Source organism: Bos grunniens, chromosome 7 (genome assembly GCF_055505025.1).
Source record: "Bos grunniens cultivar Pamir isolate PY7600 chromosome 7, Bosgru_T2T1.0, whole genome shotgun sequence".
Taxonomy (NCBI): Eukaryota; Metazoa; Chordata; class Mammalia; order Artiodactyla; family Bovidae; genus Bos; species Bos grunniens.
Window position 1 is genome coordinate 3,175,340 of NC_141171.1, and position 142,010 is coordinate 3,317,349.

General features: G+C 50.1%; 3 protein-coding genes across 4 annotated transcripts; 2 read left to right on the plus strand and 1 right to left on the minus strand.

Moving 5' to 3' along the window:
• Window positions 1-2,524: 2,524 nt before the first annotated feature.
• WNT3A (Wnt family member 3A) lies at window positions 2,525-75,201 on the minus strand. 2 transcript variants are annotated; one of them, XM_086408020.1, is made up of 5 exons: window positions 74,895-75,201; window positions 51,334-51,575; window positions 11,474-11,739; window positions 4,155-4,583; window positions 2,525-3,236 (listed from the first exon to the last, which is right to left on the minus strand). In XM_086408020.1, the coding sequence occupies exons 1-5, from the start codon at window positions 74,963-74,965 to the stop codon at window positions 3,144-3,146; spliced, it is 1,101 nt and encodes a 366-aa protein (XP_086264146.1). In that variant the 5' UTR covers window positions 74,966-75,201; the 3' UTR covers window positions 2,525-3,143. The 2 variants fall into 2 exon arrangements, with proteins under 2 accessions (XP_086264146.1, XP_086264147.1); XM_086408021.1 differs by having other exon boundaries at window positions 4,079-4,583; window positions 74,895-75,200.
• A 16,471-nt stretch (window positions 75,202-91,672) lies between these two features.
• Window positions 91,673-92,403, plus strand: LOC147368021 (small COPII coat GTPase SAR1A). The gene has a single exon (XM_086408055.1). The coding sequence runs from the start codon at window positions 91,758-91,760 to the stop codon at window positions 92,352-92,354; it is 597 nt and encodes a 198-aa protein (XP_086264181.1). The 5' UTR covers window positions 91,673-91,757; the 3' UTR covers window positions 92,355-92,403.
• A 13,172-nt stretch (window positions 92,404-105,575) lies between these two features.
• Window positions 105,576-135,411, plus strand: WNT9A (Wnt family member 9A). The gene is made up of 4 exons (XM_086413580.1): window positions 105,576-105,775; window positions 128,887-129,143; window positions 129,898-130,160; window positions 132,353-135,411. Exons 1-4 carry the CDS (start codon window positions 105,681-105,683, stop codon window positions 132,833-132,835), a joined length of 1,098 nt encoding a protein of 365 aa, XP_086269706.1. The 5' UTR covers window positions 105,576-105,680; the 3' UTR covers window positions 132,836-135,411.
• The last annotated feature ends 6,599 nt before the right edge of the window (window positions 135,412-142,010 follow it).

The window sequence follows — 142,010 nt, forward strand, 5'->3', positions numbered from 1 at the left end:
CCTGCGGTCCATCTGACTCCAGCTGACCCCTTGAGGCCCCAGTAGGGAGTTCCTGGTGGTCAGCTACAGCTCTGGGGCAGTGGTGACCTGCCCTGAAATGGGCCTGGTGAAGGAGGCAGGGAGCCCCGAGCCAACAAGGGCGACTGGCTTGGGTGGGACTTTGGTGTGCCAGCCTGGGAAGGTGATAATGATTTGGAGTGTGAAAGCAGAGGATTTGGGAGTTCAGAGCCCTGTGTCTCTCTGCAGTCCCTTTTAAAAATATACATTATATCTACTTATATTTATTTTTGACTGTTCTGGGTCTTTGTTGCTGCACAAGGGCTTTCTCGAGTCACAGCAAGCGGGGGCTATTCGAGTTGCAGTGCCCAGGCTTCTCACTGCAATGGCTTCCCTTGTTGCAGAGCACAGGCTCTAGGGTGCGCCGGCTGCGGTAGCTGTGGTGCCCAGGCTTAGCTGCCCTGTGGCTTGTGGACTCTTCCTGGACCAGGGATTCAACCTGCCCCTGGTATTGGGAGGCAGATTCTTAACCATGGGATGACTGTGGGGAAGTCCCTGCCTCTAGTCCTTTAGCCTTGCTGGACCTCTTCTGGCTCTGACTTTAGTGGCTTAGAGCCTGCAGCAAAGACCAGTGTGGCCATTAGCGTGATGGGGGTGGTATTCTGCAGGTCCTGTCTGGAGTGATGAGGCCATGACCTCCTATCACCATGTTTCCTCTTTCTTCCCTTCCTCCCTTGAAAGGCTCCTACTCCCTCCACCAGGCAGCTCCCCAAACCCTCTCTCCCAGTGCAGGGCTCTGTGTGGAGGGGATACTCTTGCCCATGCTGGGTCTGCACAGCCCTGGCCAGGACCCTGGCCAGCCAGCTCTGGCTCTCTGTTGGCAGAGGGTCACCCTTCATTCCTTTGCTCTCAAGGATACCATGTGGCCCTGATGTCTAGCCATGGAGCCAGCTGAACTGGGCTTCCCTCCCTCTGCTCTCAGCAGGCACAAGCCTCCTGATTATGAGGCTCCCGTCTGCCCCCAGCCCCCTCCTTTCTAGCATATGGCTCCTGCAGGGCGGCTGTGCTGAGCCTGACCTCTGAGAGGGTGGGGACTAGGCCTCCTCCCCTCAGCTCCAGCATCAGCTCTCCCCATGTCCCACCTGTCCCAGCATGCCCCTCCACCCCTGCTTCTCCTTTCTCCCTCCTTGTGGGTCTGCTCGGATATCAGGGCAGGGCTCAGAGGCAGTGGTAGTAGTAGGGAAGAGAGCCTGGAGGGACACAGAGAGAAGCAAGGACCCTGCTCTTGGCTTGAAGAGGTGAAGGTGTGGTTTGAGAAAGCCATCCCTTCATCCCCTGGCTCCTGTAGCCTCAGTTTTCAGAAGGCTACCCAGCTCTGCATACCCTGAATACCCTGGATTGAGGGTGGATGTAGGCAATAGCCATGGAGGCACAGCGTGACACTTCTGCCAACAGTATGCTTTGCTTGTCCTCAAATCTCTCCCTGTTTGCCTTGGAAAGATCCCCATCCCAAAATTCTGAGCATGATTCCAGGATCTGGCCAACCATACATGTAGAGACTGCTGACCCCTCCCAGTTCTTGGACACCTGAGCTATGCCCTGTGGTGGAGAGGAGGCCGGGGTCCAGGGTCAGCTCAGGCCTGAAGATGAGCAGAGGCAGGAACGAGCCCCTGAGAGTTCTTGGCTTCATACATTAGCTCTCTGCCAGCGATTGATGTCCCTCATGACCTCCCAACTGGATTCCAGCTGCAAGAGCTGTGACTTCTAATGTGGCCTTTGCAGGGGGCAGAAGGAGGTGAGGCCCAGTTAGAAGTTCCTGCCTAATTTCCAGGCTTCTGGCTGGTGAGCCTCCAATTGAGGGGACATGTCTTGCCTCCAAGTCAGACCAGGCTCCTAGAGTGCCCCATGGCAGGCTGAGAAGGGGACCCCACACAGAGTTCATGTCCCCAAGCCCAGGAAGCATGGCCACGTAGCTAGTGCTCAGATGTCAACTGAGTGAGCATGTTGTGGTTGTTTGGGGAAGTGGCTTTCAGCTGACTTGGTGGATGTCCTGCTGCACTCCTGACTTGTGTGGGGTCTGCCCACCTGGGGCTGCCATGGTGCCCTGCTTGCTGTACCACACATCCCCTGCAACAGGCAGGCCTCCTTCCCTGCACTTTTCACAGATCTGTCTCCCCCTCGACTTTGAGACCACTGGCTGTTTCCTTCCTTCTTTGGAGTGGCCATCCTTCTTCGTTCCTCTGGAATTCTGGCTCTGGAGGCCACCACAGAGCCCCCAGGAGTCTCTGAGCTAAACATGCCCACCACCACCTCCCATCGTGGCCCCTCCCAGAGGGTCATGACCAATCCAGGTCCCATGCCTTGCTGACCCACCACCAAAAATCCAGCACAATCCACAGGCTTGTTTGGTTGTTTCTTCTTCTTCTTGTTTGTTTGTTTGTTTTTACTTTCCCCACTGTTTGAAACTTACAAGCTATGACTAAAAGTTTCTTTCATAGAAAGAAAAGGAAAACCACAACAACGCATCTGTTTGTCTAGCTCCTGTGTATGGTGGATATAGCAGCATTGGAAATAAAATTAAAACCCACAAATGCAAAATTCAAGGAGAGGAAGGTCGTATTCCTAGTGGGGTGTGAAGGTCCCTCCATTGTCTTTCCCCCTGCTTGGAGAGGAGGCCCTCATGGACAGGGGCCAGGCAACATTTCACAGTACCAGAGGCTGAGGAGGAAAAGTCTTGGCATGGCAGTACATGGTGGGCAGTTCCTATGGGCATTAGTTGAGGGGTCCATCGGCCTTGCTCATTCCCAGACAGGATGAATGAGTCAGATGTGATGAGGGCCAAGCCAAGTAGCCCACCGGAGACTTCACAATGGCCAGTGGCAGGTAGGTCTGGTGTACCATAGACGTAGCAGCAGGACCTGGGGGTCAGTCCTGGCCATAAGGGGCTGGGGTAGAGACCACTCCTCTGGGGTCTTTGGGTCCTCTCTCTGTAGCATCAGTGTTGTAGCATCCTCCGACTCCAAATCTCCCGAACAACACCAGGTAAGCCTCCAAGGTAGGTTATAGAGCTGAGCAGGACCTGGGCAGCAGTGCAGCCCAGTGACTCTGGGCAGCCTGAGAGTCTAGGTCCCCTTCTTGCCTTTCCTTTACAGAGGACTGTGAATGAGGGTGCTGGAGAGAGGTGCTGAGGCCATGAGGGCGGCAACAGCAAGTCTGGAACAGGAGGCTTTGCTCCTCTCCTGTGGATGAGATGGGGTACGTGTGGGAACGTGAAGACAGGGAGGTGAGAGAACCAGGCTTGGACTCTGTCAGTGGCAAAGTAGAGGGCACAGCTGACCAGGCTGCATGGTGCCTTGCTGGGGCATGGGTGGCAGTAGGGCACTGGGAAGAGGGCCTAGGTGTCTGATGCCCAGCACAGAGCAGCTGGGACAGAGTTAGGCCGCACGTCCCAGGCCTTCCCTCGGCCTACTGCCACGAGGCCCTATCTCCTGGACCCAAATCCCAGCCATTCCGCAGGGCCTGGTTGAGAGCGTTGGCAGGTATCATTGAGGGAGGAATCCTTGGAGGATATACCTCGGACCTCAGTGGGAGGGGTAGGAGGACAAGATGTTCCCCACAGGCTCTCCACAGCTCATTCTGCCAGGAGATTCTCCTTTACATAGATGAAGTCCGGAGGATGGAACCACGTGGTCTTCGGGGGACAGTAATGGCAGGCTAAATCCCTGGAGCCCCAACCCCAGAGAAGACCTGGGTTTCACTCCAGGACGGGGAAGAACTTTATACCACTCAGGAACCTCAACCCTGTCCTACCATAAAGGACCCCGCCCCGCTCCAGGAGCTCTATCTCAGAGCCCCGCCCCCTCCCCGCACACGGGGGAGCGATACCTCAGAGCTCCGCCCCCGCCCCGCCCACCGGGGAGCGCTACCTCAGAGCCCCACCCCCGCCCCGCCCCGCCCACGGAGGAGCTCTACCTCAGAGCCCCGCCCCCGCCCCGCCCCGCCCACGGAGGAGCTCTACCTCAGAGCCCCGCCTCCGCCCCGCCCACTGAGGGGCCCCGCCCCCGCCGGGTGGAGCTCTAACCCGCGGGCGCCGATGGCGACGCCCTCTACTTGCAGGTGTGCACGTCGTAGACGCGCGCGCACTCCTGGCAGCTCACATAGCAGCACCAGTGGAAGACGCAGTGGCACTTCTCCCTCCGCTGCTCGGTGCGCGCGTTGTGGCCGCGGCCGCAGCACAGCAGGTCGCAGCCGTCTATGCCGTGCGAGCTCACGTTGCAGGTGCGGTCTCGCGTGCCGAATGATCCTGTTTCGGGGTTGGGCTCACAGAAGTTGGGCGAGGCCTCGTAGTAGACCAGGTCGCGCTCTGTGGGCACCTTAAAGTAAGTGTAGCGTGGCCGCAGGGTCTCCACCCAGCCGCGCGACTCGCGGTGCTTCTCCACCACCATCTCTGAGGCGCTGTCATACTTATCCTTGAGGAAGTCACCAATGGCGCGGAAGTCAGGCTGCGACCACCAGCAGGTCTTCACTTCACAGCTGCCCGAGAGCCCATGGCACTTGCACTTGAGGTGCATGTGACTGGCGATGGCCTACAGAAGCAGGCAAGCGGTGGAGTCAGGGCAGGCCCTCAACCTCCCCACCTCCCCGGAGCATGATGGCTGTGCTCCTTGCCTTAGACTTCCTTCCACTCATCTGTCAAACAATCCCTCAACCTGCTCCATAAAGCTCTGGGACTCCCAGGCGGAGCACCCTCTCCCAATGCTATCCTTGATGTGGTTCCCCTGGCAGACCCAAGATCCTGGACGGAAGGGTCTGGGAAGCCCCCTCCTGGGCTGAGTCTACTTCTAGGCCATCTATGTTCAGTGAAGGGGCTGTAACGTGACATGTAAGTGCAGGGGTGGGAAAGGGAAATGGTTCCTTCTAACTGGGGAAATCCAAGACTTTGGTCTAGAGGAGATGCGCATGGGCTGGGTTGCAAGTCTGAGGGCTGGCCTGATCTGAATAATGGGAGCACAATACCTTCAGGGCGCAGGAAACTGGGTTTATTGCATCTTAGGGGAGTGCTGAGAATTACATTATGTTTCTCCTGTGGGCACCCCAGCAGGAGGTTCTCTTCCCTTCTTTCTTTGGGGGAAGGAGTGGGGCTGGGGGTGAAAGGTCCTGTGATGTAATCAGAAATAGCCACCTGTGAGGTCGTGAGATGCGGCTGGTGGCCCAGGCTGAGAAGTGCTGTTAAGGGCACACTACATGCTGGGTCACACTAAATCCCCAGATTTCATAAGAGGATGTAAAATATCTCGTTCAAAATTTTAATATTGATTGCATTACTGTCATGGTAACATGTTGGTTATATTGGGCTCAATAAAATTTATTATTTAAAACAAATTTCACCTGTTTCCTTTTAAAATGTGGCAACTAGAAATTGATACATACTGTGTGGTTTTCATTACACTTCTATATTAAACAGTGCTGGTCTAAGACTTCAGGTGGGCTCCGTGTCCAGATGCTTCCTCCACCCTGTTCCCCTCTCCTTGCTGTTTCTTCAACCCTTCCTTCTGATCCTGGCACTTTTTTAGGGGCATCTGTAAATTACACTCCCTCACCAAAGTCCAGTTCTGTCTAATCACCATTTTCTTCTCTTTCGTGACCAAGCTTTTGCAAAGAGGAGCTGCCACTTCCCATCTCTGCCTCCTAAGTCTTTTGTTTTAGTTTTACTTTTGATCAAAGTTATATATGCATATACTTTAAAGAGTCCAAGAGTTCCTAAGACCTGTTAAGAAAAACAGGAGTTCTGCTTCCACACTCTCATTAACAGAACTTTCCTGACCTGCTAGGGGCAGCACCTTGCACCTCTGCACCTGTAATAAGATGCTTGTCTTGACCCAGGTTTGATCCCTAGGTCGGGAAGATTCCCTGGAGAAGGGAATGGCTACCCACTCTGGTATCCTTGCCTGGAGAATCCCATGGACAGAGGAACCTGGTGGGCTACAGTCCATGGGATTGCAAACAGTTGGATACAACTGAGCAACTAACACTTTCACTTGTTACTTCTTGATTTTTCAGTGTTTGGCCTTGTCTTATGGACCTATGGACCTATGTCTTATGGACTCACCATGGAGGTCCCATGGGGGGACCTTATACCCCAACTCTGATGCACAGTTTTTCCAAACTCCCTCCCTACTCCAAAAACTATGGCATAGTTCCAGTTAGATCAAAACTTGGTGCTGACAGTGTTGAAAATGAAAGATGCTCAGTCGTGTCTGATTCTTTGTGACCCCATGGACTATATAGTCCATGGAACTCTCCAGGCCAGAATACTGGAGTGGGTAGCCTTTCCCTTCTCTAGGGGATCTTCCCAACCCAGGGATCAAACACAGGTCTCCAGCATTGCAAGTGGATTCTTCACCAACTGGGCCACCAGGGAACCTCATGAATACTGGAGTGGGTAGCCTATCCCTTCTCCAGCGTATCTTCCCCACCCAGGAATCAAACTGGGGTTGCCTGCATTGCAGGCAGATTCTTTACCAGCTGAGCTACCAGGGAAGCTGACAGTGTTGGGGCTTTGTTAAATGTCATACTTGGTTGAGCCACATGATGTGATTGCTTTTCTTTTTCTACAAAATGTTTTGTTGTTGCTGTTTTTAATGTACTTACAGATTCAGTCTCATACACACTCTGCTGCTGCTGCTAAGTCACTTCAGTCGTGTCTGACTCTGTGCGACTCCATAGACGGCAGCCCACCAGGCTCCCCCATCCCTGGGATTCTCCAAGCAAGAACACTGGAGTGGGTTGCCATTTCCTTCTCCAATGCAGGAAAGTGAAAAGTGAAAGTGAAGTCACTCAGTCGTGTCCGACTCTTAGCAACCCCGTGGACTGCAGCCTACCAGGCTTCTCCACCCATGGGATTTTCCAGGCAAGAGTATTGGAGTGGGTTGTCATTGCCTTCTCCATACACTCTCTAGTCATGTAAATATTCTCTTCAAGACTTTCAAACACACCAGATGTTCCATGGATTTCATTTTCTTGGAGACATCTTTTTCAACACCCTTCTGGTAAATTTTGTGAAATGTGCATGTCTGCAAACAAATCTTTTCTACTTGAAAAGTTGAAAAGACGATTTAGCTTGGTATAAAAGTCTTGGCTTAAAATATTTCCCCCTTTCAGGATTCTGAAAGTATTGCTCTATTTTATTCTAGCTTTCACTGTCGTTCTTAGAAACACTGATGATATTTTGATTCCTGATCCTTTGCGTGAAATCAAATCTTCTGGGAAGTTTGGAAGGCTTCTCTGTGTCATAGGCTGTGAATTTCACAATAAGTTTTCTTTTTAAATTTTTATTTTTGGCTGTGCTGGGTCTTCGTTGCTGTGAATGGGGACTACTCTTCATTGATGTGTGTGGACTTTTTCATTGTGGTGGCTTCTCTTGTTGTGGCTCAGGGGCTCTAAAGCACAGGCTCAGTAGTTGTGGCGCATGGGCCTAGTTGTGCTGCACGTGGAATCCTCCCAGACCAGGGGTTGAACCCATGTCCCTTGCCCTGGCAGGCAGACTCAACCACTGCACCACCAAGAAAGCCCTCACAATGAGTTTGGACATGGGTCTTCCCCTTTCTTACGCTAATCACTTACGTGGCCTGTTTGGTCTGAACTTCTGGTCATCAGCTCTGGGAAACTTCTTGTATTAATTCTTTACCAAATTTCCTCATCTTCATGTTCATCATTGTCTTTCTTGGACAGATCTTCTATATTTTCTAGTCTTTCCTATTTTCCAGGTCTTTGTCTTTCTTCTTCTTCCTCTACTTTGTGGGAAGGCTGTCTCAACTGTCTTCCAACCTTTCTGCTGAGATTTTTTGCTGTTCTATTTTAATTTCTAAGAGCCTCCTTTCCCCCCTGGATATTCTTTTAAGTTAACAGTTTATTCTAGTTTTATAGATTCAGTATATTAACTCTCAGGGCATAGTGATGGGTTTTTGAAGTTTTCATCTCTCTTTATAATGTCTCTTTCCCATAAGTTTGGTTTTTGTTTATTTATTTTGGTCTTTATCTTTGTGGTTGCAGGAAGCCATCATGTTCAGTGATCCCTAACTACCTGCTGTATTTAAAAGTGGGGCACCAAAAACTTATTGGAACCTCCTGTACACAGGAGAGATTCATGTACTCAGACCCTCACTGTAGAGTGATCTGGCCACGTTGCTTTTAGGAGAAACCCCACATCAATATCTTCAAGTCTCTCCTCTTGGATTGGTCTGATTTTCAGGGGAGAATCTTCCATTCTCTCGCCTAGAGCATACAAGATTCGCTGTGGTACTAGGAGATTAAGAAGAGAAATGTGTATATAGACAGACTCCTTTCACTTGGGCAGCCTCCCCCTCAGCAGTCCAGACATCATCTGCTTTACCCTCATTAGGGAATAAGCCTCCAGGCTTCTGCCATGATGATGGAGGGGTGTTGTCTGGATGCAAGAGGTTGGACAGAAGAGCTTGTAGGTTTAAAGTGCTTTTAAAATAGATTTCAACCAATCTTTCTGTTTCCAAGCCCTACATCTATTTCTACTTCTCAAGATATCGGATACTAGAAATTCCTGGGGTGATTGCGTTAAGATTAAAGCCAATCTAGTTTAAGAGTTTCTATTGGCTTAAGATTCAGCTTTCTTGTCTGTACTGAGAGATTGCTTTGTGCTTTCAAAGTTTTATTGCCTTTGTCCCCTTTTCTGTTTTGCATGTTCTCTATAGTTTAGTTATATATCTTAAAATTAATTCATTGTCATTTTAGTGATGTTCTAGGAGACTGCAGACAAAAATCCTTCGTATTTAGTTTGTCATTTTTTTTAACTGGAAGCTCCCATTCAGTTTTCAGGTCTACAGTTTCTTTGTGATTCTTTCCCAAATCTATTATATTACATTTTAGCTTTGTGAACAGAAGTAAGCATATTTTTTTTTCTCATAATCTGTGTCTAATAATTTCAGTATTAGACTCTTGTTTCTGTTGCTGTTGCTGTTCTTGTTCTGCTTTGTTTTGTTTGGCTGGTTATCACTCATTCTGTCGCCAGCTCGTTTAATAGGTTATATTTGATCATGTGTTGAACATTGTGTTTGAAAAATTGTTTGTAGAAAAAACTATCAGCTATCATAAGGTTATCATTCTCTGGAAAAGATTTATCTTCTTTTTCCAGGTGCCTGGGGATACCAGCAATTTGGGATCACCTTAATCCAGTTTTGAGATTTTGCTAGCCTGCACATGTGCACAAGGGCTTGTCTACTTCAGGTTTTCTTTTACTCCTCAGGATCCCGCCTAAACGGAGGAATTATTTCCCAGACATAGAACCTCTGATGGTCCCTTTTAGCTCGGTGAGGCTGCTGAAAGTGCAGCTCAGCATATATACTTTTTTCTCAGACCAGCAAATGACCCCTGGATAAATGCAGCCCCAGGCACCAGGCTTGGAGGCTATAGTCACCCTCTGAACTTTGCACTGCTAATTCCTCACTATATGGTTAGCTATTTGACACTTAACAATTATTTTTTTGGAAGTGTAGTATACAGTATTCTTGCCTGGAGAATCCCAGGGACGGGGGAGCCTGGTGGGCTGCCGTCTGTGGGGTTGCATAGAGTTGAACATGACTGAAGCGACTTAGCAGCAGCAGCAGTATACATGCAAAAGTTTATATGTCATAAGCATGAAATATGACCAAATTTCACAAATTACCAGCCTCAGAACACCAGCTCCTTGGAAACTCCCATCATGCTCTCTTCCAGTTGTTATCTTTTTTCCTGCCAGGGCGTGTATTCCAACAGCATTTCCTTGATGACTAGTGATATTGATCACCTTTTCACATATTCACACATATTGGTCATTTCTAGATTTTCTTTTGTGAAGTGGCTTTCCATATTTTAGCCAACTTTCTATTGAGTTATCAGTCTTTTTCTTATTACTTTGTAGAGTTCTTTTTATACTATAACTTTAATATACAGGTTGAGTATATATATTGTGAATGTCTCCTCCTGTATGGATCGCCTTTTCAGTTTCGTGGTGGTGCGGTTTTATACATTTTAATACTACTCTGCATTATCACATTTTTCTTTCATTATGAGTGCTTTTTTGGCCTGTTTAGGAAATCTTTGCCTACTCCGAGGTCACAAAGATATTTCCTTCTATTTTCTTCTAAACATTCTCTGTCTACTCTTTCCTATTTGGAAATGGGAAATTGATTTTTTAAAATACGGTGTGAAGTGAAATGGCAACCCACTCCAGTGTTCTTGCCTGGAGAATCCCAGGGACAGGGGAGCCTGGTGGGCTGCCGTCTCTGGGTTTGCACAGAGTCGGACACGACTGAAGCGACTTAGCAGCAGCAGGGGTCAAGATTAATTCTTTACCATATTGTTATCCAGCTGACTGAGCATCCTTTATTGAAAAGACCATGTCCCCCTTTGCACTGCACTGTCTTCTTGCCTGTGATAAGTCAGGTAACTGCATCACGTGAGTATTCTATACTTGTAAATGGTGCTTTTTAGTCTCATCCTACATTTGTACTCATCTTTAGTCAGAAGATTAACATGAGTCACCAAGTTCCCTGTTGTTGGAAATTAAAATGTTCTCTCTTCAGCCCTCTGCAATGCCCCAGTTTCACTGGCCAAGGTCAGAGCCAACTCTACTGGACATTTTCCAGCCCCTCACACATCACTTCCTATCAGCAGTTCCCCCCTGACCCTCTAATCAAGTGCTTTTCAAAAAGGCTCACAAATCCTTTTACAACTTGGTCTCTGGCAGCCTCTCCATTCCCCACATCTTTCTTTCCCTGTTCTCCATATTCCACCTGAACTAACTCCTGTGCATTCTTTCACGATGGGTTACCCAGAGACTCTCCTGGCTTCCCCTCATCTCACTTCAGTTCAGTTCGGTCACTCAATCGCTCAATCGGGTCCGACTCTTTGCGACCCCGTGGACTGCAGCACACCAGGCTTCCCTGTCTGCCAATGATTCTGCTTGTCTCCACTCACCACCTCTGTCACTAGAAGTCTTTTTTGAGACTCCAGTCTGGGTCTGACCTCTCCACTATGCCCAGATCACCTTGCGCGCGTGTGTGTCTGTGCATTTCTTCATTGGAGAACTTACCACACTGTGGTGTAGCAGCCTGGCTGTCTCCCTCCGGGAACGTGCAGGAGCAGGACTTTCTCCCGTCCCTCCTTCCTTGTGACCCCAACATCACAGGCAGACCTGCCATCCTGTGAGAATGCCCTAGACCTCGTGGAGCAACGGGACAGCCCTGTGTTTCAGACACTCTTGGGCAGGAGGTGAGCAGATCCCCAGTCTGGCCATCAGATACATCCCTCCCATGGCCCACCACCCTGCCTCCAGCGGGCCACACCCCTCAGGGGGCCACGGCACACATCCTACTCAGAAAGTTCTGTTTCCCAGAGCCCCGCAGGGGTGTGGTCTCAGGGATTTCTGCTTCACCCCCAGGACTGAAGGGGGCCACAAACGTACCTGGCGCCCAGCCTCATTGTTGTGGCGGTTCATCGCGGAGCGAGCGTCTGGGCGGTTCTCCCGCGCATCTGCGAACTCCCGAGACACCATCCCGCCGAACTCGATGTCCTCGCTGCAGCCGCCCCACTTCCAGCCCTCACCGGGCGAGCCCTGATGGCGGCTGCTGCAGCCGCAGATGGCAGCGGAGCCCTCGGCGCAAGAGCGCGTCACCGCGAAGGCTACGCCGGCAGAGGCGATGGCGTGCACGAAGGCGGACTCCCGAGTAGCTGCGAAAAGAGATGACTTGCTTGGCAGCACCCGGCATGGCTGGGTGGGGCTGGCCGTGGGGGGCGCGGCTGCCTCTTCCCAGGCTGGGCCCTGGGCACCCACATGGGCGTCGGGTTCTAGACTCGCAGGGCGGTACCGCGGTACAGTGAAGGGGAGGCAGGGCTGCGGTGGGACAGGAGCGCGCGTCCCTGAGTAAGGACCCAAGGAGGCGAGAGAGCTTCCCCAAAGAAAGTATACGGAGAGCTAAGGAGCCAAGGCAAGATGCTGGGCATCACTTGTCATGGAGAACCGCAGGGACGGTTGAAACCAGAAAGTCAGATCATAACCAGTGCTGGTGAGGATGTAGAGAAATCAGAACGCTGTAGACTGCTGGCTGGGAAGGAGAGTGGTGCTTCCCGCTTGGAAATCGATTTGGCCGCTTCTTGAAAACATGTACCTACCCTATGACCTGGTCATTCGCCTCTAAAGTATTAACCCTGGAGAAAACCTGTGTTCATGTAAAGACCATGAAGCAAATGTCACTGCAACTTTATTTGTAATAGTCCTAAACTGAGTTCTAAAATGTCTATCAACAGGTGAACGGATGAAAAATAGTGTCATAAGGTAAATAAGTCGTGGGTTACAGATGGCAACTAGAATTTATACTGTATATTTGGAAATTGTTAAGAACATAGATCTTAAAGTTCTCATCATAAGAAAAAGTCTTGTAACTGTGTGGGGTAATGGATGTTAATTAAACTTTTTGTGGTGATCATGTCCCAGTGTGCACAAACACTGAATCATTATGTTGTAGTAGTAGGAGTGTTAGTCACTCAGTCGTGTCTGACTCTTTGCAACCCCGTGGACTGTAGCCTGCCAGGCTCCTCTGTCTATGGGATTTTCCAGACAAGAATACTGGGGTGGGTAGCCCTTCCCTTCTCCAGGGGATCTTCCCAACTCAGGGATTGAATCAGGGTCTCCTGCATTACAGGCAGATTCTTTACCATCTGAGCCACCAGGGAAGCCCATCACTATTTTGGACACCTAAACTAATTATAATGTTATATGTCAATTATATTTCAATTAAAACCTGTGGCATATTTATGAAGTGGAATTCTACTTAGCATACCAGGAAAGACAGAGTGGATGAATCTCAAATTATGTGGATTGATTAAAAGGGAGACAAAAGGCAGATACTCCTTCTAGTGTTCTCCTAACCCATGGTGGAGCCCTTGTGCCCAGATGTCCTTGTTGGAAGCTTCCAGCAGCCCTGCCAGGGTGCGGCTCCTGGCTCACACGCTGCCCACTTGTGCCTCTTTCACTGCCTGCACACCCTTCCCTTCTTCACTTCAGACACCAGGTACTGAGAGGCCCAGCGGAAGGGCCACCTCTTCTGGAGCCGTCTGAAGGTCAGTGCCTCCAAGTGCACTCTGCCCTATGCTGGCCCCTCGTGCTTGGGTCTGGAGCTGAATGCCCCTCAGGAACTGGCAGACTGCCTCTGACCTGATATTGGAGCTCCTGGGCCCCTGAATGCTGCCTTCTCCTTCTACACATGGAGGAACTGAGTCAGGGGATGTGGCATTTGTTTTTAGAAGGCCAATGGGGGGTGGCTGAAGCTTAGGAAGAAAAAGCCGGTGGGGCTGAACTGGATCAGACAGGCATGTGAGGGAGTCAGCAGAGGCCTGCCTTGGAGAGGCCAGCTGCAGGGGGTTTCTGGGTGTGGGAGGCCTCGCCTCACCCTGGCAGACAGAACCCTAGAGGAACTGGTCTCAAAGGACAGGCAGGAAGTCGGCAGAGGAAAAAAAGGAGGCAGGGGTATTTTGCATGGGTGCTCACAAAGTCAGGGCCCCAGGTCGGGAGGGGCTGGGCTGGCAGGACCAGAGGGAAATACAGGGCATGTGAGGGACAGCCTGGACTTTGCAGAGGCTGGATCCTCAGCCAGGCTTCCCCAGACAGTATGAATGAATGCATCAACGCATCATGCCTCCTGAGTGTGTGCAAACATTTCCTCAAGGCACCAAGCCATGATCTGCTCCAGGTACAGGACCAGGTCCTGCGGGTACCCTGGGTCCTGTATGAACTGATAGAACTCACTCACTCCTCAAATCACCATTCCACATGTGTGTGGAGCACCTGCTGTTTGCCAAACCCTGCTGGAGAAACATCAGGGAGCAAGATAACCTTATGGAGCTTACCTGCTGATTAGCAAGAATTTTAAAATCCCAGGTAAAAAAATTGCTATGGACTGAGGTGTGAGCTGGAGAGATGTAGGAACAGGACCAACCAGGGCCTTCTGTGTCTGGCAAGGGGTATGTGCCCCATTTTCTCCCTGAGCTCTTCCTGGGCAGAGGCCCCACCGCAGGCCTGGGCCATGCAAGGGCTCGAAATGGCTACAGGAGAGTCATCCCAGGGGGCCGCTACCTCCTCACTCCACATCAACGCTCAGGAGGCTTTTTCCCTGGGAGGGGGATGGAGAGGGGGCTCCACCCTGGGGAGCAAGCAGAGGTTTGGGGTTTCATCCCACACTTCCTCCAACTGCATGGTCTTACCTGCTCCCAGGTTTGCAGCCAAGGATATGTGTCCCAAAACTCAGCAGAGTCAGGGAAGTGGTAAGATAGGATTCCGGCCAGCAGTGTGCACACACTCAGACTCAGCCACACAGCTTTGTACACATCCACACACACCTGAGAAAAGCACGTTTACTCCTACACTAGGAACACACAGAGTGGGATGTGTCTGAGAAAGTGCCCTAGGCACCAGCCTCTTGATAGCTGCAAGGCTCCACCCTGCTTTTGGTGACTTCTTTCTATGGATTTGCCAACACTTCTGGATGGTCCTCTGCAGACCACAGCCAACCTATATACTTCCCATGTTTTCCCCAGAGCAGGCCTGGACACCTGCTTGTTTCTGGAAACTCCCAGGTGGCAAGCACCCAGTCACAAACCCAGGAAGGACTCCCCATTTCTCCCCCATCAACCTCCCACTGACAGCTTGGTTGGGATCTACCCAAGTCTGAAGGCTGCTCTGGCCTCCTGAAATGGCCGTGGCCCATCTTGCCTCTCCTTGTTCTCAACCATGAGTCCAGACCTCAGAATCTCCCAGTTGCACCAGAAGAGGATCCTAGTTGGGACAGGCGCCTCCAGCTTCCAGCTTCCCCCAACCCCATCCACACATACAGACACTCACCTCATACCCATATACGCATGCACACACAGACACACACATACATGCACACACTCACCAAGTATGCACATCCCCCTATACATACTGTAGGAGGAATGCTTTGTCCAGAGCCCATCTGGCCCTGCCAAGCCCCTTCTCCAGTCCTTGCCACTGTGTCCTTGCTTGACTCACACACAGGCTGACTCTGCCCCACCTGCTACCCTCTCAGCCCTGATCACCACTCCCTGGCTTCCAGCCACACTCAGCCCTCGTCCTTCCCTTGGGTTCTTTCCAGCTGCTTCTCTGCTGCTGTGAGTCTGCTGTGTCCCCATCCCTGCTCCCTGGGGATCCAAAGATGCAGTCTGGGCTCAGTCCACGCCTGGCCCTGGAGCGCTAGGGCTCCCCAAGGGCTTCAGGAGGACCATCTCACAACTCATTCTGCCTGAAAGCTCCCTGAGGTGGGGGCTGTGTCGTGTTCACTTTTTGTTTCTAATCTGTAGCCCCAGGCCCATCCCACAGATGGTTATTGGTGAGTGAGGGACTGGTCAAAAGAGAGGGCAGAGGCCCTGGGCTGGGGCAAGGAGTCCAGGAGGGTCTGAGCACACCTGGACAGGCCCACCCCAGGGGACCTGCCTCTCTGCCCTTCCCTACTCAGCTTGTCCTGGAACAAATTCAGGACAGCTTGCCTCCCTGTCCTCTTTCCCAGACATCAGCCAGACATCTGCCTCTGAAGACACGAAGCCCCTGTCCTGTTATCCTTTTATAATAAACCTGATTAGTTTCAGGGCAGCCTGGAGCCACTTCTTGCTGACTCAAGGCACACACAACATGGACACAGACCCCCTTCCTTCTTGTTCTTCCACTCAGCAGAGCCCACACCCTTATTTTGTCTTCTCAAGGACTCAGGTTGTCCCTCACCTCCAACTCTTTGGAGGCTGGGCTAACATGATTCTCACCCCTCCAGGGTCCTGGTCTGGTGTCTCCCCTCCTGCCCATGCAATGACTCTGGGTTAGGGGCTGTGAGCTGGAGGTCTGGGGGTTCCTAACCACCCTTCCCAGGGCAGGGTAGAGCCAGTATGTCCTGGGCATTCCTGGAACCCACTGCACACAGCCTGATGCCTCCTCTACCGTGTGCTCTCTGGTGGCCCTTCTCAAGGCTCAGAGTCTCCGAGTCCTAAATATGCCCCCCCAGGTCCCTCTGAGCCTGTCCCCAGAGGGCCCAGGGCAAGCCCCTGTAGGAGGATTCTGCCTCCTGTCTCTGCCTCTGCTCTGCACGCTCTACTAGCCCCTGTTCACCTCCCCTCTCCAGCTACTGAGATAAGGGGAGAGAAAGCGGGCCTGGGGCTTTGCCCTGCCCTGCACAGGGCAGGGAGATCTCTGCTTAGCAAGCTCAGGCAAACAGTCCAAGGCTTCCAGACAACTTGAGGGGAAGCATGTGCGGGGATTGGGAGGGGTGTTCCCGCTTGAACTTAGAGGGAAAAACTCATTCCTGCCCTGCTCTGTCTGTGTGAGCCTGCACACTTCTCTCTTCTCTGGGTACTTCAGTTTCCTTTTCTGTCAAACGAGGAGAGGGGCTCCTCACAAATAAAGATCTGAGGACCGAAGACACCGTGGACCTGGCCTTCAAATTGCTCATGAGGAAAAGAAGCCTAATACAGACCATAAGCCAAAAAAAAAAAAAAAGTAAGATGGTTCTTTCTGACCATCTTTCTGATGGTTCTTTCTGAAAATCCTTTTAAAATTGAAGACACAGGTCTTTAAGCAGTTACCAGAGAAGCTGATCAGTCACAAAGGGAAAACCTGAAACTTTGCATTGGGGAACTATGACAGGTCCCTCCTCACCAGAGAAATCGGGGTTGCCGTCACCAGCAACGGGACAGAAAACAGATGGGTGGATGCCATGTGCCTCCTAAGACAGTGTCCCAAGGAAATTCCACCCTCTTTGAGGCATTTTAAAGATCTAATTATCAGGAAACATCAGACACCCGCAAAGGCCTAACCAAATTCCTCCTGGTTTCAAGAGTATGAAAAGCAAGGGCTGGGCTGAGGAGCCCATGGACCTGGGATGGGATCCTGGACAGATAAGGGACATTAGTGGAGACATGGATGAAATCTGGGTAAAGCCTAGAGTTTAGTTAGTAGTGACGGATCTTGGTTTTGATGGATCTAGCTGGATTTGTGTCATGTCAGCAATGGGGAGGCCTGGGAGGAGATCTGGATTCCTGCAATGTTTCTGTAAGTCTACACAATTATTTCCAAAGGAAAAGTTAAAACACATTCTGATGCTATGTATAAGACCCCCAGAATGCCCAGGTGCCATCCCACAGCTGTGGGGCTTTTAACCCAGGAAACCATAGGTAAGCTTTAGGGTGTTCATCGTTTGTTGTTTTAGTCGCTCAGTCATGTCCGACTCTTTGTGACCCCATGGACTGTAGCCCTCCAGGCTCCTCTGTCCATGGGATTCACCAAGCAAGAACACTGGAGTGGGTTGCCATTTCCTTCTTCAGGGGATCTTCCCAACCCAGGGATCAAACCTGAGTCTTCTACTTTGGCAGGCAGGTTCTTTACCACTGAGCCACCAGGGAAGCCCACGTGTTCGTTTACTCTATCCCTAAAACGAGGTTTATTGTAGACTTACAGAAGTCTTTCAACCTAAAGTTCTTGTCAATATGTAACAGTAACATACCAACAAAGTCCAGAACATAACCTTCCCCAAATCATGAGCTGAATTCCAGGGCATGTCTGAAAACTCGTGTGTTTTTCTGGATAGATTGTTTTTTATCAAATTTCCACAAAGGTTTGAACCAAGAAACTCATGACCTTCTAGAGTAGTCTCAGCTTAGAGAGGAAGGGGCACAGGGCTCGCCTGAGGTCATAGGCTGGGAAAGCACAGCAGCAACTCCAGTTACAGCAAAATTTTAGCCACAAACAGCAGACACACACAGATAAGGAGAGAGAACCATTCTGCCTGTGGGTGGAGAAATTGGTTCTTGGAGATGAGATTGGAAATATCCCCATCACCAGCAAAATGCTTTCTTTTGAATGGGCTATGGCAGGTCAAGAGAGAAGGAAGGGACACAGCCTATAAGAGAGGGGTGCATTGCTAGAATCATGCCTACACAAGCTGTTAGGGCTCCTCAGGCCTGCTCTGTGCCAGCTCAGGACTCTCATTCCCACACTGCAATCTCTGATCGGGAAAAGGAAGAAGAAAGAGAATCTCCTAAAAGAGTCTTTTTGTAAGACAAGTAACTTCCATCAAGAAAACCATCTTTCCCAGAAGCTTGATATTTTTTCATTTTTGTTCAGTAGCCCAGTTGTGTCCGACTCTTTGCAACCCCATGTACTGCAGCACGTCAGGCCCCCCGTCCCTCACCATCTCCTGAAGTTTGTCCAAGTTCATGGCCATTGCATCGGTGATGCCTCCAGCCATCTCATTCTCTGACACCCTCTTCTCCTTCTGCCCTCAATGTTTCCCAGCATCAGGGACTTTTCCAATGGGTCGGCTATTTGCATCAGATGACCAAAATACTGGAGCTTCAGCACCTAACGAGTATTCAGGCTTGATTTCCCTTAAGATTGACTGGTTTGGTCTCCTTGCTGTTCAAGGGACTCTCAGGAGTCTTCTCTAGCACCACAGTTTGAAGGCATCAATTCTTTGGTGCTCTGCCTTCTTTATGGTCCAGCTCTCACAACTGTATGTGACCATTGGAAAGACCATAGCCCTGACTATACGGACCTTTGTCAGCAGAGTAATGTCTCTGCTTTCCAATGCACTGTTTAGGTTTGTTACAGCTTTCCTGCCAAGAAGTGATCATCTTCTGATTTCACGGCTGCAGTCACCATCCTCAGAGATTTTAGAGCCCAAGAATAGGAAATATGTCACTACTTCCACCTTTTCCCCTTCTATTTGCTGTTAAGTAATATGGCTGGATGCCATGATCTTAGTTTTTTAATATTTAGCTTTAAGCTGGCCTTTTCTCTCTCTTCCTTCACCTCATCAAGAGGCTTTTTGTTCCTAATTGCTAATAATTGTTTCGTTAGCAATTATCTATTCAGTTTATTCAAAGGATCGATGAGCTACCCTTTTTTCATTTATCCACAATCCATCCATCTACAATCAGCCCATCCATCCATCTATTCATCTACCATCCCTCTACCATCTATACATCCATCCATCCATCACTCATCCATTCATTCATTCACCACCCATCATCCATCTATCAAAACAGTCATCCACCCACCCAGGACCCGAGAGTCTATAATGAGCCATACGCTAGGCTCACAACTAGAAATACAAGGTAAGTAAGATGCAAGGTGCCCATTCTCAAGAACCAAAGTAAGAAATCTGTGAGAAAGTGGATTGCTGCTCTGATGAAATTTCTAACAACTTAGACTTCTGAAAGTTGAAGGAGCTACCTGTTCTGGTGGTAATTAAGCACAAACTGAATGACCTACTGTTAGGTGGAGGGAATCATGCACTGGGGAGGAGAAGGGTGAACCAGAGGAATCTTTGCATTCCTTTAGTGGGAGGCCCTGCTATTGCAAGTCAGGTTCTTTGCTTTGGGCTGTGCTGGGTCACCTGCCTCTGGGAGATTACAGTTTATGATGAAGAGAATAGGGGGAAAGGACACACAATAAGCTTGGCAATGTAAGCTCTGGGGCAGGTTTGGGATGGAGGGGTGGCTGAATGAATGGACGGTGGATGGATGAGTGAATGGGTGGATGGTGGAGACTGGGTGGATGAATGAATGGATGAATGGATGAGTGGGTGGTGGACAGCGAGTGGATGATGCCTGAATAATGGGTTGATGGATGGATGGATGGATGGATGGATGAATGGTGGATGGATGGATGGGTGGAGGTAAAATCTGCGGCAGGTTACTATGTTGTAAGAGCTTGCAGTCCTGGCGGGGGTGATGGGGGAGGGACATGCAGCGCGAGTTGTCTGGCATGGCTGCACCATCACCGAGACCAGTGCAGCCTTGGGTACCAGGGTCGAGTGTCACGTGTGAGATGGGCTTTGGCGGTTACTTTACTTCTCTGGGTCTCAGAACTTTAAAACTCTAGTTCTAAACTCTAGAGGGATTCTAATAAATCCTGTTTCCAGATTTGGATTTCATAGGCTTGGAAAGTACTAAAAATTTAGTACTAAAATTTAGTACTAAAAGGTACTAAAAATTACATAGGACTGTGAAATTTTGTCACTTTTTTTGAGAGAATAAGATACATAAGAAATGACAAGCATAATTTCAGAAAAGGACCTTTTTTTTTTTTACATCAAAAAAGGATTTATTTCCAAAGTCCTATATGCTGAAGAAAGTTCAAAAAATATTCCAAGGTCCTTGTCTTTAACATTTCCCCAGTGGTTAGCAACTACTTATTAAGTGTTGACTGTGGTCTGAGTGGACAAGAAGACCTCTGTCCCAGAGATGATTTTCCATCTGGGAGATTACCCAGAAGGCCCTTTTATCAGGGATTGATAGGAAAGCACCACCCAGAGGCCTCCCTGCCCTAGGCCTGCACATCCTTTTATAACTGGTCCAGACCAAAGGAGGTGGCTCGTCTCTGCTGAGCCACCCTAAAGGGTCCCGCAGGCCCTCTCAGCCCGAGAGGGGTGTAGAGCCCCAGGGCAGTCAGCCCAGGTCCCAGGCTGCCCAGCCATGGGCACTGAGCCCAGCAGAGGCTCCTGCATCCCCCAGCAATGGGCTCCATGACCACCAGGCTGTCTCCATAGCTGTGGCTTTCAGGAGGTGGAGGACCCACCTGCCCTGCTAGGCTGGCCCCATACTTTGCAGCCACAGGGCATGGGGAGAGACCCACCAGTCCTCTCCTGGGAGGGGAAGGCTGTGGGAGGCTGGTCCTGGATGAGAAAGAGGGGATGGCCTAGGGCTCCTGGGATGGTCCCATTGGCCTGAAGGGGCCATGGATCCCTTTTTTGAGGAATGAGTGTAACCTCTCAGGAAGGGAAGTTCCTAGAAGGGGACTGTGGTTCAAATTTGACCACTGACCAATGAAATCAAGCTCCTGGGGCATTCTGTCTGTGGGGTCCACACAATGGACCCTTTGAGAAGCTCTGAGGGTAACTAGATGCCCCAGCAGTGGTCACCGCAGACCTACCAATGGACCCAGGGCTGCAGTTCTGGGAGAAGGCATGTATATCTGTGAAGAATCCTTCGGTGATTCTGATACATTCCTGTGCTGAACTCAAGCTCCATTATGGTCTCAGATTCCTAAGCCCCTCCTCAGGAAGGTGGCCAGACCCAAGAGGCATCTGGAAAGGAGGTCCTAGGACAGGGTTCTGAAGGGAGAGGGTTTACCATGGCAAGGGTGTCCCTGACACACTCCCTGCCCTTGGAGGGACATGGAAAGGGCTAATACGGAGGGCATCACCTACTCCCCCTTACTCCAGGCTCCTGCAGTGGGCTACGCATCTCTGGCCTGGCTTCTGTGTGAAGTGAGGCCCTGGGTCCCTGGGGCTTGGCTGCTATCATCTGGTAGCTGGGTGGGGACTCAGCCTGGGGCAGGGTGGGATGTGACTCCTTGTTTAGAGCTGTAGGACCTGCCTGTCAAAGCCTCCTGGCTGAGTTCTGGCCTGAGAGACAGCCCTCTCTCACCTGGGTGTGCCTCCCCTGTGGTCCCTTGAGACCTGGGGCTCTACTTCTTCCATGGGCAATGTTGACTTCTGGGTCAGACCTCCTGTCTGATGCTGGAGTGGATCAGCAGAGGAGATGCAGGTAGGAGGCAGGCTTCCTTGCCTCCATGCAGACCCCCTCCCCCTGCCAGGACCATGGCTGTAACCACATACACCTGCTCAGGGTGGGGAGCCCTGGACCCTCGCCCCACCACTCTCCTACGCTGCAGGGAAGCTCCTCTCTCACCAGCTCTGTGAGGCAAATTCCCCCATCCCACAGGCTTGCCCTTACTCAGCTAGGGGTCCTTTGGGTCTCCCCGGGGTTGCAGGCAAGGAGTTCTTTGTGGCACGTACTGGTGCCCACAGTTGGAGAGGCCTGCAGAGACGCCAGCTTGGGGCAAATGGCTCCTGTGGACACTGAGCCTCCACGGGAGCTTCTGTGGGAGCATTTCTCTGCTCCCACCTGCCTCCCGAGCATCCCTGGCAAGACATAGAAAGAACTCAGCGCCCTCACTCTGCCACATTCCCAGCACACACTCAGAGGCAGCGGCCATGGCTCCCTCTCGGCCTCCCTGGCCAGACTCAGGCCTCTGCGTACCTGACAGGTGAGAGGCTGTAGGAGGGGAGGGATGCAGAGGGGCAGGTCCAGGGATAACCAACCCCCCGCAAAGACAAGCAAGTCCTACAATGCCTGTGCAGGTGCAGAGAGGCCAGCAAATGCTCCGTGTCAGTCTCCCTGGCCCACCAAGGCCTCAAGAGCACGTTCAGAGCATTCAGAGGTTGTTACCTCTTCCCCCTAGCAATGCTCCAACATGAGGAAAGGAGAGACGAAAGACTGGCAAGAGCCCCTAGCCTGCAGTCTGCCCCCTTCCCACACAGCCCACCTTCCTTGGTCTCAGAGCTGGCGGGGTGGCTAGGAGGGGGTGTCGCAATGGGCAATGGCATTTGGTAATCCTGTTGGCCCGTCCTGCACAAAGGATGGAGCCACCTGAGAGCGGAATGCGGCTTGCGCCCCACTGTAGCAGCGGCCCCTGACACTGCCCGGCCGCCAGCACGGCCGGCGTCCTGATTACCTGCTGGGGCTAATGAATCTGGCTTTGTGAGCCACTGTCACGCCGCGTTAGGCCCACAATGGCCCTCGATATTTTATATGAATTTCCCCCTCGTCGGCGATTAGGCCATAGCAAGCCAGTCATAGCAACCGGGAGGTATGCGCGGCCCAGGGGCCTGGGGCACGAGGGGAGCTCACTATTCACACGCTTTAACACAGCACTCCTGAGGGCGTGTGAATCGCCAGCAGCATTTTCACTTTTCTCTTGTGCTTAATCTTGTCGTCTTCGTGGGGATATTGTTTTCTGAGCCGGGCCCGGCAGGGTGTCACCAGGGTCTCTCCTGGCCCCTTTACACACACCCCCAACTGGGGAGAGTTAATGATATACAGGGGCGGCCGCAGAGACGGTCGGAGCCCCCCAACCACCGTGAACCGAAACACTTTCCGATGGGGGTCAGGGGTTGCAACCTGGATTCAGGGATGCTGGTTCTCTGGAGGGCCCCCCTTCTCTCTGGCCCCTCCTGAGCCCCGTGGTTGGTGCCGGCCCGGCCGTCCTGCCCTGGCCCCGTGCCTGCACTCCAACCCTCCGAGGATCGGGCCAGGACACACAGGGAGGTGGACAGACCACCCCCTGGAGCCTGGCCAAGGGAAGGGGCTCTGCCTGGGAGAGGACAGGCTGTGCCATCCCCCTCCGGCTCTCTCCAGCCCAGCCCCGCAAGGAAAAGGGGGTAGAAGGGAGGCAGATGTGGCTGCCTATCCCAGGGCTGCCCAAGGGCATGGGCGGAGGGCTGTAAGGGGATAAGCAGGGCCTGGGGAGCCAGAGCAGACCTCAGGCACCCAGAACACACTTACTGAGACTTCGACTGACACCACAGACTATACCTCAAGTAACCAACCGGGATTCTGACATAATGTGCTTTGAAGGGGTCAGCCAGGGCCCCCAGCTCAGCTGTCCCGTGGGTGGGGTCCAGTGGGTGAGGACTCAGGCGAGGACTGGCCCACCTCTACCAGTAGCAAGGCCCTCTTTGCCAATGAGGATGCCCCACCAGAGTGCAGATGTTCAGGCACTGTGTCCTCCAGGTCCTGAGATCCCGAAGGGACCCTTCGAGGCACACAGTCTGGAATCAGAGGCAGGGTTGAGCGGCTCCTCCAGTCTCTGCACTAGGGAAGCCTCGGAGGCCCTGGCTTGGGGGGGTGCCTGGGAAAGCCACTGGCAAGGACACTGTCCCAAGGGCACTAAACTAGTGGATGGACCCAGGCTGAGGCCCAGCCTCTTAGAGGTCATTGATGATGAAACTGGGGCCCAGGCCCCACCTGTTCACGCTGCGCGCTGGGACACCAGCGGGAGATGCTTCCACCATGGATGAATCACCTTCTTACGGCCCCCTCCACTCCTCTAAGGTGCAAATGCCCCACCTAGCTGCGACACAGGCCCCTCAAAGTATGCGCCACCCTCAAACCCACTGGCCTGGACCTTGGACCGGCTATCCCACTTCCTGAGGGGCGTGGTCCCGGCGGGGCTTCCTCCAGAGTGTCTGCGAAAGCGCTGACGTCTGGGACCTGCCTTCCCTGCCTTTTGGCCTCCGCTCCCTTCACCTCATTGGAGGTCAAGAGTGGGTGTCGGCCAGCTCTCAGGGAAAGCTGGTGCTCCAGGTGTCCAGGAGGGACAGATAAGCTGCATCATGTGCCAGCCTCCACGCACTCAAAATTCTTCAAATGCTTTCTGCCCAGTGCAGGTTAAATTGTCCTGCTACTGTGCAAATGAGAGAGGAGGGTACTTCTTCCAAGCCCAGGCTCGCCTCTGCCGCCCAACCTCACGCTCCTTGGTGGCAGCTTCTCAGGGGTCCACTTGGCCAACCTGTCTCCAGTCCCAGGCCAGGCAGGCAGATAGTGGTGTGTGTGTGTGTGTGAGAGAGAGAGAGAGAAAGACAGAGAGAGTGAGCGCGCTGGAAGCAGGACACAGGAACACACTCTTTCCCTCTTATCCTCACCCCCACACATATGCTCACACACGCACACACTCGCACACCTCCACATGGGGCTGGGCCCCACTCCTCAGCTGGCAGTGTTAAGCTTTGTTCAACTAGGCCGCCTCAGCAGGGGTGGTCAAGCGCCCCATGGACCCTGCCACAAAGCCCGAGTGACCTCTGACACGATTAGGGTCGCCCTGACCCTAATCCAATCAGATTGATTACTGTGAGTGTGGCCGGGTGGGCAGGCGGGGGCCTCCACAATGGCCTCCCAGAGCTGGCCTCTCTCTGGGGCCCCTGGCAGGCTCCTTCCTCCTGGGCCATTCAGCTCTGCGCCACAATGCATCCGGCCATTTCTCAGCCCCGTGGCGAGCGACGGGGGGAGAGGTCTTCCCTTTCCCGTTAGACCAAGTGATGAGGGCGAATGGAGCTGAGGTGACTTTCACCCCGCTGAAAATGGAGGCACAAAGAGGGAGAGAGACTGAGGGGAGGAGGGAGAAGAGGGAAGGCAAAGGGCAAAGGGAGGAGCACAGAGACGGAGCAGTGAACGTGAAGGGGAGAACGCAGGGGAGAGTGCCCATGAGGGAGAGACAAGAGAGAGAGTGGGCTCGGGAAGGGTGGACGTGGGGGAGAAGGGGCAGGGACACCAAGGCACACGAGGGTCCTGGAGGTCTGCTGGAGACTAGACTCCCTCTGAGAGGCTTTCGAGGAAGAGAGGGAGTGCAAAGGAGGGGGAGCTTCCTGGGCCTCCAGCCCTGAAGCTGGTGGCTCCCTGTTCCTTGACGAAGGCCCTGGGCACCTTCAGGGCTGCTCTCACCTGAATAGCCTCTACAGAACTCCCAACCCCCCATAGGCTGGTGCTCTCTTAGGAGTCCTGGCCCAGCCCATTCTTTGTATCACTGTTTCCTTAACTTATAACCATTGTGCTGGCTCATGAGATGGTGTTAGGATTCAATTTACTGCTGTGTGTAAAACCCTAACACATGGCTTCAAAAGCACTGTATACATGTTTTAAATAAAAAGAAAGCTCTTTAAGATCTAGCTCAGGTTCCCGCTCCCCAGAGAAGCCTGCCTGCATGGGCACCCTCAAGCCTACGTGCTCATCCTTCAGTCATTCACTCAGCGTGTCCTTATGAAGTAACCATTCTGTGCCAGAGCAAACCTTGGTACTGCCCTATGTGCCTGCCATGTGAACCTGCTGTGCATGGCAGGGGGCCCCTCGCCAAACAGGGCTCAGCTCTTGTCCCGGGAGAGTGATGTTGAGGATGGAGCCAGGAAACTAGGAGCTGCCCTGGGGGATGGGAGGGGTCCCCTAGGTGGGCCCTGTGGGCTGAGAGCTAAAGAGAAGATGGCTCTGAAGAGGATGGAGGCTGCAACAACGGGGGCCACAAAGACTGATTCCACTTTGGACTGTGGGGCCCGGGAAGCAGCAGGTGCAGGCAGCTTCTGGACTGGCAGCGTAGGTCCGTTTACAATGGAGACTTGGAAAAGTCACCAGGGAGAGGGCATGGGTGCTGTGGCACCCTGGTGTGGGTAACACAGAAGGGAGTTAGGGTCCTGCCTGTCACCACAGCTATCCTGACTAAGGTGCCTGTGTGTTTGCTCATGGCTGGGAGATTGCAGTTTGGGGTCGAGCACGACAGGATCCTTTGTCTGAAGGTGCAGAAAAGGGACAAGGCCTGTAGGCCAGTGAGGGTGATGCTGTGCCCCAAAGGTCTCCAAGGCAGGTTCACATGTCCCTAGGGGTACATAGAAACAGGCCAGGGCCTATAGGACGGCACGGGTCATTCCAAGGCATCCTGACTGTCATTCTCGCCTGCATCACTGCTTCTTCTCTGGCCTTCCCTCCAGGACCACCCATCTGCCACATGACCCATGAAGACACCCCCGGTTTTCCTGGGCCACGTCCAGCCCTGGTGTCAGCTATAAAGACTGGGACACCAAGACCTGTGTAAATCAGGCCTTTCCAATTTCTTGTTTCAGAATGAAAGAGGACCCAGTAGAATGACAAGCTGACAAATTTTAAAAATGTTTTGATACATCACCGTGAGATTTTTGGCATATATAACTGAGAAAATATTCAAAGAATTGAGACATGTTCTATCAAAGCTCTCCCCCTTTTATCTATTTATTTTTGTGAAGGGTAATTCTCATACCTAGATCTTTAAATTTTAAGAACACAATGGGCCCTGAAAGCTGTTCCTCCAAGATCAGGAGGAAATCAGGGACATCTGCTCTTCTCACTGCTTTTCAACATTGTCCTGCAGGCTCCAGCCAGGGCAAGTGACCAAGAAAAACATAAATAAATAAAAAGGGTCCAGATTGGAGGAAACTGTCTCTATTAGCAAATGACATGAAAATTCTAAGTAATGCATGAAACATCTATTAGACTTGATAACTTTGAACATAGAGTATGAGATCTATATTTGAAAATCAACCATAGAGTTCAAGAGGTCAATATCTGAAAATCAACCATATTGCTATACACCAGCAATGAGCAATGCAAAAATGAGATTAAGAAAACAGTTCCATTTATAATAGCATAAAAAAGAAAAAAAAATGCTTAGGAATAAATCTGACAAAAGAAATATAAGATTCGTATGCTATGAGCTGCAAAATGTCATTGAAAGACATTAAAGGTCTAAATAAATGAAGACATTCTATGTTCTTTGATCAGAAGACTTAAAACTGCTAAAGGTGGCAATATTCCTTTAAGTGATCTGCAGATTCAGTGTAACCTTTAAAAAAGCAAGTTTTCCCCCTCAGGAATTGACTAGCTGATCTTAAAAGCCAAATAAGGGGCCCTGAAGAGTTGAAACAAGCTTGGAAAAGCAGACAAGTTAGACTCACACTTCCCTGTTTTCAAACTTATTACAGGGCCGCAGATATCAAGACAATGTGACCTGGGCATAGGACAGACATATGAACCAATGGGGTAGAATAGAGCCCAAAAATGAACCCACTCTTCCTTCTCTGGCTGCCAGTAGAGCCTGACCCCACCTGGTGCAGCCTTCCTCCACCACCAGGATGGCAGCCTTTCTTCTTTCATGGGGGAGAGGGAACCTTAGACATCCACATTAGGTTCTGGAGCCAGGAACCCAGATGGCACCATGCTCCTGTCTGGACCCTCCTGGGCATGGTGAAATTGATGACCATACCTTCCTGCACCACAACATCGCTGACCATGGCACAGCATGAAAGCCTGCACCACACACACACACTACACACCGCATATCACACACACGTACATTAATGCACACGCACAGTTCAGCTCAGTCACTCAGTCGTGTCCGATTCTGCAACCCCATGGACTGCAGCATGCCAGGCTTCCCTGTCCATCACCGACTCCTGGAGTTTACTCAAACTCACATCCATTGAGTCCGTGATGCCATCCAACCATCTCATCCTCTGTCGTCCCCTTCTCCTCCTGCCTTCAATCAAGCATCAGGGTCTTTTCAAATGAATCAGTTCTTTGCATCAGGTGGCCAAAGTACTGGAGTTTCATCTTCAGCATCAGTCCTTCCAATGAACACCCAGGACTAATTTCCTCTAGGATGGATTGGCTGGATCTCCTTGCAGCCCAAGGGACTCTCAAGAGACTCCTCCAACATCACAGTTCAAAAGCATCAATTCTTCGGTGCTCAGCTTTCTTTATAGTCCAACTCTCACATCCATATATGACTACTGGAAAAACCATAGCTTTGACTAGATGGACCTTTACTGGCAAAGTAATGTCTCTGCTTTTTAATATGCTTTCTAGGTTGGTCATAGCTTTTCTCCCAAGGGGCAAGAATCTTTTAATTTCATGGCTGCAGTCACTGTCTGCAGTGATTTTGGAACCCAAGAAAATAAAGTCTGCCACTGTTTCCAGTGTTTCCCCATCTATTTGCCATGAAGTGATGGGACCAGATGCCATGATCTTAGTTTTCTGAATGTTGAGCTTTAAGCCAATCTTTTCACTCTCCTCTTTCATTTTCATAAAAAGGCTCTTTAGTTCTTCTTTGCTTTCTGCCATAACGGTAGTATCATTTGCATATCTGAGGTTATTGATATTTCTCCCAGCAATCTGGATTCCAGCTTGTGCTTCATCCAGCCCAGTGTTTCTCATGATGTACTCTGCATATAAGTTAAATAAGCCAGCTGACAATATACAGCCTTGATGTACTCCTTTCTCTATTTGGAACCAGTCTGTTGTTCCATGTCCAGTTCTAACTGTTGCTTCCTGACCTGCATACAGATTTCTTAAGAGGCAGGTCAGGTGGTCTGGGATTCCCATTTCTTTTAGAATTTTCCACAGTTTGTGGTGATCCATACAGTCAAAGGCTTTGGCATAGTCAATAAAGCAGAAATAGATGTTTTTCTGGAACTCTCTTGCTTTTTCCATGATCCAGCGGATGTTGGCAATTTGATCTCTGGTTCCGCTGCCTTTTCTAAATCCAGTTTGAACATCTGGAAGTTCACAGTTCATATGATGTTGAAGCCTGGCTTGGAGAATTTTGAGCATTACTTTTCTAGTGTGTGAGATGAGTGCAATTGTGCGGTAGTTTGAGCATTCTTTGGCATTGCCTTTCTTTGCAATTAGAATCACATGCATGCTACACACAACTTTGCACATGCACAAATGTGAACACATACACACTTGTGCATATGCACACACATGCACACATGACTCCACATGTACATGAACCTCACACACAATCACACATACTTAAATGCATGCACACACACACTTGCACACACTCACGCACACATGCCCCCACACTCGATGTGTCACATCACCCAGTGGCCCCAACTTCTCCCACTCATGGCAGTGGCCATCCCCACAGGACCTGCTGTGTAATTACCCCAGCCAGTGGCTCTGTGAAGTTGGCTGAGTGGCAATTATTCTCCAGTTTTATAGATGGGAACGCTAATGCTCCAGGAAGTGAGCTGACTTGCTGGTCAAGGTCACACGGTGTGACTCTCCCAGGCCCCTTCCTGACTCTAGAGAACATGGGCCAAGCTGGAGGGGCGTGACCATGACTGCCTGATGTCGAGGAGCCCTGGCCCCTTGAACAAACACCATCAAGCCCCACCTGCCATCTGTGCCATGCTCAGTTGCACTCTCAGGACCTCTGTGCACATGCATGCCAGCAGTCTCAGGGCCTGGTATGTCTTCCTCCCAGATATCTTTTGTTCTTCCTTCCTCTGCATTCCAGCTACCAGGGCTGAGCAAGGCCATTTGTTCCTCCCAAATGTAGTGGCCATGTGCTGGCAAGACAGAGAGGGCAGCTGGGCTGGGCCTCACAGTACTCATGGGGAGGCTGATGGATGTGATGTGACTGAGGACAGTGAGAAGCAGGATGTGATGCCAGGTGATGGAGAGAGAGGCCAGCATGGGGCTCTGTGATATGGAGACAAGGTGACATTTAGAAGGAGACAGAGGGAAATGGACAGGGAAATCATACAGAAGCAGAGAAAAGAGCAACGGCAGAGGACCTGCAAGAGCAAAGGTGGAGCTAGAACTGTCCTCCGTGTTTGGGAAGCAGCCAAGAGGCCAGTGGGATGGAGAGGGGCATAGGAAAGATGAAGAGGAGGAGGGAGAGAGGCGGCAGGGCCAGAGAGTTCAAGAGAGCTGGGCACCCTGGAAGGCCCACGTGGTGAGGAGTGTGCTTGACACAGCTCTTTTGGCCTTAGGGACATTGCAAATGGCACCGAGCAGTTGTATAGGAGCCACTCGGTGTCTGGGCTTGGTGGGAGATGGCTGGATTCAGGATTGGATCTGAAGGTATTTCTGATTTTACCTGTGATGGAGAGGAATCACAAGGAAGTCAAAGTAACAGAAGGATGGGGCTGCCCTTTACAAAGATGGGAAAGCGGGTGTGTGGCAGAGGCACGTGGCCTTGGCCATCCCATCACCAGTGCCCCTTGGGACTGCAGCAGGAGCCCCCAGCAGATCTCTGCTGATGTGACCCACCTTATCTCCGTCCCAGCAGCCCTCCTTTGGCATCACTCTCTTCTTAGGTCCCCCATGGCCTAGTCTAGCTACTGACGGCATGCTCAGCTATGGCCTCTGGGGACCCATCTCAGCCATCAACTCTCTGTTGGCCCATCCTAGAGTGGATGGTATGTTCCATAGGTGGCCACATCCGGGGATGTCCCAGTTTCTAATGTGACCTTGATGTGCCATCAAGGGTGGGATGTGTCGCTACCCTAGAATCTGGGGGTGGGGAGGTCTTTGTATCTACCTCAACCCACAGAATGTGGGACTGCACAGCCTTTGAGGCTAGGCCTCAAAAGATGATACAAAGTAGTATCAGCAAAATGGCAGAGTGGGAGGGTTTTTCTTGTTGCTATTCCAGGATATTAAGGAAATCTCTGCCAAATCATTTGCTGACTCTAAGCTAAAGAAACAGAGACTTCAGAGAACCATATATAATGTAGAATACAGTAATTAAACATAGTTTAGAAAAGTTACTGAACAAACATACAATAACAACCCATAGCAACAACAACAACTAACCCTGAAAAGGAAAAAGAATCTAATTTCCTGAGTTACCATATGATAATATTCAAAAGGTACATGTTTCACAAAAAAATGACTATGCATGCAAAGAAACAAGAAAGTATGGACCATCCATAGGAAAAAGAAAACTAAATTAACAGGAACTGTCTCTGAGGAAGCACAAATATTGAACATTGTAGACAATAAAATTAATTGTCCTAAATAGTCTCAAAGAGATAGAGGAAACCAGAAGAAAAATGTCTCAAGAAAGAGAGAAAATCAATAAAGAGATAGACATTATAAATAGTATCCAAATAAAATTCGTGGAGCTGAAAAGTCCAATAACTGAAACAAAGTGTTCACGTGAAGTTTTCAGCAGCAGAGTTGAGCAGGCAGAAGAAAGAATCAGTGAACCTGTGGTGCTTTTCAGTTCTACTATACCCTTCTACTTTTCTGTATATTCATTCTATTAATTTTTGAGAGTTTGTTATTGAAACTCCAACCAAGAATCTTAATTTATCTACTTAAAAAATAATTGTCATGCATAGCAGAACTGTATGCAACTTTGGTCTGTATTTTCCAAGTCTCCTGTGAATGTGTCATCATACTTTCATAATTTTAAAAAAAGAAAGAATTAAAAAAAAGAACCAATGAACCTGAAGACAGTTCAACTCAAATTATACAGTCTGAAGAGAAGGGAGAAAGAAGAAGAAAAGCGATCAGATCTGTGGGATACCATCAAATGTAGCAACAGACATATTATGAAAATCCCAGAAGAATAGAGAGAAAGGAGCAGAAAGAATATATTTAAGGAAATAATGGCCAAAAGTTCCAAATTTGATTTTTTAAAAAACTTGAAGATTCAAGATACTCCCAAGAGGCTCAACAAGCTTCAAGTTGGATAAGCATAGAGAGCTCCACACTGAGACATTTTAATCAAACTATCAAAAGACAGAGACAGAAGGATGGAGCCAAGATACAGGGAAGGAAGACCAGGAGTCCATGTCTCCCCACAGCTAGGACATTTAATAGATGCTGGCGGGGGACCAATCCCCAGGTAGAAGGGAAGAACCCCCAAGCAACTGGGTAGGAGTTTGGGGGGAGCAAGGGGGCAAGAGAAGCAAGACCTCACAGGACCAGGACACCTGAGGGGCAGCTTGGGGAGGGGAGGGTTTCATATGCCCGGAGAAGTACGCTTACCCTAACTCCTGGGGATCAAAGGGACAGGAAGGGAACCTCCAGGGTGGGAGGATGAGGGAAGCACCTGGAGTTCTCCACCCACTCAACCCCTGGGAAGCCACCTAAGGTCCCGGGCCCGATCTTACGCAGTGTTCTGGGCTGCGCTAAGCCTGGACACCACCCTGGACCTCCTCCCAGGGCCTTTTCCAGAGGTGTGGGTCTTGAGCTTAGACCCCACCCCAACCTAAGCCCTGTTCTGCCTAACCCCCGCCCCTCCAACCGAGGCTTCTGTCTTTTTCGTCTTCTTCTGTTCTTTGCTACTGGAGTTCTGTTTTACCTTCCAGGGGTTGTTTCACATATATTCTTATTTTTTTCCAAAACATCTGTTAGTTTTCTAAGTTTATTTTATTTTTTATTCTTTGTTATTGCTCTGCTTCTTTTTTTTTTTTTTTTTGCCATACTCTGTGGCTTGTGGAATCTCAGTTCATGGGCTGGAGATCAGGCCTGAGCTCCTGTGGTTGGAGCAACGGGTCAGAATCACTGGACTAACAGAGACTGTTAGGCCTCGGGGACTATTAATTGGAATGAGGTCTCCTAAAGGTCCACATCTCAACACCAGGACCTGGCTCTGCTCAAAACTGCCTACAAACTCCACTGCTGGAAACCTCAGGCCAAACGACTAGTGAAACAGGAACAGTCCCACCCATCAATTAAAACAAAAATTGAGAAAACAAAAAGATATCTTACAGATGAAGGACCAGGGTACAAATCTACAAGATCAGATAAATGAAGAGGAAATAGGCACTCTCTCTGAAAAAGAATTTAGAGAAATGATAGCAAAGATATTCCAAAATCTCGAAAATAGAATGGAGAAAATGCAAGAACCATTTCATAATGACCTAGAAGAACTAAAGAATAAACAAACAGTGACGAACAACACAACAACTGAAATTAAAAGTATTCTACAAGGAGTCAACAGTTGAGTAACTGAGAGAATGAATAATAAGTGAGCTGGAAGAGAGAATGCCAAGGAGAAGTGAAGTCGCTCAGTCGTGTCCAACTCTTTGTGACCCCATGGACTGTAGCCTACCAGGCTTCTCTGTCCATGGGATTTTCCAGGCAAGAGTACTGGAGGGGGTTGCCATTTCCTTCTCCAGGGAATCATCCCAACCCAGGGATCGAACCCAGGTCCCCCACATTGCAAGCAGATGCTTTACCCTCTGAGCCATCAGGGAAGCTCCAATAACTAAAGAATAACTTAAAAAGAATGAACAGAATTGAGGACAGTATCAGAGACCTCTGGAACAGCATTAAACTCACAAACATTCAAATTATAGGGGGTCCCAGAAGAAGAGAAAGAGGTCTGAGAAAATGTTTGAAGGAATTACAGTAAAAAACTTGCCTATTATGGGAAAGGAATAGCCACCCAAGTACAGGAAGTGCAGAGAATCCCACACAGTATAAACCCAGTAAGAAACATGCCAAGACACACGTTAATCAAACTAATAAAAATTAAATACAAAGAAAAAGTATTAAAAGCAAGTGAAAAGCAAAAAATAACATACAAGTGAATCCCCATAAGGCTATCAGCTGATTTTTCAGCAGAAACTCTGCAGGCCAGAAGGAAGTGGTAGGATATATTTAAAGTGATGAAAGGGGAAAATCTACAACCAAGATTACTCTACCCAGAAAGACTCTCATTTGAATTTGATGGAGAAATCAAAAGCTTTATAGACAAGCAAAGACTAACAGAATTCAGTACCATCAAACCAGCCTTGAAACAAATGCCAAGGGAATTTCTCAAGGCAGGAAACACAAGAGAAGAAAAAGACTCACAAAAACAAACCCAAATCAATTAAGAAAATGGTAATAGGAACATACATATCAATAATTACTTCAAATGTAAGTGGATTAAATGCTCCAACCAAAAGACACAGACTAGCTGAATGAATTGGAGAAGGCAATGGCACCCCACTCCACTGCTCTTGCCTGGAGAATCCCAGGGACGGGGGAGCCTGGTGGGCTGCTGTCTATGGGGTCACACAGAGTCGGACACGACTGAAGTGACTTAGCAGCAGCAGCAGCAGCTGAATGAATAAAAAAACAAGTCCCATGTATGTGCTGCCTACAAGAGACCCACTTCAGACCTAGGGACACATACAGAATGAAAGTGAAGGGTTGGAAAAAATATTCCATACAAATGGAAATCAAAAGAAAGCTGGAGTAGCAATACTCAGACAAAATAGACTTTAAACTACTAGGCTTCCTCGGTGGCTCAGTGGTAGAGTCCGGCTGTCAGTGCCAGCAATATGGGTTTAATCTCTGGTCTGGGAGGATGCCACATGCCACAGAGCAACTAAGCCCAGGCACCACAACTATTGAGCCTGTGCTCTAGAGCCCCGGAACCGCAACAACTGAGCCCACACACCGCAACTGCTGAAGCCTGCGTGCCCTAGAGCCTGAGGTCTGCAACAAGAGAAGCCACAGCAGTGAGAAGCCCACACCCTGCAATGAAGATGAGCCCTGCTCACCACAACTAGAGGAAGACCTGCATGCAACAAAAACCCAGCACAGTCAAACGGAAAGAAATAAATGAAATTATTTAAAAACCTATTGTAGGAGATAAGGAAGGACACTACATAATGATTAAGGGATCAATACAAGAAGAAGATAAAACAATTACAAATATCTATGCACCCAACATAGGAACACCTCAATGCATAAGAAATAAATGCTAACAGACATACAAGGGGAAATTGACGGTAACCCAACAATAGTAGGCGATTTGAACATCCCATTTACACCAAAGGACAGATCATCCAGGCAGAAAATAAATAAGGAAACACAAGCTTGCAAAACCAATACAGTATTGTAAAGTAATTAGCCTCCAATTAAAATACATAAATTTAAATTAAAAAAATAAATAAATGACACAATAGATAGATTTAATTGATATTTATAGGACATTCCACCTGAAAGCAGCAGAATACACTTTCTTCTCAAGTGCACGTGGAATATTCTCCAGGATAGACCACATCTTGAGTCACAAATCAAGCCCCAGTACATTTAAGAAAATTGAAATTGTATTAAGCATCTTTTCCGACTACAACACTGTAAGATTAGAAATCAATTACAGGGGAAAAAAAACAAAACTGTAAAAACCCACAAACACATGGAGTCTAAAGAGTGCTCTGCTAAATAACCAAGAGATCCCCGAAGAAATTAAAGAGAAAATAAAAAATGACATAGAGACAAATGACAATAAAAACGTGATGGCCCAAACCTATGGGACACAGCAAATTCTAGGAGGGAAGTTCATAGCAATTCATCCATACCTCAAGAAACAAGAAAAATCACAAACAAACAATATAACCCTACACCAAAAGCAACCAGAGGAAGAAGAACAAAGAAAATCCGAAGCCAGTAGGAGGAAAAAGAAATCATAAAGATCAGATTAGAAATAAATGAAATGGAAGTGAAGAAAACAATAGCAATGATAAATAAAAGCAAAAATTGGTTCTTTGAGAAGATAAACAAAATCGATAAATCTTTAGCCACATTCCTCAAGAGAAAAAGGGAGAGGACACAAATCAATGAAACTAATAATGAAAAAGCAGAAATCACAACTGACATCATAGAAATACAAAGGATCATAAGAGACTACTAAAAGCAACTATACGCCAATAAATTGGACAACCTGAAAGAAACGGACAAATTCTAGAAAGGTACAACCTTCCAAGGTTGAACCAGGAAGCCTTAGAAAGTATTAGCAGACCAATCACATGTAATGAAATTGAAACCGCAATTTAAAATCTTCTAACAAATAAAAGTCCATGACCAGATGGCTTCACAGGCAGATTCTGTCAAACATTTGGAGAACAGCTAACACTGTACCTTCTCAAACTCTTTCAAAAAATTGCAGAAGGAGGAACACTCTCAAATTTGTTCTATGAGGCCACCATCATCATCCTGATACCAAAATCAGACAAAGATATCTCACAAAATAAGAAAATTACAGACCAATATCACTGATGAACATAGATGCAAAAATTCCTCAACAAAATATTAGCCAACATTATGAAGGTTGGCTCAGGTCAAATTGAATTCTTTCTTACTACTGGTTAGAGAAAATACTGAGGAAAGAATGGGTGAAAGAGATCAAGATGTACAAACTTCCAGTTGCAAAGTAAGTGGGTCACAGGTAAGAAATACACAGAGTGGGGAATATATACAGTCAAAAGCTACATAATATCTTTGTATACTGACAGATGGTAACTGGACTTAGTGTAAGGATCATTTTGAAATATATAGAAATACAAAATCACTATGCCAGGTAATAGGAACTAAATTTTTAAATTGTTTTTACTTTTTTCTCCTTGAAGTATTTATAATGAAAAGGAAAATACATTTTAAAATTGGCTTTCCCTGAGAAACTATGGAAGTTAAGGGAACAGATAAACATTAACTATTTGAGTCAACAATTATTTTTAAATTCCAAACTGCCTGCTTTCATATCAATACTGAGAAAAGCTCATTGCTTCATGTTTAATTATTATTAGAATCATTTTATGTAAATGTACTGAGGTTTGAAAATTCTTTGGCATTGCCCTTCTCTGGGATTGGAATGGAAACTGATATTTTTCAGTCCTGAGGTCACTGCTGAATTTTCCAAATTTGCTGGCATATTGAGTGCAACACTTTCACAGCATCATCTTTTAGGATTTGAAATAGTTCAGCTGGAATTCCATCACTTCCACTATCTTTATTTGTAGTTATGCTTCCTAAGGCCCACTTGACTTCACACTCCAGGTTGTCTGGCTCTAGGTGAGTGACCACCCCATCGTGGTTATCCCAGTCAGTAAGAAAATAACTTTTTTTGTATATTTCTTCAGTGTATTCTCACCTCTTCCAACAATACAAGATATGACTCTACACATGGAAAACACCCGATGATCAATACCAAAATCAGATTGATTATAATTCTTTGCAGCTGAAGATGGAGAAGCTCTATACAGTCAGCAAAAACAAGACTGGGAGGTGAGTGTGGCTCAGATCATGAACTCCTTATTGCAAAATTCAGACTTAAATTGAAGAAAATAGGGAAAACCACTAGGCCATTCAGGTATGACCTATAATCAAATCCCTTATGATTATACAGTAGAAGTGACAAATAGATTCAAGGGATTAGATCTGATAGACAGAACACCTGAAGAACTATGGATGGAAGTTTGTGACATTGTATAGGAGGTGGTAATCAAAACCATCCCCAAGAAAAAGAAATGCAAAAAGCCAAAATGGTTGTCTGAGGAGGCCTTATGAATAGCTGAGAAAACAAGCAAAAGGCAAAGAGAAAAGGAAAGATACACTCATCTGAACAGAGTTCCAAAGAATAGCAAGGAGAGATGAGAAAGTCTTCTAAAGTGAACAGTGCAAAGAAATAGAGGAAAACAATAGAATGGCAAAGACTAGAGATCTCTTCAAGATAGGGATAACAAGGGAACATTTCATGCAAAGATGGGCACAATAAAGGACAGAAATGGTATGGACCTAACAGAAGCAGAAGATATTAAAAGGGATGGCAAGAATTCACAGAAGAACAAAAGAGATCTTAATGACCCAAATAACTATGATGGTGTGATCACTCACCTAGAGCCAGACATCCTGGAGTGTGAAATCAAGTGAGCCTTAGGAAGCATCACTACAAACAAAGATAGTGGAGGTGATGGAATTCCAGCTGAACTGTTTCAAATCCTAAAAGATGATGCTGTGAAAGTGCTGTACTAAATATGTCAGCAAATTTGGGAAACTCAGCAGTGGCCACAGGACTGGAAAAGATCAGTTTTCATTCCAATCCCAAAGAAAGTTCAAACTACTGCACAACTGCACCCATCTCAAATGCTAGCAAAGTAATGCTCAAAATTCTCCAAACTAGGCTTCAACAGTATGTGAACTGAGAGCTTCCAGATGTTCAAGCTAGATTTAGAAAAGGCATAGAAACCAGAAATCAAATTGCCAACATCTGCTGGATCATAAAAAAAGCAAGTGAATTCCAAAATAACATCTACTTCTGCTTCACTGACTACACTAAAGCCTTTGACTGTGTGGATCACAACAAACTGTGGAAAATTCTGAAAGAGATGGGAATACCAGACCACCTGACTGCCCCTTGAGAAATCTATATGCAGGTCAAGAAGCAACAGTTAGACCTGGTCATGGAGCAATGGACTGGTTCCAATTGGGAAAAGAGTACATCAAGGCTGTATATTGTCACCCTGCTTATTTAACTTGTATGCAGAGTACATCACGCAAAATGCCAGGCTGGATGAACCACAAGCTGGAATCAAGATTGCCGGGAGAAATATCAACAATCTCAGATATGCAGATGACCCTTATGGCAGAAAGCAAAGAAGAACTAAAGAGCCTCTTGATGAAGGTGAAAGAGGGGAGTGAAAAAGCTGGCTTAAAATTCAACATTCAAAAAAGATCATGGCATCTGGTCCCATCACTTCATGACAAATAGATGGGGAAACAATGGAAACAGTGACAGACTTTATTTTCTTGGGCTCCAAAATCACTGCAGACAGTGACTGCAGCCATGAAATTAAAAGATTCTTGCTTCTTGGAAGAAAAGCTATGACCAAACTAGACAGCATATTAAAAAGCAGGCATCACTTTGCCAGCAAAGGTCTATAGAGTCAAACTATGGTTTTTCCAGTAGTCATGTATGGATGTGAGGGTTGGACTATAAAGAAGGCTGAGCGCCAAAGAACTGATGCTTTTGAACTGATGCTAAAGCTGAACCTCCAATACTTTGGCCACCTGATGGGAAAAGCTGATTCATTAGAAAAGAGTCTGATGCTGGGAAAGATTGAAGGTAGGAGGAGAAGTGGACAACAGAGAATGAGATGGTTGGATGGTATCACCGACTCAATGGACATGATTTTGAGCCTACTCCAGGAGATAGCGAAGGACAGGGAAGCCTGGCGTGCTGCAGTTCAAGGGGTTGCAGAGTTGGACATGGCTGAGTGACTGAACAAAAACAACAAAACTCTTTCCACCTCTTCTTAACTTCTTCTGCTTCTATTAGGTCTTTACTGTTTCTGTCCTTTATCGTGCCCATCTTTGCATGAAATTGTACCTTGATATCTCCAATTCTCTTAAAGAGATTTCTAGTCTTTGCCATTCTATTATTTTCCTCTTTCTTTGCATTGTTCACTTAAGGAGGCCTTCTTTTCTCTCCTTGCTATTCTCTGGAACTCTGCATTCAGTTGGGTATTTTTTCCTTTCTCCCTTGACTTTGGCTTTTCTTCATTTCTCAGCTATTTGTACAGCCTCCTCAGACAACCACTTTGCCTTCTTGCATTTTTTTCTTTCAGTTGGTTTTGGTCCCTGCCTCCTGTACAATGTTATGAATCTCTGTCCATAATTCTTCAGGCACTCTATTGACCAGATCTAAGCCTTTGAATCTATTGGTCGCCTCTATGGTATGATCCTCGGTGATCAATACAAGGAAATAGAGGAAAACAACAGAATGGGGAAGACTAGGGATCTCTTCAAGAAAATTAGAGATACCAAGGGAACATTTCATGCAAAGATGGGCTCGATAAAGGACACAAATGGTATGGACCTAACAGAAGCAGAAGATATTAAGAAGAGGTGGCAAGAATACACAGAAGAACTGTACAAAAAAGATCTTCACGACCCAGATAATCCCAATGGTGTGATCACTGACCTAGAGCCAGACATCCTGGAATGTGAAGTCAAGTCGGCCTTAGAAAGCATCACTACGAACAAGCTAGTGGAGGTGATGGAGTTCCAGTTGAGCTGTTTCAAATCCTGAAAGATGATGCCATGAAAGTGCTGCACTCAATATGCCAGCAAATTTGGAAAACTCAGTAGTGGCCACAGGACTGGAAAAGGTCAGTTTTCAATCCAATCCCAAAGAAAGGCAATGCCAAAGAATGCTCAAACTACCGCACAATTGCACTCATCTCACACACTAGTAAAGTAATGCTCAAAATTCTCCAAGCCAGGCTTCAGCAATACGTGAACCGTGAACTTCCTGATGTTGAAGCTGGTTTTAGAAAAGGCAGAGGAACCAGAGATCAAATTGCCAACATCCGCTGGATCATGGAAAAAGCAAGAGAGTTCCAGAAAAACATCTATTTCTGCTTTATTGACTATGCCAAAGCCTTTGACTGTGTGGATCACAATAAACTGTGGAAAATTCTGAAAGAGATGGGAATACCAGACCACCTGACCTGCCTCTTGAGAAACCTATATGCAGGTCAGGAAGCAACAGTTAGAACTGGCCATGGAACAACAGACTGGTTCCAAATAGGAAAAGGAGTACATCAAGGCTGTATATTGTCACCCTGCTTATTTAACTTATATGTAGAGTACATCATGAGAAATTCTGGGCTGGATGAAGCACAAGCTGGGATCAAGATTTCCAGGAGAAATATCAATAACCTCAGATATGCAGATGACACCAACCTTATGGCAGAAAGTGAAGAGGAACTCAAAAGCCTCTTGATGAAAGTGAAAGAGGAGAGTGAAAAGATTGGCTTAAAACTCAACATTCAGAAAACTAAGATCATGGCACCTGGTCTCATCACTTCATGGGAAATAGATGGAGAAACAGTGGAAGCAGTGTCAGACTTTATTTTTTTGGGCTCCAAAATCACTGCAGATGGTGACTGCAGCCATGAAATTAAAAGACGCTTACTCCTTGGAAGGAAAGTATGACCTACCTAGATAGCATATTAAAAAGCAGAGATATTACTTTGCCAACAAAGGTCTGTCTAGTTAAGGCTATGGTTTTTCCAGTGATCATGTATGGATGTGAGAGTTGGACTGTGAGGAAAGCTGAGCACCGAAGAATTGATGCTTTTGAACTGTGGTGTTGGAGAAGACTCTTGAGAGTCCCTTGGACTGCAAGGAGATCCAACCAGTCCAACCTAAAGGAGACCAGTCCTGGGTGTTCATTGGAAGGACTGATGCTGAAGCTGAAACTCCAGTACTTTGGCCACCTCATGTGAAGAGTTGACTCATTGGAAAAGACCCTGATGCTGGGAGGGATTGGGGGCAGGAGGAGAAGTGGACAACAGAGGATGAGATGGCTGGATGGCATCACCAACTCGATGCACATGAGTTTGGGTGAATTCCGCGAGTTAGTGATGGACAGGGAGGCCTGGCGTGCTGCGATTCATGGGGTCACAGAGTTGGACTTGACTGAGTGACTGAACTGATCTGAACTGATGGTATAATCATAAGGGATTTGATTTAGGTCAAACCTGAATGGTTTCTCCTATTTTCTTCAGTTCAAGCCTGCGTTTGGCAATAAGGGGCTGATGATCTGAGCTGCAGTGAGCTCCAGGTCTTGTGTTTATGGACTGTATAGAGCTTCTCCATCTTCGTCTGTAATGGATATAATCAATCTAATTTTGGTATTGACTATCTGGTGATGTCCATGTGTAGAGCCAAAGAATGTTCAAACTACCTTACAACTGTGCTCATATCACATGCTAGAAAGGTTATGTTCAAAATTCTTCAAGCTAGGCTTCAGCAGTACGTGAACTGAGAACTTCCAGATGTATAAGCTGGATTTAGAAAAGGCAAAGGAACCAGAGATTATATTGCCAATATTTCTTGGATCATAGAGAAAGCAAGGGAATTTCAGAAAAGCATCTACTTATGCTTTATTAAGTACATTAAAATCTTTGATTGTGTGGTTCACAATAAACTGTGGAAAATTCTTGAAGAGATGGGAATACCAGACCACCTTACTTATCTCCTAAGAAACCTGTATGCAGGTCAAAAAGCAACAGTTAGAAACAGATATAGAACAGACTGGTTCAAAATGGTAAAGGAGTACACCAAGGCTGTATATTGTCATCTTGCTTATTTAATGTATATGTAGAGTACATCATGGGAAATGCCAGCCTGGATAACTCAAGCTGGAATCAAGATTACCAGGAGAAATATCAGCAACCTCAGATATGCAGATAATACCACTGTAATGGCAGAAAGTGAAGAGGAACTAAAGGGCATCTTGAAGAAAGTGAAATAGGAGAGTGAAAAGCCTAGATTACAATTCAACATTCAAAAAACTAAGATCATGGCATCCGGTCCCATCACTTCATGGCATATAGAAGAGGAAAAAGTGGAAGCAGTGACATATTATATTTTATTGGGCTCCAAAATCACTGTGGATGGTGACTGTAGCTGTGATAATAAAAGATGCTTGCTCCTGGGAGGGAAAGCTGTGACAAACCTAGACAGAGTATTAAAAAGCAGAGACATCATTTTGCCGACAAAGGTCCATATAGTAAAAGCTCTGCTTTTTCCAGTAGTCACGTATGGACGTGAGAGTCGGACCATAAAGAAGGCTGTTGTTGTTTTCTAACTGCTGAGTCATGGCTGACTCTTTGCAACCCCATAATCTGTAGCCAGCCAGGCTCTTCTTTTCATGGGATTCTCCAGATAAGAACACTGGAGTGAGTTGCCATTTCTTTCTTCAAAAAGAAGGCTGAGCACTGAAGAATTGATGCTTTCAAATTTTGGTGCTGGAGAAGACTCTTGAGAGTCCCTTGGACTGCAAGGAGATCAAACCAGTCAATTCCACAAGAAATCAACTCTGAATAGTCATTGGAAGGACTGATGCTGAAGCTGAAGTTCCAATACTTTGGCCACCTATGTGAAGTACTGTCCTATTGGAAAAGACCCTGATGCTGGGAAAGATTGTAGGCAAAAGGAGAAGAGGATGGAGGACGACAAAATGGTTAGATAGCATCACTGACTCAATGAACGTGAATCTGAGTAAACTCCGGGAGATGGTGAAGGACAAGGAAGTCTGGCTGCTGTGGTCTATGTGGTTGCAGAGTTGGACATGACTTAGCAAGTGAACACACACACTTATCTAGCTGCTGCTGCTGCTGCTAAGTCGCTTCAGTCGTGTCTGACTCTGTGCGACCCCATAGACGGCAGCCCACCAGGCTGTGCCATCCCTGGGATTCTCCAGGCAAAAACACTGGAGTGGGTTGCCATTTCCTTTTCCACGTATCTAGCTACTATGTCTTTTATAAGTTATTAATGCCTTAGCAACTGTATCGACTGTACTACTGTGAATGGTTTTATTTCTTTCTTTCCTTTTTCTGTTTTTACAAATAAATTGATTTAAAATCATTGGGAAATGCTTAAAAACATACTAGCCAACAGAATCCAATAATACATTAAAAGGATTATACACCATGATCAAGTGGGATTTATCCCAGAAATATACACAAATCTTTCAATGTACACAAGTCAATCAGTGTGATAGTCTATGCAGTGATAGACCATATTAACAAATTAAAGAATAAAAACCATATGATCATCTCAATAGATGCAGAGAAAGCTTTTCACAAAATTCAGCAACCATCTATGATACTCTCCAGGAAATGAGCATAGAGGGAAACTCAACATAAAAAGGCAATATATAACAAACATCATTTTCAATGGTGAAAAACTGAAAGCGTTTCCCCTAATATCAGGAACAAGACAAGAATGTCCATTCTCATCAACATTGTTTTGGAAGTCCTTGCCATGGATATTAGAGAAGAAAAAGAAATAAAAGGAATCCAAGTTGGAAAAGAAGAAGTAAAACTGTCATTGTTTTCAGATGACATGATACTATATATGTAGAAAATCCTAAGATGCCACCAGAAAACTACTGGACATAGTCAGTGAATTTGGTAAAGTTGTAGGATACAAAATTAATGCATAGAAATCTCCTGCATTCCTACACACTAATAACAAAACCAACCTAATAAGGCAAAAGACCTGTATTCCAAAAACTATAAAACACTGATGAAAATCAAGGAGGACACAAACAGATGGAGAGAAATATGATGTTCTTGGATTGAAAGAATCAATATAATGAAAATGAGTATATTGCCTAAAGCAAACTACAGATTCCATGGAATTCCTATCAAATTACCAATGGCATTCTTCATAGAATTAGAACAAAAATTTTTACAGTCTGTATGAAGACACCCCAAAGAGCCAAAGTAATCTTGAGAAAGAAAAATGGAGCTAGAGGATTCAGGCTTCCAAACTTCAAACTATACTGCAAAGCTACAGTAATCAAGACAGTATGGTACTGGTACAAAAACAGAGAAATAGATCCATGGTACAGGATAGAAAGCCCATAAGTTAACCCATGCACCTATGGTCACCTAATCTATGACAAAGGAGGCAAAAATATACAGTGGAGAAAAGATAGCCTCTTCAATAAATGGTGCTGGGAAATCTAGACAGCCACATGTAAAATAATGAAATTAGAATACTCCCTAACATCATACTGGAGAAGGCAATGGCACCCCACTCCAATACTCTTGCCTGGAAAATCCCATGGATGGAGCAGCGTGGTAGGCTGCAGTCCATGGGGTTGCTAAGAGTCGGACACAACTGAGCGACTTCACTTTCACTTTTCACTTTCATGCATTGGAGAAGGAAATGGCAACCCACTCCAGTGTTCTTGTCTGGAGAATCCCAGGGACAGGGGAGCCTGGTGGGCTGCCATCTATGGGGTCACACGACTGAAGCAACTTAGCAGCAGCAGCAGCAGCAACATCATACACAAAAGGAAACTTAAAACGGATTAAAGACCTAAATGTAAGTCCAGACACTATAAAACTCTTAGAGGAAAACATAGAAAAAACAATCTTTGACATAAATCACAGCAAGATCTTTTTTTGCAAACAAGTTCTTGCACCTTCTAGAATAATGAAAATGTAAAAAGAAAAATAAACAAATGGGACCTAATTAAACTTAAAAGTTTTTTCACAGGAAAGGAAACCATGAACAAAATGAAAAGACAACCCTCAGAATGGGTAAAGGAAAAAAAGTGTTAGTCGCTGAGTCGCGTTCAACTCTTTGTGACCCCATGGACTGTAGCCCACCAGGCTCCTCTATCCATGGGATTTTCCAGGCAAGTATGCTGGAGTGGGTTGCCATTTTCTTCTACAGGGGACCTTCCAAACCCAGGGGTCAAACCTGACTCCTACATTGCAGTCATGTCTGACTCTTTGCAACCCCCTGGACTATACAGTCCATGGAATTCTCTATGCCAGAATACTGGAGTGGGTAGTCTTTCCCTTCTCCAGAGGATCTTCCCAACCCAGCGATTGAACCCAGGTCTCCTGCATTGCAGGTGGATTTTTCACCAGCTGAGCTACAAGGGAAGCCCAAGAATACTGGAGTGGGTAGCCTATCCCTTCTCTAGTGGATCTTCCTGACCCAGGAATCAAACTGGGGTCTCTAGGATTGCAGGTAGATTCTTCACCACCTGAGCTATCAGGGAAACCCTCCTGCATTGCAGGCACATTCTTTATCATCTGAGCCACCAGGGAAACTCCAGTAGAATGGGTAAAAATATTTGCAAATTAAGCAACAGACAAAGGATTAATATATACAAATAGAGCAGAAAGGGAAATTAATATATACAAATAAATTAATATATACAAATATTAGCTATATGCATAGCTAATATGTATATTAATATATACAATATATACAAAATAATATATTAATTTATATAATTAATAATTTTATATAATATTAATAATAATTAACATATACAAATATACAAATTATATATATAATTAATATATACAAATAACATCTCCAAAATATACAAACAGCTCATGGAGCTCAACATAAAAGAAAAAAATCCAATCAAAAAATGAGTGGAAGACCTAAATAGACATCTCTCCAAAGAAGACATATAGATGGCCAAAAGACACATGAAAAGATGCTGAATATCACTAATTTTTAGAGAAATACTAAATCAAAACTACAAAGAGGTATCAACCGACACCAGTCAGAATTGTCATCATCAAAAAGTCCATAAGTAATAAATGCTGGAGAGAGTGTGGAGAAAAAAGAATTGGTATAGCCACTATGGAGAACAGTATGGAGTTTCCTTAAAAAATTAAACATAGAACTACCATATGACCCAGCAATCCCACTACTGGTTATATACCCTGAGAAAACCATAACTGAAAAAGACACATGTACCCCAATGTTCATTGTAGCACTATTTACAATAGCCAGGCCATGGAAGCAACCTAGATGGCCATCAACAGGTGAATGAATAAGAAGATGTGGTCATATTATACAATGGCCTATTACTCAGCCATAAAAAGGAATGAATTTGAGTCAGCTGAATTGAGATGATGAACCTAGAGCCTGTTATACAGAGTGAAGTAGGTCAAAGAGACAAACAAATACTGTATATTAATGTATATATATATAATCTTGCATATATATATATATAAGAAAAATTGAAGGATGTGCACTCAGTTTCCAGAGAGAACACCAAAATTGCAACTGGTTGCTGAACAACCATCAACAGGAGGATGTTGGAACCCACCAAAAAAAGATACCCCATGTCCAAGGACAAAGGAGAAGCCACAATAAGACAGTAGAGAGGGTGCAATCATGTTTAAAATCAAACCTCATACCCGCCAAAGACTCTTGGAGGTCCCAGACAAAACCTTGTGTGCACCAGGACCCAGGGAAAGAAGCAGTGATCGCACAGGAGACTAAGCCAGACCTGCCTGTTAGTGTCTGAGGGTCCCCTGTGGAAGCATGGGTCAGCAGTGGCCAGTCTCGGGGACAGGGGCACTGGCAGCAGCAGTCCTGGGAGGCATGGCATGTGGCATAAATCCTCTTGGAGGAGGTTGCCATCAACCTTACCAAAGAGCCAATGGGTGGGCGATCTATAAACTGGAGAACAATTATACCAAAGAAGTTCTTGCACTGTTATGAAAGCTCCAGGCCCTACAACAGACTTCCCCAACCTGGGGATTCAGCAAAGAGACTGAATATTCCCAGGGAATTTGCAGGTCAATGGGATTTGATTACAGAACTTCCACAGAACAGGGAAAACAAACTCTTGGAGGGCAGAGACAAAACCTTGTGTGTACCAGGACTCAAGAGAAATGAACAGTGACCCCACGAGAGACTCAGCCAGACTTGCCTGTGAGAGTCTGGGAGTCTCCAGCAGAGGCGTGGGTCGACAGCGGCTGGCCTCAGGATCGGGGCATTGGCAGCAGTAGTCCTGGGAGGTGCAGCATGCTGGCATAAGTCCTCTTGGAAGAGGTCGCCATTACCCCTACCATAGAGCCTAGAGCCTGCCATCGAGCCTATAGCCAACCATAGAGACTGCAGACTCTAGGACTGGGCTGTCTCAGGCCAAACCACAGAGAAGGAGCACAGCCTCAGATCAGCAGAAAATTGCATTGAAGATTTACTGAGCATCACCTTACCCACCAGAGCAAGATCCAGTTTTCCCCACAAGTCCCTCCCATCAGGAAGCTTGCACAAGCCTTTTGCCCTCATCAGAGGGGCAGACAGAATGAAAACCACAATCACGGAAAACTAACCAAAATGATCACATGGACCACAGCCTCCTTGGGTAACTCAATGAAACAATGAATCAGGCCATGTTGGGCCACCCAAGACAGATAGGTCATGGTACAGAGATCTGATAAAATGTGGTCCACTGGAGAAGGGAATGGCAAACCACTTCAGCATTCTTGCCTTGAAAACCCCTTGGACAGTATGAAAAGGCAAAAAAGATATGACACTGAAGGATGAGACCCCACCCCCCAGGTCTGTAGGAGTCCAGTGTGCTACTGGAGGAGAGTGGAGAAATATCTCCAGGAGGAATGAAGAGGCTGAGCAAAAGCAAAAATGACACCCAGGTGTGGATGTGTCCGTAAAGTCCGATGCTGTAAAGAACAATATTGCATAGGAACCTGGAATGTTAGGTCCATGAATCAAGGTAAATTGGAAGTGGTCAAACAGGAGATGGCAAGAGTGAACATCAACTTGTTAGGAATCAGTGAACTAAAATGGACGGAATGGTCGAATTTAATTCAGATGACCATTATATCTACTATTGTGGGCAAGAATTTCTTAGAAGAAATGCCATGTGAACAGAATGAAGGCAAAACCACGTGATCATCTTGATTCAGAAAGAGCATTTGATGTAATCTAGTACCCTTTTTCAGAGAAGGTGATGGCACCCCACTCCAGTACTCTTGCCTGGAGAATCCCATGGCTGGAGGAGTCTGGTGGGCTGCAGTCCATGGGGTCGCTAAGAGTTGGATACGACTGAGCGACTTCCCTTTCACTTTTCACTTTCATGCATTGGAGAAGGAAATGGCAACCCACTCCAGTGTTCTTGCCTGGAGAATCCCAGGGACAGGGGAGCCTGGTGGGCTGCCGTCTATGAGGTCACACAGAGTCGGACACGACTGAAGTGACTTAGCAGAAGTAGCAGCAGTACCCTTTTCATGATACAAACACTCAACAGATTAGGAATAGAAGACAATCTCCTTAACCCAATACAGGGAAGTTATGAAAAACTCACGACTAGCATCATGTACTCAATGGTGAAAGACTAAAAGCTCTCCCTCTAAGATCAGGAAGAAGACAAGGGTACCCACTCTCATTGCTCATACTCAACATAGTATTGGAAGTGCTAGCCAGAGCAATTAGGCAAGAAAAAGAAAGAAAAGGCATCCAAATTGGAAAGCAAAAAGCAAAAACATTTCTATTCACAGATGACTTCATCTCATATATAGAAAACTCTAAAGAATCTACACAAACTCTCACAGCTAATGAAAAAAGTAATCAAATTTGCAGGAGACAGGATCAAAACACAAAAATCAATTGTACTTCTACACATAGTGAACAATTTGAAAAGGAATGAAATGATTTCATTTATAGTAGCATCAAAAGAGTAAAATACTTAGGAATGCCTTAACCAAAGATGCATGAGGCTCATTCATTGAAAACTATAAAACACGGCTGAAAAATTAAGGAAGACCTAAACAAATGGAAAAATCCCATGTTCATGGACTAGAAGACAATAGTGTTAAGATGGCAATACTTCTCAAACTAATATACAGATTCAATGCAATCTCCATTAAAATTCAAAAAACCTTCTTTTGCAGAAATGAAAAAATAACCCTAAAATTCATATGGAATTGTAAGGGATTCTCCAAAAGCCAAAACAAGCAAAGCCAAAGCAATTGTAAAATAAAAATAAAGTTGGAGAACTTATACTTCCCAACTCTAAAGCATACTATAAAACTATAGAAATCAAAATAGTGTTGTATTGGAAGAATGGTAGACCTACGGAATAGAACTGAAAGTCCAGAAATAAACCCAGACATCCGTGGACAACTGATTTTTAACCAGGGTGCCAAGACTATTCAATAGGGGAGAGACTAGTCTTTTGAACAGATGGTGCTGAAATACTTGGTTTCCCACATGCAAAAGAATTTAGCTGGCTTGACACTTAACTTCTCACTATATACAAAAATTCACTAAAAATAGATCAAAGACCTAAATGTAAGAAGTAAAACTATAAAACTCTTAGGAGAAAACATAAGTGTAAAACTTCATAACTGTAGATTAGGCAATGTTTACTTTGATGTGATATCTAAATAGGTAAATTGAATGTCATCAAAATTTAAAACTTCTGTACATCAAAGGACCCTGTCATAAAAGTGAAAAGACAATCTATAAAGGGAGAAGATATTTGAAAATTATATTTCTGATAAGTGTCTAGTGTTAGATATTGCAAAACTAATACAATTATGTAAAGTTTAAAAATAAAATAAAATTTAAAATAAATAAATAAATAAAGAACTCCAACAACTCAACAATAGAAACATAAACAACCCAATTAAAAACTGGGCAAAGGACTTGCATAGACATTTCTCCAAAGAAGACACTCAGATGTTCAACAATCCCATGAAAAGATGCTCAACAATCCCATGAAAAGATGCTCAACATCATTAGTTATAAGGGATGTGCAAATAAAAATTACAATGAGACATCACTTCAGATCTACTGGGAGGGCTAAAGGAGAAAAAAATAAAGAATAACAAACATTGGCAATAATGTGGAGAAACTGGAACCCTCTTGTGTTGCTGGTGGGAGAGCAAATGGTGAGGTTGCTGTGGAAAAAGAGTTTGGTAATTCCACAAAACACAGAATTACTATGCAATTCTACTTCTAGGAATATACCCAGAAGAATTGAAAAACAGGTATTCAGATACTTGAAATATCAGCATTATTCACAACAGAGAATAAAAGGCTTGAAACAACCTAATTGTCCATCAACAGATGATTGGATAAATAAAATGTGATCCATCTGTACAATGGAATATAATTCAGCCATAAAAAGGAATACAGTACCAAAACATACTACGGGTGGATGCATCTTGAAAACATTATGCTCAGTGAAAGAAGCCTCTCTCCCTCTTTCTCTTTTTCTCTCTCCCTCTTTCTCTTTTTCTCTCTCCCTCCCTCTTTCCTCACTTGCTGGAGGGCCCAGCCACTGCATTTAAGCGAACCCAGGTCATGTGCAGAAGCAGCAGGGGCCACCAGTCATGTAAGAGAGATGAGGATCAGCTCGTCTCTCTGTCTCTTGTTACCAGAGACCAGCCCTGCCTACTGCATCTCCCCACACTGCAGATGTTGGGACCGACAACACATGATTATTATTGTTTAAACTCCTATGTCTTGTACAAATTTGCTCTTCCCCAAGAGTTAACCAACACCCAGCCTGCCAGATCTTCCTCTTCTTCCCGGGCTCCAGGACCCTGGATAACTTCTGCTGTGTGCCTCTCTGATCCCCAACCCTCACCCTTTTTTTGTGTTTTCTGTTTGTTTTTGTATTTTCTCTCTAAGACCTGCCTGAAGTCCTGGCTTCTTCAGGAAAACTGCAGTGGTTAATCCTGTCCCTGTGAAACTGTGTAACTGTTTTTTGGGAAAGGGGAAGCAGGAGGAATCTCTGTGTGATCCTATACCCTTCCCGAACTCCAGGAGCACCCTCCAGAGTGGGTGAGCATTGGAAAGGACCCACACAGGCGATCCCTATAGTAACGAGCACTGCCCCCTGACTGGAAGTGCTGTTCCTATGCTTAAGCACAGGTGAGAAACAGAGGCAGAAAGGAAATGAACTGGCTTGTGCCCACTCCCACTGAGGGGGAAGCTGGTTTGAGCCCTGCTGCACCCACATCCCTGGGCTGCCGCCTCTGCCTGGCTAGCCATGATGGGTACCACCTGTACCTTTGTCCAGCACAGGGCCAAAGATGGCCAGGCTGTTGTTGATGGTGGTGCAATTCCAACGGCGGCCACGGAACTGGTGTTGGCACTCCTGGATGCTGATTTTGATGCCCTCTGCCACGCTGGGCATGATCTCCACGTAGTTCCTGCAGAAACGCAGCTGCTTGGGTACTAAGCCTGGGATGCTGGCGCAGAGGATGGGCTGTGTCCCCAGGGATGAGTACTGGGGCCCAACAGCCAGGGACCTGGGGGAGGAGGACAAGGAGGCCTGGTTAGTAGGGGAAGTGCCCTTCTGGCCCATGAACCGGGAGCAGGAGTCAGGCCTGTCCTAGGGTGAACTTTCTTTGGAGGATGAACACAGGCCCTTCCCTTGGGCAAGATGTGTTTCTACCATGCAGGAAGCCTGTCCCTGTCCTGTACCTGACACTTAGCACGAAACATCGTGATGTGCACGTGGATTGACAGAAAAGAAATCAAGGAAGTGGTGGAGGCTTCCCTGCTTCTCTGCACAACCGCAGGGGTCCTGGCTCCAATGGTGTGGAGATAGCAGCACCCTGAAACAGTTCAGGAACACAGAGAACAGAACTCAAGGATACAGATGATGCTGAGTCAGTACAGGGGCTGCCCAGAGGAGGTGCTGCTGGGTCTGTGGCAGGAGGACAATCACTTCTAGAGCAGTGTGAGATAGGGCATGTTGTTGTTCAGTAGCTAAGTCACGTCCAGCTCAGGGACTGCAGCATACCGGGCTCCCCTGTCCTTCACTATCTCCTGGAGTTGCTCAAGTTCATGTCCATTGAGTCAATGAGGCTATCTAACCATCTTATCATCTGCCATCCTCTTCTACGCCTATCCTCAATTTTTCCCAGCCTCAGGGTCTTTTCCAGTGAGTCAGCTCTTTGCGTCAGGTGGCCAAAGTATTGGAGCTTCAGCATCAGTCCTTCCAATGAATATTTATGGTTGATTTCCTTTAGGATTGACTGCTTTGAGCTCCTTGCGGTCCAAGGGACTCTCAAGAGTCTTCTCCAGCACCACAACTTGAAGGCATCAATTCTTCAGTGCTCAGCTTTTTTTATGGTCCAACTCTCACATCTGTACATGACTGCTGGAAAAACCATAGCTTTGACTATACGGACTGTTATCAACAAGGTGACGTCTTTGTTCTTTAATATGCTGTCTAGGTGTCATAGCTTTCCTTTCAAGGAGCAAGTGTCTTTCAATTTCATGGCTGCAGTCCCTGTCCGCAGTAATTTTGGAGCCCAAGAAAGGAAAATCTGTCACTGCTTCCACTTTCCCCCTTCTGTATGCCATGAAGTGATGGGACCAGATGCCATGATCTTAGTTTTTTGAATGTTGAATTTCAAGCCAGTTTTTTCACTCTCCTCTTTCATCTTCATCAAGAGGCTCTTTAGTTCCTCTCTGCTTTCTGCCGTTAGAGTGGAGTTAGAGATGGGGCACCCTGAAGGAGGGCATGGCAACCCACTCCAGTATTCTTGCTTGGAGAATCCCATGGACAGAGCAGCCTGGTGGGCTACAGTCCATGGGGTCACCAAGAGTCAGACATGACTGAAGCGACTTAGCACACACACACACACACACACACACAGATGGGGCACAGCAGTGGGTAAATAAATCATATAGGTGAAAATCACTACTGAACTCATGCCCACCATTCCAGCAGGCTTTTGGCTATTTACTCAGCAGATATAAAAGCTTATGTACACAATAAGATGTGCTCAAGAATATTCACAGGGCTGTGATCATCAGAGAAAAACTTGGAAACCACCAAAGGAGGCATCCACAGAAGCATGGATGAACAGTGTTGACTCTTGCAGAGGAATGCTACATGGAAATAGGAGTGGTCTGCTGCTGCAAAGGTCAGGGATCTCCCTGGCAGCGAGCTTAAGAGAGACCTGATACAGTGTGGGTGACCACGAATCCTCTGATGGAGACCAAGGCCCAGCAACACCGTGGATAGATACAGAAATCAGGATAGTTTCCTCATTCTCAGGGGAGGTCTGGCCTGACCGAAAGGCGGCATGAGAAAATGTATCTCAGGCTGTGCTTTGCCAAATGGTTCCCACTCACCACATGTGCCAATTTAATTTAAGCAAAATGACAAAAAATGAGAGAAAAGTTTGGTTTCTTAGTCACACTAGCTAGACATGACCTGTGGTTACCATGTTGGATGGTTAGATATAAGAACATTTTGGTCCCTGTGGAAAGTTCTACTGGACTACTAGGGTCTGGGGTGAAGGAAGTGCTCTGTGTTTGATGGGGCTGTTGGTTACACACATGTTTATGTGTCGCAACTGATTGAAATGTAGTCATGTTACTATTCGTGATTGTTGTTCAGTCACTCAGTTGTGTCAGACTCTCTGCAACCCCATGGACTGAAGCATGTCAGGCTTGCTTGTCCTTCACTATCTCCTGGAGTTTGCTCAAACTCATGTCCATTGAGTCAATGGTGCCATCCAACCATCTCATCCTCTGTCATCCCCTTCTCCTCCTGCCCTCAATCTTTCTCAGCATCAGGGTCTTTTCCAATGAGTCAGCTCTTTGCATCAGGTGGCCAAAGTATTGGAGCTTCAGCTTCAGCATCAGTCCTTCCAATGAATATTCAGGGTTGATTTCCTTTAGGGTGGACAGGTTTGATTACCCCTTGATTTCAGAGGAAGAACCATCTGGCTCTTTCCAGGGCAGAGGGAATGAGCTTCCCCAGCCCCATGGTGACACGCTGTTGTATCTGCCCAGTTGGATGGATAACCCATGATTCTGTCATCTGTGGGAGCATCTGTGTTTGTAGGGTGATGGGCTCTTGTCAGTAGAGCTCTGCTTGGCTCCTGTGTCTCAATGCTTCCTTCACCCCTGGGTGGAAGCTCCATGTGAATGACTGTGTGGCCACTGCTACTTTTTGGGGCCATCTGTTGAAGCCTGCCTCCCATCAACCACGGATATCACAAAGGCTCTTCAGGGTCTCTCAGAAAGGGCCATGAGAATGGTAGGAGAAGACCAATGCACGGGAGGCCCTGTGGACCTAGGAGGACCACTGGGTGTGGGGTGGCTCTGTGCTTTCTTCCTTGGTCTCCAGAGATCTGCTCACTCTCTGGGCAGTACAGGTGTTGCCCGTGCTCACCCGGCCTTTAGCCACAGCGCTCTCTCCTCCTCCAAGTGTCCCATCTCCTCCTCCCACTGGGGTTTCTGCTGTGGTGTGGCCCAGACCCCTCTGCCTGGCAAGATGGTCCCTGCTTATCTGGTAGGTTTCTCTGGTCGGATTCAGGTGGAAATGTCTGTTTCCCTTTCCTTTATTTGGTGGCTGACTTTGTGAACATTTCAGCTGGACCCACAGAGTTTCCTCTTGTTCAGCATCTGCTCTCTCCTGGAGGGTTAGGCATGCCTAAGAACATGGGACAGAGGCTTCTGTGTTCCTCAGCAAGCCGCACACCTGTACTATGATGCTTTCAGTAAATCCCACTCTGAGTCTAACCCAGATCCATCCTTCTGTGGTGAGAATGAGAGGAAACAGGAATCACCGTTTCTCAGAGAAACAAACCTACCCTCTGGAAATACAAATCAGACCCTAACATCTTTCCCTCTTTGTCTCCAAAATCTCCAGAGGCCGCCTTGCCTCAAGGCACACAACCCTGCCCTTCAGCACCCAGAGACGCTTCATTGGATGACTCGGAGAGAACACCTCCTCATTGCACAGTCCTGTGAGATCTGTCCTGTGAGATCTGTCCAGCTCCATCCTCTCACACTCTGCCAGCCCCCTGCTTCTGCCGCACCAGGCTCTGGCACAGTTCCTGTCTCTACCCATCTCTCCGTCAATGTGGGAATTTGTCCCACGAATCTTTGTGGCCACAGTTCAGCTCAGTTCAGTCACTCAGTCGTGTCTGACTCTTTGCGACCCCATGGACTGCAGCACGCCAGGCCTCCCTGTCCATCACCAACTCCCAGAGTTTACTCAAACTCATGTCCATGGAGTCAGTGATGCCATCCAACCATCTCATCCTCTGTCATCCCCTTCTCCTCCCGCCTTCAATCTTTCCCAGCATCAGGGTCTTTTCAAATGAGTCAGTTCTTCGTATCAGATGGCCCAAGTATTGGAGTTTGAGCTTCAGCATCAGTCCTTCCAATGAACATTCAGGGCTGATTTCCTTTAGGATGGACTGGTTGGACCTCCTTGCAGTCCAAGGGACTCTCAAGAGTCTTCTCCAACACCACAGTTCAAAGGCATCAATTCTTCGGCACTCAGCTTTCTTTATAGTCAAACTCTCACATCCATACACGACTACGGGGAAAATCATAGCCTTGACTAGACGGACCTTTGTTGGCAAAGTAATGTCTCTGCTTTTTAATATCCTGTCTAGGTTGTTCATAGCTTTTCTTCCAAGGAGTAAGCATCTTTTTATTTCGTGGCTGCAGTCACCATCTGCAGTGATTTTGGAGCCCAAAAAGATAAAGTCTGCCACTGTTTCCAGTGTTTCCCCACCTATTTGCCATGAAGTGATGGGACCAGATGCCATGATCTTAATATTTTCTGAATATTGAGCTTTAAGCCAACTTTTTCACTCTTCTCTTTCACTTTCATCAAGAGGCTCTTTAGTTCCTCTTCACTTTCTGCCATAAGGGTGGTGTCATTTGCATATCTGAGGTTATTGATATTTCTCCCGGCAATCTTGATTCCAGCTTGTGCTTCATCCAGCCCAGCGTTTCTCATGATGTACTCTGCATAGAAGTTAAATAAGCAGGGTGACAATATACAGCCTTGACGTACTCCTTTTCCTATTTGGAAGCAGTCTGTTTCTATGTCCAGTTCTAACTGTTGCTTCCTGACCTGCATACAGATTTCTCAAGAGGCAGACAAGGTGGTCTGGTATTCCCATTTCTTTGAGAATTTTCCAGTTTGTGGTGACCCGTATAGTCAAAGGCTTTGGCATAGTCAATAAAGCAGAAATAGATGTTTTTCTGTAACTCTCTTGCTTTTTCAATAATCCAACGGGTATTGGCAATTTGATCTCTGGTTCCTCTGCCTTTTCTAAAACCAATTTGAATATTTGGAAGTTCACGGTTCACATATTGTTGAAGCCTGGCTTGAAGAATTTTGAGAATTACCTTATTAGCATGTGAATGAGTACAATTGTGTGGTAGTTTGAGTATTCTTTGGCATTGCCTTTCTTTGGGACTGGAATGAAAACTGACCTTTTCCAGTCCTGTGGCCACTGCTGATTTTTCCAAATTTGCTGGCATATTGAGTGCAGTACTTTCATAGCATCATCTTTTAGGATTTGAAATAGCTCAACTGGAATTCCATCACCTCCACTAGCTTTGTTCATAGTGATCCTTCCTAAAGCCCACTTGACTTCACATTGCAGGATGTCTGGCTCTAGGTGAGTGATCATATCATTGTGATTATCTGGGTCATGAAGATCTTTTTTGTATAGTTACTCTGTGTATTCTTGAAGGAGAATATCCCACGTGGGGTAGGAGATACCCCATGCCCAAGGGCAAAGAAGAAGCCCCAGCAAGATGGTAGGAGGGGCGAATTCATCTTTAGAATCAAACCCCATTCCCATCAGAGACGCTCAGAGGGCTCAAACAAACCTTGTGTGCACCAGGACCCAGGGACCCCACAGAGACTGAGACAGAACTCTGTGTCCACACAGAGTCCCTTTTATCCCCCACAATGCCCCTGCCATCCTGTGTGAGCATCACCATCTATACCTCCCCACTGCAGCACTTATGCAGTCCTATATTCAGTTAGCTGGCTGAGGAGAGGGCAACTTCTTGAAGTCCTGAACACAGGGTTTCCCAAGTTTGGTATCCTCTCATCCTGTGCCCATTCTGCCCACTGTTTCTGGGCAACCTCTATCCTGGGCAACCTCTATCCTGGGCTTGCTCTTCCTTCCTGATCAAGTGCATCTCTTACGAGTTAAAACCTATCTTTCCCTGGGGAATGTCCACGACACCATGCATCCACGGGCTCAAGTGGAGCTGAGCCTTCTTTTCATGGGTGGCCATCTCTAGCGCCCCCATTTCTAGGGAAAACCTGAAGCCTCCAAACCAGACTCCGGGTCTCCTGGGTCCCTCTCACATCTGTGCCCTAATATCTGACACGCCCCCCTGGGTGCAGTCTCCATCCTGTACATCCTCATGCCAAAACCCAGCCATGACCTCACAGCACATATCACAGACATCCCCATGGCCCTGCCTGAGTCTGTATTCCTGGAGTGGCATTCCAACTGTGGGGCTGGCTTGTTCCCTCACTTCTTCCTTCATTACCTGCAGAGCGTATTGAATCCTGGGTGCCTGAGGCCTGACCCTCCCCAGCTTTCTCCCACACCCACCCCAAGGTCTGGGACCACAAGGTTTTCAGAAAGGGCAGCCCTCTTCTCTCACCCAGCTGTGAGGTCTCTCCTCTCTAGGCAGTATTCTGTGGTCTGAGCCTCGCTGTCCTGCACCCTGTCCTGCACAGACGGCTCTGAGCGGAGACTGCAGGGGCTCCGGTTTGTCTCTCTGGGACCCCTGTGCTGACCGAGGTGTTTGGCTTCCTGATGGACCAGCATGGGCCGGACGCACAGATGGGAGGATGGGGGAAGCTGGCACTTGGACTGAGAGGTGGCATGCAGGCCAGGGTCAGCAGTCTCTGCTCTCGAAGGCCCCCAGTGGGCAGGGTGAGGACTTCAGGGGGGAGAGGATGGGCTAGCTCTGCCCAGTCCAGGCTGAGTTCAGATGTCCAGGATGGGTTGGTGAGGGTCAGCGGGTGAGGTAGACTGCATCTAACCTGCATGCCCTCTGCCACGCTCCGTCTGAGATTTTGCAGATAACCTGCCACTTCCCTGGTGGCTAAGGTGGTAAAGAATCCACCAGCAATGCAGGAGACCTGGGTTCAAGTCCTGGATTGGGAAGATCCCCCAGAGAAGGGAATGTCAACCCACTCCAGTGTTCTTGCCTGGAGACCCATGGACAGAGGAGCCTGGTGAGCTAGAGTCCATGGGATTGCAAAGAGTCAGACATGACTGAGCAACTAACGGTTCCCTTCACTTCCCACTTATAAATCAGAGGGCGAAACTCCTCGGACCTTGGTTCTCTTTCAGAACATTGTCACCTCCACCACCTCCCCGACTTACTTCAGCCAATATCTGTGCCTTCTCACCCACTGAGACATCCCTGTCCTGGCCCCGGTGACCACTCTGCCTATACCGGCATATGTGGCTGGCTCTGACTGCTCCTGGCTCAGGTTGACCATCCGTTTCCACCGAGTGGTACCTCTCACAGTGACCCTGGCACCCCACTCCAGTATTCTTGCCTGGAAAATCCCATGGATGGAGGAGCCTGGTAGGCTACAGTCCATGGGGTTGCAAAAAGTTGGACACAGCTGAGTGACTCCACTTTCTTTTACTTTATCTTTGGTTGTGCTGGGTCTTCATTGTTCTGAGTGGGCTTTCTCTAGTTGCAGCAAGTGGGGGCTATTGTCTAGTTACAGCACGTGGGTTTCTCACTGCAGTGGCTTCTCTTGCTGCAGAGCATGGGCTCCGGGGTGAGCAGGCTTCCTTAGCTGTGGCTCGTGAGCTCTAGAGTGCTGGCTCAGGAGTTGTGGGGCAACAGTCTATCTGCCCCGCAGCACGTGGGATCCTCCCGGACCAGGGATTGAACTGGTGTCGCCTGCATTGCAAGGTGGATTTTTAACCACTGGACCACCAGGGATTTTTTAAGCAGGAACGAGCTGTCACTCCAGGCGAGGCTGCCCTGATCAGCTCTGGCTCTTCCACTCTGATTCAGAATGTTTTGCACCCATGTGTTCCACATTTTGACGCTCCACATGGGATGTGATTTGCAAACAAGTGTTGAACTCTAGTTAATGATGAGCCAAAGTCTTCCAGAGAAGGCAATGGCACCCCACTGCAGTACTCCTGCCTGGAAAATCCCATGGATGGAGGAGCCTGGTGGGCTGCAGTCCATGGGGTCACTATGGAGAAGGCAATGGCACCCCACTCCAGTACTCTTGCCTGGAAAATCCCATGGATGGAGGAGCCTGGTGGGCTGCAGTCCATGGGGTCGCTAGGAGTCGGACGCGGCTGAGCGACTTCACTTTCACTTTTCACTTTCGTGCATTGGAGAAGGAAATGGCAACCCACTCCAGTGTTCTTGCCTGGAGAATCCCAGGGACGGGGGAGCCTGGTGGGCTGGCATCTATGGGGTCGCACAGAGTTGGACACGACTGAAGCGACTTAGCAGCAGCAGCAGCAGCCAAAGTCTTCAGGGAAAGAGTGGATTGAGGTCACATAAAAACACGCAGTGAATAGGTGGGTGAATAGAACGGATGGTGAGGTATGGAATACACTGGGTCAAGCGAAATGTGCTTTGTGCGTACATAGACGCTCTTTATTCAAGTCCTGCATCTTTTTGGATGTTTGAATGCTTCCTGATGGAACATTAGGGTAGGGTTTGCCCTTCGTGGCTCTGGTCTTTGAGCCTTTCTGAAGGGGGCTGTCTCCTGAGGTTCGTGGGGTTCTCTCCTTCTCTTCTGTTGCTGGCAGCCAGGCTCAAACCGGAGAAGGGATGAAGAGGGTCTGTCTGAAGGAAAATCCACTCAATTGATTTCTGAGTGGATTTCTTTTTACTGGCTGAATGTACTTGGAGACTCAGAACAAGTGGAAAAACAAAGGGCCACTTAATTCAGACAGAAAAAGAAAAGCAGACTCTGTCTGTCCTCACCAGTCCCAAGGTGCTTGTCCCCCTGCCAGATGCCAGATGCCGGGGCTCACTGTGGGTGGGGGCTGAGCTGCCTATCCCCAGAACCCCACAGCCTGTACCCACCTGGGCCCTCCCCACCTCTCCCCATCCTGCCAGGGGAAAGCAGAGTGGGGCTCCCGAGTTCACGGCTTCTCCCCAGGCTCGTCCCAAGGTTGCGGTGCTGGGTTAGCGTCCCCTGCCCCTGCCTTCTCCGGGCCATCTTCCCATTCAGGTCCCATATTACCAGTCCCCAAGCAAGGCCAGAGTACTGGCAGCCAGCTCCCAGCCCAGAGGCCACGCCCCTGTTCTGGCCTCCACCAATCCCAGCTGGATCCCTCTTCCACCCACACTAAACCTGATGGCCCCTTAAGTTCCTTGAATTATTTCCAGAAAGGTTCCTCTGTCCCAGAGCTGGGCAACCAAGAGAATCCTGGTGATGCAGACCCTGCCCACATAGGGCAGAAAGTTGGGGGGTCCTGTCAGACATGGGAGGACTCTGTGTGTGGGAGAAATGGGGCAGAGAAAGGTCACAGGGGCCCAACTGATGTCACTGAATTTTGGGTGAGCCTTCAAGGATAAATTGGTTCATAAAAACTTAAATTGAATATCCAAAGTGTATTCACTAACCTTACTGTGGTAATCGTTTTGCAATATATACATCATTATTTCATGGACAGACATCAGATAATTGCATTGTACACCTTAACCTTCAGTTCAGTTCCGTTCAGTGGCTCAGTCGTGTCCGACTCTTTGCGACCCCATGAATCGCAGCACGCCAGGCCTCCCTGTCCATCACCAACTCCTGGAGTTCACTCAGACTCACGTCCAGCGAGTCAGTGATGCCATCCAGCCATCTCATCCTCTGTCGTCCCCTTCTCCTCCTGCCCCCAATCCCTCCCAGCATCAGAGTCTTTTCCAATGAGTCAACTCTTCACATGAGGTGGCCAAAGTATTGGAGTTTCAGCTTTAGCATCATTCCTTCCAAAGAAATCCCAGGGCTGATCTCCTTCAGAATGGACTGGTTGGATCTCCTTGCAGTCCAAGGGACTCTCAAGAGTCTTCTCCAATGCCACAGTTCAAAAGCATCAATTCTTCAGCGCTCAGCCTTCTTCACAGTCCAACTCTCACATCCATACATGACCACTGGAAAAACCATAGCCTTGACTAGACGAACCTTTGTTGGCAAAGTAATGTCTCTGCTTTTCAGTATGCTATCTAGGTTGGTCATAACTTTTCTTAACATAACTTTTCTTTTCATTATGTAGCCTTAACCTTACACAATGTTATATGTCAACTGTATCTCCATAAAGCTGGAATAAAACTCCAAACTGGACATGTGCTATCTTCTCAACACTCCCAAGATTCAAATTTCTAATCTGAGGAGGAGGTAGGTACCCTCAGTCAGTTAATACTTGGAAGATGAAGATTTGTAACTCCTTCCTCCCATAATCTTCTGGGAGGAGGTGGAAGGTGCATTGACCTGGGGCTGGGGGCTGGACAGGTTGGTGGGGAGCAGCATCCACCAGGACTCTGGGCCCCAGACCCCGGAACAACCATGCGCTGTCCCGTTTAAGGGTCTCTCCAGGAACTAGAGACAGCTTAGTGGGAGAGGGGATGCTGTAAACTGAGAAGTGCTGCTACTGTAGGGTGCCACCACCTCGGTGCTCTGTGCTCCCCAAACTCTCAGAGCACACAGAATGCAATAACACCAAATGCAGCCAGGACTCCTGCGTCAGATCCTGGAGTAGAGAAGGATGTTCACGGAGAGACTGCCGAAGTCAGCCTGTGTTTGGCTGTGCACTAGCAAGGTCTCCATCCTGATAAACGGATTATGTGAGATGTGAGCACTTGGAGAAGGAGGTTTGGCCTGTAGAAACTCTCTGCTCTATAGTTAAGTCATCATCCCAGACCCAGGTGGAGAAGAAAGCAACAGTTATAAGCAAACAAGCAGACTGACATCGGGTTACAACAACAGGGAACAAGCTTGTGGTTCAGGACCATGAGTTTCTTTACTGAGTCTACATGGTGGGCTGAGGGCTCGACTCCATTTTGTAATCTCTGCACCAACTGCCATCATCCTCTGAGACAAAAGTGCCTGCTTTCCCCTGGTGATAGCATCCCAGAAAACCACAAAGGCTGTTGCAGTTGGTCATCTCCATTCATAACTGAAGGTGAGTTTGACTGCAGTTAGTGGTGGGGACAAATAAAGATATCATTTTCTTGTCCCGGGGGACTGGCACCCAGAGGGAAATGGCCCAGTAGCATTTGGGAAGGGACATGTGATTTGAGCTTCCCCGGTGGTGTTAGTGGTAAAGACCCTGTCTGCAAACACAGGAGATGTAAGAGACATGGGTTCGATCCCTGGGTCAGGAAGATCCCCTGGAGCGGGGCATGGCAACCCACTCCAGTATTCTTGCCTGAAGAGTCCCCTGGACAGAGGAGCCTGGTGGGCGATGGTCCATAGGGTCACAAAGGGTTGGACATGAATGAAGCCACTTGGCACACACACATGTGGTTTGAGGGGATGGGACAGAGAACGGCTGTGCATACCTTGAAGGAGGTGGTTGCTCTCCTGCTCTCCTACCCAGCAAGTCCAGATTCTCACAAGGCCTCAAGAGTACCCACCTTCCTGTCTGGGACTGTGAATACAGACAGAGTACACTTGCTATATCTGCCAGACATGCAGTGGAAAGCAGACACAAATCAGGGCCACCAATCTGGGTTAATCTAACCACAGTATGCTTTCAAAGCAGAGCCTTCACCTGGTAGCAGAAGTCAGAGACATCAACAGCCTCTGAAGCTGTTGCTGGCTCTGAGATGAAGGTGCTGCATTCCGAGACCATAAAGTAGCCTCGAGGAGCTGAGAACCACCCTGGCAGACAGCTGCAAGAACATGGAGACCGCAAGGACCAGAATTTGACAGCTGGGAGAAAATTTGTTGCCAGATTGGCCAACACTTTGATTTTGGCCTCTAGACACCATGAGCAGGAAACCCAGGCAAACCACCAAGATCTCTGACCTGCAGAGCTGTGAACTAACGCACAGGTGCTGTGTGAAGCCGTAACTCTGGTCATTTGTTACTCAGCAAAGACTAAATATTCCCCATCTGTCCTCTGCTCATGCTGGCTCTTTTCTCTTGCCCTCAAAGCTGCTCAGGCCAGGAGGAACAGAACTTCACAGGGAGGCGGCCCCTCCAGGTTCAAGCCACCGCCGCCTTCAAGGGCTGGTCACCACAACCTTTAGACAGCTCTTCCCTTCCTCCCCCTCCTCTGCCTCTGTCCCGAGCACCACCCCTCCTCAGGGACCCACCACCACTCTCCTGGAGGCTGGTTACTTCTTTACAAGCCCCTGGAATCTTTTCTTCCTCCATAAGCCGAGCTGCTTATCTGGCCCACCTGCCCCACCAGCATCACCTGTGTGGTCCTGCGCCTGGCCCTGCACCTGGCCCTGCCTACTATATGAGTCTCTCCAACCTATGCAACCTGGTCAGTGGAATCCCAGGGAATCTCCTGGACCAAGAAGCTGGGGGTAGAGAAAGACACCTGACCAACATCAATGAGTTAACTTAGCAGGATGGGGTTATGGCACGTTGGTTTCCCCTTTCCAGTATGCTATTATGCTCTTAAAACATTAAATACCAGTACATACAAGATAACATTTATGAACAGTTATCTTGGTGAGCGTGGGCCACCACAACAAGGAGCATAGATTGAGGGGCTGAAACAGCGAACATTCATTTCTCACAGTCCTCAGGTGAGGCTGTGGACGTGATGGGGTTCTGGTGAGGGGCTCTGGGTTCACAGCTGGCCAGCTCCTTGCTGTGCCCTCATACGGCAGACAGAGAACTCTGATGTCTTATCTTCTTCTTTTAAGGAAACTATTCTCATCATGGGGACTCCACCTTCATGACCTTAGCTAACCCCAATTACCTCCCAGAGGCCCCACCTCCTAATACCATCACACTGAGGGGTTGGAGGATCAACGTATAAATCTGGGGGAACATGAACATGCAGTTTATGACAGAGAGTAAGGTAAATGTCATGTTTATGAACAAACCCCACACAGAAACCACTAAACCCAAAGACACAGAACACTGTGGGGCTCCTGCATTTGATATGACACTGTTTCTAGCATGAAACTGTCACTGAGGGGCAACGTGTGTGGTGGCTCCCATCTGCCCCCTGGCTGGTCCACGCTGCCTGTTGTGTGGCCTTTGCACCCTGGTTTCCCAGCCAACACACTAGGCAGCTGGAGGCAGAGCGGGGCACTCTGAGGGTGGCCCTGGGCTGGCAGCACGTGTGCCAGGGAACTTGTCAGACGTGCAAGCTCCCCGGCAGCACTGCCCCAGACTTGCTGAATCAGAACCTCGGGGCCAGTGCCCTGCTTTGACAGGCCCTTCAGGGGCTTCTGTCTCTTGCTCGCATTTGAAAACCACTGATTCTGGGGTCACTGAAGGTGAGCCTGACTTTGAGTCCCAGGACTTTGAGTCCAGGGAGCCTCCTGAGGCTTCAAGTCCAAACCCTTTGGTTTGGCAGTCAAAGTTTCCTTTGATTTTTGCTTCTAAATCCCAAGGCTTCCAGCAACTTCTGGCGCTGTTCTCTGAGAACATGAGTTCCATTATAGTGGCAGGGGAGAGCACGCTCAGCCAGGCTTAGGAGTGGGGCCAGGAAGTGTGCCCCGCCCTCCAGGGCCCCATCTGTCTCCATGGGGCTGGCCACTTGCTTCTCTCCAGCCTAGTATCACAGAGCCCACCATAGGCGAGATCACTGGGAGCCAGACCTCAACTCTCATCGGGGGTGGTGAGGATCCTAAAAAGAGCCAAGTGGTGACAGAAGAAGGAAGTAACGATGGTGAACATTCCTGAAGTGCTGTGGTGGGAAGGATGATGTTGAGGCAGGGCACTGACCACCCATTTCCAAACCCAGTTCAGTCCAGTTTAGTCGCTCTGTCATGTCCGGCTCTTTGAGACCCTGTGGACTGCAGCACACAAGGCCTCCCTGTCCATCACCAACTCCCGGAGTTTACTCAAATTCATGTCCATTGAGCTGGTGATGCCATCCAACCATCTCATCCTCTGTCGTCCCCTTCTGTTCCTGCCTTCAATCTTTCCCAGTGTTGGGGTCTTTTCCAATGAGTCAACTCTTCACATCAGGTGGCCAAAGTACTGGAGTTTCAGCTTCAGCATCAGTCCTTCCAATGAATATTCAGGACTGATTTCCTTTAGGATGGACTGGTTGGATCTCCTTGATATCCAAGGGACTCTCAAGAGTCTTCTCCAACACCACAGTTCAAAAGCATCAATTCTTCAGCGCTCAGCTTTCTTTATAGTCCAACTCTCACATCCATACATGACTACTGGAAAAACCATAGCATTGACTAGATGGACCTTTGTTGGCAAAGTAATGTCTCTGCTTTTTAATATCCTATCTAAGTTGGTCATAACTTTTCTTCCAAGTAGTAAGTGTCTTTTTATCTTATGGCTGCAGTCACCATCTGCAGTGATTTTGGAGCCCAGAAAAATAAAGTCAGCCACTGTTTCCACTGTTTCCCCATCTATTTCCCATGAAGTGATGGGACCGGATGCCATGATCTTTGTTTTCTGAATGTTGAGCTTTAAGCCAACTTTTTCACTCTCCTCTTTCACTTTCATCAAGAGGCTTTTTAGTTCCTCTTCACTTTCTGCCATAAGGGTGGTGTCATCTGCATATCTGAGGTTATTGATATTTCTCCCGGCAATCTTGATTCCAGCTTGTGCTTCATCCAGCCCAGCATTTCTCATGATGTACTCTGCATATAAGTTAAATAAGCAGGGTGACAATATAGAGCCTTGACGTACTCCTTTTCCTATTTGGAACCAGTCTGTTGTTCCATGTCCAGTTCTAACTGTTGCTTCCTGACTTGCATATAGGTTTCTCAAGAGGCAGGTCAGGTGGTCTGGTATTCCCATCTCTTTCAGAATTTTCCAAACCCAGAGGAGGCAAACTCAGGGTCTTGCTGAGAGGGGCTCTTTGGAGGGGTCACAAGCATGGACAAGGTCTCATTAATCTCCCAGGAACCCACTCTGAGTTCTTACCTGGGTGTCTGGGGCTTCAGGTTAATTTTTCAGTCTCCCCGTCATTTACCCTCTGGCCCGTGTATCTAGGTCATTATGAGGTCCTGACCTTGTCTGGCGCGATCTCTTCCTCCTCACAGCCATTGCCGGCGCAGGATATTCTAGCCAATGATGACTTCAGGTGTCAACGGCCCTGCCCTGATGGACAAAAACTGTGTCCTGTGGCCCCAGGGGAAAGCCAAGCAGGAGTGGGTGCGCTGCCCTCCTCCTGGGAGGCAGCAGGGCACGAGGGCCCCGCTAGCCTCCCTGCGCCCATTTCCTTCACCCGGCACCTGGCCACCGTGATTCACCCGTGAGGAATCTGTTCCATTCCCCTTCTTACTGCCAGCCCTGAAGTGCAGCTTGGCAACCCAGGAAGTGCCCGCATCCCCGCTGTCAGCCACCCCCCGGCTGGGAGCTGGAATCTTAAATGCCCAGCTGGATGTCACATCTGCTGTCCCAAAGGCCCCTCAAAATCAGACTGTCCCAAACTGAATGCGTCCCTTCTCCGCAGATATGGGGAGGATCCCTCTCTGAGGCCTGAGCCTTTACCCTAGGTTCCAGCTCTGGAGAGATTCTCCTTGCAGGGCCATCCATACAGCAGAAAGGGGCAATGGCCAGGCAAGGAGATCACAGCGCACCCACACCACAAGCCCGAGCAGCTGCTAGCACCACCGCTGAGAAGGTCCCACAATCACAAAACGTTTAGTGGAAGATGGTAAGCCTTAAAAAACAGAACACAGTCTTCTCTGCACACTGTTATTATGACCATGAAAAATGTGTAAGCGAAATGAGAAGAACCTAAAGTGAGGAAAAGCCTGTATTAAGTTGGTAAGATGAAGAGCTTGTTTTCCAGGGTTTTGTGAATGCTATTATTTGGTTAATTTTTAGTAATAATTTGTTTGCGGGTGAGGGCATCATTTTCAACCCAGAGCACACACTTGTGCAGTTTGCAAAGTGGCCCCTAGACTCCAGTTCCAGCCTACGGCTGGGGCCACATGAGCCACGCCTGTCGCTGAAAAGCACCAGTGGTTTTTCTCCCTCTGCCCCTGTTCGCTCCTGTTGAGGACTGCACAGTTTCACTGTTGAAAGGCCAGGCGCCTTGCCAGACGGTCTTACTCAAGACACAGGAGAGGCACTGGCTGTGGCACGTAGGGGAAGGAGGCCACTCAGGACCCCGTCTGCACCAGCTTTGCTCCCCTGGGCTGATGGCCTTCACTCAAGCAGAGTTTACTGTAAATGTGCGGCGAGACCCATGGACAGAAGCCACGTCTCATGGACAGAGGCTGAGGGCAAGGGCAGGACCTGGAGCAGAGCCCCTCTGCCCGCTGTCCCTGCCTGGGTCCTTTGGGGGTGGACCCTCAACCAGAGCGCCTAAATCCTTGTGACAACTCAGAATGGAGTCACAGGCTCTCAGGTCTCTAGAGTTCTGGTTTGATTTCTTTTTGCAAGATCAGCAAACACAGGGTACCTGTGCACTGTGGGCACAGCTCTGCCCTTGCCAGGGCTGTGTGCTTAGAGCTGAGGCCTCACAGCAGTTCTCAAAGAGAGAAGGGCTCTGTGGGGAGGAGGGCTTGGCTGGGTTTAGGGGAAAGGATGTGATCACCACCTCCTGTTATTCACTGAATGAACTGTTCTTGCCCTTCTTTCCTGGGCCTCAGTTTCTCCATCTGTCCAAGAAGGTGGTGGGGCACATTCTATCAGAGACTCCTGGAGGGGAAGTGAGTCATAGGCTTGGCAGGTTCATCCGCCCCTTGGGGGGTGGGTGGGGCACATTCTATCCACACGTCACCCAGGGTCACCTCTCCAGGAAGTGCACCGGGCTCTCAGTGCTCCTAGCCGCCCTCTCTGTACCCGGCTGAAGCTTGCCACTCCACCTGCCCAGCCTCCCACATGTGGGCCACAAGAGGCCACCCCCAGAGAGCACGGCCACACTTTCTTTTGTCCTTCGAGGGCACAGATCTCTGCTCATTCCTCATCTGGGGGCCCCTGTTGCCCACTCTGCCTGTAGGGCCTCTGCGGAGGAGGACCGTGGTTGGTCCCATGGACCTTCCTCGTAACACATGAGGATTCCAGAGTGACTGTCCCATTTTAAACTGCTGTCTTCTAAGGTCAGGGCCTCTCCATGACTGGCCCAGGTCCCTATCCTCAGCCTGGAGGCCTTGAGTATGGGCTGGTTGCCTTGTGGGTTGATGGCTACCCAGCTTGATGGGTAGGCTCTGTCCTTTCTGGATGGAGCTGTTCAGGAGGCTCATAGGACCCAGACTCCCCCAAGGGTGCTCATTTGCCCCAAGGCGTTCCAGATTTTGCCTTCTCTCCCTACCCACTATGACATCTCCCAGAGGGACCCACATGCCTCCTTCCTCTCTCTCTCACCTGGAAGACCCCTCCCTAGCAGCTGGAGCACTTTCGGCAATGGGAGGGCCTATGAGGAGGGGTGTCCCGGGACCTGGATCCCTGGTGTCGGGGGCCACCTCTTCCCAGCTCCTGGGCTGCTGTGGCCCTGCCTGCAGCCCTCCCAGCACCCTCTCCTGCCCCACCGGGCCGAGCCGGGATTACTGACACATACTTCGCGCAAGTCCCAGCAGGCGGGCAGAGGCTCCCGTGCCCGCGGCCATGCATTTGCCCGCTTCCCTGGGCGGCAGCAGCACGTTTTGTCGGGGAAGGAATGTGGAAGCACCAAAGTGTGAGACACCTCCAGGGTGTCACCTGGAGAGACTGGGAGGAAGACCGAGGCAGAGCTGGCCTGGTACATGGCGGGAACCCAGCCCCAGAGCCAGGGGTTCAGTTGAGGGGGTTGTAAAAACAGTCAACTATGTTTTCATGTCCCCAGGCACAGACCCAATACAGTTTCTGTTTTTCATAGGAAATATTCCACCCATTTATTCCTTCATTCACTTGTTCAACAAAGTCTTATCTAACAGCTACGAGGGGTGAAGGGCCAAGGTTGTGGGGAAGGATAACACATACCCCGTAGGATCTCGCAGCCTGGTGATATAGGTGCCATTCTTATGACAATGCCACAAAGCGGGGTGGGGGTGGGGACAGGTTTCACAGGGATCAGGCAGCCTGGCCAGAGTCAGAGCCTTATTCTCCACATGTTACCCTACAGCATCCATCCCAGTCTGCCGAGGAGTCATGGTCAGATCTGGGATAAGCTGAGCAAGGCTGGAGGAAGTGAGATGGGATGCAGGGCACTAGGAGGGGCGGGCACGCTGTCGGGGTGTGGGGGGGCAAAGGCATGCCAGGGTGGGCTCATTGATCACTGTGTAACTGTGAACTATCCCAGCTGCGCCTAGCAGAGTTTAGGGAACTTACCAGGAGGACTTCAGGGCTGAGCTGGGAGGGGAGGGGGAGGAGCTGGGTCTTGTAAACCTTGGATTCTCAGCCGCTGTAGTGTCTGTGGGAAGCCCCCGCCCCCACCCCCAACCAAGGCAGGCTGTTCCTTCCTCAGCCTCTTCTTCTGCCCCTTCATGGATGGGCAGCTCACTACCACCACTCTCAGATCCAGGAAGCCTTTCCTATACTGAACCAAAATCTGCCTTCTGGCTACCTATAGCCTCTGCTCCCAGGGTTTGCTGGAGCCACACAGAAGTCCAGTCCTCCTTGCCCAGCAGCTTCTCACACACCAAACTGCAGTGGGGTGTTCCCCCAACACTTCTCAACAACAGGAGGCTCCAGTTCTTCGATTGCACTTGAAAGGGGTAAATACAAACTCTAAAACTTGGCTCAAAAATGCAAATGACAAGTGTTAGGTGATGGAGCCTCAAGGGGAATGATCCTTGACCTGGGCATGGCAGAAGCTGCCTGTTGTGGGGGCTTCAGCTTCTCAAACTAGCTACAGAACTTGGGTTTGGGGTTTTTAAATTCCTAATCCATTATTATAAATTACATTAAAAGTCTGCTAAAATAATACATAACACATTTTTAAAACTGCCGTAATTCTTCCTGAACACCTATTTTCAACTTCTGTTCATATTTCTTCATGAACAACTATGCATGGATGGGCTCTGGTCTGTGGACTACAGTTTGAATATAACTGATACTTTCAGGGACAGGAGGTATACCCAAACCCTGCCTTCCCTGTCCTGGCCTGCACGATGGTGGCAGAGCCCCTCTGGAACAGGGCAACTTCAGTCCTTCCAGGCTGGAGATTTGTAAGTGAGACCCACCGTGAAAAGTGAGATTTTATAGCCTCTCCAGACTGTATTCCTCCTTGATTGTATTTACTCACCCTCTTCGCTGTCACAAAGAATTCTAGGAGATTTGTGCAAATAAAACAGAATCATTTTAAAGGATGACAAGAAGCCCAGTGAAATGCAGGGTTAGCTAGCGTGGGAGAAGCTGCCCCATCTGAGTCCCAGACAGAGTCCCGAGTGTGTAGGTGGCCAAGTCATATCAAGTTGGATGTGAGAGGTGGTTGATACTTTTGCATTCTGGAAGGAGTGAGTACCATGGTGGGCTTTCAAGGGATCAAGATGATGCATACTCAACTTGGTGATATAAAACAAGATTTCTGGTCATACATATTTTACCTATGGTCATTTCTAACATTGCTCTTCAATAAAAGGATGCCCATTGGTGGTTCTGTGGAGGAACATTGTTCCCAGTACCCTGAGATCCTACAACACCAAGGGTGTCGAACTGGCATCTGGATTTCTCTAGTTTCATAGGCTAGCTGGTACCATCACCAGTCTCAGGGCTGCAGGGAGAGAGAGAGGGACAGACACAGAGACCGGAAAAGAGAGAAACAGAGACAAACACGGAGATTCAGAGGGACAAATACAGACAGAGAGAGACGAGGACAGACAGACACACAGAGAGACAGAGAGAGACAGACAGACAGAGGTAGAGAGGGCGCGCGCACATACACGGAGAGAGGGGCAAACAAACAGGGTAAGGTGAGAAGGAAGAATCAGGAGGAGGGACAGGGCTGCCCTGGGGAGGGGCCCGCAGTGGGCGGGCTCACAGAGGACCGGCAGCTCAGGGAGTCTGGCTTGCTTGGGCCCTTCCCTGGTGAGAAGCCTCGGAGCCTTGCTCAGCCCTCCCAGGTCCCTTGTTGTCTGACACGAGCAACCTCGTCCTCTGTGTGACTGCTCATCTCTCCCTTCCCCCGCTCCTCCTCACTCTCCCCCACACACCCTTTGAGTCTGCGGGTCCTACATATCGCCTTCAGAGCTCTCTTTCTTTCTCCCTGAATTCCACACGCACTTGTGCCCCACAAGCATTAGGGTCCACGGGGGGAAGCCTGTGTTCCGCCTGGGACCGAGAAGACCCCTGTGTGTGAAGAACCAGTAGAGCCAACGCCAGGGAAGGTTGTGCAGAGAGAAAGTTCTAGAGTGTGTGGAGGGGTGATGGCCAAGCTGGCATTCCTTAGGGTCTGGATACATGCTCAGAGCAGGGCGTCTGCATACAAATGAGTGTGGGGTGCGGGGGCTAGGGAGGGAGGAGAAGGAGTGAGAGTGGGGAGAAGCGAGAACACTGCATTGGGAGTCTGTCTCAGGCTGCTGAGCTGGCTCAGGGATGGGAGAAGACTGGACGCAGCCTCATGGGGAATTTCCGGGGTCAGCTGGGGTGACATCCACTCCAGGTACCACTCAGTGCTGGGGAGCTCTAGGTACAGCAGAGACTGGTGGGGTGCTGGGTGGCAGGAAAGGGGAACCGACAGGACAAGGAGGGCCAGGCTGTCTGTGCAGGTAAAGACACTGCTGCTGGAACTCCAGGAAGGTTAGAGGGGAGGGTGGAGGGGAGGTGAGAACAGAGGCAGAAGGTGGTGCGATGGGGCGTTGCAGTCTGTGCAGGAGATGAAGGGGCCTGGCTTTGCGGGAACAGGGCAGGGGAGAAAACAGGCTGACCTCCAGGGTCAGCCCCAGGGGAGGGGAGGGGATCACAAGATGCCATCAGCCCAGACATGTGAAGTGGGCGGCAGGTGCCTGTAGCACATCGTCAGCTGTGTACTGAGTATAGTTCTTCAAGGCTTCTGTGTGTTCCCCTTGACCATGATGCCTGTTCTGTATTCACATAGATCTTTCTGATCAATTCTAATTAAACAAGAATTCAGTCTGGATCAGGGGAGTGAGGGAGAGGGAGCTAGTGCCTCCTGGTAGGTCTGCAGTACATGGCCCCGTGGGATGCTGGTGGCTGGCCTCTGGGATCAGGTGCCCAGGCCTGTGTTCTGTCACCTTCCAGGTCCCTTCTCTGGACCCCTCTGTCACATGAGGAGACCAGAACACACGTTCTTGGAGGTCTCTGCAACTTTCAACATTCTGGTCTTAGGGCTGTCTCTCTGTGCCTCTGCTGGGACCTTTGGACCTTGAACATCTAGGGTGAAGGACACTTCCAAGATGGTCCTGGGGAGGCGGTTGGCTCTTTAAATCCCCACGGGATGCAGCGCCACCTCCTCCTCCCCTTCCACCCTCCCACCAAGACTACACCAACTTCAAAGCCTAATTACTCCCAATTTGGGCTGTTTCCTTGTTTCTCCAGGTGAGGAAGTCCCTGTCACTTTCACTTTCATATGCAAGGAGTTGGGGGTGGGGTGGGGAGAAGTGATGAGAGCAGTGACTTAATTTTGGGGAGGGAAGGTGAAATGGAATACCAACTAGGCAGGCTGAGTGTGAAGGTGAGAAGTTATAAAGAGAGGGTCCCCCCCAACTCCAATGCCTCACTGAGGGGTGGGGAAGCAGGAGAGGGGGTGGGCAAGAAAAAAGAAGGAGCCACCTGTGGGAAACTCCATTAGGTTGGATATGAAGATAGAGTGCCTTCCTGCTGCTGTTAAACGCCATTTCTTTCTTTGTGAGCCCTCCTTTCCATTATGCACATGTGCACCGTGGACAGACCACATCCTTGCTGTGTCCAGATGGCCTGGGGGCAGAGGGAAGGAAGAGAGAAAAGTGCTGGTCCTCAATGAGCCTTGAGGTTGTGGCCCCCGAAGATGCTTCTCAAGAAACAAGAGAACCACTGAGTGCGAGAATCATATGGAGAGCAAAGTGGGGCGTGGGGGGGGGGGCGGTTCCGTGGCACCCTCTTCCCTTTGGGGTTAGAGTTGCTCTAGACTCTTGATTGGGTGGGCCATTGAAAGGGAGGGGGTGGGGACAGGACGCCCCTCCCCACTCACCTGGAGAATGCCGGAAGCACCAAGCATGCCCCAGGATCTTTCAGATGGAACACATCTGGCCCAGGCGGAAGGGGTGGCATAGGTGTGTTGAGGGGAGCAAGGGCAGGGACGCCCAGGGCCGAGAGGACAAACATTCAACGGCGTTGGGTGGCCAGAGGCTGGTGACAGGGCCCTTCTTTCTGGAAGAAGCGCGGGGGCGAAGGCGCTTCCTCTAGCGCCCAGGAATGCAGCGGCGGCGGGCTCTAATTAGAGGCCCCCGCGGCAGCAGGCGGCCGAGGGCTCTCTCCGACGCGCTTCTCTGGTTCCCCGGGAGTCAGTGTCCCCGCGTTCGTAGGCACGCCCGCCGCAGCCAGGAGCTGCAGGTGCCGCGCGGGTGCGGGACGCGCCGGGGTCTCCGCAACACGTCCCCGCCGCCCTGCCATCTCTCCCAAGCCCTCGTACCCGCCGGTGCCTCCTTCTTGAGCCCCGCCCCGTCCCGCCAGGCTGCGCCTGGACCCGCGCCGCACACCTAGGGCGCCCCCGCTCCTGAACAATCTCGAAGAGAAAAATTATTATCGGATTAGATGTACTTCGGCTCACTCAGTCTCCCCCCGCCCCAACTTCCCCTCGGCATAATTATTATAATTCCAGGCAAGCCGTCGGAGAGAGTTCCTGGTGTGTGTGTGTGCGCGTGCGTGCGCGCGCATGTGTATGTGAAGGCTTGTCTCTGATCTGGGTCTCCTCCAGCGGCGCGTTCAGGCCCCTCGGCTCCCTTATTTCCCCCAGCTGTGTTCGTCAAATCTTGAGCATCTCAGAGAGCCCTTGCCCTCGCCCCTGGGGAGCTGGAGTGACCCTTGCCTGTGGGGACTCTACCGAAGTAGCTTCCCTCCTCCCCTCAGGATTTGTGCTGTAGACCCTCAGGACCTTCTCTTGGTTCATCTGCCCTTCCATCACCAGGTTTAGGAGGGTTTCACGGGAATGTGTCTTGCCTGGGGGTGGAAGACGTCTCGGATGTGGGTTTGCGGAGCCTCTCACTAAGGAGCCCTCAAACTCGATGCTTTCTCCCTCTTTACCTCTCCCGAAGCCCCTTCTTACATCTCGTTCGGGACTGCAGCAGGAAGACGCAGCAGGGCCAGGTGCTGGCCGCGGTGCGCCCGCCACTCCCGGCCGGGTCCCCGCAGTCTTTACGTAACTACGCTGCTTCGAGCTGTTCGGTCTTGTCTCACTGACTTTGCTTTAAGGTGTGTGTGCGCGTGTGTGGTGTGTAAGACATGTCCTTAAAGAAAGTCTCAGGCGGATCTCCCTCTCCCAGCTTGTACTCCTGGCTTCTCTTGACCTCGGGCTGCCCAAGCGTTCGTGCCACTCGTGTGGATCCAGTTTCTGCCTCTCGCAGCTCACTGCTCGCCCCGTCCGACGCCGGGAGCTCCTCTATGCCCGAGAGATCAATGTCCCCGGAAACTCCGCCACCCGCGTCCCAGCCCCGGCCCGAACAGGTCGAAAGTGGCCGCCAAGGAAAACAAACCACCCGCGGAACAGGAGGGCAGGGCAGAGCGCGGGCTCCGGGCCACCGCGGGGCCCTGCCCGAGGGGACGGTGACTGGGGGACGCACACAGGCCGGGGAGAACGTGAAGAAGGCTCACTCACCACCAGATCGGGTAGTTGCCCAGCGCTTGCTTCAGGCCGTAGAGGAATATGAAATATCCGAGCGGGGCCATCGCCGGGCGGGAGATCTCGGAGGGCCAGGAGTCCGCCCCGAGAGCGCGGGCGCCGGAGCGGGCCGGGCCCTGGGAGCTCGCGGGCGGCGGCGCTGGGCCCTCCTGCGGCCGCGGGGTGCGCGGGGTGCGCGGGTGAGCGCGGGTGCGCGGGCTCCGAGGGCGGCGCTGAGCCAGGTGGGCCGGCAGCCGGGCGGCGGGCCGGGGCCCGGGGCAGCGCGGGACGGCGGGGGCGGGGCAGCGCCGCGGGGGGCGCCCGCCGGGGCCGGGGCCGGGGCGGGGCAGACAGGGGGCGGGCGGGGCCCTGGGAGCTAGCTCGGAGGCGGCTGCGGCGCCCGCCCCTCCCGTGGCCGCGAGGAGCGCGGGGGTGCCAGGGGTGTGCGGGGGTGCGCGGGTGCGCCGGCTGCAAGGTTTGCGTTGTGCCGGACTGGCAGCTGGCCAGGCGGCGGCCGGACAGAGGTTACAGAGTCCGCAGGTAACCCGTCTGAGCTCCCGGGCCGCGCCCCCTCGGGGCTCATGGACGGTTCCTGAGGTTTGGAGCCCCGCGCTCCCTGCGCTCACTGTGGGACGCGCTGTCCCGCTGCCGATCCCGCTCCTGTGTCGTCGCGCGCTCTGCCCCTCGCCCTCAGGTGCTTGGGCTGCGGCTCCATTTCGTCCATCCCCTTACTGGGGGCCCGTTCGTCCGAGGCTGGGCTCCTTGAGCTGCGCCTTGCGGCTCTGCTGGGAGCTGGGCCAATGGCGAGCGGCCAGGACAAGGCGAGGCCTGCCTGGGGACAGCCGCTGGGTGGGCATCTAGGGTGCAGCCACGTTTCTGAAGGTCACTATTGGGAAACAGCCCAGCTCTGTTTAGGGTCCAGGTGTTGAGGTCTACACGTTCTCTCCACACACCACTAGGGAAGGGAACAGCAGTCCTGGTGCTTCTGGGCCCCAGGGACAGTGTAGCCAATTGGTGCCCAGGCTCTGGGACCACAGTCTGCCCAGGGCTGCTGGCTTCTTCAGCCAGAAGTGATTTCTGACAACTCTGGTAAGCCTTATGATTTTTGCTGATGGGGAAAGGGAAGACCAGAGAGGGTAAGTGACTTATCCAAGGTCACAAAGAGTGGCTAGCCAGTTCTCTAGCTCCTAGCCCACTGCAAGGCTCTGTTTGCATATTCATCTGTAGCCCAGGGAGACAGGAGCCAGAGTTATTTGGGGATAGGAAGATCCAAGTCAAGAGGTCTTCCCAGTTTCTCTTCCCTCCCCCACTTTGTGTATTAGCAGGAGACCCAGTCAGTCTCAATGACTGTGAATAAAGGGGGGGCAGGAATCCATGCTACTGTTTTGCAATTGAGAGGAGAACTGTGAATAAAAATCCCAACTCCAGGCTCTTCTGTATTGTCTCTTCGTGTCGACCATCTGCCTCTCCAGAGCCCTGAGCCTTGCCTTACCATGTGATCTGCAGAGTGTGTGGCTCCACCGAGAGGCCTCTGGCTGGCATGTGGCTGCTTCTCAGGGCAGAGAGTGAATTAGTGACCCTACAGGTTTAGTACGGGCTGGAGAACTAGAGGCAGGCCATACCCCTTGACATGCTGGCCCATCCACCTTGGTTTTCCCATCTGTAGCGGGTGCTTGTGGGGTCCTGCAGATATGGAGCAAGAGCCATTCTCTTTCAAGGAGTGTTGCCTTTTCCAGGCACTGCCAGTGGGATCCAGTTGAGTCTACGCATGCCTGGTCCTTCTACCCCTCCTCTGAGTCACCGTGCCCCCTCACCCGCAGAGGGAAGGAGGGAAGAGTTTTGGAATGAGGCAGGTTGGGGAGTTAGCTCGTCCTCTTCTGGACTTCCCCTCTCTCTCAGTGAAAATCCCACCCAATTATCGCATTACTGGGGACCTGGGCTGTGGGCGTAGGGTGGGGCCAATCCTGATGCAGCAGGCTCCCACCCCCCTCCCCACTGGGGCCCTGGGATTAGAGGCTGCTGGCTCCTCACACACAAGAGGAGTGGATAGCTGTGTCCTACCCAACGGTGGACTGTCCCTCTGTGATGGGCTCTCGGGAGGACGGAGCTGGTGGGTGCTGTCTCCGAAGTCCTGCCTCCTGCCTCCTCATCTGCCACACCCCTCCAGTCTTCCTTTGCTGCTTGCTTCTCTCTCATTTGGTCCCTGCTTGCCTGTGACCCTGTGGACTGTAGCCCACCAGGCTCCTCTGTCCATGGGATTTCTCAGACAAGACAATGGAGTGAGTTGCCATTTCCTTCTCCAGGGAATCTTCCTGACCTGGGGCTGGAACCCGTGTTTCCTCCTTTGCAGGTGGATTCATTACCTCTAAGCCACTGGGAAATGAACCAGCCCATTCATTTGGTCCCTGCTCTCTGCCTAAGTTATGTGGTAGAGTGGAAGAGAGAGGCTGGGCACCCTGAGCTTGGGCAGCCTCCTATGGTGCAGGGAGAGACAGAGAGAGAGATAACTGCTCTGATTCCTCTCCCACTTGAAGACTCCCAGGTCTTTAGAGTTCCCTGAAAAATGTGCATCTCAGTGCGCCTTTGGGCGAGCTGTAGCCAGGGCAAGTTGCATGGTGGCGCCACGCTGGGGGCTTCTCGAGCTGGCCCTTTCCACATTTCTGATCTTGCAGGGTCCTTTTCCTTTGCTGCCATTCTGTAGTTTTTTGGAGGCTTTGACCTCAAACAGCCCATGTAAGTGTAGAGAAGAGGGGGAACAGCGATCCCTAGTTGGGTAGCAGGACCTCAGAGGAAAGTCTGGAGAGCAGTGCCACCCGAGTCCAGATGGTGAGGGCTACCAGCCCTCCACAGACCCTGTGAGGCTCTCATGGGGGTTGTGGCATGAAGAAACGGGGATCCCAGTGCCTTCTCTGGGTATCATAGAAGCCCCTTGAGTAGCCCAGGATCATGGGGATAGGGGCCATCCCCAGGTTGGGGTAGTGAAAAGTACAGGGGCAGGAGGGGGATGTTTCCATTATAGCTGAGTCGATGGGATTCTTTCCTGCCCCCTGATGTTCAGCTGGAAATTCTGCAGCCTGACTTAAGGACAGAGTCAGCCTTGCGGTGTGGCATGTCTGCTCTGCGCTGCTGCTCCCTGCTCACGCTGGCCATGGAGTCTGGGTTCCTTCCCTGAAGGTGAAGGGGAGGAGGCCTTCCTGGCAGCGCCCTCTGCTGTCACACAATGGGAGCTTCTAGGACTGGCCCATGGTCTCAGGTCTAATACAACATTCTGAAGAATTATGGATGCCCTTGGAGAAAAGTTTTTCTTTTTTTTTTTTTTTTGCCTCACCATAGATCTTCCAGAGGCCCCTTGGGGCTGCTTCCTTCCAGAGTTGTCCCAGAGGAGAAGGAAGGTATGGTCCCAGGAGCGTTGGCGGTCCCTGCTAGGAAACGGGGAAGGGAGGGCAAGGACCCAGTGTCGGGGCTGGAGCCCAGATGAGAGGGCAATTTGCTTTCTGAGCTAGTGAACCCTGGTCCGTGGTAGCATTTGAATCCTAGTCTGGTAGGTATCAGGTAGAAATCCTTCTGGTACTGGGGAAAGGGCCGCCAGGCTTTCAGACACTAAATGACTAATCAGTCTCTTTCTTCTTTTTCAAAAAGTTGAGGGATTAAAAAATAAAGTGGCAAAAAATTTTTTTTAAAGTTGAGAGGAGACAGGAGAGGCTTTGGGTAGCTGAGAAGCCCTGCAGCTGTGACCTTGGAGGGACTACAAGAGGAAAGGGTGAAAGTCTAAAGTCAGAGGAGGGGTGCTCTTTTTACCTCCAGGCCCATTTGGTTCTAAGCTCTTTCTGGCAGCTTCCGTGACCTGCTGTGGGGCTGTCATTACTGGGACATCTGCTCTTCAGAGGGAGGTGCTTATATTCAGAGGCAGAATTTCTGTCCATTTTCTGTCCTTTTTGCCTCAGGCCAAAAAAATGCATAATAGTTTTGTTTAGCTATGTATAGTTTTATTAGGTCCAAATCGGAGAAGGAAATGGCAACCCACTCCAGTGCTCTTGCCTGGAAAATCCCATGGGCGGAGGAGCCTGATAGGCTGCAGTCCATGGGGTCGCTAAGAGTCGGACACGACTGAGCGACTTCCCTTTCACTTTTCATTTTCACGCATTGGAGAAGGAAATGGCAACCCACTCCAGTGTTCTTGCCTGGAGAATCCCAGGGACGGGGGAGCCTAGTGGGCTGCCGTCTCTGGGGTTGCACAGAGTCGGACACGACTGAAGTGACTTTTAGCATAGCATAGCATAGGTCCAAATAATATACTAGTTAGTAGCTCTCGGGAAAAGAAATTTATGTAAGTTAAAAGGAAAAAAATGCTATATTTATTTCATCCTCACATAACTGCAGTCACTTACCCATGGGAAGCATGTGGCTGCAACCTCAGGTGAGACACTTTGCTTCCTGTTCTTCATCAGTTTTCTCTTGGTACTTGCTTTCTAATCACAGCAAAAACCAGAAACGGAGCTTCACAAAGCAAGATGCCACCATCCAAGCTGAGACAGAATTACCTGGAGCTAGTAGGTATCTGTTCTCCACATGACCATATTGCTACCTGTTCCTTGAACATTTGCAGTATCCTGCAATGCCCTGGGAATTTGCTGTGGCACTCCACGGTGCCTCGGCACGCACTTTGGGAACTATGAATCTTAAGTGCGCCGCTCATGAGATGCATGAGTCGTCTGGCTTTTCTGCTTCCTCCATCGCTCTCCTGGCTGCAGGTACACCTCTTCATGTGTCCTGCCTTGTGTCTAATCCTGCTGTGTGTGTGTGCATTGGTCCTTACTATTGGCCCACATCTTTTCAAGTTAGTTTGTAGTTTTGTTAGTGTTCTAAGAACCTCTCCTCTACAGTTCAAATCTAGTGAATTTTTCACCTCTTCTTGTCCCTCTGGAAGATTCTCCCGGTAAAGGTAGGCAGTCGGATGAGATGGCTTCCCAAATGCTCTTTAAGACAGTGACAACACCACATGCTCTGGGTGCCCAGGCTCTGCCCAGTGCTGTGGGGCCATGGTCTCATCCATGCCCCCTGGAAACATCTGTCTCTGAAGGAGGCAAGGAGGCTCGGTGACATTCATAACATAGCACCCCCCCCCAGATCCCCAGAAGGAATCAATGCAGGACTGGGGTCTCAGTCTCTCTGAAACTTGCATATCTGTAGACAATGTAAGTCCTTCCGAGATTTGATTCCTCATGGAGGGACTCATAATTCTGAAAGCTGCATGGCAGAAGCCTGAAAAGTTTATGGCTGGGATGGAGAGGGGGTTCCGGGTGGTGGGTCAGCAGGTGAAGAACCTGCCTGCAATGCAGGAGATGCCAATTCAATCCCGGGTTCGGGAAGATCCCCTGGAGGAGGGCATGGCAACTCACTCCAGTATTCTTGCCTGGAGAATCCCATGGACAGAAAGGCCTGGCGGGCTACGGTCCACAGGGTCACAAAGAGTCGGACACACCTGAAGCCACTGAGCACACAGGCACGGGATGGACAGGGCTCGAGTGGGGGCATGTGTCCACAGGAGAACAAACTTGGTCTGTGCCTGTCCATCTCTCTGAGCTGATTCCTGTGAATGAAGGGTGAGGTACCTGGTGGGCTTGGTTCCCTGCCTTCTGGAGTCCCTGGAAAAAGCATTTGCAGAAGTTTAAGGAAGTCGCTTTGAGAACAAATGCATCTGTCTCAAGATAGCATCCCATAGCTGGCTCTCCCCTCACATGCTTACCTCTTCTAAATTCCCCTGAGAGTTCCATTCTGATTTTAATCAGAGGCTCTGATTTGTGACCAGAACCTTAGGTCAGCTCCCTCCTTGTTCAGAGAAAGTAGGCTCAGGGTGAGGGGCAGAGGCTGAGGGCAGAAAGATTCTGATTTCTAGACCTCACACCCCAGGGATTCTTCATGCCTTTCAGGACATCTGCTCCTGGATCACCAAGAGCCAAGGCTCTGGATGTTGCATGGGAAGCTATCGTCAAAGGCTGGCAAACATCCCCAGTAATGCAGACTTCTGTGTGCAGCCCTACCTCCTGTGTCTTTCTGTCGGCACCCTAACTTTCCATCCCCTCCATTTAGGACTGGGAGTGCAGGAGATATGGCTGAGCCTGCTCTGGTTGCAGGGTGTACTCTTTCTTTTTTGACCACACCATGCAGCTTGCAGAATCTTAGTTCCCCCCCGACCCAGGGACTGAACCTGGGCCACTGCAGTGAAAGTGCTGAGTACTAACCATTGCATTTCCAGGGAATTCCCAGGCTGCATTACCCTTGAGCTTGCCCTCCTTGGATGGCAGAGGCAGCCTGGTGATGTGGGAATTGTGGATCTCTGCAGAGGGGTGCGGGGAGGAGGAGGATGGAATCCAAGAGTCAAAAAGTAGGGCCACTGAGTTTTCTAACTCCCTAAGTAGCCACATGGTAAAGAACCTGCTTGCCAACACAGGAGACTTCAGAAACACAGGTTCAACCCCTGAATTGGGAAGATCCCTTGGAGGAGGGTATGGCAACCCACTCCAGTATTCTTGCCTGGAGAATTAAACGGACAGAGGAGCCTGGAGGGCTCCATTGCATAGCATCGCAAAGAGCTGGACACAACTGAATCGACTTAGAATGCAGGCAAGTAGCCACATGCTGAATTCTGCTTAACAGAATGAATGAACTCTTGAAATGCTGGCATCACTCAGTCACAGAATCATGGGGCCCAGAGCTGAGCCATCGGATCTTGGCATCACTTGATTCTCAAAGCAGGGAGCCGCATGTGGAGTCTTAGAACCATAAGAAAACACAATTTTAAAATCAGCACCATGGACTCTCTGGAATCCTAGACGCTCATCGTGACCATTAGGATCTGTGCATCAATTGTCCCGGAATCTTGGCTTCCTGTGAGGCCTAGAAGCCTGACTCTGAGGCTTTGCTCACTTGTAAAGTGAAGGTGTTATGTTATCCTAGCCATTCTAACGTGCTAAGTTTTGTGTGATCGCTTCCCCGGGGTGCCGTTGGTGTTTGAGTAGCCGCCTGCCAGAAGTCCTCTTCTGGGACAGCACTGCCACCCTGTGGAGATGTCGAGTGAGGCGGCCTGGGTAGGACGCTTGGGGCCACTTGTAGGTCTATCTCCTGTAGGCGGTGCGGCTTGGGCTCAGCTGTGGATGGAGCAAGCCTCAGCACCTGCCCAGCCTTTGGTGCCCCCAAGACTGAGTGCAGCTGACCCTCCTCCTGGGAATGGCAGTGACCTCAGTCCTGGCTGGTCTGAGTTAGGCAGGTGGTGAGAGTCACTTGATCCCAAAACCACTCGAGACACGATGCAACTCTCCTCAGGATGTGAGTCAGAACTGAGGCCCAGAGGAGTTGAGTGCAAGATCCATGGGGCTGACATTCAGAGGGTCAGACTCAGGGTCTGAATGCCTCCTCTGTGGCATCCTTGCTGCCTGCCTGTCACTCAGTCTCCAACTCCTTCTGCACTCAAGATCGCCTTCTCCTTTGGTGCACTGAACCCTCCGCATCATCTCCAGCGCCTCCACCAGCGTTGGTGGGAGAAGCATGCTACCATTGGTCTCCATCTCCCTGGGTCAAGAGAGGCTGGGCTGTTGCCTGCACACACCTCCAAGTCGGGGTTCGCAGGTCAGAAACGGTGGGGCATGATCGTAGGAGCGTGTGAGTAGGGAGGGCAGAGGGGCTGAAGCTGTCCAAGGTCCTCATCAGCACTCCCTTCCCCTTTTGCTATTCTCTGGCTCCAGTGAGACTTGACAATGTATTTCCTATGAGGCCATCAGCCTCTTGGTAGGCCTTCTCCCCGTCTCCCTGCTCTGCTGAGACTCTCCACCTAGCATCCCCACTTCCCCCTACCAGCACAGCTCCTTCTTCCTGCTTTCAAAAGCCATTCCCCTTCTCTCGTGTTGTATAGCAGGTTTTACAAGGAAGTTGATGCCATCAGCTTTCCCCGTACAACCTGCTATGGGGCCTTCATCTTCCCTGCCTTGGAGGATGAAATTTCCACCAACCTACTTCATCCAGAAGATTTAGCAAGCATTTGTTCTCGTTGTCTCCAGGCTAAGCCATCATCTCTCCTTTCTCCTAAACCTTCAACTCGCCCTCTAGACCAACTGTTTCTTTTTAGTCTACGAGATAGATGCTATTTTAAATGATATTATTTCTTTCATTTTCCATTTCCATTATCCATTACTAGTATGTAGAAATACTATTGAGTTTAGTACACTGATCCTGTATCCTTCCTAAACTCACTTGTTAGTTATAGCAGTTTTTTTTTCCCCATAGATTCTGTAGGATTTTCTCCATAGATGTTGGTGTTATCTATGAATAAAAACATTTTTGAATCTTCCTTTCAATTCCAGATATCTTTCATTTTTTTTCTTGCCTGTCACACTGGCTTAGAAACTCTAAGACAATGTTGAATAAAAGTTGTGAAGTAGATATTCTTGCTTTGTTCTTTATAAGGGGGAACAGGCACACAGCGTTGCATTCGAGTATGATGTTGGTAGATTTTTCATAGATGCCTTTGAAGGGTTGAGGAAGTTCCCTTGTGTTCCTAGTTTGCTGAAAGTTTTCATCCAAATGTCAGAATTTGTTAATTCTTTTGCATCTATTGAGACAATTATATGATTTTTATTTTTCAGTCTGTTAATATACTGAATTATATGAATTGATGTTCAAATGTCAAACCAACCTGGCATTCCAGGATAAATCCCAATTGGTCATAATGTATTGTTTTCTTTACATACTGTTGAATTGGATAGGCTAAAACTTAGTTAAGAATTTTTGCATTTATGTTCATGAGGGATATTGGCCTGGTATTTTCTCTTTTGATATCTTTGTCTGATTTTGGCATCAGGATAATGCTGACCTCATACACTACTCATGAGTGTTTCCAATTTTAATTATCTAGAAGAGTTTGTGGATTATTTTTGTCATTTTTCCTTGAATATCTCGTAGAACTTACCAATGAAGCCATCTGGGCCTAAAGTGTTTTTAGGAAGAAAAGTTTTCTCTAGGAAGATTGGTAACTATACATTTAATTTCTTTAATAAATGTAGGGCTATTCTGGTTATCTATTTCTTATTGAATAAGCTTTGCTAGTCTATGTCTTTTAAGGAATTTGTCCATTTCATAGATCTTGTAGAATTTATTGGCAATAAATGTTAAAAATATTTTTTTTTATTTTTGGCTGGCTATTCAACTACATATATGAACTCTGCATACATGCTCAGTAAAAATATTTTTTATTTTTAATATCTGTACTGTCTGTAGAGATGTAACCTTTCTAACACTTGATATTGTCAGTCTCTCTCTGTTTTTCCTGATTAGTCTGGCTAGAGTGATCTTTTCAAAGAGCCCATGGTTTGAACCTGCCTGTGATCTTTTCCTGAATTTCTGTGGCTTGTGGATGTGCTCAGCCTCTACAAATGTATAAGCAGTTCCTCACAATAAACCTGTGTCCTACCTTCCAGGACTCCAATTATAAAAGTATTAGTCTGCCTGAAGTTCTCCCACAGCTCACTAGTTCTCTGTTCATATTTTCAGCCTTTTCTTCTGTGTTCTGTCTTCTGGTTCACCAATATTCTTTTCTTCCGTGTCTGATCTGCACATCCAGTGTCTGTGTCATCTCAGATATCGTGGTCTTCAACTTTAGAAGTGTCATTACCTTAATATACTCCTTGTCACAACACCATCTGTTTAGTTTTCCCTCTACCTTCACAAATACATGAGATCCCTGTGGTCATTGTGCTGATGTGCTTGTCTGCAACGTTTCTCATCGGCCTCATCTGTGCTTATTTCTGTGGCTTGATTGCTTTTTCTCTTCACTATGGGTCCTCTTTCTACTTACTTGCAGGTCTGATAATTTTCAATTGAGAGTTAGCCATTGTGAATTTTACCTTACTTTTACATTCTTTTAAAAATTCTTCAGCTTTATTCTGAATGTAACTAAATTACTTGAAAACTTCTTCTGAGGCTTTCTTTTAAACTTTGTCAGGACCTGAGCAGGATTTAGTCTAGGGCTAACTTTTCCCTGGCATCGAGGCCGTGTACTTCTGATGACGTTGTTTGATGTTCTCTGAATTATGAGGCTTTTCCAGTCTGGCTCTTGGAAATAGAAACTGTTGCTGACCTGTGTAAGCTATGGAGACTATTTCTCTAATTCTTTCAGAGGTTTCATCACATGCATGTGCTGATCAGCACTCATGGTTGGCTTGAGGGAGCACTCTGCAAGTTTTGGTACCCTCTCCATGCAGCTCTCTCCTCTCCAGTGCTCTGTTCTGTGAACTCCATCCAGTCTGGATCCTTAGACGCCTGACTTTGCATCCTCAGCTCTGGAAGACACCAGGAAGATCCTCCTCCTTGCCTCAATGTGAAATCTCCCCAGACAGCCCACTGGAGATGACCGTGCTTGCTTTCCCTTGTTTAGGAATCACTGTCCTGCACTGCATGGATGCTCACTATCTGTTGTTTTCCGTATTTTGCCCATTTATTCTCTTTTCCATTCTTTGATGCTGTTGTTTTAGATCGGAAGGTAAATCCATTCTCTGTTACCCCTTGGAAACAAAAATCCTGATGTTATTCACTCATCTAAATTTTTGTTCTGCTAGTGGGCGTGAAGTGATAGCTCACTGTGGTTTTAATTTGCATTTTTCTAACAACATTTGTCCATCTTTTCACTTTGAGGTATCTATTGGAGTGTTTAACATGGTTTACTGAGATCATTGTCTTTTTACTTTTGATTTGTTGTTTTGTTGTTTACTTGCTCAGTCGTGGCCAGCTCTTTGCGACCCCATGGACTGCAGCACGCCAGGCTTCCCTGTCCTTCACCATCTCCTGGAGTTTGCTCAAACTCATGTCCATTGAGTCAGTGATGCCATCCAATCATCTTGTCCTCTGTCATCCCCTTCTCCTCCTGCCTTCAGTCTTTCCCAGCATTAGGGTCTTTTCTAATGAGTCAGTTCTTCGTATCAGGTGGCCAAAGTATTGGAGCTTCAGCTTCAGCATCAGTCCTTCCAATGAATATTCAGGGCTGATTTCCTTTAGGATGGACTGGTTTGATCTCCTTGCTGCCCAAGGGACTCTCAGAAGTCTTCAACACCAAAGTTCAAAAGTATCAATTCATTAGCGCTCAGCCTTTTTATTGTCCATTTCTCACATCTGTACATGACTACTGGAAAAACCATAGCTTTGCCTATGTGGACCTTTGTCAGCAAAGTGATGTCTCAGCTTTTTAACATGCTGTCTACATTTGTCATAGCTTTTCTTCCAAGGAGCAAGAATCTTTTAATTTCATGGCTGTAGTCACTGCCCACAGTGATTTTGGAGCCCAAGAAAATAAAGTCTGTCACTGTTTCCATTGTTTCCCCATCTATTTGCCATGAAGTGATGGGACCAGATGCCATGATTTTAGTTTTCTGAATGTTGAGTTTTAAGCCAACTTTTTCACTCTCCTCTTTCACTTTCATCAAGAGGCTCTTTAGTTCTTCACTTTCTGCCATTAGGGTGTCATCTGCATATCTGAGTTTATTGATATTTATCCTGGCAATCTTGATTCCAGCTTGTGCTTCATCCAGCCCAGCATTTTGCATGATGTATTCTGCATGTAAGTTAAATAGATCTTTATACAGCCTGGATGTAAGACCTTTGTCACACACACACACACACACACACACACACACATATAATTGTGAACATTTTTTCTTTCAGTCTAATCCTTTGCATTTTTATTTTCTCAATACTGTCTTTAGGAAGACAGAAGTTTTTTATTTTTTTAATTAATTTTTCTTGGAGTATAGCTGCTTTACATTGCAAAGTGAACCAGTTATACATATACATATATCCACTCTCTTTAAGATTCTTTTCCCATTTAGGTCACCACAGAGCACTGAATAGCATTCTCTGTTTAGGTTCTCTCAGTAGGTTCTCATTAGTTATCTATTTTATATATAGTAGTGTATATATGTCAATCACAATCTCCAGATTAATCCTGCCTCCTTCTCCTCATGGTAACTATAAGTTTGTTTTCTACATCTGTGACTGTATTTCTGCTTTGCAAATAAATTCATCTGTACTGTTTTTCTAGTCTTCACATATAAATGATATTATAAGATATTTATCTTTTTCTGATTTATTTCACTCTGTACGACAATCTCTAGGTTCATTCATGTTGGTGCAAATGGCATTATTTCATTCCTTTTTATGGTTGAGTAATATTCCATTGTACTTGGGCAAGCTCTGGGAGATGGTGAGGGACAGGGAAGCCTGGTGTGCTGCAGTCCATGGGGTCACAAAGAGTTGGACAGGACTTGTTGACTAAACAACATCGACAATATTCCATTGTATATGTGTACCGCATCTTGTTTATCTATTCCTCTGTTGGCGGGAATTTAGGTTTTTTCCATGTTCTGGCTACTGTAAATAGTGCTGCAATGAACATGAGGGTGCATGCACCCTTTCAACTTAAGATTTTCTCTGTATATACGCCCAGGAGGTGGATAGCTGGATCAGCTTGTAGCTCTATTTTTAGTTTTTAAAGGAACCTCCATACTATGCTCCATAGTGGTTTTACCAATTTACATTCCCACCAACAGTGTAGGGGGGTTCCCGTTTCTCCACGTCCTCTCCAACAGTGTTTGTAGATTTTTTTATAATGGCCATTCTAACTGGTGTGAGGTGATACCTCATTGTAGCATTGATTTGCATTTCTCTAATAACTAATGTTCAGGTGGTCTGACCTGCCTCTTGAGAAACCTGTATGCAGGTCAGGAAGCAACAGTTAGAACTGGACATAGAACAACAGACTGGTTCCAAATAGGAAAAGGAGTACGTCAAGGCTGTATATTGTCACCCTGCTTATTCAACTTCTATGCAGAGTACATCATGAGAAATGCTGGGCTGGAAGAAACACAAGCTGGAATCAAGATTGCCGGGAGAAATATCAATAACCTCAGATATGCAGATGACACCACCCTTATGGCAGAAAGTGAAGAACTAAAGAGCCTCTTGATGAAAGTGAAAGAGGAGAGTGAAAAAGTTGGCTTAAAGCTCAACATTCAGAAAACTAAGATCATGGCATCCAGTCCTATCACTTCATGGCAAATAGATGGGGAAACAGTGGAAACAGTGGCTGACTTTATCTTTTTGGGCTCCAAAATCACTGCAGATGGTGACTGCAGCCATGAAATTAAAAGATGCTTACTCCTTGGAAGAAAAGTTATGACCAACCTAGATAGCATATTGAAAAGCAGAGACATTACTTTGCCAACAAAGGTCCGTTTAGTCAAGGCTATGGTTTTTCCAGTGGTCATGTATGGATGTGAGAGTTGGACTGTGAAGAAAGCTGAGCACCAAAGAATTGATGCTTTTGAACTGTGGTGTTGGAGAAGACTCTTGAGAGTCCCTTGGACTGCAAGGAGATCCAACCAGTCCATCCTAAAGGAGACAAGTCCTGGGTGTTCATTGGAAGGACTGATACTGAGGCTGAAACTCCAATTCTTTGGCCACCTCATGTGAAGAGTTGACTCACTGGAAAAGACTCTGATGCTGGGAGGGATTGGGGGCAGGAGGACAAGGGGACGACAGAGGATGAGATGGCTGGATGGCATCACCGACTCAATGCACATGAGTTTGGGTGAACTCAGGAGTTGGTGATGGAAAGTAGGCCTGGCATGCTGTGATTCATGGGGTCGCAAAGAGTCGGACATGACTGAGCGACTGAACTGAACTGAATAACTAATGTTCAGCCTTTATCCATGTGTTTTTTGCCATCTGCATGCCTTCTTTGTAAAAATGTATGTTTAGATATTCTTTCCATTTTCTTGGATTGGATTGTATTTTTTTTTTAATGTATTGACCAGCGTGAGCCTGTTTCTGTATTTTAGAGATTAATCCCATATCAGTTGATTTGTTTGAAAATATTTTTTCTTATTCTGAGAGCTGTCTTTTCATTTTGTTTATTTTTCCTTTGCTGTGCAAAAGCTTTTTAAGTTTACTTAGGTCTCATTTGCTTATTTTTATTTTCATTTCTGTAAGTGGTGGATCAAAAAAGATCTTGCTGCAATTTATGTCAAAGAGTGTTCTGCTTATGTTCTGCCCCTATGTATTAGGCCATACATTTAGGTCTTTAATTCATTTTAAGTTTATTTTTGTGTATGATGTTAGGGTATATTCTAATTTCATTCTTTTCGTATACCTGACCAGATTTCCCACACTGCTTATTGAAGAGGCTGTCTTTTCTCCATTGTGTCTTCTTGTCTCCTTTGCCATGATTAGGTAGCCACAAGTGCATAGGTTTATCTCTGGACTGTCTATCCAATCCCATTAAGTTATATTTCCCTTTTTGTCCCATTACCACGCTATTTTGATTGCTGTAGCTTTGTAGTATAGTCTGAAGTCAGAGAGCCTGAATCCTTAAGCTCTGTTTTTCTTTCTCAAGATTTCTTTGGCTGTTTGGGGTCTTTTGTGTTTTCATACAAGTTGTACAAATTTTTTCTAATTCTCTGAAAAACTCCATTGGTAATTTAATAGGGATTGCATGGAATCTGTAGATTTTTTGGGGGGAGTATGGTCATTTTGACAATCCTGATTCTCCCAGTCTAAGAGCATAGTATATTTTTCCATCTGTCTGTGTAACTTTCTGTTTCGTCCATCATCTCTTATGGTTTTCTGAGTGCAGGTCTTTTGCCTCTTTAGGTAGGTTTATTCCTAGGTATTTTATTCTTTTTGATGCAATGACAAATGAAATTGTTTCCTTAATCTCTCTTTCTGATCTTTCATTGTTACTGTATAGGAATGTAAGAGATTTCTGTGTATTAATTTTTTTATCATGCAACTTTATCAAATTCATTGATGATCTCGATTAATAGGAGTTTTCTGGTGGCTTCTTTAGGATTTTCTATGTGTAGTATCTGCAAACAGTGACAGTTTTACTTCCTCTTTTCCAATTTGGATTCCATTTATTTCCTTTTCTTCTCTAATAACTGTGGCTAGGACTTAAGATGATCATATGGTTTTTATTCTACGGTTTGTTAACATGGTTGTTGTTATTTAGTCACTGACTTGTGTCCAACTCTTTGATACCCCATGGACTGCAGCTTGCCAGGCTTCTCTGTCCTTCGCCATCTCCCAGAGTTTGCTCAAACTCATGTCCATTGAGTTAGTGATGCTATCCAACCATCTTATCCTCTGCCACTTCCTTCTTCTCCTGCCTTCAATCTTTCCCAGCATCAGAGTCTTTTCCATTAAGTAGACTCTTCTCATCAGGTGGCCAAAGTATTGGAGCTTCAGCTTTAACATAAGTCCTTCCAATAAATATTCAGAGTTGATTTACTTTAGGATTGACTAGTTTGATCTTGCAGTTCAGGGACTCTCAAGAGTCTTTTCCAACACCAGAAATTGAAGGCATCACTTCTTTAGTGCTCAGCCCAGGGACGGGAGTGGTGGGCTGCCGTCTATGGGGTCACACAGAGTTGGACACGACTGACGTGACTTAGCAGCAGCAGCAGCAGCAGCAGCCTTCTTCATGGTCCAACTCTTACATCCATACATGACTACTGGGAAAACCATAGCTGTGACTATATGGACTTAGGTAATAGCATCATGCTACTTCTGCTTCAGATGGTGAATGGTGTCCAGTAGCCTTTATCTCATTCCTTGGTTCTCATGTCCATAGATAAACTAATCCCAGGGAAGTGAAGGACAACAAAGGCAGTATTGTTCTGGATCAATTCATGATTTTAAGAAGATGCTTAAAGAATGCTTGCACATATGGAAGATGCTTTAAGAAGATGCTCCAGAACAAAGGGCCCAGACCCATAAAAGCTGCTGTGAGCCATTTGCACTTTCTGTCATTCTGTGCTCTGGTGGCTCAAGGAGTGAGCAGGACTGGGAGAAGTTGCCTCTACCTGCTTAGAGATGTAATCTGGGTTTAATCCTCCCCCTGCATGGCTTTTGCATGGCCCTGGGATTAGTTTATCTGTGCATATGAGAATCAAAGAAGGGATCCATCACTGATCTCTGTGTCCAAGAGGCAGATTTAGGAGGTGGGAGAAGATAAGATCAGAACATTCAAACTGCTCATTCTACCTGCTGATAAAGTCTGGTAGATGACCACCAGGGGCACCCTCATAATGGAGCCACATTGGGTGCATTGACTTGCCAGGGAGGCCTTGTGCCAAGGGAAATCTTGAAGTGTCCTAGGGAGGAGGCGGGGCCTTTTAAAGGGCTTGGTGTTGTGTTAGCAGTTCTGAGAGGGTTTGGGATATTAGGGGCAGCTCTGCGTGCTGTCAGCAATTGGGGTTCCCAACATCTTTGTGGTGTTGGGGCAAGACAGGGACTGGAGGGAAGGAATAATGGTCACTTGAGAATGGATGGCACTGTCTGGGTGTGACTTTCTTTTTCTTTTTCAGATAGTTCATTCAGTTTCAGCTCAGTTCAGTCGCTCAGTCATGTCCGACTCTTTGCGACCCCATGAATCATAACACGCCAGGCCTCCCTGTCCGTCACCAACTCCTGGAGTTCACTCAAACTCATATCCATCGAGTTGGTGATGCCATCCATCCATCTCATCCTCTGTCATCCCCTTGTCCTCCTGCCCCCAATCCCTCCCAGCATCAGAGTCTTTTCCAATGAGTCAACTCTTCGCATGAGGTGGCCAAAGTCCTGGAGTTTCAGCTTCAGCATCATTCCTTCCAAAGAAATCCCAGGGCTGATCTCCTTCAGAATGGACTGGTTGGATCTCCTTGCAGTCCAAGGGACTCTCAAGAGTTTTCTCCAGGTGCTGCTGGGCTCTGTGCTCTGAGGGAGGGTCCAAGCCGCTTGCTGCCGCCGGAGGAACCCCTTGGGCCGGAGTAAGCATTAATAATGTCTTTCATCTTTGAGTGGATCTACAATGGCTTCAGCAGTGTGCTCCAGTTCCTAGGACTCTACAAGAAATCTGGAAAACTTGTATTCTTGGGTTTGGACAATGCAGGCAAAACCACTCTTCTACACATGCTCAAAGATGACAGACTGGGGCAGCATGTTCCAACGTTACATCCAACATCAGAAGAGCTGACAATTGCTGGAATGACTTTTACAACTTTTGATCTTGGTGGGCATGAGCAAGCACGTCGGGTTTGGAAAAATTACCTCCCAGCAATTAATGGGATTGTCTTTCTGGTGGACTGTGCAGATCATCCTCGACTTATGGAATCCAAAGTTGAGCTTAACGCTTTAATGACAGATGAGACAATATCCAACGTGCCAATCCTTATCTTGGGGAACAAAATTGACAGAACAGATGCAATCAGTGAAGAAAAACTCCGTGAGATATTTGGGCTTTATGGACAGACCACAGGAAAGGGGAATGTAACCCTGAAGGAGCTGAATGCCCGCCCCATGGAAGTGTTCATGTGCAGTGTGCTCAAGAGGCAAGGATACGGCGAGGGCTTCCGCTGGCTCTCCCAGTATATTGACTGATGTTTGGACAGTGGAAATAAAAGAGTTTTACTTCTCTGGACTGATCCTATTCACAGCTTCCTCACGAACTTTTCTAATAGAACAAGGAAAGCTCTCCGACCGTGTCCGGCGTTGAGAAGCCAAGAGTCTCTGTCTGCTCTCTCATTGCCCAGTGGTGACATGTGCTCTTCTCCACACTGTTGGGAGCTAATGCTGCCCCACGTGCTGGTGCAGGTCAGCACCCCGGGACTTGGAGGTGGCAGGATTTGTCGAGTAGAGCTGTGTGCCATCACGGGCCACCTGGAAAGAAAAACACGTCTCACCACTGTGGTTGATTTCAAAAGAAAGTGATTCTATTTTTTAAAGAAAGTGTTGTTAATGTAATTGGTGACCCTCCTCATAATTTTTTTTTTTAAGTTCACAATATACTTGGTCCAGAGTTTTCTTTTCTTTTTTTTTAATCTAGTGAATGGCATTTAAATATTTCATAAAATTATGCACAGATACACATTGGAGTCCAGAGCTCAGTTAAGTGAACAGCAGGCTGGTGAGAGAGGCTCCCCCGTGTCCCTGACTGCCTTTAGTAGGTGGCACCACCCTGTGCACAGAGCACTAGGGAAGAGCAGAACTCCAGCCTCGCCGCTGAGGCTGGTTTCCACCGTGCCGGGCTCCGGTCATGTCTCCTCCCAACATAGCAGATGGGTCACTGTGGAGGAGTTAGTTCTAGCGTGGGTTATTGTTACTGTCTTTACTCAATAAGTTACCAATTTCAGCCCGTCTTTGCTTTTATGCAGTTTTAAACTTTGATTTCTTTCTGTAGCACCTTCTTCATTTTCAGTTGTAAAAAGTGACTTTCGCCTCATGAAAGATTTGAGTACATCTCCCATGTTGTCACACACTACAGGTGTGTCTCAGTCATTTTTGCAAATTCTAGGGGAAATTTTTTTCTCAATAGGAGAGTCACACAGGACAAAGTTAACAGCTTAAGAACTCTTAATTCTGTGAGTTGAGAACTTCGACATCTGATATTGTAGCATTTGTTTGAATCTAGGAAAGATTTATTTCACTTGCAGAATTTGGTTTCTTTATTGGACTTCATGAACTCTCTTTTTTTGTATTGGTTATCAATTTTTTTTTTTGGTGTTAAAGGTTATCATCTGTAACTTTTCCAGATTTTGGGGGTGGGTGGGAGGTGTTATGAAATTGTCTTTCTCCAGGCCAGAAATAACCTGGGGAAATTCTAATCCAAGAACTGTGTGTTGAGCTGTTCCTTTTGAGCCAGCATCACCTGTCAGTTAGCACCTGGTATAAAAGCCTCAGTGTCCCCAGCAGTGGATGAGGGTTGTTTTTATAGCAATTCCACTTTCCTAATGTCAGGTGTGAAATCGGATTTTCACGATCTTAACCAATGTTTTACCCTTGTAGTAGAGGATGAAGGGATGGTCTTCATGTGGAAGGATATCTTCTTTAATGAAAAATTAGAGGTATTTTTCTCAGAACTGAAAATTGTGATGTTGAGGCTTATTTGCAGAGGATTGAACTAAATTCAGTGGATTCTTGCTTTTAATGTGAGAGCATGGAAAGTGTGGATTACACATTCCTGGGGTGAGAGTATTTTTCTTTAGTTGGATTTCGCATTGTTAGTCTTCAGTACTGACCTGTTGGGAAAGCATACTTTTTCACAGCTAGGTACCAAATGCAGAGGCTCAACGAAGCATAAAGCTGGGAAGAGCAAGTTTTTCATTTATTAGCAAGCATAGCTGGTTTGGAAAGGGATTAAAGCCTTAAGTGAACAAATCTAGCTAAGGGTGAATGAACTAGGTAGTTAACTTGCATACTTTTGATTTCCTTTGGCTAAAGGTAACCCATACTTCTCTGTCCAGAGATAGGAGAGGTGTGATTGCTTCAGTGTTAGTTTTCTTTTTTTTTTTTTCTTCCTATTTGTCCCTAGTCAATTTTTAGCAAGCTAGAAAACTATGGATTCTACACAGGGCAGCTCTTTGTGAAAGTGGTTTATTTTGGCCACCGGAGAAAGAGTTGGGATTGAAAAATCAAGTGGCGCCTGTCTGTTTCTTGCCCCACAGAAAACACAGTTCCTATAATAAAATAGAGGAAAGAAGCTGCTGTGAGGAGCTCGGCTCCTAACAGGATCAGAGCTTTGTACAGGAACTCCCATGAATTGAGACTTTTCATTCTGTTTTATCAGAGTGCGTATATGTCCTATTTCAGGAAAAATAAAACAGTCATTTACAGAAGAGAGTCAATCTGTATCTTAAGTGTTTTAATAAAAAGTTAAAACAAACAAACAAAAAAAAAAACAAAAAAAAGAGTTTTCTCCAACACCACAGTTCAAAAGCATCAATTCTTCAGCGCTCAGCTTTCTTCACAGTCTAACTCTCACATCCATACATGACTAGTTCATTAGTTCTTGTTAAATCAGTTTTCAACCCTGCTGGACATTTATGCTTCCTTCCCTCCTCACACTGGGCTTAGGGCTGGCCCTGGTCCTTGGGAGGGACACAGACAGGGTGGGACCAGCTTCTGAGCCTGAACTTGAAAGGATGACTATTGTGTCCTGGCCGCACTACTGTGATAGGAAGAGCCCCCTTCACTGACACTAAAGTATCACCTTTACCAGCCACCGCACTGACTTGCGTGTCTCTGTGAAGCTGGTCATTTGGAAGTCCATGTAGGTAGGAAGGAATGGGAACAGATGGAGGTGTCCTAAGAAGAGGCGCTGTGGGCCTCTGTACTGTGGTAGGCACATCCTGGCCAATCCAGGAGGCCCAGCATGAGCTGGGTGGCCTCACTGACCACAGAGGGTATCGCAGGTCTGACATCCACCTCTTGGGCACAAAAGCATATCACTCTTTCACTTACTTTTTCCAAATGTCACACAAAATGTTCCTGGAGGGGTCCAGGCTGCCTGAGTCTTCAGGAAGAAGCCACAGGAAATGCGGTTCCAACTCAGCAGCAGTGAGATTTGGCACTCAGGGCTCCCAGAGAGGAAGGGCAGCTGGCAGACTCGACCCTGTTGCTAAGCCTAACAGCTGTCCCTCCTGGCTTCAAAGGAACCTGAAAATGTTGGAGTGAGTCCCTAACTCTGGGGCCAGCCACTGGGGAACGTGCTGACCACTAGGGGAGGCCAGTGAGCCCCATGGAACAGGAACACCTTTCCAGGGCCTCTTGTCTGGGTACCTGACTGAAAATGGTGGTCGTGGAGTCAGAACTCCACCCAGGCCTGGTTGGGAGAGCCAGGCTGTTCCCTGGGAGGATAGGAAGGCATGGGTTCAATGGGCCAGGAAGAGTCTGGATGCAGGATTTGTGCTCCTTAGTCCCAAAAGGGAGTCCCATCCATGAGGTTGGGACTTTGAAAATGGGATGCCGGCCTGCACCTAGCATACTCCTGCATAACCTCTAAGTGCAAACAGCACCCTTTCTACCAAGCCCCAGTCTGCGGGTCCAGGTGGAACAGTGTCTCGGTCTGAGTGTCTGCCCACTTTCTCCGCTGGCCCTACAGATGCGGGGAGTCTCTCGAGTAACATTGTTCCTGTGAGCTGTGGATAAACCAAGGGAAGGAAAGAGACCATTCAGAAACCTGGTTTGGTGTAGATTATAGAAGTGAAGTGTTTTCTCCAAACAAGGGATAGATTGCTTCCACTTTAATTAAAAACTAAAAATTTGAAAAACATGTTAAAAATTTTTCCCTTGAGATTCTCTGACCCATAGATTATTTATAAGTGTGTGGTCTAGTTTCAGAGTGTTTAGAAGCTCTTCAGGTGTCTTCTGTGGTGCTGATTTCTAGTTTGATGCCACTGTGGTTAGAGAACACACTCTGTATGATTTCAATTCTTTTAAATTTGTTGGGGTTTATTTTGCGTATGAGATATGATATCTATCTCAGCAAATGGTCCATGGGTATTTAGAAAGAATACATGTTAGGTGGTGTCAAAATTTCTCAATGGGTTGTTGAGTTCTTAAATGTCTTTGATGATTTTCTGTCTAGTAAGCGGTGTTGATGTCTCCAACTATAATTGTGAATTTCTCTACATGTCCTTTCAGCTTGCTATCAGTTTTCAATTCATGGATTTTGAGACTCTGTTGTTTGATGCATACATATGTGGAAATTAAAATAATAAAAGTGTGACATGTCACAATATGTGGGATGCAGCTAAAGCAGTGCAAGTAGGAAAATTTATAGCATTGAATGCTTACACTAGAAAGGAGGGCAGGACTCAAGTTAATATTCTAAGTTCCTGTCTCAAGAGACTAGAAAGAGGAGAAAAATAAAACCAAAGAAGGCAGGAGAAAAATAGTAATTTAAGAACAGTCATCAATGAAATTAAACAGGAAAACAATAAGGAAATCATTTAAAAATATTTATTTATTTATCCGACTGTCTGGTCTTCGTTGTGGCACATGGGATCTCTCCTCGTGGTGCACAGACAGGACGCTCTAGTGTGGGGCATGGGCTTCAGAGTGTGCGGGCTTAGTAGTTCTGGCAGGTGGGCTCAGTTGCTTTGTGGGATATTAGTTCCCCAACCACGGATGGAAGCCGTGTCCCTTGAATTGCAAGGCAGATTCTTAACCACTAGACCACCAGGGAAGTCTCCAAGAAATCAATTTTAAAAGCTAGCCCTAAAAAACGTTTATAAACTCTGCTGCTGCTAAGTCACTTCAGTCATGTCTGACTCTGTGCAACCCCATAGACAGCAGCCTACGAGGCTCCCCCATCCCTGGGATTCTCCAGGCAAGAACACTGGAGTGGGTTGCCATTTCCTTCTCCAATACGTGAAAGTGAAAAGTGAAAGTGAAGTCACTCAGTCGTGTCTGACCCTCAGCAACCCCATGGACTACAGCCTTCCAGGCTCCTCCGTCCATGGGATTTTCCAGGCAAGAGTACTGGAGTGGGGTGCCATTGCCTTCACCATTATAAACTCTAGTAAGACTGAAGAATGTAAAAAGAAAGAAGACACAAATCATCAAGATCAGGATGAAACAAGGGACATCACTACAGATCCTGGGACATCACAAAGATAATAAGGCAAGCTAGGAACAACTTTACATTCATAAATCCAACAACTTAGAAGAAATGGGTAAATTCCTCAAAAACTATAAACTACCAAAACTCAACCAAGATGAAATAAATTACCTGAATAGTCCTATAACTATTTCAAAAACTGGTGTAAATAAAAGCCCCTTTCCCCCAAAGAAATCCTCACGATCAGAAGAAGTAGCATCAATTTTATACAATTTCTTCTAGGACATAGAAGAGACAGGAATATATCCCAGCTCATGTTACGAAGTTACTATTACCCCATGTGATACCCAAACCCAGGAAAGACGGTACCAAAGAGAAAGAGAGAGAGAACTACAGACTAATATTCCTTATGAACTCAGGGCAAAAAAATCTCAGTAAAAATATTAGAAAAATGAACTTATAAATATATAAAAAGAATTATATAATATGGCCAAGTGAGAGTCAATGGTCAATCCTTGAAAATCAATCAATGTAATCTATCACATCAACTGGCTAAAGAAGAAAAATCAAATGTTTATACTAATACAGAAAAAGCATTTGAAAAAAAAATCCATCCATTCATGAAAAAAAGCTCGATCAAACTAGGAATTGAGGAGAATTTCCCTTCATGATAAATAACATCTGAAAAAAAAAAAACAAAAACCTAACATCACACTTAATGGTGAAAGATGAAAGTTTTCCCTCTATTGTTCGAAAACAAGACAATGATATCTGCTCTCACCACTGTTTTTCAACATAGTATTGGAAGTTCTAATCCGTGTAATAAGATAAGGAATGAAAGGTAGACAGATAGGAAACGAAGAACTAAAACTATTCCTATTGGCAGATGACATAGCAGGACATCCCAATGAACCTTTTATTTTTATTTTTAAGAATGTTTTTTGGTTGCTGTTCTTTTTTTAAAAAAATTCTATTTATATTTTGGCTGTGCTGGGTCTTTGTTGCTGTGCAGGCTTCTGTCTAGTTGCAGGGCATGGACTTCTCACCGTGGTGGCTTCTGTTGTTGCACAGAATGGGCTCTGGGCTCTCGGGCTTCAGTGGTCACAGCGCATGGGCTCAGTAGTTGTGGGCTTCTGGGCTCCAGGGCAAGGGCTCAATAGTTGAGGTGCATGGGCTTAGTTACTATGAGGCATGTGGGATCTTCTTGGTCCAGGGGTCGAACCCATGTCTCCTGCATTTGGGATTCGACCCCTGGATTCTTTACCACTGAGCCACCAGGGAAGTCCCCCAATGAACCTTTTAAAAGAATAAAATCCAAACCTTCCGCACTAAGTAAGCTCTGCATGATTGTGTGTAAGATCAACACACAAAAATCAATTGCATTTCCATATACTTACAATGAACATGTGGAAGTGGAAATGTAAAATACAGTACCACTTATGATCACTCTGAAGAAAATGAAATATTCAGTTATGAACTTGACAAAGTGTGCAGATGTTGAAATTGCAAAATGATTTTTAAAAGTCAAAGAAAACCTAAATAAATAGAGATATTTTGTGTTCATGAATTGGAAGACCCAACATAGCAAAGATGTCAGTTCTCTCCAAATTGATCTATAAGTTTAGCATAATTCTTACCAGAATCCCAGTGTGTTTTTTTTTTTTGGTAGGCACAGACAAGCTTATTCTAAAACTATGGAAAGGTACAAGCCTTTGAATAGCTAAACAATCTTGAAAAAAGAAGACTATAGTGAAAGAATAACCCTATGCAATGTTGACTTGCTATATTGTTTCAGAAATCAGTGTGATCCAGAAATCAGACAGAGGGATAGACACACACACGAACAGAACACCGCAGTGAATCCAGGAATAGCTCCACTCAAATATACACAACTGATTTCTAACGAATAAGGCACAAAAGCAGTTGTGTGGAGGAAAAAGCCTATATAACAAATGGTGCTAAAGCACTTGGATATCCATAGACAGAAAAATGAACCTCAACCTCAACCTTACACCTTATATAAAAATTAACTCAAAATGTATCATGGACTTAAAACTGTAAGACTATAAACCTTTTATTTTTAAAAAAATAGAAAAAATCTTCAGAATCTTGGCCTAGGAAAAGAGCTCAGGCATAACCCCCAAAGCATGAAAATAAAAGGAAATATTAAAAAGCTTTGCTTTGCAAAAGCACAAGTGAGGAAGATGAAATGACAAACTACAGTCTGGGAGAAAATATTTGCAAACTAGCATCTGACCAAAGAATCATACCTATAACATACAAAGAGCATTCAAATCTCAACACTAAAAAATTCAATTAGAACATGAGCAAAAGATGAACAGACATTTTATCAAAGAGGCAATAAAATCCATGAATGTTCAACATTATTAGCCATTAGGGAGATGCAAATTAAAGCCGCAACGAGACACTGCATGCTTGTTAGAATGACTAAAATAAAAAAACAGTGACAACCCCAAATACTGACGAGGATGAAAAACACTGGATTTCTTGAACATTGCTGGTGGGAATGTAGAACAGTGCAGCCACTCTAGAAAATATTTTGTCAGTTTCTTACAAAACCAAACACGCAACTCCCATATGACGCAGCCATTGCTCTCCTAGGCATTCATCTCAGACGAATAAAACTTATGTTCACATAAAACCTGTACACAAATGTTAACAGCAGTTTTATTCACAATAACCAGAAGCTGGACACAGCCCAGATATTCTTCAATGACCGAATGGTATATCCACACAGTCGAATCTTAGGAAGCAACTCAGAGGAAGGAACTATTGATACACTTGGGTTTCCTAGGTGGTACTCGTGGTAAAGAATCTGCCTGCCAATGCAGGAGATATGAGAGAAGCAGGTTCCATCCCTGGGTCAGAAAGATCCCCTGGAGGAGGAAATGGCACCTCACTCCAGTATCCTTGCCTGGAAAATTCCATGGGAAGAAGAGCCTGGTGGGCTATAGTCCATGGGCTGTAAAGAGTTGGACACAACTGAGAGGCTGAGCACACACACATTGATAAACTCGACAACCTGGACAGATCTCCAGGAAATTATTCTCAGCGCAAAAGCCAATCCTTAAAGGTTACATACTGTATGATTACATGCATATAGCATTCCTGAGGGACAAAATGATAGACGGAGAGCAGATCAGCAGATTCTAGGGGGTGTGTCGGAGAAGGCAATGGCAACCCATTCCAGCACTCTTGCCTGGAAAATCCCATGGACGGAGGTGCCTGGTGGGCGGCAGTCCATGGGGTCGCTAGGAGTCGGACACGACTGAGCAACTTCACTTTCACTTTTCACTTTCTCGCATTGGAGAAGGAAATGGCAACCCACTCCAGTGTTCTTGCCTGGAGAATCCCAGGGACGGGGGAGCCTGGTGGGCTGCCGTCTATGGGGTCGCACAGAGTCGGACACGACTGAAGCGACTTAGCAGCAGCAGCAGGGGGTGTGTGGCAGGAGTGATGGAGATGTTCAGTGTAACTGCAGTAGACAAGTGAACCTCCACATTTGACAAAAGTACATAGAACAAAACACACATGTAGACAGCTGAGTGCATGCAGCAAGGTCAGTGGATTTTGTCAATGCCAGTTTCCTGGCTTGTCATACTGTCTATAGTTTGCAAGAAGTTATCATTGGGAGAAACCAGGTGAAGGGTGCAAGAAGTCTCTTTATTATTTTTCACAGTTGCATGTGGATCTACCATTCTTTCAAAATAAATTTTAAACATTTGAATAAACATGTTAAAAATGTTTACTATGCATCCATCTCCAACACACATCTCACAGAGGATGAAGTGGTGTGAGCAGTTGGTGTCCCACTGAAGAAAACACTCCATGCCCATTTGGCATATATCCCGGAACAGGTCCTATGCTGGGCACCGCAGAGAAGGTATGTTCATGTTGGCCTGACTGCTGGCCAGGAAGCTGGCTGGGATGCTGGATGAGGATGCTAGACCAGGATGCTGGCTGCATTGCTGAACCACTGAGACACTGGGCCCTTCCCTCGCCGACCTGCAGGGGGCAGTCTGCCCATGCAGTAACGCGGCCCACAGTGGCGGCTCCAAACCTGGTGGAGAGGGGAGCTCGGCTTCTGAGTCTCACCTATGTGACTACCAGCTTTTTCTCTCTTCTCTTCTTTTCTTCCCCTCCCTTCCCTCTTTCCACCTCTCTCATGCACACACACGCGCGCGCGCACACACACACACACACACGCATTCATGTGCGCCCCAGAGTCCATGAGCTCATTCTACCTATGGCTGGCAGACTGGGTGGGATCATTTCTCCTTAAGCTCTTTGTCCGGCTCAGTTTCAAATGACTCATGAGCGGCTTTCACCATGCCCCCCAGGGAGCCCCCCTGCCTGGCCCCATAAACCTTCACAGTTAGACCCCAATTAGGTAATGTTTTCTGATAAGCAGCTGTTCACCCACTCCTTCCAGACCACCTGAGAGAACTGTCCCTGGTTCTGGGCAGTGAAACCTCCCCAGCCTGGCCCCTCTGGATCCTCCCCAAACCTCATTCTCATCTTGCTGTCGGCTCAGCAACCCAGGCCTAAAGAGTGGCTGAGAGTAGGTGGGCATCAGCTGGGAAGGTGGGCCTCCTCCTGTCTTCTATCCCTTCTCTCTGGCTCTGGCCCTGGGAGGAGATGACTGAGGAGGGCACTGAGTTGACAAGTGAGGCCTTGCTGCTGCAGCCAAACCTGGCCTTGAAGATGTCAGGTGGGCCTGGCCCAAGGAAGGCGTGCTGCCCAGGCTGGGGTCACGGTGAGCACTCTAGCTTTGCAGGAGTTTGCTGTCGTGCTGAGACCTGGGCAGCCCCCTCTGCCAGCTGGGCATCAGTGTGCTCAGGACCTATTGCTGTGAGTGATTCTGGCAGTTCACAGGGCTAGGGTCTCCATGAAGTTGGATGTTTGCAAAAGTGTCAGTGAGCCTTCAGAGCTTGTTTTTCCCCTCCTGGGGTGGGCTTTGTTTCAGAGCACACGCCCGCCCTGGTGCTGATCCGGTCCTCTTGGAGCTGCGCCCATCTGCCCCTTGGAGACCATAACTCTGGTTAGGAACATGTACAGGGCAGAGACCATGCAGGCGGCCTGGACCACTCTGTGCTCTCCCTCACGCTGCACGGGGTGGCTGCAGCCCCTGAACTAGTGACAGCTTGTTCTGCCTGGTACTCTGGATGTCCTTTCCCAGACAGCGTGCCAAGCAGACCCAGGTGGCTGTGGCAGGAGAATAAGGAAGCCTCAAGCCCAGGCTTCTCCAACAGAAATATGGGACCACTTTGCCATTGGCCAGAGCATGCTATACTACAAGAAAAAGCTCTGACCTTCTGGGATAACACAGCCTTCTCATGCTGTGCTGAGGCCAGCAAGATTACCTGTGAGGTGGCTCAGCTGGTAAAAGCATGAGACTGGGGTCAGGTGTTCCTTCTCCCACCCCCAGGTGGCTTTGTGCCCTTTGGGTTAATTTGCTGGGTTCTCTGGGCCTCAGTTTACCATCCAGTGTCAATCAAACCATATGCGTGTCTGTTAATGACTGTTCCACATTAACTTACCTTCATTCTCCACACTGGGCACAGAGAGGCCAGGCCGATGCGGAATGGCTAGGGGAGGTGTTGCAGGTGACCAGAATCTGCAAAGGTGGGCTGGGGCTTACATGCAGGCAGGCAGGAGACGTGGACACAGAAGTGGGAAGCACCTGGCCCCCTCTGAAGAGGTCTAGACTGCACGGGTGCCTTGAGGTCCGTAAGCAGGGCCACCTCGGTTTTTGTCTGCAGTACAGGAAGGCCCAGCATGGTCCTGGCGGAGGTATGAATGCAGGCAAGGGCAGGGCAAAGAGGTCAGACCTGATGGAGAGGTCTAAGGTCTGGGACTCCTGGGGGGGCAGCCAGTACCCCCAGGTCCAGCTGCAGTGGTAGCTGGTGGCTCCACCTCAGTTGCTGCCATCACTCCAGGCGTGGCCCTACCTAGACCCTCAGGTGTATTCCCAGTGTTACTATGTACCAGCCACTGCTACCCACCTCACCCTTCTCCCACGTTGCACGGCCTAGCAAAGCTGGTCCTCCTATTCCCTGGACTGAAGGTGTCCCTGCTGATACGTGGGGGAGGCTTAGCACTCAAAAACAGGTGCTTTGAGGCCACTCAGGCTGGCTGCGATAGCCCCCCAAGCTGCTATGAGTTGGCAGCCCCTGATGAAAACCCTCATTCCCCTTCCACAGATGGCACTTGTCTTTCCAGCCCCCAGTGCACCAACTGTGCCGCCCCGCAAGTTGTTGGCTGGAACCTCAGCTGGCTGCCTCTTTCTTTGGGACTTGCTGAGTAGCCAAAAGAGAATGCTCCACTCCCCATGGAAAGAAACTCTATTAAGGCCTGAAGCGCCTTCCAGACACATTTACAATCTCACATTTCACTTTTTTTGGACGCAATCTCTGTGCCTTTAAAGATGTCATGAGTCTGCGTCCCCTCAGCTCATGCCTCACGCTTCCGGGGCGTGGGAGCCAGGACTTCAGGTGGAGGCCTTGGGGGTTGAACTCAGGCACTCGGAGGTGCGGCATGACAGGGTGTCCCCTAGGCCTCCAGCCTGGGTGGGCTGGAGCTGCTTTGGTGTTCTCTTTGCTGTGCCAGCCCTGTTGAAGTGGCTGAGTGTGGTGTGAGCAGACGAGGGTGTTGGAGGGCCCCCTCCAACATGAGGAGTCCCTGGGGTGGGGAATGACGTGAGGCTGGTCACACCCACAGAAGCAAAACCATGGGTGGAGGTTTCTGCAGCGCGACATTACAACTTAGAAAAAGACATTATGATTCCCTAGAGTTGGATGTGTCTCAGATGGGGAAGTTGAGGCCCAGAGAGGAAGTGATGTGCCCGTGCCCCATCTCCTCTCTGCCCTCTTTTCACCAGCCCAGCACTAGGAGGCCCCTAGGGAGGATGGGGTATGCTCAGTGGGTGGCCTTCTAAGAGAGGTGGGAGCCCAAGCATATGTCATGCTCCATGCGCCGCTCTCAGGGTACTTTTTTTGTCTTCCTGTTTTGTCCTTCAGTTCTTGTCCTGATTCACGTCACCAAGCAGATCTTCAGAACCCATTAACCCAGCCTTTAGAGGTGCTCAGACCCCCAGACTCTGAGTCACTGTGCCCAGAAGCAGCAACTCAGTCCAGATGGCTGATAGAAAGCTGTGCTTTCCCCTGCAGGCCCAGGACTTGAGGGCCCCCATAGTATTGGCCAAGTGGACCCATGGAGCCTCTAGGGTCACCTGAAGGCTGACATTTCGTGGACACTTTTCCCATATCCTGAACCTCAGAGCTCTCCCCGCTGTGGCTGTTGACATGGAGAAGCCCTGGCCCAGCGGTCTCTAAGGATTCTCCTTGAACCTATCCTGTTTTCTGTTAATTTGTGTTATCTGTTTTAATCTGGGGTTTGGGTTCTCAGACCCTGACTTACTTCAGCAGTGACTGCATCGTCTCTCCTCCCTGTCCCTGGCAGCCTCTACCCATGCCAAGCCCCCTTCGTCCAGTCCTCACGGTGGAGGTTCTGAGAAGGAGGTCACCCGAGGATCAGCGCTGGCAGTGACCTCAGTCAGCTCCTCCTTCGATTTAAGAACAGGGAGACAGAGGTCCCCAAAGGTCGATCGATCTGGCCGCACCATCCCTGATCAGGGCGCCTCATTCCCAAGACAACAAACCAGAGAGCAGCGCCCGTCTGGCCTGGCAAAGGCAGGGGCATCACCTGCTGGCTTGTCTCCCCTTTCACGCAAACTCCTCTGGGAGCCGACAAGCTTGCTCCAGCTCCGGGCTGACACCCGAGTCCCCCGCGGCACCACCCGCTTGAGTGCCGGCCAAGAGCTCCGCCCCGGCCCCGCCCCAGGTCACACCCCGCCCCCGCAGCTGCACCAAACCTCCCACTTCCAGATTCCCCCGGCGTTCCCACTCGCTCGCTCCCACCCGGCTAGCCGCCCAGCGCCAGCCTCGCCGTCTTGCCCCAGGCCACCAACACTCCGACTTGGCTCCACCCACGCCCACAGCCGCTCGGGGGCTTGTTCCCTTCCCCGGGCCCCCGCCGCGCTCCCGCCCCCGCCCCTTCCGGCCGCCCCGGTTCCCACCCGCCCCTCGCGTGCCTCGCTTCCCACGCGCGAGGCGCGCCCTGAGACCCGAGTGGCCCGGAGGCACCAGGGCTGGGCGGTGCGCTGGCTCGGATTTCGGCCCGCCCCCGGCGCCGGCGTGACCCCTCCCCGGGCGCGGGCGGGGCCGGGCCAGCTGGCCGGCGCCCCGCCCCCGGCCTGGCGCTCCGGGCGCTATAAGAGGGCGGCGGCCGCGGGGCGCCCAGCGCGGGGCCGGGAGCGCGATGGTCAGCCGCCGCGGCGCGGCAAGATGCTGGATGGGCCCCTGCTGGCGCGCTGGCTGGCCGCGGCCTTCGCGCTGACGCTGCTGCTCGCCGCGCTGCGCCCCTCGGCCGCCTACTTCGGGTAGGTGCCTCGGCGGCCCGGCGGGCGGGGCGGGCGGGCCGGGCCCGAGGCCGGCGCGGGCGCGAGGGCGGGGGCGATCCAGGTGCGCGGGGCGCGGTGCCCGGGCTAGCGAGGGGCGCCGGGTTGCCTGGAGCTGTTTGTTTGCGGCGCCCGCGTCGCTGGGTTCGGGAGTCGGTGTCCCTGTGGCACGGCTCACGGAGAGGGGCCGGCGTGCCCGACTGGCTGGCGTGAGGCCCCGGTCCTTCGTGACCCTGGAGCCGTAGTCCCTGTGGCCGCGCCCGCGGCCGTGCGCGAGGCTCCCTGCAGCTGCGGGACCAAGCTCTGGTTATCGGCTGCCTTTGGCTGGGATTTCTAGCCAAACGTCTGGAGCCTCCCTGGCCCCTGCACACCCACCCGCCTTGCAGTTTCCCCCTCCTTTCTCTCCCCGAGAAGTTAATTTAACAACAACAAAAAAATACGTACAAAATCCAGATGTTCCTTGCACTGAGCCCCAAAGGGGGAAAAAACTCCAGGCTGGAGGAATTTTATTTTTCTTGAGCTTTGCTTCTGACGTTCGCTCGGGCCGCGACCCGCGGGAGCGCGTCTGTGGGACCTCTCTGGTGCGCCGGGCCCGGGCGGGCTGTGAATGCTGCCTCCAGCCGCCTCCCGGGTCGCTGCCCCGCGCGCTTCTCCGCAGCAGCAGTTTTTGTGGTTTTGGCTCGTCTCTCCCCATCGTTGTTTCCTGCCCTTCCTGGTTCCTCGCTCCCAGATCTGGGATGTCCTGCCAGGCGGGCTCTGGGGACCCTCGCTGTACTCTGCAGATGGGCCCCCGAGGTTTGTGTGGCGTCGTGTAGACAGCCCTCCGGCCCTCCCCAGCCGCTCCACCTCCCTCCCCCGTGCCACTCCTGGAGCTGAGGCCACCCTCGAGTCCCGCCCAGACCCCGTCCGGGGTGCCTTATGCCCGTCCCGGGCTGCCGCCCTGCGCCCGTTGTCACCTGTTCCCTCTCCCGTGGACCAGGCGCGGCGCGCAGCGGCCTGGCCGGCAGAGGGCCCCGTTGGCCCAGAAATGTGGCACTGCCAGGGCGGGGAGAGGCAGACTGGGCGAGAAGCCCTGCAGGTGTATCCTGTTCTCAAAGAAAATAAAATATTTTCATGGGAAACTTTCCCTTTGTGTTTTTCTCCCCCCGCCCACTTCTCCTGTTCCCTTCTCCTGGGTTGTCTCCCAGGGTCAGCTCCTTGTCTTCTTACCCTGGAGACCCCACCCCGAAGCCAGGGCTGTGGCTGTGAGTTTGGCCTGCCTGGGGCTCAGGCTGTGCAGAGGCTGGCACGCCCCTGCATGCCATCTGTGCAGCCTTTGCCTCACCCTCTCGGGCAGAGGGAGGGTCAGAGGCTGGCTGTCTGGCTGCAGGTCCACGGTGAGTCACGATGGCCTGTCAGCCAGCTGTGCCTTTGCGCTGTCCAGGCGCAGCCGTGGGTCTGCTCACCAGGCTTCAGACACACCCTGGGCTCGTCTGCGCCACTCTGTGCTCTGCGCGGAGTCCCTGCTGCCAGCTTTTACTCTCAGGGAAGATCGGATCCACAGGGTGGTTTCCAGGGTCCTGGCTCCCATCCTTTACCCCCCACCCCTGCAGCATCCCTCTCTTTCTCCCTGTTTTCTCTGCGCTTTGTATCTCCAGGGAAGTCTCCTTGGCTGCCTTGAAGAGAATAACCCCCAGGGGCTGTGTGGCAAGTTGAGAGGGCTTGGCGCCCCTGCAGCTTCTCCAGCTAGCCCTTTTGGCCCCGCTCTTTAATCCCAAAGGTCACCTCAAGTGGGCTTCTCAAGTCCTGCTCCATGGAAGACTGCCCCAGAGGAAGAAGTTGTGCTTGCTCTGCTGGAGGGTACTCCCTCTGTCTCCTCCACACCAAGCAAGAGAGACAAGACTCAGCTTGGTGGGTGAAAGTCCTGGAGGGTGGCAGGCTCTGAGCCAGCTGAGCAGGCAAAGGAGGGAAGGGACCTGGTGCTGGAGTCCACTCAGGATAGCACAGGGCGTAAAGACCCAGCCTCTGGCCGGCAGTGAGCAGCTGAACCTGGGTCTGGGGCTTTTTCTCCTGGCCTAGTGAAGGGACAGGAGCCAGAGGGTAGGGGGAGGAGGAGATGGCCCAAGCCAGGCAGGGCCAGGCAGGGCTGGGCCAGAGCCAGGGGGCCTCCCTGTGCCTTGTGCTGGGGCTCCCCTCCCCACCCCGAGTACGGAGGGAACCAGGGAAGGAGCTGGGATCCAGCCCTCTTCTCCCTTCCCCCACTCTGAAAGCTCTGCCTGGCACAGAGGCGCACAGGCAGGGCAGCTCCAGTTACAGCCCAGAAACCCGGAGAGGCTGGCCTGGGGGAGGATCACGTGGGCGGTGGGAGCCCTCCCTGCCCTGCCCCCCCACCCCCCTCGGCCTGCAACCCAAGCCGCCCTGCCTCTGCTGTCCTCCTCAGCCTCTGGCCACCAGGCAGGGCCCTGCAGGTCATCTGCCTGCCACGGAAAAGGGGCTCCTCTCTCTTCCTGCCAGGCCTGACCCTGCTTTTTGGCGTGATTAGCAGGTGGTGTTTCCATCTGATTCTCCTGGGGCTACCGAGATGTCTGTGCTCTGGGGGCCTAGACAGCTTGGCCTGATACCCTCTTGGAAGGAAGTGGAGCCTGGCTCTAAGCAGGAAGAGGCTGTCCCAGGGGCTTGTGGCAAGTTTGAGATATAAACTTGGATACCCCTCCCTGCCACCGACCTCCCCCCGCTCCCCCTGCCACTCTGTCCCACTCCATAGACCTGGGTGGGCTCTCTGGTGCTCAGCTTCTCTCTTGGTGTTATCCTCAGGTGAGAATATGGAGGTAAAGGGTGGGCAGGTAAAGCTGCCCAGGAAGGGATGCCCCAGACCCTGGGGCAAGCCACCCTTGTGCTTCTCTGAGCCTGGAGTTAGGGGTTGGGGCTGGGATTTGGGGATCTGTGCCAGGCAAAGCATTGCCTGGGGTCCCTGGCACTTTACTGCCTTTTTCTTAGAGATCCCATGTGCTGAGCCAGCCCCCAGCAGAGGCCCCTAGGGAAGCTGCGAGACAGGCATCCAGGAGCTGCCCAGGCGAGTGGAGGCCTGAGGCTTCCAAGGTGATTAATCTTCAAAGGAAGCAAGAAGGGGCACAGTGAGCGCTGAGGCTCCTCCAGGTGTTGGCCTCAGCATTCCACGTTATACTGGAAGCATTTGCAGGGTACCGAGGGGGAGCAGGGCACTGCTGTGAGGTCTGTGGGTTTGTCCCAACTTTCTGCTCCAGGCAGCCTGGAGGCCTGCATGGATGAGGCAGCACAGGCATGGCATTGAGGGCTTCCCTAGTCTATGAGAGGTGCTGGCGGTCAATTTAATTGGCAGCTGAGGGGCTCTGGACTGTTGCGAATGGGGGGCAAGTGCTTTTTGTTATTGAGATGTAACTCACATCCTCTCTATTTATTAGTTGATGCGTACAGTTCAGTGGTTTTTAATACATCCACAAGGCTGTGCAACCAACACTGCTATCTAATTCCAGAACATTTTCATCACCCCAGAAACCTTATATCCCCCTCCCCCTCCCCCAGCCCCTGGCAACCACTAATCCACTTTCTGTTTCTGTGGATTTGCCTGTTCTGGACATTTCATATAAACGGAATCATACTGTATGTGGCTTTTCGCATCTGGCTTTTTTCACTGAGCATACAGTTTTTAAGGTTTATTCACATTTGTGGGATGATTCAGTGTATCATTCCTTTTTGTGACTAAATAATATTCGACTGGATGGGCATATGACAGCTCTCTTCCATCTATTCATCTGTTGATAGGTACTTGGGTAGTTGCAACTTTTGGGGTATTGTGGATAATGCTCCCGTGAAAATTGGTTTACAGATTTTTTTTGTGACGTATGTTTTTAGTTTTTTTTGGGTATATACCTAAAAGTAGAATTGTTGGATCATATAGTAATGCTGTGTTTAACTTTTTGAGGAACCACCAAAATCTTTTTTCCACAGCATCATTTTACATTCCCACCAGTAATGCATGAGGGTTCCAATTTCTCCACATCCTCGCCAATGCTTAATTCTCTGATTTTAAAAAAACATTTTTTTTTTTTTAAATTCTGGCCATCCTGATAGACTTGAGGTAGTATCTCATTGTAGTTTTCATTCACATTTTCCTGATGACTGGCTTCCACAGTGTTTCAGAGGGTAAAGAATCTGCCTGCAATGCCGGAGACCCAGGTTCAATTCCTGGGTTGGGAGGATCCCCTGGAGTAAGGGAATGGCTACTTACTCCAGTATTCTTGCCTGGAGAATTCCATGGACAGAGGAGCCTGGCGGGCTATAGTCCACGGGGTTGCAAAAAGTCAGACACGACTGAGGGACTAACACTTCCCTTGTGATATTGAGCATCTTTTCCCTTGTGATATTGAGCTTGTGATATTGAGCATCTTTTCACGTGCATAGCGGCTATTTGCAGTGTCTACTTTGGGGAAACGTCTATTCAGTTTCTTTGCCTAATTTTTAGCATAGTTGTTTGTCTTTCTGTTGAGATATAAGAGCTCTTTAAATGCTCTAGATCTCTTCTTGGATTGAGGAGAACCCGTTTTCTTGACCTGTGAACCAGCATGCTGCCTCTCACCCTTTCATAAAGGATTTGCATCCATGGGCCGTCACAGCAGGTCTTCCTGCTTGGCCCCAGTGGACTGTGTGGGCCGGGGTGAAGGTTCCTTTGCTGGGGTCTGGTGTGGGATTAGGGCTTTGCCACAGACTGGGGCTAGCTGGGGGCCCTGGCACTGTGCTTAGGGGCTGCTGTCGTGGGGTGGGAGTGGTCTCTGAATGTGGGTCAGGGAGGGTCAACCTCCTCTGCTTCTCTGAATACTGAGCATTGGGTTCACCTGGGGGTTCAGCCACATGCCTGCTGGCTGCTTCAAGGAGAGGCTTCCAGCTGGTCCCTGGAGTAGAAAGGAGAGAAGGTTTCCAGGGCAGGAGGAGCCGGCCTGACGGTAGAATGATGAGGCTGTGTAGTGAACCAGTGATTGGGCAGTGGGTAAGGTGGAGGCCCTCTGAGAGAATGAAACAGCCCTCCTAGGGGCTGGGGGGTCTATGTGGGGGGCTTGGGAGACCCAGAGTCCATGGGGGTTATGGAGGGGCTGGCAGAGTGAGAGGTGTCCCAGGTGATTCCCTGGCCAGGAGTGGTGGTGCCATAAGGTAAGTAGGAATCTGGAGAGTCACGTGGGCTTGGGTGGCAGGGCACGTGCTACCCACAGAGACCCACCTCAGGACAGACACGCCTAAAGAAGGCCTCGAGGCAAGTGGTCTCTGGGGAGAGACCACAGGGAGCAGTGTGCTTCCGAGGGTCAGGAGAGAGTTGGCTCCACTGTGAGCTGAGGCTCAGGTGATGGCACCCTGTCCACAGGGTCCAGGGCAGCTGAGGGGCTGGCAGAGAGATTGCCTGCGCCCCTTGAAAGTCACCCTGTGGGTTACTTTAAGCGTTCTAGATCTGTTCTGGGACCGAGGAGAACCTGTTTTCTTGACCTGTGAGGCAGCATGCTGTCTCTTACCCTTTCATAAAGGAGCTCTTACAACTCAACAGGTAAACAAACAACTGAGCCAAAAATTAGGCAAAGAAGCAGAATAGACACTTCCCCAAAGAAGGCATTACAAATAGCCAGGATAGCGGGTGATGAGGGCTGGGGGTGGAGGCAGCAGGCTGCTGGAAAGGCCTGGCGACGTGGGGAGGGCTTCCAGGGACAGGAGCGGAAGGAGGGATGTGGTGGACGGGCCGGGCTTCCTGCCTGCAGAGGAAGGGAGATTCTTTCTGGACTTGTGGTCTCGGACCTCCGTGGCCAGCAGAGGGACCGAGGCGTTCTGGTTCCCCAGACTTTGGATGCGGGGCGGACGTGGGGAGGCAGGTGGAAAGAGCAGGTGGGGGCGGCCGAGGGAATCCCTTGGTGGGCTGACCGCCTGTTGCCTCTCTCGTCTCCAGAGTCCTCCTTCTCCTGTCTAGTCTGCTCTGGGGGTCTGTGGGCTCCCAAACCACTGGCCCATTCCTCCCTCACTGTCCCCTTCTGTAGGCTCGTGGGGGCTCTGCCCTGGCCCCCTAACACAGAAGCAGGTGGGAGCATCAGGGCAGGCCTGGGCCTCGGGGCTGGGAGCCCATGTGCACAGGCGGAGGGGTCCGAAGCCTCCCGGTGGGGCCTGAGGTGAGGAGGAAGCCGCCGCCATCTGGCTCCCCTCAGCTGTGTGAGCAGGTGTCCCACCACAGCCGGCGGCCGTCTGGACGGGAGGACAGCTGGCCTAATCTCACCCTGTCCTCGCCACTGTGGTCCAGGACCTGAGTCCCGGGCCACAGCACTAGCATGATCCTGCTCAGCTCCCAGGGTGGCCCCAGACTGAGGCTGGTGCCCTCTGCCCACCCCTTGTGGTATCAAGGACAATAGAAATGTGAGGGTATTTTTTTTCCTGGAAAAGCACGTGTGCACACGATTCCTCCTGGGGGGCTGTGGACCCTGAATTTGGGGCAGAGTGATGAGCTGAGACGGGGCCTGGCTTGGCTTTCCTTTCTTGTCAGCAGGGCTGGCACTCAGTCCCCTTAATCCCAGCCTGGGGGGCACCAGGCTCCCATTGTGGATTGTCCCAGTGGTAGGGGTGCCCCTGCAATGCCCACCCTGGCTGAGCAGGCTGCAGGAGGTTTCAGAGGAGGCACAGTTGGCGGGGAAGTGAGTGAGGCCAGGTCCCTGCCTCCTGGGTGCGGAGCAGGGCTGTCCTCACGGGCCTGCCCATCCTCCGGGGTTGCCTCGGCTGTTGCCTCTTTCAGGAAGCCACAGGACAGCCCAGCAGTATCACCCTTTACCTGTGGTGTAGGTCCCTTTTGGTGTCTTCTCCAAACTGCACTGGGCTGGCTCTTCTAAGTCCTATGGGGGAGCCTGTGTCCCTTCCGCTTCCTGTCTCTGCACCCAGGAGTCTGGGGTGGGGTCTGAGGTGCTCGTTCACCAGGTGGCCTAGCTCTCCGCTCACCCGACCTCCACCACGCTGTACCCATACTGCTGGCTGGACCACACTATGCCTTCAGTACACGGGTGGTGGGCTGGGTGTCGCAGACTTGAGGCACTGAGTCCTGAATGTTGGACAGAGGCTTTGTGAGTGCTGTGCTGAGGGCAGAGGGCTCTGTTGCAGCTCCCAGGGGGCAGAAGGGAAGCTGAAAGTCCTGTTGAGCAAGGGTTGGGGAGGTGGGGGCCTGTGGTTGTCCAGGTTGCATAGCAGGTCTGAGCAGGTATGTGGAGTGGGGCTTGGTAGCACGGTCTGGGTGATGACCAGCCTGTTTTCCTGCCGGGGCTAATGATTAAGGGACATTCGTGGGTTGGGCCAGGGTCTCCAGAGGAGGACAGCCCCACTCTGGACACTGTCGACCTGGGTGGTTTGCTGGCCATCTGGCTCCGTGACCTGCAGGCACAGTCCGCCATGCTCCCCTGCTCCTCCCAGTGAGGTTCCTGGCTGGCCTGGCGCCCCTAGCCACAGGAGGAAACCCGGCCGCCCAGCTGGCAGGCCCTGTACCTCGAGACCAGCAGCCGGACGAGGGAATGGAAAAAGGCAAGCCTCAAGCTGCGTTTGTTTTTCTTAGCGATACCTGAGGTAGACGTGGCCAGGGAAGTGGTCTGGCCCAGGAGCAGAGGCCGCCAGGGGCTCCCAGACCAGAGCACAGCAGCCTGGCTTCCGCTGGGACAGAGCGAGCAGCAGCGGCTGCCCCAGGCCACCCCAGGGCGGGGTGTTGATGACGGCTGTCCCAGCATCCTTCCTTTGTGTCTGGCGTGGTGCTGGGCCCCTGGGAGGCCAACTCCGGGAAGGAACCCGGTCATCGCGTCGATGCTGGGAATGGTGGGGTGGGGGCGCCCTGTGATTCTCCAAGCACCTGCCCTGAGTCTCCCCTGTGCTTTGTGGCAACCCCACCGTGAGTCCACAGCCGTCTCTGAGGCCTGGGGATGTGGTGAGCAGGGCACAGAGGTGGGCTGGCCCCTCCAGTCCCTGCATGAAGCCACTGTAGCCCATCTTCTTGCGGCAGGCAGTGACCAGGGGGTGCAGGCAGCCTTAGTCTCTCTCCTGGGGGCCGCTCTCCAGGGTGGGCTCCATCATCCTAGTCTGGAAAGGGCACAGGTATCTGGTGACCCTTACAGTCTGGTAGTGGTGGGGGGGTCCCACTAGTTCTGCTCACTTCAGGAGCCAAGTGTGGGTGGGGGCATTTCTGTGAGGCTGGTGGATGCCAGGCCTGGTGGGCGGTGCTCCGGGTCCCAGGTAGCGGGGTGTGCCGAGCCCTGGGTCTGCCAGCCGACACCCAGCGGGGCCAGGCAGTTCCCTGGAGTAGCCGTTCGGTGATGATGCTGGGGACCGACCAAGAGCTCTTTGTGCCCTGGAATGCTAGGGCCCCCTGAGACGGGGAAATCGGGGCCTGGAGCTTCTCTCAGCTGACAGAGGTGACAGCCGTCATGGACACGAAGTCCCTGTCACAGCGTGGCCTGTACACAGGGGGCTTCCGTCCCGTGCTGCTCACCCCTGTCCCTTAGCAGGGCATCAAGTGAGGGTGGCACTCTCGGGGATCCCGGGCTCTGGTGGGGTCTGTGTCCACCCCCACATGCTTGGGTGGGAGGCGGCAGGCCACGGGTAGATGGAGGGTTAATCTCAGAACCGGTTCTCAGCACTGGAATTTGTTTTGAATTTGATTCACACAGAAATTAAACGCTGTCTGGTGGGGCTGAGGTTTCCTTGGCAGGGCGCTGTGGCTTCTGGAACTCTGGCCTGCTCTCCTTCCGTCCGCCCAGCCCAGGGTCTAAGCTCCCTATGCCCCAGGAGCTAGGTTTGCGGGCAGGGTGGCCCTTGGGGTGGCTGGGCCTGTTGGCAGGAGGAAGGGCAATCAAAGTCTGTGCCCCCCACCCCCCAGCCATGAATGGGCAGGGGTGAGGTGTTCTAGGGGCTGAGCGGTGTAGGACCAGGGTGGCCCCAGTGCCCGCAGGGGCCGAACCTGCACACCCCCTCTTCCAACGGTGTCCATCCTGCCACCTGGCTGCCCTGGAGGGCAGATGTGGGGATGTGTGACCGGTAGGGTGCTCAGAGGGACTGGCCTGGTAGTTTCCAGGGCATAGTCTGGCATGCCAGCCTCAGGCCTGATCCAGAGGGTGTTGGTCATCCCCAGCTTGGCTCTGTCTGTTCTAGGTTCTTTCCTGCTTCCCCAGGGCTGGAGTGGGGGTCTCTGCAGAGCTGGTTGGGTTTGGAGGGTGGGCCCTCAGCAATGTGGGACCTGGTCCAGGATGATCTGGTCTCAAGATTCTTACTTTGATTACTTCCTCAAAGACCCTTATTCCAAATAAGGCACATTCTGAAGTTGCAGGCCAGTGCGAATTTCGGGCACCTTTACCCTCTGCTTCAGGTTATTCCTACAGACAGTTCCCAAATATGGTGACCAGCATATGGACAGAGATAACTTGGTGTGTGAGGAAATGCAGCCAGGGACTTGTGGAATTGATGGCAGCAGACCAGTAAACAGAGCATCCCACACTGAATAAAACAATTCTCACTGTGCTTTCAGGAGCAAGATAAGCTAGGGATATCTGTAAGGAATGAGAAGCCACAAAAACTGACCCAGCAAGTTTGGGAAAACCAAAGAGAACTGGGGAAAAACTTAAGTAATAGACTGATTTGAAAGCAGGTTAGAAACAGTTGAAGAGAATTAGAAAATTGTAAGATAGGTCAAGAGGAAATTACACAGAGTGTGGCATGGGAAGGCAGGTATGCAGCCACAGAGGATGAGAAACCTGGGGACACGGTGAGGAGGTCCTGCTCGCTCCAGCAGAGGCCCAGAAGTAGAGGAGAAGGGGAGATGGACAGGGTGAGGTCTGGAGAGAATGGCTGAAAATTTTCTGAAACTGATCGGAACAATTAAGAAGATTCAAGAGGCCCAGTGTCTTTCTAAGCAGAAAAAAAAAAAATCATGCCATCGCGTAACAGATTGCAACTGCAAAACACGAAAGCAGTCTCCAAAAACAAAAGATAGATCACCTTCCAAGGATTATCAGGCTGACAGCTGACTTCAGAACTGAGAGCAAAACCAGAAGACGGTGGGACCATCCACTTGGTGCGTGAAAAGAAAACGACTGCCAGCCAAGAGCTCCACGCTCGGTGAAGATTGCTGTAAAATGACGGTGAAATAAAGACATTTTCAGGCAAATTGAGAGTTGCTCTGAAGGAAACATTGACAGTGAAGTTTAGGCATGGGAAGTGACCCTGCGTGTTCCAGACATAGGAAGGAAGGAAGAGCACAGAGAAAGTCAAAAAGAAGGAAGGGATAAGGGAGCACTGAACAGCTTCCTGTTGGGTCCTCCATGTAGAACTAACATATACCCAACAGCATATAATTCCAGGGAGTCAACAAGACTGACTCAGGGCTCATGTTACTGAGAAGGGGGCAGTCCTGACCAGCATGGAACTTGGGTAACTTACAGACTCAAGTTGTAATTTTGAGGGTAACCATGAAGATAATGGAAATATGACTTCGGGTTAACAGAAGGAAAAGCAGGGTAATAAAAATAACCCAAAAGAAGGCGAGAGAGGAGGTGAAAAGGGATGGAAGAGGCATGGCCAGCAGAAAGGATAAACAGACCCCAGGACCCCAATGGACGAAACGCTCCAGGCATGAGGCTTAGGTGACTGGTGTTGTGGTAAGGTCCTTAGTCTCATTATGGGCTCTGGGTAAGAGATACATGATGTCAGGGTAGGGAACATGAGAGGATGGGGGAGAACGCAGCAGCTTAATGGGCCGTAAGGGAAAGAGGGAAATGAGAGAGGGAAGAATGTGCTGTGACTCAGGCTCAGTACTGGTCACTGGAAGGGCTGTCTGGTGACCTGAAGCTGCCATAGTGGTAACTTAAATGCATATTTTAGAAGTGGAAAGACACTTGAAAGGACTCAGCAAGTGCCCATCACCAAAGTGAGGGAAAAAAGGTAAATTGAGAGAAAAAGTAGTGCAGAAATTGACAAATGTACACGACAGATGAACAGATCCCTTTTTAGGACGAAGGTCTTAGAAGCATCTGAGGGGACTAACCCAGTGAAGAGGAGGCTCAGAGTGCTAGGGTCTGGCGACGGGAACATCATCACGGATTCTGCAAGCAAAAACAAGGGAATGTAATGAGCAGTTCCATGCTGATAAAGATGCAAATGCAGAGGAAATGGAGAAAACAAAAAAAGTAACAGAAACAGATTCAAGACTTTGAAATATTGACTAATGTTATAGTAAGCAACAAAATTGGGTCATTGGGATTGGAAAACAACCTGACCGTTCCTCAAACGATTGAACCTGGAATTGCTCTATGACCCTGCAGTTCCTGGGCGCATACTCCTGAGAAATGAAAACACGTACTCTTGAGAAGATGTGTACTTGAATGGTCATAATGGCATTATGAACAATAGCTAAAGAGCGAACAGCTCACAAGTCCATCATTTGAGGAGCAGGAAAATAGAATGTCATATATCCATACAATGGGATACTGTTAATGTGCTACAGGACGGATGGACCTTGAAACATTGTGATAAGTGAAGGAAGCCAGTCACAAAAGGCCACACGTTGTTTGATTGTATTTTTAGGAAATGTCCAGATCGGGCAGACCACAGAGACATGAAGGTAGATTAGTGGTTGCCAGGAGATGGGAGAGGGGGATAGGGAGTTGATAGCTGAAGAGTACATTATGGAGTTTCTTCTTTTAAAAAATACTTTTATTATGTGCATATTATTTTGGGCTGTACTGAGTCTTCCTTGCTTTGCATGGGCTGTCTGTGGTTGTGGTCAGCAGGGGCTACTCTCGCATTGCCATGCACGTGGATCTCATTGCGGCAGCCTCTCTTGTGGCAGGCACAGGCTCTAGGGCACTCGGGCTTCAGTATTTGGGGTACATCAGCTGAGGTGCTCTATGGCATGTGGAATCTTCCGGACCTGGGATTGAACCTGTGTCCTCGGCATTGTAGGAGGATTCCCAGCCACTAGACCACCAGGAAAATCCTATAGAGTTTCTTTTTAAAACAATGAAAACATCCTAAAATTGACATCGTGGTGTTTGCACATATTTGCAAATGTCCTACAAATGTTGAATTGTATACTTTAAATGGGCAAGTTTTATGGTAGGCGAATTATATCTCAATAAAGCTATTTTTAAAAAGGGGAAAAAAGAAATTGGATCAGAAAGAAAATCTTTCCACCAAGAAAACATCAACGTGCATGGCTTCATGGCAAGCTTCACCAGCCAGTCAAAAGGGCATGATTCTAATCTAACAGAACTCTTCTAGGAAATTAAAAAAAGGACAACTCTTGCTAACGCACCAAAACTCAGCAGGAAGAGCATGGGAGAAGAAAATTACAAGCACGGATGCAAATATCCTAGACAAAACATGATCAAGTTACATAGCAATCCAGAGAAAGGATAAAACCCATCATGGCCAACTGGGTTTATTCCAAGAATGCTTAGTGTCTGACATTAGAAATATCAATTAGTGAAATTCCTCCGTTTAACAGATTAAAGGAGAAAAATCACACATCAAAAGATGCAGAGATGACATTTAATAATGGTCAACATCCATTTGTGATTTTTAAAAACACTCATAGCAAACCAAAAGCAGAAGGGAACTTCTTTAACTTGCTATAGGGTGTCCAGAAAAACAGCTGACCTCACGCTTAGTAGTAAAATGGCAGAACCTTCCCTTCTATGACGAAGAGTCAGACGAGGATGCCTGGCATCAGCATTGTCTGAATCTGAATGATGCCAACTGTCTTAAAAGACGCTGAAGTGTGGTGGGAGTTCTTTCTCTCAGGTAGCAATCATGTTCTGGCTCTGTGAGGGCGCTGGTTCCTGGTCTCTGGTCTCGTAGTCCCAGCTGTTAGGGTGCTCTTATGTCCAGAGTGGGGGTCTGGGTGGAAGAAACGTGAGTTTGGGCTTGTGAAGGGGAGATGAGCAAGGATGGGGGTCCCCACTTTCTGGTGGTGTTGCCCAGGACTCTCTCCTTCACGTCATGGCCACACATGCTGGCAAGGGCACTGGATAGCCTGTGCTGGCTGGTGGCTCTGGAGCTGCGGGTCAGGAAGCTGGGCCCCAGAGGGTAGCGGGCAGATTCTGCACAGTTGTGCTGCTGGCCCTAGCCAGCGTAGGAAGGCAGGAAGAATCACACAGTAAGAAAACGTAATAAAAGTCTCTGCAGACTGCATGATTGTACATGGAGCATCTGAAAATCATCAAAAATGAATTACAGCACATAGCAGGGTCACCAGATACTGAATCAGCATAGGGTCAGTTGGATTTTTTAGGTCAGCAACAGAGAGAAAAGACTGACTTTTATAAAGATATTTTATTTTTACACAAATGATACAAGTGGTGAAGAACCCACCTGCCAATGCAAGAGACATGGGTTCGATCCTTGGCTTGGGAAGATCCCTTGGAGGAGGGCATGGCAACCCACTCGAGTATTCTTGCCTGGAGAATCCCATGGACAGGGGAGCCTGACGGGCTACAGTCCATGGGGTTGCAAAGTGTTGGACACGACTGGAGCAACCACGCACACACGCACTCTGGAAAGCAGACGGAGCCTCATACAGGGTCACCCTTTGGGGGGCTGTAAGTCTTCAGATTTCAGTCGGGGAAACTGTAAGACTTCAGAGAGAGGCAGGAAGGAATTCTGAGTAAACGGAGAGAGACTGTTCTCACCAGTGGAGAGTTTCAGAATTGCACACACAGCAGTCACAACCATCCTGGCAGACCCTGTCACGTGTGTGTAAATGCAGAGACAACACGTGACCTTGGAGTCTATTGGAAGGCGCTCCTGAAGGAATACCAGTAAAATGTCAGTCTGTGGACAACTAGCCCAGCACGGGGGGAGTCTGGGAATGACCGCGTGTGAGGCTGCCATGACGTCACAGAGCAGTGAGGAGACAGGACCTTTAGGATCCCGAGGAAGGGACACTGGCCCCACCAAGTTTTTTTGGGCAGATGTTGGCATCAGCTGGACGGAGAGCTGGATGTGTACAGCAAGTTGGGGAGCTCTTGGGGGGTGTTTGGGAGGTTGTTTATGACACTGGTGGGAGGAACTGGGATGCCCGTGCACAGGGCTATTGTTTGAGCTGCGTGAGAGCTGTTTTCCACAACTGTGCTACTCCCTTCCACGTGTCTCCTGTATCTCTTGAAAATACTTGAGTGTTGTGAAGTGCCAGACCAACATTTATATCTCATTGTTTCTTCTTGGGAAGTAGGTCCAGCGTTGGAAGAGGCCGGTTGCATGGAGCAAGGGCAGCCAGCCTTGGCTCAAGTCCTCCATGGGCCACCCAGGCAGGCTTCTGTGCCCATCCACTCACCTGTCTCAGCCAGACATCCACGGGGTGGGAGGGGCAGCTATGTCGAGCACGGTGGCAGGTGTACTCGTAGGAACCGCTGGGTGTCGGGAGCAGCGGTGCTGAGCCGAGTGGCCTGGGCGCTTTCTGGGCTGGAGACAGGCTGTGTGGGCAGAGGCTTACTGCTCCAGGCTGGGCTGCAGGGCTGAGAGCCTGTGGGGGGGCTTCTCCAGGCCACTGGTTTGGACTTTGTCATTTTGAATGGGCCACATGTGCATGGGACAGCATGCAGGTGGCTCACAGGCCGTGGGGAGAAGGATGAGTCTCCTCTGCCCCACGCCGTCTTTGTCTTGGGTTGCCCCAGGCACCCGCACATGTGCACACAGGTCCTCTGCAGATTGAGGCCTGTACTGTGTGCTGAGTGTGCACAGCAGGTGGGCTGTAGCTCCTCTGAGGGCTGCTGAACACTGGGGTGGATGGGTCCCATTTATTCAGCCTGTCTCCTGTCCTTGTAAATAACAATCAGTGCTTTCAGTGTTTCTGCATGACAGCATGGACTTCCCCGGTAGCCCGGCGGGTAAAGGATCCGCTTGCCATGCAGGAGACGCTGGTTTGATTCCTGGGTCGGGAAGATCCCCTGGAGAAGGGATAGGCTAACCACTTCAGTATCCTTGGGCTTCCCTGATGGCTCAGACAGTAAAGAATCTGTCTATAATGCTGGAGACCTGGGTTCGATCCCTGGGTTGGGAAGATCTGCTGGAGGAGGGCATGGCAACCCCACTCCAGTATTCTTGCCTGGAGAATTCCGTGGACAGAGGAGCCTGGTGGGCTCCAGTCCGTGGGGTCACAGAGTCAGACACGACTGAGCGACTAAGCAGCATTGCGTGGGGTAACACATGAGTGACATATGCTTGTATGTTTCTTTCTTCTTGCTGATATTAAATTATTTTGACTTGTACTTTTAAAAACTATGAATCATTTTTAAAGGCCCTTATTGAATTTGTTGCAATACTGCTTCTGTTTTTTTTGGCCACAAGGCGTACAGAATCTTAGCTCCTTGATCAAGGGTTGAACCCACAACCCCCTGCATTGGAAGGTGCAGTCTTAACCACTGGGCTACCAGGGAAGTCCCTGCTTGTACATTTTAAGATAACATATTAATATATGGAGGCTGTATTTCTAGAAGGAGATTGGTGGTGAACTTTTGTAGCTGTGTTAGTCCAGAATTCCAGCCAAGGAGGAACACCTCTTTCCCTGTGTCCTTGACATTATTTTATCAGATACTGATTTATACTTACCTGATGAATGAAAAATAACTGATCAATGTAGTTTTCAGTTCAGTTCAGTCGCTCAGTCATGTCTGACTCTCTGGGACCCTGTGAATTGCAGCACGCCAGGCCTCCCTGTCCATCACCAACACCCGGAGTTCACTCAGACTCACGTCCATCAAGTCAGTGATGCCATCCAGCCATCTCATCTTCTGTTGTCCCCTTCTCCTCCTGCCCCCAATCTCTCCCAGCATCAGAGTCTTTTCCAATGAGTCAACTCTTCATTGAGGTGGCCAAACTATTGGAGTTTCAGCTTTAGCATCATTCCTTCCAAAGAAATCCCAGGGCTGATCTCCTTCAGAATGGATTGGTTGGATCTCCTTGCAGTCCAAGGGACTCTCAAGAGTCTTCTCCAACACCACAGCTCAAAAGCGTCAGTTCTTCAGTGCTGAGCTTTCTTCGCAGTCCAACTCTCACATCCATGTATAACCACTGGAAAAACCATGGCCTTGACTAGACGGACCTTTGTTGGCAAAGTAATGTCTCTGCTTTTTAATATGCTATCTAGGTTTCCTTCCAAGGAGTAAGCATCTTTTAATTTCATGGCTGCAATCACCATCTGTAGTGATTTTGAGGCCCCCAAAATAAAGTCTGACACTGTTTCTCCATCTATTTCCCATGAAGTGATGGGACCGGATACCATGATCTTAGTTTTCTGAATGTTGAGCTTTAAGCCAACTTTTTTACACTCCTCTTTCACTTTCATCAAGAGGCTTTTTAGTTCCTCTTCATTTTCTGCCATAAGGGTGGTATCATCTGCATATCTGAAGTTATTGATATTTCTCCCGGCAATCTTGATTCCAGCTTGTGCGTCTTCCAGCCCAGCGTTTCTCATGATGTACTCTGCATAGAAGTTAAATAAGCAGGCTGACGATATACAGCCTTGACGTACTCCTTTTCCTATTTGGAATCAGTCTGTTGTTCCATGTCCAGTTCTAACTGTTGCTTCCTGACCTGCATACAGGTTTCTCAAGAGGCAGGTCAGGTGGTCTGGTATTCCCATTTCTTTCAGAATTTTCCACAGTTTATTGTGATCCACACAGTCAAAGGCTTTGGCATAGTCAATAAAGCAGAAATACATTGTTTTTCTGGAACTCTCTTGCTTTTTCCATGATCCAGTGGATGTTTGCAATTTGGTCTCTGGTTCCTCTGCCTTTTCTGAAACCAGCTTGAACATCTGGAAGTTCACTGTTCATGTATTGCTGAAGCCTGGCTTGGAGAATTTTGAGCATTACCTTACTAGCGTGTGAGATGAGTGCAATTGTGCGGTAGTTTGAGCATTCTTTGGCATTGCCTTTCTTTGGTATTGGAATGAAAACTGACCTTTTCCAGTCCTGTGGCCATGGCTGAGTTTTCCAAATTTGCTGGCATATTGAGTGCAGCACTTTCACAGCATCTCTTTCAGGATTTGAAATAGCTCAACTGGAATTCCATCACCTCCACTAGCTTTGTTCATAGTGATGCTTTCTAAGGCCCACTTGACTTCACATTCCAGGATGTCTGGCTCCAGGTGAGTGATCACACCATTGTGATTATCTTGGTCGTGAAGACTTTTTTTATACAGTTCTTCTGTTTATTCTTGCCACCTCTTCTGAATATCTTCTGCTTCTGTTAGGTCCATACCATTTCTGTCCTTTATCGAGCCCATCTTTGCATGAAATGTTCCCTTGGTATCTCTGATTTTCTTGAAGAGATCTCTAGTCTTTCCCATTCTGTTGTTTTCCTCTATTTCTTTGCATTGATTGCTAAGGAAGGCTTTCTTATCTCTCCTTGCTATTCTTTGGAACTCTGCATTCAAATGGGTATATCTTTCCTTTTCTCCTTTGCTTTTCGCTTCTCTTCTTTTCACAGCTATTTGTAAGGCCTCCCCAGACAGCCACTTTGCTTTTTTGCATTTCTTTTCCATGGGAATGGTCTTGATCCCTGTCTCCTGTACAATGTCACAAACCTCCTTCCATAGTTCATCAGTCACTCTATCAGATCTAGGCCCTTAAATCTATTTCTCACTTCCTTATAACCATAAGGGATTTGATTTAGGTCATACCTGAATGGTCTAGTGGTTTTCCCTATTTTCTTCAATTTAAGTCTGAATTTGGCAATAAGGAGTTCATGATCTGAGCCACAGTCAGCTCCTGGTCTTGTTTTTGCTGACTGTATAAAGCCTCTCCATCTTTGGCTGCAAAGAATATAATCAGTCTGATTTCATTGTTGACCATCTGGTGATGTCCATGTATAGAGTCTTCTCTTGTGTTGTTGGAAGATGGTGTTTGCTATGACCAGTGCATTTTCTTGGCAAAACTCTATTAGCCTTTGCCCTGCTTCATTCCGTATTCCAAGGCCAAATTTGCCTGTTACCCCAGGTGTTCCTTGACTTCCTACTTTTGCATTCCAGTCCCCTATAATGAAAAGGACATCTTTTTTGGGTGTTAGTTCTAAAAGGTCTTGTAGGTCTTCATAGAACCGTTCAACTTCAGCTTCTTCAGTGTTACTGGTTCGGGCATAGTCTGGATTACTGTGATATTGAATGGTTTGCCTTGGAAACGAACAGAGATCATTCTGTCGTTTTTGAGATTGCATCCAAGTGCTGCATTTCAGATTCTTTTGTTGACCATGATGGCTACTCCATTTCTTCTGAGGGATTCCTGCCCACAGTGGTAGATATAATGGTCATCTGAGTTAAATTCACCCATTCCAGTCCATTTTAGTTCACTGATTCCTAGAATGTCGACATTCACTCTTGCCATCTCCTGTTTGTCCACTTCCAATTTGCCTTGATTCATGGACCTGACATTCCAGGTTCCTACGCAATATTGCTCCTAAAGAGCAATCGGACCTTGCTTCTATCACTAGTCACATCCACAACTGGGTGTTGTTTTTGCTTTGGCTCCATCCCTTCATTCTTTCTGGAGTTATTTCTCCACTGATCTCCAGTAGCATATTGGGCACCTACCGACCTGGGGAATTCCTCTTTCAGTATCCTATCATTTTGCCTTTTCATACTGCTCATGGGGTTCTCAAGGCAAGAATACTGAAGTAGTTTGCCATTCCCTTCTCCAAGGGACCACATTCCATCAAACCTCTCCACCATGACCTGCCCATCTTGGGTGGCCCCAAACTGCATGGCTTAGTTTCATTGAGTTAGACAAGGCTGTGGTCCATGTGATCAGATTGGCTAGTTTTCTGTGATTATGGATTCAGTGTGTCTGCTCTCTGATACCCTGTCACAACACCTACCATCCTACTTGGGTTTTTCTTACCTTGAACATGGGCCAGGAGTCGTAAGAGACATGGGTTCTGTCCCTGAGTTGATATGATCCCCTGGAGGAGGAAATGGCCATGCACTCCAGTATCCTTGCCTAGAGAATCCCATGGGCAGAGGAGCCTGGAGGGCTACAGTCCATAGGGTCGCAGAGTCAGACATGACTGAGCAACTGAACACCTGTGGGTCATTTAAAATTACTTTTGGGGCAGTTTTAATGAATAATACATCTTATACCAAAGAATTTTGTGACTACTAACATTGTAAAAACTAAGAAGTCTCCAATTAGCCCATTATGTTAAAAATCATGTTATATATTAAGATAGCTGTCAGCATAGTCTTCCTCTGATTAACTCACTGACATTTCAGAGAGCTGGGGGCTCGTGAGACTATAGGTAGTTTCCTGCCCTAAAACTAAAATATAGCTTTATTTTATGTTTTTTTTTTGAGTGAAATGCAAATGTTTTTAATAGCTAACTGTATTTCCTTCCCTTGAACTGTATGTTCATATCCTGTATTAACAGTTAATTCCTTAGTTATTGATCTAGAGGAAAGGATACAGCCGTGTCCACATATGTAAACACACACGTGCACATACCTACATACAAGCAAAGACATTTGGCCCTTGGCCTGGGGTCTGAATGCAGCATTTCCCCTGATCTTTGTCTGTTGGTCTTTGGACTCTATACTACTTTTTTCTGTGCAGAGATTCTTGTATATTTCATCAAATGTATTAAATTTTCAAGGCATTTTGGGTTCTGAGTCACTCTGATCAAGGCCTTCCTGATTCTAAGAATGTTCTATGAACCTCTCATTTTTCCTCCAGCTCTTCTGTGGGGTCCTCTTTGTGGTGGGGTTTCTGTCCTGCTCGGCCTGTTGCTTGTCCCTGGTGCCTTCTCTGCTGAGCCCAGCTCACCTGATGGCCACCCTCTTCCCTGTACCTCACGCATGGTCCCCGCACCCCTAGTCTGGCACCTGCATGAGGGCTCGTCCTCTGGTGCTGCACTCCAGGCTGTAAGCTCGCAGGCTGGCCACGCTGTGTCCACTCTGATTGTTAGGGGCCCTGGAGCCCTCATAGAAGAGGCAGGGACAGGCCGCCTTAGGATGAGGGGTGCCAGGGGATGGAGCAGTGTGGCCCCATTGGATTCTATCCTCATGCCTACCATGGGAACTGGGTGGTGGCTCAGAGGAAAGGCCTGGCCCTTGGGCCTCCGGCCTCAGCCATGTGGCTGCATGGCTGTCAGATGGACGTTCCTGGACTTGGACATCCTTCTGCCCAGAACAGATGCAGACACCACCTGGCCTCAGGAAAGGGTCAGCTTGCCTGTGGCTGTGTTTATGGAGCTGCCTCTGATCCCCTGATGGGCATCCTGAGGTTAGATGGGAGTGGAGCTACCTGTAGCTATGCATGCTGTCGAGTTAGCTCCCCATGGGCAGTGTGGACCCAGGCTGGCACCGAGTGGGTGGGAGGCCCTGAATTCCGTCCCCACATGCAGAATTTGGACACGGGTGCTCCCACTGCCTCCTGGAGAACTGGAAGGCAGCATCACCCGCCACTTGTCTCCTTCTCCTCGTCCACACCCACAGTGACCCTTCCCAACTCTGCCCTAAGTTCCCCCAGGATGGCTTTGGCAGTAGGGGTCCTCTCGGATGCCGAATGTTTTGGCAGTGGTGGGAGCTCGGTTAATCTGGGAGAATCCAGCCTGGGGGATGTGCTGGTGGGAGGCTACAGTGCTTTAGCTGTGTGGCACGCAGTTCTGGGCACAGCTGTTAGCATTCCTGTCTGGGGACAAGTCTCCACCGTGTGAGCTGTCTTTGTGTGAGGAGTGGGGCTCTCCCGGCTTCCAGCCCCGGGTCCTCCGGCCCCTGCCTGCTCCCTGCCCTGGCGTGGCAGCTGTCCTCAAGCAGGGGCCCGGGAGTCCACAAAGCCGTCCCCTGATGTCAGCTTCTGCCCCACCCCCGTCTTTTTAGGCACGATGTCCTGACGCTCGGTGAGGGGTGCAGGTGACCGGGGCCCGGCATGTGCCGCTGCCCCTCCAGTGCATTGTCCCAGCTCCAGGCTCGTGTGTCTTCTCCCTGACGGCCTCACTGCTTCTGCGTCCCACTGCTGCTGAGTGGCCCGCAAAGGGTCTGTCTGCATCTGAGGGGCCTTTGGAGCTTCTCTCCTAGCCAGCACCCACGCGGGCCTCCCACCGCATACCCAGGAGCCTCCTGATTCCGAGTGTTGCTTACGGGGAGAGGAACAGGCTCTTCAGCGCGGACTTGAGCTGGCAGGGCTGCTGGTCACCCACCCTCTCAGTCGCAGGGTTGGGAGCAGGCGCCACCTCTGCTCACGGGTGCAGCAGTTCTCCGCACTGTGGGGAGCAGTGCCAAGGCCTGGGATGGGTCTTCTCAGGGTGCCCACCATGGCCTTGCTCATGTGGCACCTGCGTGTGCAGAGGTGGGGGGTAGCAGTCCTTCCTGCCGCACACCCCAAACCTGACCGGTCTGCTCTGGCGATCTGGTAGCTTCCTTGCCCAGCTGCTGCCTGGGCCTCAGCACCCTGCTTTCCTGTTCTCAGGGAGCTGATCAGCGAGGCTGAGACGGGCGACTCCTTCAGGGCCTGGGGTCCAGGGGTCTCCGAGTAGGGCCGGTTCTGCTTTGCACAGACCCCACCCTCACCCTAAGGGTACATGCAGCTATGCCCCTCTCCATGAGGCACGGCAGGGCCTGCTGAGGTGTGTGTGCAACTACCCCAGGCTGTCCCCAGAGGAGCCTCAGCCTGCAGCGTGAGTACTGGTGTCTGCTCGAGGGTGGGGTCTTGGAGGCCCCGCCCACCTCCCCGCCCCTGCAGCGGAAGACCCCGCCCACACCCTGTTCCCGGCAGAAAGCTGCAGCTCTCTCTGTCAGCCCAGGGCCAGTGTTCCCCTGAGGAGTTTTGGAAGGACAGCAGCAGGGGGAATGGGGCAAGGCGTGGGGCTCCAGTATCTGTGGACTCCTGCCAGCCCTGTTTCTTGGGTTTGGCTGGCGTGAGATAATGGGGGTGGACTTGTTTCTAATGATGCCCTAGTAGGGGGCGCTGAGCCCCATCCCCATCCAGGTGGGCACTTTTCCCTCCCAAGGGCTGAAGGTCTGGGTGGGGCTGGCTTGGACATATCTGGATCTCAGATGTACAGTTGTCTGTCTGGGGATACTGAGGCCCGTGCTTCTGGGCACAGAACAGGCAAAAGGCCAGGGCCAGTCAGTCCCTGGATGGAGCTGGTGGTAAGGAGTTAGGGCTGGAAGGCCAGACAGCAGAGACCAGCTCCGGCCTTGGCTCAGCCAGGAAGGGGGATGGAGGTGCCCCAAACCAGCAGCTACCTCCTGAGTGCCGCTCGGGTCCTGGGCTGGGGGCCTCCTGAGCGCCGCTCGGGTCCTGGGCTGGGAGCCCCTTCTGGTGCACGTGTTCCAGGAGACTCGGCTGGAACCATGGGGGCCACCTGCAAAGGCTGCAGGGGGACAGAGAAGGAGCAGGGCCTCCCCAAGGGTCTGCAGGGCCGGTGGGGGGCACCCCTAGCTGGAGGTGGCCGAGCCTGGAGGCCTGGAGCAAGCTGCGAAGCAGACATGGGAGTGGGTGACGGAGGGTGTGGCAGATGTCCATCTCACGCAGTCTGTGACTTCCGTGGCCCCTCCCTGCCTTGGCTATCTGTGCCTCTGGCCAGTGCCCTGGTCTGGGCAGCCCTCCCAGGTGTGTGTGTGAGTTTCTAGCCCTCTGTCCCTTCCCCTGCCATCAGACCTGGGCGGGAGGCTGGTGCCAGCTGGGGTGTTACTTTCTGACAAGAGTTGCTGGGGAGGGGTCAGCAGCCATGTGGGTGCCTGGGGTCTGCTCCTGGGGCAGCCCGAGAGAACCCAGTGCACACTGGTGGCTAGGCAGGGGTCCCTAAGCCATTGGCAGGGCAGGGTGTGAGTGATGCAGGGGCAAGCAGATGCAGAGACGATGCCTGGTGGGCAGGGGTCCTCGGGGCTCGCCCCCCGCCCTGCTGGTTCTCTGTGGACAGCCTGTCCCTGGGCTCGCTGCCCTTCTTGCCCTCCAGGGGGGCCCACCGGGGCTCCTGTTCCGCTGCCACCGTGCTTAACAGCCATCAGGTTCTGCTGCTGCCCCAGCGTCTGCAGCAGCTCACCCAGTGCTGGCTTCCCACCTCTGGAGCAGGGCTCATTTTGGCCTCTGTGTGCCCAGGCTGACGGGCAGTGAGCCCCTGACCATCCTCCCGCTGACCCTGGAGCCAGAAGCAGTTGCCCAGGCCCACTACAAGGCCTGTGACCGGCTGAAGCTGGAGCGCAAGCAGCGGCGCATGTGCCGCCGGGACCCCGGTGTGGCCGAGACGCTGGTGGAGGCGGTCAGCATGAGTGCCCTCGAGTGCCAGTACCAGTTCCGCTTTGAGCGCTGGAACTGCACCTTGGAGGGCCGCTACCGGGCCAGCCTCCTCAAGCGAGGTGAGTGTGCCGGGACCCTGGGTGGGAGCCAGGAGGTGGGACCTCCAGCCCCGGGGGGGCCCCGTGTGTCACTCAGCCAAGTTCCAGGTGGCTGGGCGGTGGATGGGACTTGAACCCGCAGCCCCCCTGCTTCTCCTGCCCTCTCCCCCATGCCTGGTCCCCCTCACACCTGCGTGGAACAGTTGCTGGTGGTACAAGGTGCGTGTGGACAGGTGTGACAGGGCCCAGGGCAGCTCTGACGGCTCTTGCCACATGGCAGGGACTGAGGCCCAGTGCCTGCACGCAGGGCCGGGAGTCTAGCTGGTGCCCCAGTTCTTAGCATGGAGTTCCTCTTTTGTGTCTCCTTCCAGATGAGGGTGCCAAGGGGGAACTCTCATCTGAATCTCTCAACAGCTTTGTTTAAAAACTAGGGACCTGAGGCGCAGGGCATGGCAAGGCTTATCGGGGCCCATGGCCAGTCTAGTAGGTTCGAGACCCAGAGGGATGGGGTCTCTGAGTTCTGGGCACTGCTGTGGCTGCACTTCACTCTGGGTTCTCTGCCCCTGAGCAGTTCTGTGTCTGGGGCATGAGAGGGCACCTCCTAACCCCAGGAGCACATGTCCGCCCAGGTTCCCCGTGGACCACGCCATGGAGGATCCTTCCCACAGACCCTGCTCTATGTGGAGTGTGCGTGTTGGGAGACCATGGTTTGGCTGCACCCGAGGGAGATGGGGGCGGCTCTGGCCCACTGACCCGCCCCTGCCCTCTCCCCCAGGCTTCAAGGAGACAGCCTTCCTTTACGCCATCTCCTCCGCTGGCCTGACGCACGCACTGGCCAAGGCTTGCAGCGCAGGCCGCATGGAACGCTGCACTTGCGATGAGGCGCCTGACTTGGAGAACCGGGAGGCCTGGCAGTGGGGCGGCTGCGGAGACAACCTCAAGTACAGCAGCAAGTTCGTCAAGGAGTTCCTGGGCCGGCGGTCTAGCAAGGATCTGCGAGCCCGCGTGGACTTCCACAACAACCTCGTGGGTGTGAAGGCAAGCCAGGCAGGGCCTGGGGGCGGGAAAGGGTGCAGGATCGGGGGGCACGGGACAGGGCATGAGATGGTGTGGGTGCAGTTAGCATTAGCTGGGGCACAGAGTGGGAAAGGGCAGGGGGTGGGCAGGGTGCATGTATGTTTAAGGGGCTCCGGTCCAGGAGAGGGCTGGGTGTCCGAGAGGAGGTGCAGGTGGCTGCCATGGTGTGTCTGTCCCAGCCACTGGGGACAGCCGGGGCCTTCAGCCCTTCTGCTTATCAGGCTCATTACTTACCCAATGGGCAGGGTACTAGTTGTCATGGGGAGCTCTGTGGGGGGGGTGCCCCACAGTCTTGCATGGTTGGGTAGAGCCAGAAGTCCTACTTGCTGCTGGCTGGGGAGCAGGGAGGGGTGTCCTGGGTGGTCAAGGCCGCAAGGAGGGTGTCGTCTACTGGGCACCATCTAACCAGGTGGAGAATGGACTAGACCCTACGTGTTGGGGCTGAGGAGTGGGTGGTCCTATCACCAGGGACCTAGGGGAATGGCAGAGTTAGTGTGTGGTTCAGGGGTTCTGGGGAAATGCTCGGGGTGTGGCTGGCCCAAGCTGGGGAGGCTGCTTCTGCCTCAGGGGCCCTGTCTGTGGCCAGGGCTCTGTTCTGAGGAAACTCAAAACAGAAGACTCAAGCTGGAAAGGACTGTTGCAGCTCTCTTGCTGTAGGCAACCACTCTCTACCCCAACCCGCCCCCCGGAAGCCCCTCAGCTCCACACCCTGGAGGAGGCATCTGGCCCCACCACCTACACTGTGCACAGAGCACCCCACCCTCTTAGCCCCTGCACAGCCTGGACAATCGAATGCCTCCCAAGGCTCAGCCTGAGCTGTGGGGCCGTCAGGGGCGGGAGTGGGATCTGCGTGCTTGTGGGGCAGCCCTTGGGATTTGGAGTCCCAGCCTGGGGGCTGGAGGGGGGTGATGAGGTAATTAATACCAGTCCCATTCTGAGCCCCTCTTTATTGAGAAGCCAGGGTTCTGAGGTATGGGCTTATTAAAGAATCAATTTCCCCCTTTGCCACAGGAGCTCTGCCTGTCCTTCCACCCTCTGGGGAGGGGTGCAGGCTGATTAAATCCCCCAGGGGAGGCCCTTTCTTTTCCTCTGCACTCGCCCTTTTGTAAGCTATTAATGAAAAGTCAGAATATGAAAGTGCTCCATTAGCTTCACTGGTCCTGGGTAAGCCACATTTTAATTAAATTTGTCCGGGTTTCTCAGCAAAGTATCATTAAATGTGACTCTTCTGTTGCCTGGCTGGAGGGCAGCTATGTTTCTTAATCCCCCTTGAGTTGGCTCTCCCTGGGGGCTGTGTGGGAGCTTGGGCCTGGCTTGGGGCCCACTGGGAGGGGAACCTCCCCTTTCCTTACCATTCCTCTTCCCCACGTCCCTCCTGGGACCCCAGTGTGGGAAGTCAGGCGGGAGGGCCTGTGGGACAGCTGGCCTGACTCCATGGCTTTGCACGTGGGACCCAAGTCCTGCGAGGGGAAGGGCCGGCCTGAGTCTTCGGCAGCCTCTCAGATGCAGAGCAGAAGGTTGGTGCTGGGCCATGCCTGCCCCTTGCCTGTGTGTGGGGGTGGGCGCAGCCCTCTCCTGTCTGCTCCTCGCTGGAGGCTTTCTCCCTCTTTCCAAGTTACCCCTGGCAGGGTGGAAGTTGGTGCCTGCACACGCGGTAGCATCTGGTCCCTATGCCCAGGCAGAGACATGGTCAACTCAGAAGGTACACTCTGGTGGCCAGTTCTGTCCACTAGGCACGCTGACTTGCTTATCCTTAAATTTTCGAGGAACAGACTGCTGAGAACAGACTGTGTGATCCTGGGGAGCACTGACAGAAGGGCTCGTGGGGAGGTGTGCCCTGCCCTGGCAGGGGACATCCTGGGATGTGGAGAACGGGAAGGGGGCGCCTTGGTGGTGCAGGAGGCAGATTCAGGGAGCTGTGGTGGCTTCTCTGAAGTTGTGGTGCTGGCTGTGGCATTTCTGTCCTGGGTGATCCATGGCTCGGAGAAGACGGGCTGTTGGTGGGAGCCAGGAAGCCTGGGTGATAAACAGTGGTGACCCACTGGGCCATGAAGTCTGCCAGACATCCCTGCAGCCCCTCTGAGAGTTGTCTTGGGGGTGGTCTCCAGTCTGCTCAGGGTGGCCCTCACGCCCGCCCCCCTGTCTCTTGCCAGGTGATCAAGGCTGGGGTGGAGACCACGTGCAAGTGCCATGGCGTGTCCGGCTCGTGCACCGTGCGGACGTGCTGGCGGCAGCTCGCGCCTTTCCACGAGGTGGGCAAGCGCCTGAAGCACAAGTACGAGACGGCCCTTAAGGTGGGCAGCACCACCAACGAGGCCACCGGCGAGGCCGGCGCCATCTCGCCGCCACGGGGCCGGGCCGCCGGGGCGGGCGGCGGCGATCCCCTGCCCCGCACGCCGGAGCTGGTGCACCTGGACGACTCCCCCAGCTTCTGCGTGGCTGGCCGCTTCTCCCCAGGCACTGCCGGCCGCAGGTGCCACCGTGAGAAGAACTGCGAGAGCATCTGCTGCGGGCGCGGCCACAACACACAGAGTCGGGTGGTGACCCGGCCTTGCCAGTGCCAGGTGCGCTGGTGCTGCTACGTGGAGTGCAGGCAGTGCACCCAGCGGGAGGAGGTCTACACCTGCAAGGGCTGAGCCCCCGCGCCTGGCGGGCCGCTGCAGGGGCACGGGCCGTGCGTGCCAGCTGAGGGTGGTAGCGCTGCAGGGGCCGAGTCCCTGGCCTGGGCGCCCCCAGCACGCTTGGCTGCAAGGCGGGGGCAGAGGCCTGGGGGCGGGCTGCATTGGCCGTCTCCAGCCCTCTGTCTCCTCCTCTCAGAGGCCCAGTCTGGTCTCTGCGTCCTCCCTGCTCGTCCCTCCCCGTGACCTGAGAGCTTTGCACGGATGCTTTCCAAGTTCCGTCCCCCCAAGTCACCAGCCGCCTGTCGTGCGCTGGGTGCCCTCTGAGGAGCAGCGGGCACACCTTCATGACCACACGGGCTCTGTGTGGGCTGACCTACACCAGCACTGGCTTAGAGAGTCAAACCACTAGGAGCGAGAGCAGACGCCTGGCCGCCCGCTCGTGGGGGTAGACTGCTGGCCCCCTGACATCAAGTACTTCTCTTTGGAGTAGTATCAGTGACTTTTAAGTTATTTTTATTTAACTAATATATAATATTATTTTCTCCGTCCCTGCAGCCTCCCAGGCTGTGGCTCCTCCCTGTCTCAATAGAGCCTGGTCTGGAGGAGCCCCTTCCTCCCTCCCCTCCAAACCCCCTCCTGACTGACCTGTTTGCCTGATCTGCTTTGTCGTTTGAAACCACTAAATCAAGAGAGACATTGCTGTTGTTGTTTTTAAAGAAGTAAAGCAAGCTGTGTCTGGCCGCCACCCTCAGGGTTTCTGGAAGCCAGGTCCCATGGTCCAGGTTGGCTACCCATAGCAAGGCTGACCAGGGAGGTGGACGGGCCCTCCTCTGCACCCCGAGGGCACATGGATCCACACTCGAGACTCAATGCAGATTCTGGGACTGGGGGTGGCAGAGGGCAGCCTGTTCTCCCCCAGAGGTGGGCATGGGCGGGGGGGTGCGCCCAGCCTCTTGGAGGTTCATTTCATGAGGAAGGCACAGCTTGTTCTCTGTCACTGTAGGGGAGGCGGGGCGGTGGGGGGGGGGGCGCAGACATGGGTGGAGAGAGTTTGGAGATAGGATCTGGCAAACGGAAAGTGTTCTCCTCGGTCGTGCTGTCGATTTTGCAGAGAAGGGAAAAGGATGGCCATCACTGACCTGATTTGGCTGAGGGTGTGTGCACACGTGTGTGCATGCATGCGTGAGTGTGTGGTGCGTGTGCATGAGCATGCTTGTGTGAATGCATGAATGTCCATCTGTGCATATGCGGTGCGTGTAAGTGCAGATGCATGCTCGTGTGTGCGCACATACATGTTTCCATATGCATAGTGTGTATCCGTGCATGAGAATGAGAGCATCTCTGCCCGGGTGTGCGTGTCCGTACCTGGGTGCATGTATGTGTGTGGTATGTGTGCTTGTGTGTGCATGCGTGTGGGGGTGTGGTGGTGTGCACACTGTGTCGGTGCGGTCAGTGTTGGCTTGGGCGCCGTTGCTAGGTGTGGAGCTCTCCTGCCCATGTTGGGAGGGCCTCTGGCCCTGGCCCCGTCCTGCTCAGCTCTGTGACTGTGCTCGGAGGGTGCGCACTGGGGTTTGGGCAGGCGTAGAGCTGGGGCAGCTGGTGTGGACGCGGGAACTACTGAGTGAAGGGATTCCTCGGAGTCCGGGGGGCTTCGGGAACCCTGGAGACTGACTGTGTTTGTAAAAGAAAACCTATTTATGTGGATGTGGGTCTCTTAGTCCCTGTTCGATAGTGTAAATAGTAGAGTTTATTCTCCTGTGGTTCAGAGAACATCCCCGTGAAGAACTGCGTGCTGACAGAGTGGTGCAGCCAAGGCATGTTCCCTGGGCGGGAGCCAGGGTGGGCTCTGTGGCAGTGGGTGACGTGGGGCTGCCGCTTGGTCTCCTCCACACTTGGCTGGAGGGCGGGGGGAGGCGGGGGCGCGCCCCAGTTGTCCCCAAGCATCCCCACCTGCTGGGGCCTGGAGCAGGCAGAGCTGGCCATGTTTCTATGACAAGACTGTAGCTCGGTCACTACTGGGTTGGAAGGGCAGCAAGTCAGAGGAAGGATTTTTTTTTTTAAGTCAAATACCACATTTAGCTCTATGTCATAAATATTAAGAAAAGTATTTTTTTAAACAAAGCAGATTGAAAACGTCTGCTGGCTGGTTTGTTTATACATAAATATATATCAGAATGTCTTGCTAAGCGAAGAAGCACTCCTGCGGATGGAGCCTCTTATTAACATGCTTCTTGTCTGTACAGCAGAGGATCTCTCAAAGAAAATACGTCTGTGGCGGGGTCCAGACCCCCCAACCCCGGGACCGCGGGGGCAGAGCCATGCTGAGGGGCCAGGCAGGTCCCGGCCACCTGCTCTCTGCTCAGCGTGCACAGATGCCACTCTGAGCTTGACCAGGCCAGGTGGAGGCGGGCGGGAGGAGAGGGGCATTCACACACGAGAGAAGTCTTGTGTGGGCCTATTGATTTCTCTACCTCATCTGTATAGTGAGTAGGTGTGTACTCGAGTGACTTGGAGAATGTATTTATTTAATGGCCTTGTGTAACAGAACAGAAACAAATGGAAACACTAAATAAATGTATTTTTAAATTATAGCCTCATCTCCGTGGCTGCCCTCAGAGGGGTTCCAGGGGTCCTGGGGAGGTGGGCCTGGAGGAGGAGCAGGGCCCAGGGAGGTGAGAGGGTTTGTGGAGTAGAGGGGTCTCTCACAGACCAAGTCCAGCCCAGCCCTGCCCAAAGGTGGGAGGGGGTGGCAGCTCCCGGTTAGCATCTGAAAGGCAGCCTCTCTCACGTGCAGAGAGCGTATCCCAGGTCCCCAGGCACTGAGTGGCCCCATGGATCCTCTCCTAGGCTGGTCCTGAAGGACCAGGTGCCCAGCCCCGTCTGGCTCGGCCTCTGTCCCAGCACTCCCTCAAACAGTGCTCTCACTAACAAAGTGCCACAGAGAGGGACTCTCCCACTCTTTGCCTTGAAGAAGGAGTATGGGGACAGCTGGGGTGCTTTGCTCCCTCTATTAGTCAAGCAGCAATCATGACAAATGACCACAAGCAAGGCGAGGGCTTACAGCAATAGGGATCTGTTCTCTCCCAGCTCTGGAGGCCAGAAGTCTGAGATCAAGACGTGGGCAGGCCCGGCTCCCTCGGGAGGCCCAGAGGGTGATCCTTCCTGCCTCTTCCAGCTGCTGGTGCTCCTGGCTTTCCTGGACTTGTGGCCACATCGTTCCCGTCTGCCTCCATCTTCCTGTGGCCATCTTCATGTCTTTGTCTCTTATGAGGACACCTGTCATGGGACATAGGGCATGTCTAGACAGTCCAGGATGCTCTGATCTTGAAATCAAAGGAGCTTCCCAGCTGGTGCTCATGGGAAAGAACTTGCCTGCCAGTGCAGGAGGGAGAGACTCAGATTGATCCCTGTGTCTGGAAGATGCCCTGGAAGAGGGCATGGCAACCCACTCCAGTTTTCTTGCCTGGAGAATCCCCGTGGACAGAGGGGCCTGGTGGAATACAGTCCATGGGATTGCAAAGAGTTGGCTATGGCTGAAGCGACTTAGACACACACACGGGTAACTAAGTGTATCTGCAAAGACCCTTTCCCAAACAATCATATCCTGAAGTTCCTAGGAGGAAAAGGAGAGTGTTTTGTTGGAATGGAGCAAGGGTGGGGCCAGGCTCTGTGGTGGGCACGACAGAGCACACCTCCTCCTCTTGTCTGGTTAGGAAAGGCGTTCTCTTTCTTGCGTAGTTCTTCCCTCATCACCTCAAGGCCTCTGTCCTTCAGGGGGCAGTGGGCCAAGGCCCTGAGGCTGCTGGCAGCACGGCTCACCTTGCTGTGCATGCATTAGGCTCCTGCCTTGGCTGCTGTCTCTCTACCCCTCCAGTGTGTGGGGCCCTTGGCCAGCTGGGGAGCGCCTCTGCTTCCTCTCAGAGAACCTGCTGGACACCCAGGTTTCCCTCCCCTCCCTAAGCCTGCAACCTCTTCCAGAAGCAGTTTCCTTGTGCTTCAGCCTAGCACTGAGTAACAGCACTGACATAACCTGTCCATCTGTCCGTCCACCTGCTCTGGGTTTGGGGTCCTCTGGGTCCAACACAGCCCCCTTCCACTGCGTTTGTCTCAGTCCCTAGCCCTTCTACCCTCCCCACTGGCCTCTGTCTTCCCACCCCTGAGATGTGCCTGCTGGACCCCTGGTGGCCCCTCTCCTGGGAGGTCACCTTCCTGCCATCTGGGGTCTTGTCCAAGTCTCTCTGGACACCCAGGAGAGGAGCTGCCACCTGAGGAATGTGGAATCATCCACCTAACACCGTGCTCAGGAAGGAGGGCTACAGCACCCCCTCTCTGGCCTCCTGAGCACTGCCCTAGAGACTGAATGGTTCTTCCTGGTGCCAAACCCTCTGCCAGGCTGCAGGTGACCTGGCAGCTCTAAGAGCCCGTCCGGCCAAGCACCAGGATCCACAGGTGAGAGACGGGAGTGGGTGGCAGCAGGGCAGAGGGGGGCTCAAGGACACCTCGCCATGTGTGGGACCCACGGGGGCAGGGGGCCCATGGGACATGGGGCCCATGTCCTCTTTGCACATTGTGAAAACTGAGACCTCCTCCCCTGGCACTGCAATGAAGTGGCAGCCCAGGGACTCAGGCCCCTGTGCCCTGGGTGGGAGAGGGTTGCAAGCTGCCTGGGTTAGAGAGCAGGCAGCCTGAATGGGGCCATTCTTCCATGGTAAAGGGTGGCTGAAACTGTAGCCGAAACCAACCCAGGTCCATACTGCAGGCTGCAAGCGAGGGGGGCTCCAGAGGGGAGAAGGGCCAGTCAGGATAGGATAGGCTGTCCCTACGCACAGCCTCCTGCCATAGCAATCTCCTCCTGCCTCACGCAGGCCCCTGCAGAGTATCCTTGTCTGGACACCCAGGTCTCCCCTCGAGCCTAGGTTCCATATGCTGTGGATAAGCTTGTGGCTAATCTTGCGTGTGTGTGTGTGTGTGTGCATGTGTGCAAACGTGGCACGTGGGGGCGCTGGGTCCATGGGTCTGTGCACGTGCATGCATGTGTTTGTGTGCCTGAGTGTCTACCTGCATGTGTGTGCATGCCCATGCAAACGTGTACATGCTGGTGCATGCATGTGCATGCCTGTGCACACTGTGAGGACAAAGTTATCCCTCTCCTTTCCTGCCACCTGCTCTGCCCGGTGACCACAGTCTCTCCTGCCCCGTCTCTGGCATCCTTCAATGGAGGCTGGGGAAGGCCTGTCCTGTCAGACCACATCCTGGGGAGGCAGCCCAGGACCACAGGTGGCCAGAGGCAAGTCTGGGCTCGAGCCCAGGTTGGCCTGCTGGGTTTGGGGCAAGCGCAGGAGGCAGGAGATGGCTGGGGGATTAGGTAAGGAGGTGCGGTTAGGTAACGTCTCAGACGGGCCTGCACATTGGGAAGGTATTCAGCTGGGTCCCACCTGCCTTCCAGGATGACTTCAGAGACAGCTTGAGGGGGAGAGGCAGATGAAGTGGGGGGAAGGGAGGAAGGGGGAAGAGGGGAGGAGAGGAGGAAGAAAGGGGAGGAGGCAGAGGAAGTTGAAGGGGAGGAGGCAGAGGAAGAAGAGGGGGAGGAAAGGGTGGAGAAAGTGAGGCCGATTTACCGTGGCCAGAGAGCCCAGACAGGCCATGGTGGGGCCCTGTTTCATCTTGCTGTGAGACCCTGGAGGCCCCGGGACCACAGGGGCCGCAGGAAATCATGCTCACTCCCTGTCGGGGTTGGGCTGGGCCACACAGAGCAGGTGCTCAGGGCGCAGCCCGAGTGAGAAGGAGGCCCCCAGGAGGGTTGAAGGCCCAGAGCACTGAGGTACTGCAGGCTGGAGCCTGTGGGTGGGTCAGGGCGGGTGGGTCTGGACCCCAGCCCAGTGAGCACACAGCCCCCATTCCTGCCTGGCCTGAGCCTACCCTGCCCCTCCTGGGCCTGCCCCCAGCTACGGAGGCTCTTGGCTGCTGCAGAGACCACTGGACAGATGGATGGGGGACAGGGTGCGCTGGGCTTGTGTGCTGGTGCCTGGACACACGCCTCGCTTGACTCCTGCTTCTCAGTGCTCCCCCCAGTCTCCTGTCTCCACATCCCTCCTCTCAGAGCCACCTGAACCTGTGACTGGCCTCCCCGCCTCCTCCCTCCCCACCTGGGCTCCCCGCAGTTTCCTCCCCAGTGCCAGGCCACTGTGTCTTTTCTGGAAGCAACCTTCCCCTCTGAACCCCTCCTTGATCACTGCCCAAGGCCTCTTCTCTTGGGACAGGACCCTCTCAGCCCCCTGTCAGCACTGAGGTCAGGGGCCTGATCCCCAGGCAGGACAGATGCTGGACAGAGCCAGAGCCCCTGCTCTGGGCAGTGGGCTGCACGCTGGGGGCCCATTTGACCTGTATTCACCTGAGCTCCCAGGCAAAGGGAGACCTCGGTCTGGGAACAAGTGTCCTGACGCTGCGTGGTCTTGCCTCTGCCTGGTTCTTGAGCCTGTTTCCCTTGGAGGTGGAGCTGGGGGCTCAGGGGCAGCTTCATCCCTTACACCAGCAAACACCTCAGTGGATGGAATGAAGGAGGTCTAGCAGGTTGCCACAGAAACAAGGCCAAACAAATAGTCCCCCCAACAAGCCTGCAGGGCCCCTGTGGCAATGACCTCATCTGCCACCAACCCTGTGCTGTGGGGGGTCCTGGGCTGGCAGTGGGGGAGCTTCAGCATCCTGTGTTTGTGTGGGCCCTCGTCCATGGAAACGGCTGGAGCTGGGGAGCAGAGCCGGGAGGCTCCTGCTGTGGTTATTAGCTGGGCAGCCAGAGGCCCACCTCCCAGAGCAGGGAGAGAAGGGGAGGGGACAGAGGGGAAGGGAGGGGAGGGGAGAAGGGAGAGGAGATGGGTGGGAAGCAGGGGGAGGGAGGAGAGGGAAGAAGGCAGAGGAGGAGGAGGCTGGGGGAAGGGTAGGGGAGGAGAGGGTGGGAGGCAGAGGAGGAGAGCAGGGGTGGGGAGGGCAGAGGAGGGAGAACACAAGGGCGGTTGGGATTGATGATTCTGGAGTGGGCAGCAGCAGGCCCTGCTGCCGTGGGGGGTGAGAAGACAAGAGCAGTACACTGGGCAAGTGGGGCAGCCTCACAGCCTGTGTGGGGAGAGCTGGGATGCCCAAGGCCTAGCGTGCGCCCGGGAGCTGGGGGCAGGGCGGGCTGGGACCAGCCGGCCACGTCTCAGCGTGGGGTCTCCCCAGCTTGGAAAGAGAATCTGCGACCCTCCTACAAAGTGCGGCTGTCATCTACTGCTACAGAGTAAGTTATTGGGAGCTGTGGTTTAAAGCCCCGGGCCAGGGGTCACAGGGATGTCTGGGAGTCTACCTGCTGCATTCCCGTGTGTCTTGCACTGGTTCAACAACTGTTAATTCAGTCACGTTTGACTTTGATTACTCTCAAGAAACATAACACACCTATTTTTACCTTTTGAGAATATGTTGGTGACACCCCGACACTTGGCCCCTGTAATTCTCCAGTGTATCTACCCGCAACAGGGACACTTACCCATGTACCTCCCTCCTGCCTTCACACTGACCATTCAACATTAGTGGGACAACATCGTTGCGTAGCTGTGTTTGGTTTGTTTATCCGGGCTGTGCTGGGTCTTTGTTGCTGCTCCGGCTTTTCTCTACTCGTGTCCAGCACGGGCTACTCTCTATTTGCAGGGTGCTGGCTTCTCACTGCAGTGGCTTCTTTCGTTGTGGGGCAAGGGCTCTGGGCACGCGGGCTCAGTAGTTCTGTCCGTGGACTCTGGAGCACAGGCTCAACAGTTGTGGCACACGAGCTGAGTTGCTCCAAGGCATGTGGGATCTTCTCAGACCAGGGATTAAACCCGTCTCCTGCACTGGCAGGTAGATCCTTTACCGCTGAGCCACCGGGGAAGCCCTGCTTTTGTTTTCTAATCCAGGGCCAATCAAGGATGTAGCTGTGCGCCCCTATGGGGACACTGAGGGCATCCCTGTGTGAAGCAGTGACTGCTGTTTCTCTGCCTGAGTAGGCATGTGGTCTCCCTGTGACTGGTGAGCAATGCAGTCCATCAGTGGTCCTGGGATTCGTGGATACTCTGCTCTGAGTACTGATTGCTCTAGTGCCTGTGAAAAGGCAATTTACAAATTCCATTATTCCTGCTACATTTATTACATGGCACTGTTCTGTGAAGAAAATTTCCCTCCCCAGCTTTTGTTTGCCTTCCCATTGTCAAGAACATACAGATTTTTATTTTTTGGTCCAAAACCTCACAGTGCAGTGACAGTGCTCCTCTTCTAGTATTCACACTTTTCCAAATTTAGCTAGAACCCTCCCGCGGCAACCGCCCCCCCCACCCCCGCCACCACACTGTCTTCTTTCCTATCCGTCTATGCAGACGTCCTTGCTTTCTGGACTCCAGAATTTTTAAACAGAAGTGAAAGTGTTCAGAGAGTCACTCTGGGGACTCAAGAGACATATTTCTAAAAAATGTTATCAGAAAAAACAGAAATAATTGGGCACAGAAAGGAGTTGTCAATTAACTCATCAGTAGCATTAGAAAGATTTGTGAAGGAATTACATAAAACAAGAATAGAATCTATTGGAAAAGGAGCACTAAAGATGAAAGTGAACTATTGGAAATGAAAATATGGCTAGTGGAATAAAAAAGCTTTTAAAATAAAAAATAGAAGATAAAGCTCAAGAAATCTAGTGAGGGAAGGTCAACTTCTCGTTGAATATCTTTCAGCCAGGGTGGTCAGCTGTTCTGGCCAAGGAGATGTGGTGACAAGTTCCTGTGGAGAGGGCTCTTTCTCTAATGAAAAGGAAATGCTTGCTTAAGAAAATGCCCATTTTTCTCATCACCTGTATATCCTTCCATCCTTTTCCTTGCTCACACACAGGCTGTGATGGAGGAGTCGCAACAGTCATAATGGGATCATGAGTATGGAAGCCACACAGGAAGGACGAACGGACAAAAGTAGAAGAGGCTTAGGTCCCCAGTGACCTGGCAAATCTCTTACTCTAAACCTGCTCTGCCTCTTCTATTTCTGTTGCATGTACATGATTTAAATCAAATGAACTTGGGAGGGTAGGACTCTCTGCTTCTACTGTAGACGGCATGGGTTCAATCCCTGGTCAGGGAACTAAGATTCTACATGCCATGCGGTGCAGCCAAAAGAAAAAACGAGTAAAAGTAAACAGACAAAT

What these genes read in the sequence shown, in the direction of transcription:
- WNT3A (XM_086408020.1), bottom strand. Translation starts at nt 74,965, where the DNA reads ATGGCCCCGCTCGGATATTTCATATTCCTCTACGGCCTGAAGCAAGCG. An exon ending in GGCAACTACCCGATCTGGTG is followed by an intron (nt 51,576 to 74,894) that starts GTGAGTGAGCCT and finishes CTCCTCCCCCAG; the next exon opens with GTCCCTGGCTGTTGGGCCCC. An exon ending in TGGCCCTGTGCTGGACAAAG is followed by an intron (nt 11,740 to 51,333) that starts GTACAGGTGGTA and finishes CTCTTTTCGCAG; the next exon opens with CTACTCGGGAGTCCGCCTTC.
- LOC147368021 (XM_086408055.1), top strand. Translation starts at nt 91,758, where the DNA reads ATGTCTTTCATCTTTGAGTGGATCTACAATGGCTTCAGCAGTGTGCTC.
- WNT9A (XM_086413580.1), top strand. Translation starts at nt 105,681, where the DNA reads ATGCTGGATGGGCCCCTGCTGGCGCGCTGGCTGGCCGCGGCCTTCGCG. An exon ending in GGCCAGCCTCCTCAAGCGAG is followed by an intron (nt 129,144 to 129,897) that starts GTGAGTGTGCCG and finishes CCTCTCCCCCAG; the next exon opens with GCTTCAAGGAGACAGCCTTC. An exon ending in ACAACCTCGTGGGTGTGAAG is followed by an intron (nt 130,161 to 132,352) that starts GCAAGCCAGGCA and finishes GTCTCTTGCCAG; the next exon opens with GTGATCAAGGCTGGGGTGGA.